Source organism: Lotus japonicus, chromosome 1, assembly GCF_012489685.1.
Source record: "Lotus japonicus ecotype B-129 chromosome 1, LjGifu_v1.2".
NCBI classification, from domain to species: domain Eukaryota; kingdom Viridiplantae; phylum Streptophyta; class Magnoliopsida; order Fabales; family Fabaceae; genus Lotus; species Lotus japonicus.
This window is the reverse complement of record NC_080041.1, coordinates 24,772,998-24,917,176: the sequence shown is the minus strand read 5'-3', so window position 1 is coordinate 24,917,176 and position 144,179 is coordinate 24,772,998. Positions and strand designations below refer to the sequence as shown.

The window sequence follows — 144,179 nt, the reverse complement described above, 5'->3', positions numbered from 1 at the left end:
ACCAACCGTGCCCCGCTTATCATATTGCAAACCATACTCTGACAATTCAACCGACCAGGCGACCAATCTACCTGATAAATCCGGTTTTTGTAATACTTGTCTCAAGGGCAAATCCGTCCGCACCTTCACGGGAAAACTCTGAAAATAAGGTCTCAACCGCCGGGCGGTGACGAGGACCGCCAGCGCCGCCTTCTCAATTTTCTGATATCTGACCTCTGCGCCCTGGAGTGTGTGACTAACAAAATAAACAATTCGATGCTCGCCATCTACCTCCTGCAACATCACAGAACTCAGAGCACTATCGCTCACAGCAAAATACAAATGCAGCGGGTGTCCCTGTATTGGTTTCGACAAGATTGGCGGTGACGATAGGAGTTCCTTGAGGCGAACAAAAGCTTCCTCACACTCCGCCGTCCACTCAAATGCGACATTCTTGCGAAGACACTTGAAAAAAGGGAAAGATCTGTCACCAGACTTGGGAAGAAACCGAGATAATGCTGCTATTCGCCCTGTTAAACGTTGGACCTCTTTCACATTAGAAGGGCTTTTCATCTGCTGAATCGCCTTGCATTTTTCTGGGTTTATCTCGATTCCTCTGGATGTGATCATGAATCCCAAAAACTTGCCACCCTGAACACCAAAAGAGCATTTCTCCGGGTTGAGGCGCATATTGTGCTTCCTTATCTCGCCAAATGCTTCCTCCAGATCTTGATGATGGTCTAAACCACGTACTGATTTAACAATCATGTCATCAACGTAAACCTCCATGTTTCTTCCCACCTGCCCAGCCAAAACCCTATCCATCAATCTTTGGTAGGTCGCCCCAGCGTTCTTTAGTCCAAACGGCATGGTGCGATAACAATAATTGACTCTGGCGGTCATAAAAGCCGTTTTGTCCTCGTCTGCCGGGTGCATGCGGATTTGATGATAGCCAGAATAAGCATCCATCAAGCTAAGCAGTTCGTTGCCCGAGGCACCATCAACAAGGCTATCGATGCTGGGAAGGGGATACGAATCTTTTGGACATGCTTTGTTTAAGTCTGTGTAATCTACACACATTCGCCATTTCCCGTTCGCCTTCTTCACCATTACGACGTTCGCCAACCACGTCGGATACTTCACTTCCCTGATGAACTCTACCGCCAGCAACTTGTCGACTTCCTGTTGCACCGCCTTCCCTTTGTCGCCACCCAAGCGCCTCCTGAGTTGTGAAACTGGCTTGACACTTGGATTCAATGCTAATCGATGGCATATGAAGTTTGGATCAATTCCAGACATGTCTTTGCAGCTCCAAGCAAACAAGTCTAAGTTCTCCCCAAGCAGTTTTGTCAGGCGCGTCTCCTGCTCTTCCGTCAGTCTGGTCCCAATCTTCAAAGTGCGATCGCCAAACTTTAGCGCCTTCGTTTCCTCAATTGGCGTGGGCCTATTTACTCGCCCCTCGCCCCGGGGGTCAAGATTTTCATCCGAAGCTTCGATTTCATAACATCTATGAACAACCAACGCACTCTTCTTGCCATACAAGTTAAGGCAATTATTGTAACACTCCCTCGCCATCTTCTGGTCCACCTTCAGCTTTCCCACCTTTCCACTGCTTAGCGGATACTTGACCGCCAAGTGGGCTGTTGAAATTACAGCACAAAGGCGATTCAATGTATTTCGCCCAATGATGACATTGTAAGATGCCACCACCTGGAGAACCAGATATCTTACCTTCAAAACCCTGGCACACTCATCTTCCCCAAATATTGTGTCTAGATCAATGTATCCCCGCACCATTACTTGCTCCCCCGCGAAACCTACCAAGGTTCCCGCATATGGAGTCAGATCATTGTCAGTTAGTCCCAACTTGTCAAATGCATCACCATAGATAATATCAGCCGAACTACCCTGATCCAGGAGTACCCTTCTAACGTTGAAACTGTTCATCCTTAACTGCACCACAATCGGGTCGTCCTTATGAGGCTTTATCCCCTCAAAGTCCGCCATCGAGATTGTTATGTCAGGGTGTACGAATCCAAAAGCGACCTCATGAACGGAATTAACGGCACGAACATGGCGTTTACGCGCCGCATGAGTGTCGCCACCGCCGCCAAATCCCCCGGCGATGGTGTTGATGGTCCCGACGGGCGGTCCTGAGTGTTGAGCGAACGTGTCATCAGCCCCTCTTGTGGCGATAGCCGCTGATTCTTGCTTTTTCTTGCCCTTAGTGTCCGCTCGCTCCTCCTCCCGCTTGTGCGCTTTGTTTTGATCGCCACCGTTGCGCCACGGACCTTGGCGATTTCCTTGATATCCCGCCCGAATCAACTTATCAATCTCCCGCTGCAAAGTCCAACAGTCATCCGTATCATGCCCGGCGGACCGGTGGAACTCACACCACTTCTTGGGATTGGCGTCCCGTGGCTGATACTTTGGGGCCTCCGGTTCATCCACTAGATTTGCGTCCCTCGCACCTCGGAGCATATTCGATAAATCTGTGTTCATCACCATATCAGTTTCCTCCCGCTGGCGATGAGACTTAGATTGCCAAGGCCGACGTTGTTCATAATCATCGCGCCGTGGATACAACTGTTCCTTGGTCGGTTTGAATACCGCCTTCCCCTTATCTGGTCTCTGCTGCTTGCCATCCCCCTTATCTTCGCCGCTCCTATCTTTTTTCGCGCGCTTGGGCGACGTGTCGCCCTTTTCCAACTTCGCGCGCTTTCTTTTGAAAGCGTCGTCCTCCTCGTCGAGAATATTAGTGCTGGCACGAGCACGCATCTCTTCCATCGAGCACGCCGGCTTACGTGTCAATTTTCTGTTCAACCCTCCCGGCAGCAAACCGTTTTTAAATGCTAAAGCACAAGCTCGAGGCTCCTCGTCCTCTACCTTGACCGACGCCGCGCTGTACCTTGCCATGTATAGGTCATTGATCGTCACCGGCTGATTCTTTTTTGCCGAGAATTGCACTAGAAACTTGGATGAGAAGTCTCTGAAATTTGAAATCGATCCTCGCGGCAAAGTTGTGAACCACGCCATCGCCGTCGATTTGAACGTCGTTGGAAACATCCTGCACTTCACCGCATCTGACGCCGCAATTATCACCATCTTCGTATTAAAATACAGAAGATGATCCTTCGGATCGGAATCTCCGCTGTAAGAATCCAGAACTAACGTTTTCATGTTATCCGGAATCGCCACACTCTCAACATCTTCCGAGAACGGACGGAACTCAGCCACGGAATCTGCTTCTCTGCTTCCATCATCTCGCTGCTCGCGACGGTAGAAATCTAACTGAGCCTGTAGATGCTCATTCCGCTGCTGGATGTTGCCAATGCTGCGCATCAAATGGCGCCATTGCTCCTGTGTTACCGTCGGTTGTTGTTCCGGAGCAGGTGAATTCTCTGGTGAGCGCTCCAGAGATCCAACCTGTGAAGGCGATGGAGGAGGTGGTGGTGATGGAGGAGGAGAAGGCGACTGTACTCCTGCCGTTCGTACCGGAGAATCCAGGACCACACGATGAGGCCGCCGAGGCGGCGAAATCCGCTGTCGCATTGGTGAATGATGCTGCCTCCTGCGTCGAGTCTCCATCCAAACCAGAAATGACGCAAACTCGATCGGAAAACGAACACCGGTCACAGAATCAAAATCAGAAAACCAGAGAATTGCCTAATCACAATCAGAGGTAACTTCCTGCACAATCAATCCACGTGAATGGGAGTAGAAAGTTTACAGTCCCCACAGACGGCGCCAAATGTTCTTGGAATGAACATTGAAGAGAGGTATAGTACCTAGAGGTAGAGGATTGTGCTAAGAGAGAATGAGAATGAGAGAGAGAGTGCTGAATTTCATGCGTGATTTCCTCAAATGAGCCAAAGTCCCTTACCCTTGATAACTACCTCCTATTTATAGAGCTTGGGTACTACCTATTGGGCCAATTGGGCCTCCGAGGTCAAGGCCCAACTGAAGGCCAGGGCCCCGCCTCAGGGCGGGATACATGCTGGGCGTTGCCCCTCTAGGGGCTCGCCCAGTCCAATTATTGAAATGCAAAATTCGTAGAGAGAAAAGAAGGACCTCATAGTCATTTCTGAGAACTCCAGGGACCTCAAGAGCTTCGACATCGAAGGAATCAACACGAAGACCAATGCGAATGAGTTTCTGCTCAGTGTTATCATCCTCCTCCTCCTCGGAATCAAGCAACACAGGAGCACCGTTTCGTCGCCCTCTCAATCTCAAATCAGCGTCGAAGTCCTCTATATCCGACGCATCCTCATTTTCTTCCTCATGGAAAACCTACCGTGATTCCGTGGAGTCCATCGAGTACCCGTGCTCGCCATTGCTCTCACCTCTCTCCTCATCTATAAAATCTGGATTGATTCGATTCTACACGGAACTCAGCAAATTGGTGAACGGCGTGACAGAACAGAGGGCCTGGGAGAGGAAAGGACTTCGATGGAAGAGAAGGAGGAAGCACATCCGCGAGTGGATGAGAAGATCCCGTCAAAATACTCCTTTCATCTTTCAGGAACAAGCGGCGCCAGTGGGAGAAAGGGAACATGTCGATGGAGAGTGGGAGGGAAGGACAGGGAAACGAGAGAGGGACGTGAACAGATCGGAGCTTCGTCAGATATGGAACATGTCGATGGAGTGTGGAGAGGGAGGGGGTTTGCACAACTTTAGGGTTTTCTTCTGAAAAGTTGGAGAGTGTGTCTATTGTCACGGTCCCTAAAAAAATTAATAAAATATTGTACTCTATTGCCACGGTTCCGCTTATAACCGTGACAATTGAGCTTTTGCCACGGTTCCGCCTATAACCGTGGCAATTGAGGCGTGGAAAAATGTCATTTCTGTAGTAGTGAAACCAAGATGAATATCAAACCCAGTGGAAGATTGTACATCAATAGAGAAGAAAGATACAAATAATAAAGGGCTATTAGCCTAGCTATAATTAAAAAAACTAATCACTTAATGTATAAAAAGAAACAGGAAAACACAATTACATTACACACACGTTCAGATAATAGAGTCGAGGGCTTCTCCTTGCAATATCACTCCAGCTTCTCCAATTTGGTGTCAACCACAAACGTGCAGATATTGAAGGGAACAACGCTCGATAGTAATAAGGGCCTGATCTCCCACCCTAGTAATTTGAAAAAAGAGATTAAAGATAGACACAATCCATGATAAACAATGCAGAATATATTCATATCTAATCTATAGAGTATGCAAACTGAGTTAAAAAAACACTACAAAAGAAAATTTACAATCTTGGAGCATACCTCCAATAAGCGATTGAATGGTCCCCTAAATTGCTTATTCTCCATGATTATGTTGCAGGTTGCTTGTAGTATACTTTCTCATTTCATCCTTTCACTTTCTGAGAAGATACATATCAATAGTTCCTCTAAAGAAAAAGGGGCATCAAAGATAAGAACTTAAATTTCTCCATTTAATTGCCCAAAAAACAACTTAAAATAACACAAAGCTACACATTTCGAAGATGTAATTGTGAATCCAAACTCCAAATCCTTGTCTTGTACCTCCATGACAATGACTACACCAAATATGACCATGAGTAAACCAAATAATTCAAATAATCCAGACATCCATACTTTCTAGACAAATTGTTGATACATACCTCTACAAAGTAAATGAAAGTGAAGGGAATCATGCGGTTGATTACCGCAGCGGAATAAAATTCCCTATATGAGAAGATCTTGCAAAACACATGTTTCAAAGTCCATGATGCAATCAAACACGTAAAGGAGTAATAAGGATTACCTCTTGAAGACAGTTTGGGCAAACAAGGCACTGGTAGCCTTGTCTCTACAGAAGTCCACGAGAACTCTCCCACTAGATCTCCCTTGCGACTCTTTGTACTAGCAGAGGCAAGAGTGTGTAATTTTCTGATGTAGGGTTTGAGCATCTCATGCTCTATTTGTAAGCATCCACAAGGAGGCTAACCCTAATTCTTTTTTTTTTTTGAGAAACAACTGCATAAATTAATAAAAGAGAATTCATGAGAACATTCCTCTCATGTAGAAAAGAAGACAGTCCAAAAAAATAAAGTGAGAATCAGCTGCCTAAAAAGATAGAGGTGGGGAGAACAACCCAGGAGAAAGCCTCATCAAAACCTCTCCAAGGGAAAACCCAGTGGGAAAAACCCAAAGAGAGGAAAAAGAGTACCTAAACCTGGGCAACCACCAAGAAACATAACACAACAGCTGGGAAAAGCCCCCCAAAAAGGAGAAAACCACAGATTCTCAAATAAAAAACCCAAGAAGCAGCGGAAGGCTTTAGAAAAGTATAGATTCCTTAAAATAAAAAAAGTCCTTAGGATGATCAGCCCCCTTTTTGCTACTTTATCCGCTTCTGAGTTTGCCTCTCTGAAAATATGCTTCACCTTCAAGCAATTTGTCTCCAAGCGCCACATATCAATCTGATTGAGTTTATTTACTAACTTCTATGGTCTGTTGCTTCCGTTGTTAACCCACCCGACAGCTAAAGAGGAATCGCTTTCAATAATTAGGTTTCTCAGATGTCTGTTGATACAAAACAATAAGGCCTCATGGATGGCACAAACCTCAGCTTCAAAGGCAAAGCCTTCACCAATGTTTTTTGAAAAGAAGCCCAGGATTTCAAGTGAGCTGTTTCTCAGTATCCCTCCAATACCACATCTCCCCGATGACCCTCTAGCTGCCCCATCCACATTGATTTTAATTAACCCTGCCTCAGGAGGAGACCATATGGCATACCTTGGATTTGGGGGTTTAGAAGCAAATCTGAGCAGTTCAAAATTTCTGGACAATTGATCAATGCTGTAGGAATTCTGGAGAAGCAATTCTTGAGTCCACCAACCAATGCGCAGGAGATGGAAATCCCAAATCTCAGAGCTGTTGAACGGCTTTTGGTTAAAACATACATTGTTTCTCTCAATCCAAATCGACCACAATAACGCATAGGGGATCAAGCTCCAAAGAAACTTGTCAGAGATCTTGGGGAGAGATTCCCATTCCAGGATGAGATCTGCTAGGGAAGATGGCATTGTCCAGGATAGACATTCCCTATTAATGATCGCACACCACAAAAGCCAAATGGGTTGACAGTGAAGAAATAGGTGCGAACAGGATCATCAAGATAAAACATTGGTCCTGGATAATATCAGAGACATTAATACTGTTGGGATCCCAGCAAGACAGTAAACCACCAGCAGAGCCTATTGCGGATACTTCTGCAAAGTTAAAATTCAAAGACTTGGCAAACAATTCCCCCACACGATCTCTATTGCCTCCCAGCTTGGTTTCCTGTATCAAGATTAATTCCAGTTTTACCTTCTTCAATGCATCCTTCACCTCTCTTCTCTTCTCCGCACTCCCTAGACCTCTGACGTTCCAGGAGCACCATTTCCTCGTGCGCCCCATCCCTTAGTCTGAGATGTTTGGGCAATTCTCCGCTAATTCTTCCGCAAGGCCCTTGATGGCATCCTCGTCACTTCCAGGAAAGGATAGACCCACTGATTTTCCTGTAATCCAGGCCTTTGTGGCTCTAGGGAAATAGGCGCCAGCCCCACTTCTTGCTGCAGAGGCTTGAAGTTGAACAAAGTTTTGATCAATACCTCCTGAACCTTCAGTAATTTCACGTATCATGGAGGGGCCAACAATGGATTTAGGTTTTCTGCCTCTCTTACTTTTTTCTTGGCCTGGCCTCGCACAATTGAGTTCAAGATTTTCAAGGGACTTGTTTCGTCTTCTTTAGAATTTCCTCCTCCTCAAAAATTGAGTCTTCAACATCAGGGATCTCAAGGCTTGGAAGGGCAGGAGCATGATTCACTTTGCTGGGAGTAGGGTCTGGAAGGTTCTCAACAACAGCGGTATCTTCAATCTCCATCAAAACGGCACCGCTTTTGGTTAATGGGCCTATATTCACTGTAGAAATCTGCATATCACTCAATATAACATTAAGTGGCCAGCGACCCACATAAGAAAAATACTGGGGTGGCAACCATGCGCCAACCAACAAAAAATTCAAAAGTTCATTGGGGATAACAATTTTTAACAGCTTTTGGGAAGTGATATTGCACCAGCCACCAATCACCGCATTAAAAGAACGCTCCGAACTATTTTCCAAAGTCCAATTTAACACTCTGGGCCAATCAGAATTTACTAAATCAAAATTATTGTCAGCCACAGCGTGACAATCGACAATTTCCTCATCATTGGTTATGCCTGGAATCGAAACGTCATCGACAACCAGGGACTTCTCATCTTCTCCCATCTCGCCGGAGGTAGTTGCCGGAGATAGGCAAGGTGCGTACTGCACATCCTCTCCCACGGTAGTCGCTGAAATAGATGGTTCCTGAAACGAACTTTCCGATTGTTCATCCTCTTCTTGACCCTGCAACCTTTCGTCATAAATATAGTCAACCTCAATGAGTACATTGCTATCCACGGAGTCAAAGGAGATTGGAATAATTTGATTCTCCAGGATAGGGTCAGGTGCCACGATTAGGACCCTTGCGACATCGTATCTCAACCGTTTCATTGTTGCTTCATCAAAGCAAACAATGGAGCCCAAACTGCTTGCCACCTTCGATATAAACTCTAGAGACCAAAAACCAATTGGAATCTTCCAAACCTTTAACCAAATCAGCACGCTCTTCGGTTGCCGAGCTTTCTCTGCCGGCACCAGATCAAGGATGAGGTTTTCCTTGTTTAATTCCAAACTGGCCATTACTTTTCTGCATTCCTCCTCTGAGCAAAATTCTAAAATTTTCTCTTTAGCACCAAAAGGCTTCACTTGAATATTTGAAAAACCCTTCTTAGTTAACCAAATCTGTACGTCTTCACAGCATAAAACTTCACTAAGAGACGCCACAATTTGTCTAGGTATGTTTTTGTTTAAGGGAACCCTCTCCTGTTTCATCTCCCTATCTACTATTGGCAACCCATCATCTTCTTTCTTTGGATCTTCATCTGCATTTTTTGGATTGGCCTTTACTCTCCAGACTTGCCTAAGTATCTTCTTTTTTCTCCAGACTTTCTTTGTCTCTTGATCTCTGTTTTCGCTTCTCTGAACATTCCTCTACGGGTTCCAATTGAGCTTATTATCAATAAATCTTGCCGGGTTTACCATGAGGAAAGTATTATTCAGCCTTTTCCCATGAAGGTCATTCATCGCTTTCAAGCCATCCTTCTTGAGGTGAAATAGGACAAAGCCAAACTTGGCTCTTCTGCCTCTCTTTAACTTACGCGGGACATAAGCACTGATCACTTTACCGTATTTTTCGAATAACCTCCGGAGTTGTTTATGGCATATACTCTCTTCTAGACCATCAACGAACAGTTTTACCCCTCCTTCAAAAGAGTTCTCACCATGGTAGCTCCTCCTCTGACTAGGAGAAGCCCTAGCAGAGCTTAAGTGATACATGAGTTGTATTACATGAGTTACCTTAATTCAACAACTTCGATTCTTGCTTTTGGAGCCTTATAGGCTAACCCTAATTCTTATTGGAGCCTTATTGGGCTTATCCAATGGGCTGGTCCAATAAGACATAATTCTAGTGGGCTAATTCTATGTGTGTGACCCTATAGGTATCTCTTACATATTTAGGTTGTAATATTTAAATATAAATATTAAGCTACTAGTGCATATACCAACAATCTCCCACTTGCACTTGAGCTTAATGAAGTATATTTAATATCACTAATAATGAGCGGTATCTAGCAATACATCACTATGACCTAAATATTAAGAATGCCCTTGCACCGACATAGTATACCTTGTGACATACATTTTATATGATTGATCCCTTTGTCCTTATATCTAATTGAACCAAGGCATGGATGTGTCATCCTTGTATGTTCAATTTATGTTCCTCGATACCCGAGAAGACTTTCCAGAAATAAATATCTCATATTTATCCTTTTTGAGCATGGCCATGCATTTCAAAGTCTTACTCTATCAAGTGGCCTGTAGATATTTACTCCCGTTACATAGGAGGGACAAATCCTATCTACATCACTCACATTCCTCCACATGATTCGTGTTATACCCAATTATCGCCTTTATTGTTACCCTGTTACGGGTAATGTTTGACAACATTAAAATATAAGACTACTCATGTAGGAATCGTAGTGACTTCAAGTCAAAGGATTACATATACCATTGTCACATTGAGAACCGTTTATGACACTCACGTAACGATCCATGTTACGTTCTCATGGTGGGTCAATCCAGCACACCATTACTCCTAATGTGTGCCAGCGTGAAGACTTGACATCTCATGTCCATGATCTATGAGATTTAGATCATTTAATCACTCACGCACTAGTCTTAATATTGCCCAGATATTAATGATGACTAGGGACAACATTTAAGAATAGTATTTTGTAGAATCTCACAGTTGAGTCTACTACTCAACGTCTTACAAATTTGTATATACTATTCTATGGACGTTAACATTCTTGATAGAAATATTAAACTAAAATGCCTTTATTAATAATAATAAAATGATACAAAATGTGTCAGAACATATTGGATCCAAGTGCATATAATAATGGTCTCCCACTAGAACTAGAGCCAATCAGGCATAAGTTTAATGCCTATTGCGCTAGTGTGACTATCATGCTTCTGTTGTGCAAGAGGCTTAGTCAAGGGGTCAACAACATTATCATCAGTATGCACTTTGCATATTTTCACATCTCCTCTATCAATTATTTCTCGGATGAGATGAAACCTTCTAAGTATATGTTTGGATCGTTGATGAGATCTAGGTTCCTTAGCTTGTGCAATGGCTCCATTGTTGTCACAATAGAGACTCATTGGACCCACAATGTTAGGAACCACACCAAGTTCCATAATGAACTTCTTGATCCAAACTGCTTCCTTTGATGCATTTGAAGCAGCAATATACTCAGCCTCTGTGGTAGAATCAGCAACTGTCTCTTGCTTTGAACTCTTCCAGCTCACAGCGCCGCCATTTAAACAGAACACGTAACCCGATTGCGACCTCGAGTCATCTTTGTCAGTTTGGAAGCTAGCGTCAGTGTAACCTACTACACTTAGCTCATCTTCCCCTCCATATACCAAGAATGTGTCCTTAGTCCTTCTCAAGTACTTAAGGATATTCTTGACAGCAATCCAGTGACCTTCACCGGGATCTGACTGGTATCTACTCGTTACGCTTAGTGCATACGAGATATCTGGTCGAGTACATAACATGGCATACATTATAGATCCAATTGCCGAGGCATATGGAATCTTACTCATGCGTTCTCTCTCTTCCTTATTGGAAGGAGACTGAGCCTTCGAAAGGTTGATGCCATGTGACATAGGTAAGGATCCTTTCTTAGAATCTTGCATGTTGAATCGTTTCAACACCTTATCAATGTATGTACTTTGACTTAGACCAAGTAACCTTTTAGATATATCTCTATAGATCCTAATACCCAGTACGTAGGTTGCTTCGCCTAAGTCTTTCATAGAAAAACATTTTCCTAACCAAGTCTTCACAGATTGAAGGGTAGGAATGTCATTTCCAATCAGTAGTATGTGTTGGAATCAAGTGTTGGAGTCAAGTCCCACATCGGAGAAGTCAAGGTGGGAGGAAGAGTTTATAAGAGATGTGACCCATAAACCTAATGCCTTAAGGTTTTGGGTTAAGATGTGGTGTCCAAGATCTCCTTAGTGTTTCTCCTCGGCCTTGCCCTATGGGTCCTCGCCGTGACTCTCCCCAACAGTATGTCATCCACATACAAAACCTGAAAAACGATTGTGCAACCACTAATCCTTTTGTAGACACAAGGTTCATCCTCATTTTTAATGAAACCAAAATTTTGTACAGCTTCATCAAAACGGAGGTTCCAACTTCTAGAAGCTTGCTTTAATCCATAAATGGATCGTTGTAGTTTGCATACCTTATTGGAACCATCAGGCATAACAAAGCCCTCAGGTTGTGCCATATACACATCTTCAAGAAGGTTTCCATTTAGGAAAGCTGTCTTGACATCCATTTGCCAAATTTCATAATCATGGTATGCTGCTATAGCAAGCAAGATCCTGACAGATTTAAGCATAACAACAGGGGAAAAAGTTTCATCATAGTCTACACCATGAATTTGCTTGAAACCTTTAGCCACTAGTCTTGCTTTATAGGTATTTACATTACCATCCATGTCAGTCTTCTTTTTGAAGACCCACTTGCACCCAATTGGTTTAATCCCATTAGGTGGTTCAGTCAAGGTCCATACCTTATTAGTGTACATGGAATCCATCTCAGATCTCATGGCCTCACGCCATTTCTCAGACTCTGGACTTTGAATAGCCTCTTGGTAAGTCGTTGGCTCATTTTGATCCATCAACAGTACATGTCCTTCCTGAGTTACGAGAAAACCGTATCTTTCGGGCAAGGATTGTATTCTATCCGACTTACGCAAGACTTGCGTCTCCTAAGCTTGAGGTAACACAACTGATTGTGACTCTTGCTCTTGTTCCATTATAGGCTCATTGCCATTTTGTGGTTCTTGAATTGCTTCAAGTTCTACTTTCCTCCCACTTATTCCTTTGGAAATAAACTCTTTTTCAAGGAATACAGCAGTTCTAGCGACAAACACTTTGCCTTCGGTAGGATTGTAGAAGTAATAACCCTTAGTTTCTTTTGGGTATCCCACAAAAAGACATTTATCAGATTTGGGTCCAAGCTTATCGGAAATTAGACGTTTCACATATGCTTCACAACCCCAAATTTTGATAAAAGACATACTGGGTCGTTTTCCAGTCCATATTTCATATGGCGTCTTTATGACAGCCTTAGATGGAACACAGTTTAGTGTGAAAGCTGCCGTTAGCAAAGCATGTCCCCAGAAGGAGTTAGGGAGATCTGATTGACTCATCATTGAACGAACCATATCCAGTAAGGTTCGATTTCTCCTTTCAGATACACCATTCCATTGTGGTGTACCAGGGGGAGTGAGTTGAGAAACAATCCCAAACCCTTTTAGATAGTCATCAAATTCTTGGCTCAAATATTCTCCACCTCGATCTGATCGAAGTGCTTTAATCTTCTTGCCAAGCTGGTTTTCAACTTCATTCTTGAATTCTTTGAACTTTTCAAAGGATTCTGATTTGTGTTTCATGAGATACACAAACCCGTATCTACTGAAATCGTCAGTGAATGTGATGAAGTAGTGAAAACCTCCCCTCGCCATTGTGCTCATTGGTCCACATACATCACTATGTATAAGGCCTAGAAGATCACTTGCTCTTTCACCTTTTCCAGTGAATGGAGCCTTAACCATCTTTCCCAATAAACAAGACTCACATGTGTCTATTGATTCAAAATCAAAAAAGTCCAAGTATCCATCTTGATGGAGCTTGGAAATGCGTTTCTCATTTATATGGCCTAAGCGACAATGCCATAAATAAGTAGGGTTCAATTCATTGGCTTTGACCCTTTTCGCATTTACGTTATAGATTGGTATTTCGAGATCAAGGACATAAAGTCCATTACTCAATGGTGCACTAGCATAAAACATTTCATTAAAATAAATAGAACAACATTTGTTCTTTATTTCAAATGAAAAACCCTTCTTGTCCAAACAAGAAACATAAATAATATTCTTCGAAATAGCAGGCACATAATAGCAATTTTCTAGTTCAATTACTAAACCAGTGGGTAAAGTTAAAAAATAAGATCCTACAGCTAAGGCAGCAACTCTTGCTCCATTTCCAACGCGCAGGTCCACTTCACCCTTTGCCAATGATCTACTCCTTCTTAGTTCCTGCACATTAGTACAAATGTGAGAACCACATCCGGTATCCAATACCCATGATGCAGAAGTAGATAGATTGACTTCTATAACATAAATACCTGAAGTGGAAGTCTCACTTCTCTTCTTCTTGCACTCCTCTAGGAATTTTGGGCAGTTCCTTTTCCAATGTCCTGTTCCATCACAATGGAAACACTTTCCTTCCTTGGCCACCTTGGCCACTGCACCAGTAGGCTTCAAGCCAGAAACACTAGGCTTCTCTTTGCCCTTTCCAAAAGTCTTACTTTTGGGCTTGTATGGCTTCTTGGCTTTGTGTAAGACCCGGATTTTCGGAACAAGTTAATTTCCGAATCACGCGTGGAATCAGTGTAAGTGTGACAGGAGTTTGATATTTGAGAAAGATTAATGAAGAAGAAAGTTCAGGAATTGCTCGAGGAATGTGGCGTTGTTTCTTTCGGAGCTAGTGCGAGTCGTCTGCACACCTGCCTTATGGCGAGCATGTCCAGAATAGGCTAATTTCGCTTTTAAAGCAATGTTTAGGCGATATTTCGAATTCTTGGAAAATTTAAAGATTCTCTTTATTTTTCCTTCGACCAGCATTTCATTTCGGAACTCTGGACTGTACGCACGATAGTATTTACTTTTCGGATGTCCGCCGACGCTAATTTCTTTGTTTCGAAACCTCAGTTTTGAGCGAAGGATGAAGACTTTTTCTATTCGGGACTTCTAACGAAGATTCCGTCCGCGATGCCAGATTTTTTTCGACGTTTCCAATCTTTCTTCAGAAGGAAGTTTTGTCGTCCGGCGATCACAGCAAAAAGTAGTTTTTCGGGACAGATTTAACTTACACCGCTTTTGAGATTTTCGATATCGTTTTTCCCATATCATAGATATTTGTTTTGAGTTCTGGATTTCTGACGCCAGAATCTCTCTTAGAATTCCTTGGTGAACATGCTGCAAAAATCGGAATCGCGAAATTTTCATTTTCCCGGGATTTCGCCCGCCTATAAATAGGCGAAAAAGCAAAATATCTTTCATTTTCCTCCATTAGTGGCCCAAATTCGTGGAGAGCAAGGGGGGAGGAGATTTTCGCGAAAACTTGACCAATCTTCGTGCAGTTCGTCCCTACTTCTAGGTATCGAGGTAACTAACACGATTCCTACCTCTGATTGTTGTTTCTGTTGCGTTTCTGAAGTCGTTTCTGTGCTCACAGTTTTGAGCTTTTTCTAAAATTGTCCGATTTCCTCGATTTCTTGCTTGGGTTATGTTCTCTAGGTTCCCAAGAGCCTAAAACCTCTGTTAGTAAACTCTGATTGTGATCCAGTTGACAGGGATCTGAAAAACTGATTCAAAACCCTTTTTGCTCACATTTCGAAACTTTATTGTCGAGAAGTCATAATCTGACTTCGTGCCTTTAGGATTAGTTGTTACATATGTCGTGAGGATCATTGCTGTCAAATTTGTTTTCCGATCTGATAACTTTGAGGTTTTGAGCTTTTATTTTGGACCAAAATGCCCCTGGATAGCCGTATTTCGACCCGTTTGTCCGAAAATTGTTCTGACAGTTTCTTTGCCTTAGTTTTACCCTAAAACTACCTTGTAAACTGATTTGATCGAAGAAAAAGAGCCGAAGCTCTTTTCTCCTTATGGCCGTGGGCTATTTCCTAAGGGGGGGAGTTTTTCGTTTTCGAAAACTTGTCTTTTCGTACCTGATTGTCCTATTCTGAAGCTTTAATACTTTGTCTATCGATTATGTATTGTTTTGCGATCGAACTAATCGATTTTGTTTGGATTCTGCTTTGTTTTTCTCCGAGGTTCAGTTGAGGGAACTTTGGAATACTCAGAGCAATTGTTTGAGGAGAACTTTGTTTGCGAAGCTGGAACAGCTCGAGGTTAGGGCAACTTGCTATATTTAGCTATGATTGCATGATAGGCGTCGATAAATTCGACTTATGCTTTATCTGATGTTGTTTATGATGATGATTTATTGTTATGATTGTTTTCATAACTTATGATATTGATGATGTGTTGAATTGAGCGTTTTGACGCAACTTCGGAGTGGAGGTTCATTGATCTGGTAATCTTTGATATTTCGGGTTGGATGAACAACCCTAGGCAAGTTCAAATGTGGGGTTTGAGACTTAGCCATTTGTTGGGATTCGTTGGAATTCCTAGACTTTCCCCGGGAAATGTATTTTGGGTGGTTGACTTTTGGAAACTTAGAATGATAGAGCTTTCGGAAAATAAAGACTTGGGAAACTTAGACTTTGAGAAATAAACTCATAATTTGCTAATTTGAATTGAAATCATTTTTATTAACGTTTAAGCATAGGAGAACTGAAGGGGAAAAATATTTACGAAAGGCGGGGAAAAGTCGACTTATGTTGTGGGTTTGGAGAGTTATCGGAATTGGGAAAGCCACTAAGGTGAGCTATGGTGATGATTGAAAGTCACCGAGTACGTTAGTACTCTTGGGGAGTGTTGTGGAGCCGTATTGTATTGACCGACACCTAGTGCTCTTGTTGTTTGGCTGTGTTGTATTGACCGACACTAGACCCTCGTGTAATCTTGTTGGTGGAGTTGTGTTGTATTGACCGACACTAACTCTTGGGTTGTTTTGAGTTTGGGTCGGAGCAGTTTTTGACCATCGAGATTTGATGAGTCAGATGACTCAATAAGTCATCAAGGGTGATCGCACTCCTTTCATAAATAATTGTCTTTTGTCGCCGAATCGACATATACCTTCGGGTACAGTATATCTATATACCTTCGGGTACAGTATATCTATATACCTTCGGGTACAGTATATCTATATACCTTCGGGTACAGTATATCTATATACCTTCGGGTACAGTATATACCTTCGGGTACAGTATATCTATATACCTTCGGGTACAGTATATACCTTCGGGTACAGTATATCTATATACCTTCGGGTACAGTATATCTATATACCTTCGGGTACAGTATATACCTTCGGGTACAGTATATCTATATACCTTCGGGTACAGTATATACCTTCGGGTACAGTATATCTATATACCTTCGGGTACAGTATATACCTTCGGGTACAATATATCTATATACCTTCGGGTACAGTATATCTATATACCTTCGGGTACAGTATATCTATATACCTTCGGGTACAGTATATACCTTCGGGTATAGCATGCCTTCGGGTAACTCGGGCATTCGTTGGAGGGAAAAGTCGACCCGCAGGGTTAGGACTGATCCGACTATGTCAAGGTTGTAAGTGACACCCGAGGGTTATGGTCGGCACAATGCTAGTGCTAGGACCGACTCGATCGTGCCCAACCTATTTCTTCCGGAACCTTCTTAATTGACGTTGCATTGACATATCATGCACTCTAACTATATCTGCTGAGATATTGATGATTTGATGTTGATAAACATCGTTATGTGTTTTGATGATTGAATTGTATTAGGGAGTTGATACAATACATAACTTATATGTATATATACAACATATATATATACCCCCTTTATCGCATGTTGATTGTATATCTATTGTATTCTGTAAGTTGACCCTAGCGCCTTGGCTTTGTTTGTATGTTTGTGTTTGGGCGGTCGGCCTGCTGCCAGATGTCGATGGTCGACTGGTTCTCGACGGTCTCTCCCTCGGGGGGGATCAGATATGAGCTGCTGGATCGGGATGCCCCCACCGCTTGGGTGATCGATGTAGCGGGTCACCGGGCGACGTATCGGGGAAGGGTCATGGAGGACCGGACTGACGAGCGTGGACGTCTGACGAAAGGAGTTCTATGGCGCATAGAGTTGAGCTTCAACTTGCCGACTTCAGATCGTTGTGGGTTTGGCACTGGGAGGTTAGGTTTGGGCAGGCGTCATGTTTTGTGTAGAGCTCTGATTCGTTTTGCTTTTGGGATCGGGTAGGTTTCCGACGCATGACTTTTCGTGTGGTTCTCTTACTGAGGGATCACAGTGAGTCAGTTGGACCATAGGGGTCTTTGCTTAGGCCATATTGAGGCCGACTTTCTCCTAGTGGGTTGTAATTATACTCTTTCTCACTCACACTTCTGGTTTTGTACATATTTGCCTACGGGCACACTACTTTGGAGTCACTGCAAGTGTGCGTGACGTGGAAGTGCAGCTGAGGCTGTACATGTTTATATTTGATGTATATTGGTAAGTTTAGTGGTTGGGTTATGACTTTACTTCCTTTTCGCTTTATTTAAGAAGGAATCAATCGAAAAAAATTACCTGTTTTTCCGCAAAAGTTTATTTTTGGTTACTAAAGTGACACCTGGAAGTCGGGGTGTTACACTTTGCCTCTCCCCTTGTTGGGTAAGACCATCAGAATGGCCTTATCCTTTCCTTTATTAATGTTTTGCTCAGCAGTTCTTAACATGCCAAGCAATTCAGGCAGTGTTTTCTCAATTTCGTTCATGTTGTAGTTCATGACGAATTGATTGAAGCTATCAGGCAATGATTGCAAGATAAGATCAACAGCCAACTCTTGGCCAAGAGGGAATCCAAGCCTCTCAAGGTTCTCAACATACCCAATCATCTTGAGTACATGAGCCCCTACAGGACTTCCCTCTGCCAGCCTACATTGATAAAGCTTCTTGGAAACCTCAAACCGCTCATGCCTAGCTTGCCCTTGATAGAGCTTCTTCAAGTGCACGATCATATCGTACGCTTCCATGTTCTCATGTTGCTTCTGAAGCTCAGAGTTCATGGAAGCCAGCATGAGACAGCTAACATCTATAGCATCGTCTTGCAGCTTCTTAAAAGCTGTTTTCTCACGAGCTGGGGCTTCCTCAGCGGGTGGTTCAGGAAGTGCTTCTTCCAGGACATGTTGCTTTTTCTCTTGCTTGAGGACTATCCTCAAGTTTCGGTACCAGTCAAGAAAATTAGTTCCTGACAACTTTTCCTTCTCAAGGATTGATCGCAACGACAAGTTATTTGATGTGTTCGACATGGTTATCTATAAACAGAAAAATATGCTTGTAAGTATCAAAATAAAATACTTAATTAGGTCTTTAATTAAATATTTCCCACTATTTGACTCATAAAACCAAACCTCATTGAATCAAACTTATACATAGTGGGCCAAGATCCATATTTCTCCTATTCTTAAGTCAGCTTTGGCTGATCACTTAAAAGTAGGTTATTTAGGTAGGAAACTCTTTCCAATTGCATCTCATACAACTCTTGGTTAGCTGGGTGAACAACTCTTATTCAAATTCATCTCATGAATTTAAGCCCAACTCTTCGCCTCTAGGTCTTACCTAGTTAAGTCTGGCCCAATTAACATAACAATTGGATATTACCTTTATCCCATCGCGCCTTATTAATATTAACAAGATCACCCTGCTTTGACAGACCTTCACTTGTTGATATTAATCTTGACGAGTGTTATTTAATTGGAAGGCAAATTGACTTAATATATATTGAGGGTTTGTTTAAAGATTGTCGTTTTAAATAAAATTAATTAATTAAGCGTGTACGCAAAATCACACTACGCAGATAAGCACAGAGTTTCCGTCTAGAAAATTTGAACAAGATCTAAGACTTGAATGCATTTATGTTTTGAATAAGATCTACGATTTGAATGAGATATTGATTCCCAGGAAAGGGAGGAGAGTCACACGGACATAATTAAGTACCAAGCCTTTCCTTAGCCAGAATCCAACATATCTCAACCAAATCATAACCATTATAGTTATGATATCTCTTACTCAAAATAAAATGAATCAAATCACAACCATTATAGTTATGATATTTCTTATTCGAATTAAATGATTGGATCACATCCAATCTTTCCTTAAATACATGAACCATTCATGCACTAAGGATGACGGCTAGGGTTTAACTCTTAAACCCTAATTTTGTGCCCCCAAACATGAACTCGTCATGTACTGCGTAACGACAGCCCAAAGATCTAACGATCGATAAACGAACAAAACTAATCGTGGCTTAAACAATCATATCGCATATGAAATAAGAACGAAACATTATAGAACATGTACAAAATTAATCATATCAACATATGAATAAAAGAACATATATAAAATAGATCATGTTATCATATAACATCATATTATTAATATTTTTTTTTGGTACATTGGAAAGATAAATTGCACCCGCCAGGAATCGATCCCTGAACCCCCTACCCAACCAATATGAATCAAAACATATTATAAACACATAAACATGTTATCACATAACAATAAAGTGAATCAATAAAACTGTAATCATGTTATCATATAACGTTTTAAAATTGAGTCAAGCAAACTCATACTGTAAATTGAATCAAATATATATATACACGTTCATATATATAATCAATATATATAAGGATTCAATTGAAAAAGAAAAAAAAAACGCCAATCAACGTACACGTTCATATATACTGACTTGAAGACAATGATATATATAGACATATATATCAAGTTCACGTAGCCAGTTGTTTTTCATTTTTTTTTTCTTTTAAAGATAAACATGTTTATGCCTTTGAAACACATGCCAAATCAATATATGATCATGCATCAATTCATCAATATATGATCATGCATCAATTCATCAAATTCACGTTCAAAAGAATTTTTTTTTTTTTCAAATAACGTGAATGGATCAACGAGGATTCAATCTCAAATTGCACAACAACGTGTTATTGGAAATCATAAACCCAAAACATGTTTTGCAAGTAAGGCTCTGATACCACTGAAGGGAATCATGCGGTTGATTACCGCAGCGGAATAAAATTCTCTATATGAGAAGATCTTGCAAAACACATGTTTCAAAGTCCATGTTGCAATCAAACACGTAAAGGAGTAATAAGGATTACCTCTTGAAGACAGTTTGGGCAAACAAAGCACTGGTAGCCTTGTCTCTACAGAAGTCCACGCGAACTCTCCCACTAGATCTCCCTTGCGACTCTTTGTACTAGCAGAGGCAAGAGTGTGTAATTTTCTGATGTAGGGTTTGAGCATCTCATGCTCTATTTATAAGCACCCACAAGGAGGCTAACCCTAATTCTTATTGGAGCCTTATTGGGCTTATCCAATGGGCTGGTCCAATAAGACATAATTCTAGTGGGCTAATTCTATGTGTGTGACCCTATAGGTATCTCTTACATATTTATGTTGTAATATTTAAATATAAATATTAAGCTACTAGTGCATATACCAACAGAAATGTCAAGAGGTAACTTACTCATAAGCAACCTTCTTCAAAGGATAAAACTTATTCTCCAAAGTCACCAGTCACCACCACTGCTGAGTTAAAATCAACTTTATTTTAAACTTTTCCATCAATTCAATAGAAACTAAATAGTATGAAAAAAATGATAAATCACTGACAGAAAAAAAAAAGAACATAAGTGCAAAATTAGAAATACCTGAAGAATCCATCTCCTTGTTCCTTATGTCACAAATATTAAGGAGAACACAGCAAGCTCCAAGAACCAAAGGTATTAAAGAGTCTTAATACTTGAATCAAGTATATAAACTAACACATAAATCTAGCATTTAATCAACTAACACCTAAATCAAGCATATAACATCATACATAAGAAAAGAGGTCTTACCTTAGTTTTGGCAAAATGAACCCTTTTTCTCACTAAACATGAACAACATAATGAGAAATCTGTTTTGCGGTTTGCAATTGGCCCCTTCATGTTACGCCTTATATCTGCAATTTGAGTTCGATTTTCTTATTTGGCCACTGATTCTTCTCAGTATTTTTCAGACTCTGCTCTTTGCATTTCTCCCTCTCTCCTTCCTTGAGGCTGTTTATAATGTCAACTAAAACTGCCAGTGAAACCTATGTCTTTTCAAGAGGAGCTCCAAATGTAGAAAAATATCAAATTCAAAAGAAGAAAAAAAAAAATCTTAATTATCTGCAATTGATATAAGATTCTGCATCATCTCTCTCAGGCACATGCTTAGAGACAATTGGTTCATTAATTTCCATGAACGTTCACATATCATATTTTATAAGGAATAGGGAAACATGTAGGTTTCTAACAAATAAGGATTTGTTCCTAACCACATACTTTTCTACCCATATAGAAAATAGGAGCATAATCCTAAACCACACTTGATTAACCCATACCCGAAAAACATGAAGAAGATCTAGAGCGGAAGCGTACCTGAATGAGCCATGGGAATCGTTGAAGGATCTGGGGTTGTGATCTTCCAATTGTAGATCACCTTAGGGTTTCCTGATGTTTTCCTCTGATGGGGATGAGGAGAAACTTTTCACGTTACTGTGTTGTGTCTACAATTGGGGACCATAACCCTATAAGTAACTGCATCAGTTACAATTCTGTTTTCAATATTTCTAATTTGGCCCCTCATCAAATTAGAATATTGCCTTATGGTATCTGCACAATACCTTTTCATAACACATATGCCCTTAGCCATAAGATCAATATTAAATAGACCACTTTAGTTTTGGCTAATTAAATAATGGCCCTAACACAATTAAAAGTTACATTTGTGACCCAAAATTCTAACAATCTCCCACTGGTCACATATGTAACTCTACACATGTGTTAGACTTTATGAGCTCAAAAATGCCATTATATACCTTGAGCATATCCAAATAATCTCGTCCATTAGCCATGCCAGTACATAGAACCAAAGTGATTTTCGTTATATCAATCATAACTAAACCCATCAATGATTACTAGTACTGACATAACTAAATGACATAGATTCATTATGAAATGTGCAGCATGAAAATCACAAGAAGGTGGCATGTACTTGTCAATTTTCAACTGGTCCTACTTTACTTTAGTGAGATCATTCAATAACCTTATTGTACAAAGCATAAATAACAGAATATCAAACTTTATAATTAACCAAAAAAATATCCAAATACTAGAGTATGCATGCATAATACCAAACATAGAACACAAAATTTATATATGAGTAACTCCCACTAAACTAAGCATTCCTCACACTGCAAAACACCCATGTGAGCAGTGTGCTCATGAAAGACCTTAGGCGGAAGACCTTTTGTAAGAGGATCCGCTATCATGGAGTTTGTCCCTATGTGTTCTATAGAAATCTGTCCACTTTGTACCCTTTCCTTAACAACTAGGAACTTGATGTCAATATGTTTTGACTTGGTCGAGCTCCTATTATTGTTGGAAAATAAGACGGCTGATTTATTGTCACAGTATAACTTAAGCGGTCTTTCAATTCCTTCCACAATTCGCAGCCTAGTGACAAGATTCCTCAGCCAAATCCCATGGTTAGATGCCTCAAAACAAGCTACAAATTCTGTTGCCATGGTGGATGAAGCTATGAGAGTTTGCTTGGCACTACGCCAAGAAACTGCACCACCAGCCAACATGTAGATATAGCCTGAAGTGGATCTCTTACTATCTTGGCATCCAGCAAAATCAGAGTCAGAATATCCAATGATCTCCAATTGGTCTGACCTCCTATATGTGAGCATTTAATCTTTTGTTCTCTGTAAATACCTCATAACCCTTTTGGCTGCTTTCCAATGATCCATTCCTGGATTGCTCAAATATCTGCCTAACATCCCAACTATGAACGCTATATCTGGACGCGTACAAACTTGGGCATACATAAGACTCCCTACAGCTGATGCATAAGGAATCTTTTGCATTTCCTGAATTTCTAAGTTTCCTTTTGGGCATTGACTGAGACTAAATTTGTCTCCCTTAGCAACTGGAGTATCCCCTGATGTACAATTCTGCATGCCAAACCTTTTAAGTACCTTTTCAATATAGCTCCTTTGTGACAATCCCAGAATACCCCGAGATCGGTCTCGGTGTATCTGAATTCCTAATACAAAGGAAGCGTCACCAAGATCTTTCATTTCAAATTTTCTTGATAGAAATCTCTTGGTTTCGTGCAACATGCCTATATCATTAGTGGCAAGCACTAATGTTGAGAGGTTTGGAAGCCCAAATCCGTGAAAATCACCCACACCTCAATTGAGATGCCGGGACCTTGGTTCACATGGAATGTACGTAGGCTAGGTGGAACAACAAAGAGGGAGATTGTGAAAAAAGCAATTCAACAGCTGAAGCCAGAATTTCTTTTTTTTATGCTGGCGTTGATGCTGTTGTTTTTACTGCTGATTGGAACCGCTGTTTTTCTGTTGTCGCTGGCGCTATCTTTGCTGTTGCTGATATGTGTTTGATGCTGGTTGCTGATGCTGGTGCTAGTGCTGTCATTGCTGGTTGCTGATGCTGTCATTGCTGGTGTTGATATATGCTGCTGCTGTCATTGCTTTGCTGTTATGTGCTGTTGCTGTTGTTACTCGAAATGGAGGCTGTTTTTGCTGTTGTTGGTTGCTGTTTTGCGTTTTAGCTGTTGCTGTTTTGACAGATTTATGTTGCTGTTTGCTGTTTTGTACTCTGCTACATGGAATAGTGTGTAGTTCATGTTATAAAATTTGGGCTACTGTAATAGGAAAAGGACGGGTGCTGTGGTGTGTCAATGAGAATGCTATTGTGCTTATGTCTTGGATGCCTTGCTAGCATTATTTTTACGGGTGCTGAATTATTACAGGGGGTGTTGCGGTTTAGATTGATGCCTAGAGGAGATGATTTTTACTGTTGCTGAGCATTTATTTGAGTACGGGTGCTGCTGTTCTAGAGGGCTGGCTCATACAAACTAAAATGTGATGTTGCTGTTGGGTGCTTCTATGAGGATGCTGCTATGGAAAGTGTTGTTGATTTTATGTTTGTGGCTTTGCTGATGTGATTTTTATTACTGCTGAATATCATTTAAGGTGCTGGTGCTGTTGGTTCACACAAAACAAATTGGTGTTGCTGCAAATTGCAATTACAAGTTGCAGGAAAGGAGCTAACTGAAGGTGTGAAAAACGACTAGAAGGGGGGGTTGAATAGCGTTTTCAATATAAAAACTTTCCCCTTAAGATTTAAAGTAAATCTTTTCGGTTTCTCTAAGATAGATGGTGCAGCGGATAAAGATAGAGAGAAGAGAAAAGCACACAAGTATTTTATCCTGGTTCACTTGATAAATCCCTCAAGCTAATCCAGTCCACCCGTTAAGGTGATTTCTTCCTTCTTAGAATGAAGGCAATCCACTAATCAGATAATTGTTACAACTGCACTTGAAACCTACAAGTGACTAACAATACACTGACTTAGCTATCACTAAGATTCACTCTCTTAGTCTTCTCTAGGATCCGATCAACCTTGATCTCCTAAAGGAATCACCACTAAGATTCACTCTCTTAGTCTTCTTAAGGATACTGACCTACCCGGTCCCTTAAGGAAAATCAAACAACTGTTTGAGGTTGGTGTTTACAAAGGTTTGCTTCTAAATAAGCTGAGTGTAAACTAAATAAGAACAGATGAAGAAAGTAGAAGCTTGAATCTTTTCTTGTATTGCAGCTCTTGATCTCTCTCGCACTTAGCTTTCTTCTTTTCTTCAGCCTTTTATAGTCCAAGGTGCAAAGGATATTTCTGTTGAGAGAATATGACCGTTGGAGGGCATTTCTGGAACTTCCAGAACCTGCTGTGGCTGAACCTTGGTAGGTAGGCTTTTCAGAATAGTACACTGCTCTTGTACTTCTCGATAGAGACATTTGCCTTTAACCATTGACTTCTGATCAGAGTTATGCTTCGTGTTGGAACTTGTGAAGCTTGGTGATCAGAGTCAGAGGGAAGCTTGGATCCTCTGACCTTCGTAACTTCTGCTTCTGGACCTTCAGAGCTTCTGAACCTTCAGAGCCTCTGGTCCCTCAGAGCTTCTGGTCTTCAGATCTTCTGATCCTCAGATCTTCTGATCCTCTGATCTTCTGATCCTCTGATCCTCAGATCCTCTGATCTTCAGATCCTCTGATCTTCAGATCTTCTGAACTTCTGACGAATATAACTTCTGGTGTCAGAATCAGAACCTGTTTGTCAAAACACTCAAGACAAACATTAGAGTATCATAGTTGTTCATCCACAAATAAATACTTGTTATCATCAAAACATAGAGTTGTACCACATGACCAAATCTTGATCTTACACTAACAAACTTGGTGTCTTCTCACCATTACCTGGAGTCCCTGTTGCCGGCTTTAAATTTGCTGGTTCTACTTTGTTCCTTGCTGTTTTGGTTGCTGATTTTACTGCTGGTGCTGTTGCTGGAAGTGGTGTTGTTGTTGCTGCTGACGTTTCTGTTCTTGCTGACTGTTGCTGTTGAGCTGTTGATGTCGTTGATTGCTGATGTTGTTACTGTTGCTGTAGCTGTTTGCTGTTGCTGTTAATGTCGCTGAAGCTGTTGCTGTTTCTGTTGCTGATGCTGTTACTGTAGTCGTTTGCTGTTGCTGTTAATGTCGCTAAACCTGTTTGCTGTTTCTGGTTTTCTGTTGCTGAAGCTGTTGCTGTTGCTGTTTTAGTCGCTGAAGCTGTTGTTGTTGCTGTTTTTTAATTGCTGCTGATGATGACGTTGGTGCTGGTATTTTTCAGTTTGTTGTTTTGCTCTCAGCTAGAGGATTTCGACCAGAGAAGGGCTGTGTTTGATACGTCTCATTTTTATGGGCAGTAAATGTACTGTTTTTTGTTTAGTTGCAGAATGACTCATCCAAAACAGTGGTAATCTTTTTCCTTGGTAGGTTTTTATCCCGCTGGGTTTTTCCTAACAAGGTTTTAATGAGGCCTTGTCTTGGGTGATGCTCATTGTCATTCTGTGGGTTGGTGGTGGGTTTCTTTACTTCTCTGGTTGTTTTTTGGGCCAATTTGTTTTTAGACAAATCTTACACTTGTATTGTTCTACCTTGAGTCATTTCTGGCTCAGGTCTTTCTATTAATAATATCCATTTTGCTTTCAAAAAAAAAATCATTAGTGGCAAGCAGTATGTCATCAACATACAGAACCAGGAAAATATATTTGCTCCCACTGAATTTGTGATACACACAATCTTCAACAACATTCACCTCAAAACCGAATGAGAGAATTACTTCATGAAATTTGTGGTACCACTGACGAGATGTCTGCTTTAGTCCATAAATGGATTTTGTCAATTTGCAAACCGTATTCTTTGGGTCTCCTGACACAAAGTTTTCTGGTTGCACCATATAGATTGTCTCAACAATGTTTCCATTGAGAAACGCTGTCTTGACATCCATTTGATGGAGTTCCAAATCATAATGTGCAACAAGAGCCATGATTGTCCTAAAAGAGTCTTTCGATGAAACCGGAGAGAAAGTCTCTTTAAAGTCAATCCCTTCCTTTTGAGTATAACCCTTAGCCACAAGACGAGCCTTATACCTCTCCACATTACCATTAGAATCCCGCTTGGTCTTAAATATACATTTGCAACCAATGGGTTTCACACCTTCCGGTAATGGGACAAGTTCCCATACCTTATTGTCTTGCATGGACTTATACTCTTCCTTCATTGCTTCAATCCACTTTTCAGAGTTGGAATCCTGCATGGCTTGCTGGAAGTTGATTGGATCAGCTTCCATCATACCATTATTTTCCTCATGTTCTTGGAGAAAGACTATGTAATCATCTGGAATAGCATTTCTCTTTTCTCTAGTGGATCTCCGCAAAGGTATTGGTTCTTGTAACACTTGTTCTTGAGGATCTTGAGTTTGTTCTTCATGAACCACCATATCATCTTGAGTAGGAGGAGATTCAACAACAATGTCTTGTAGAGGTTCCGTACTTGCTTCATCAGAAGCAACTGTATGAATCAGTTTTGGAATTGTTACCGACTCTTCCTCTAAAGCAAAGTCCCTAATCTTGTTCTCCCCTCCAAACTCAATTTCCTCAAAGAACATGGTTGTTCCCGTCTCAAAAATTGTCTTTAATTTGGGATCATAAAATTTATAGCCCCTGGATCTTTCAGAATAACCAATAAAGTAGCTGCTCACTGTTCGGGATTCCAATTTCTTTTCATTTGGCCTATAAGGCCTTGCCTCAGCTGGACATCCCCATACCTGAAAATGTTTCAAACTAGACTTTCGCCCAGTCCAAAGCTCATAAGGTGTTTTGGCAGCTGCTTTAGTTGGCACTCTATTTAGAATGTAAGCTGCAGTCTTTAGTGCCTCTCCCCAGAGTGACTCTGGCAAAGTAGAATGAAAAATCATACTCCTTACCATATCCTTAAGAGTCCGGTTTCGTCTTTCAGCCACACCATTCATGCTAGGTTACCCTGGCATGGTGTACTGTGGGACGATTCCACATTCCTCTAGGTATTTGGCAAAAGGCCCTGGACGTTGTTCACCTGAACCATCATATCTACCGTAATATTCACCACCACGGTCAGATTTGATACTCTTAATTCTTTTGTTGAGTTGGTTCTCAACTTCAGCCTTAAATGATTTGAACACATCCAATGTTTGAGACTTTTCGTGTATAAGAAATAAGTATGCATATCTCGAATAATCATCTATGAATGATATAAAATGTTGTTGACCATTCCAAGAAGGTGTTGGAAATGGTCCACAAATATCCGTATGTATCAATTCCAAGACGCCTGTAGCTCTATATGCACCAAATTTCTTTGTTTTGGTCTGTTTACCTTTAACGCATTCAACACAAACATCAAAGTTTGTGAAGTCAATGGAATCCAAAATTCCATCTGACACTAGCCGCTCAACTCTATTTTTAGAGATGTGACCTAGGCGCTTGTGCCATAATGCTCCTGAATTGTTATTATCAATTTTACGCTTAGTACCACATGATTCCACATTCAGGGATTCACTATAGGTGGCTACAGTGCTCAGCAAATATAGATTATCATATCCAATAAGTGAACCGGTTCCAACAATATTTGAATTAAAAGACAACTCGGCTTTACTGTTTCCAAATGAACATGAATAACCTGATTTGTCCAAATTAGAAACTGAAATTAAATTCCGTCTAAATGACGGTACCACAAAAGTGTCTTTCAAATCCAAATAAAATCCAGTACACAATAATAATCTAAAATGCCCTATAGCTTCCACCTCCACCGTCTTGCCATCTCCAACATAGATGTATCTTTCAACATCATTTGGCTTCCGGTAGCTTAGGCAACCCTGCATTGAAACACTGATGTTAGTAGTTGCACCAGAGTCTAACCACCAAGTGTTTCTAGGTACTGAAGCTAAATTGACCTCAGAACATACCAGAGCAAAAAATGTACCTTTCCTTGCACGCCAAGCGTGATATTTAGTACATTTCTTTTTCATATGCCCAGACACATTGCAAAAGTAACAGGTATCATCCTCTTTCTGTTTCTTTTGTGCTGGAGCATCAGCAGCTTCATTCTTGGGCTCAACAGTTTTCTTTCTTTTGCCCTTGTCTTTAGAGGTGCTAACAAAATGAGCACTTTCTTTCCTTTCTTGCTTCAACCTTTCCTCTTCTTGCACACAAAATGAAATGAGCTCGTTAAGAGACCATTTCTCCTTTTGACAGTTATAAGATATCTTAAACTGACTGAATTGTGCAGGAAGAGAAAGCAATACTAAATGAATGAGCAAGTCATCCGACAGCTCAAGCTTTAGCGCCTTAAGTTTTGAAGCAATATTTGACATGCCCATAATGTATTCCCTTATATTTCCTTTGCCCTGATATTTCATGGAAATCAAGTTCTGAAGAAGAGTACTTGTTTCCGCCTTATCGCTTTTCGCAAAGCGCTTTTCAATTTCAACAAGGAAATCTTTGGCACCTTTTATCTCTTCCGAGATAGTACCTCTAAAGACCTCAGGAATGTCGCGCTTAATGATCATAAGACTCATGCGATTGGAGCGATCCCACTTCTCATAATCTTTCCTCTGTTCAGAGGTACTAGATTCCGTAGGAGAAGCGGGTTTCTCCACCCTTAGTGCAAGGTCAAGATCCATGCAGCCAAGAACAATTTCCATGTTCTCTTTCCAATCCTTAAAATTTGTTCCATCAAGGATCGGAACCGAATTCAGATTAGCAGATATCGAACCAATAGTTGCTGAAAATAGAACAAAAACAAATGCTGTAAATATACTCACATTAAGAAAAATTGAATCATTAATATGTTCAAATAATGGCATAACCCATCTCAAGATACCTAGTGCACCATCAATATCATGTCTTTTGACAGTAATACTGATTGCTAGTGGTACTCTTGTTGTAATGATCAAACATTGATAATAAATCATGTCAAATAACAAATCCTTCTTTGGATTGATTTATCATTCACATGTAAACCCTTAAAATTATCACATGTTTATCATCACAGGTGTGTATGAAATCCGGCCAAGCATTAACTTTTCCTTTGGGGTCCATTAATACTCGCATGGATAAACATACACACGCACAAACTTTTAATATTTCTTATGAGCAATCTCCATAAAAAGAGGTCACTTTTGTGACTTTCTTATTTTAATTGACTCATTTAAAATATTAAACAATTGTATAAAAAATACAGACCATAGCCAAAATTTGAGCGCACACTAATAATTTACCAGAATCTTTCGATATAACCATATTGGAAACAAATTTCTCTTGCCCAAGATTATACTAACAAATACTAAGAATTTAGTATCAATTTAATATCATCATAGAGCATCAGACATACAGTTTTCCTTTTCTTGTTGATTTTGATTTTAATCAAACCATAAAACAAAACAAAACGGCAATCTAGAATATGGTTTCTGAATTGCAAACAAAAATTGCAGCTTAAATCATTTACTGCATGAACAGTATGAACAAATTGCAGGAACCGAAACTGAATTTAGATCATTGGCTTTCTACAGCAATGAATTTTCATGTTGCATTCTATAGCATATAAATCAACAAGCATCAATGAAAGTTATCACTGTAGCATATATATATTACGTGAATATCAAAAACGGTTATTGATATCAATATGTGAATATCAATATCTAAATTCAACAACGAACTGTTTTAGAAAAAAAATGCATCCAACAGTTTCGTTTAACATATATATGATACGTTAATGTCAAAATTTTGACACACATGGATAACCAATAAATAATTCACCAAGATAACTCACCGAAGCAGCAATCACGAAACTATAACCCAAACACCAATTCTCATGAAACTGAATGAGTATAATTTCAAATAACACAAAATTGAAAACCTAATTTCAAGAATTACCAAATTCATACATGAATTAGGTATGGGTGGCTCTGATACCACTTGTAGGTTTCTAACAAATAAGGATTTGTTCCTAACCACATGCTTTTCTACCCATACAGAAAATAGGAGCATAATCCTAAACCACACTTGATTAACCCATACCCGAAAAACATGATGAAGATCTAGAGCGGAAGCGTACCTGAATGAGCCATGGGAATCGCTGAAGGATCTGGGGTTGTGATCTTCCAATTGTAGATCACCCTTAGGGTTTCCTGATGTTTTCCTCTGATGGGGATGAGGAGAAACTTTTCACGTTACTGTGTTGTGTCTACAATTGGGGACCATAACCCTATAAGTAACTGCATCAGTTACAATTCTGTTTTCAATATTTCTAATTTGGCCCCTCATCAAATTAGAATATTGCCTTATGGTATCTGCACAATACCTTTTCATAACACATATGCCCTTAGCCATAAGATCAATATTAAATAGACCACTTTAGTTTTGGCTAATTAAATAATGGCCCTAACACAATTAAAAGTTACATTTGTGACCCAAAATTCTAACAAAACATTCATTAGAAAGACTGGTGCTCGCCTAGAATAGAATAGAGATGAATGGGTGATGATGTTATTGATTGAGATCATTACATAACGAACCTGCATGGCTATGAATTGGATTGACAAAACCTCCGCATTGACGAAATTGAGAAACAGAGCAGCGGAACAGTGCATGGCAGAGTCCGCGAGCGAGAATGCTTAGGGTGCACAGTGAATTAAAGGGCACTCAGCAACTGAAACGTTAGGGGAATACATGGCACAAATGACAAAACGGCTCCTAGTGGAAGCTGGAGCAACTGAAACTGTAGATACTAAGAGTCTGCGACAGAAAATGAAGGGATTTGAATTGAAACTATAACCGCAAGAGATGAGCACAAAAGAATGAATGGTCCAGATCAAAACCAATTGACGATCATGATTGATCTTCTATGAAATAATCTACACAATTACAGAAAAGTCCATGATAAATAATATATTCATGAGTCATGCTTTATTGAATGACTGATTTGCCCTCAAGGCTGCAAAAACTCTCTCTTTATATATAGTATAATATAGATAGATATAGATAGATAGATAAATAACTTCAGATTTGGTCAAACTACATTTTAAATGCTAGTATTTCATGTTGAAAAAGCATTAATGATTCTTTAATATTAGTAATATATTAACTAATATTAATTTATAATAATATACCTATGCATAATTGTTTTTACTATTATATAAATTAAATATTTCGAATGTAAGTTAGCATCATTTTTGCTAGTGTAAAATAAGTGAGTGTTCTATTTTATTCTCTTCTAATTCACCATTTTCCACGAAACCAAAATGTATCATTCAAGGAGAATTATGTCTTGTTCCGTTCCATTCCAATAATATTAAAAAATTTATACATAATTATTTTCATTATTTATCTATTATTATATAACTTAAATATTTTGAATATAAATTAGCGGCATTTTTATCATTGTAAACTTTTAAGTAAGTGTTCCATTTTGTTCTCTTCTGATCCACCATTTTTCACGGAATCGAAGTGTACAGTTAAAGGTGGATTATTTTCTGTTTCGTTCCACCTTAAAATTAAATATAAAAAACATTGAATATAATCAGTATGTCTTGTTTCATTCTAATCCATCATTTCTACAAAACTCTACCAAAAAGTTTGTAACTTTGGTCCCATAGAATAGAGATTGACAATTTAGTATTTGGTTCTTTATAAATTTTGTCGTGTTTGTCTATTAATTGTTCTCTATCACCAAATGTGCTTACATGGTCGTTAATATGCTTATGTGACAGTTAATGTGTCTAGTATGAATTCAAAGTTGATGAGGATATGGATTGAAATCGTCGGACATTCATTTCACATTTGACAAAATATTGACTATCATCCCTTTGAAGCCACACATTTGCTTAGTCCCTTTGGTTGGATGATTGAGACTTACAATCGTGTATTACTTAAGCGATAGGGTGCACTTTCTCTTTGCGTATGTATTTTTAGCACAACATGCAATTGGCTTAAATATGTTGGAAGTCCCTCTAAAATAGGGGTGCTTTGGTTAAGGTCCCTACAAATTTTTTTGGGTGGAATAAGCCCCTAATGTGAAAATAATATATGGTGATAAGCCCCTGCCGTGAGGTTCCGTTTAATTTCTGATGATTCTGTAAACGGCGTTGGCGTGGATTATATTTTGTGAAAATTATTCAATTAAAGAGGGTGCCACGTAAGTAAATGAGGGATCAAAAAATAAAAATAAAATGAAAATCCAAAGTAAAAAACACAAGTATGTTTGGGAATTTTACTTGAGTTTTTTACTTGGGTTTTTATTTTTTCAACCCTAATTTACTTACGTGGCACCCTCTTTAATTGAATAATTTTCACAAAATATAATCCACGTCAGCGTCGTTTGCAGAATCATGAGAAATTAAACGGAACCTCACGGCAGGGGTTTATCACTATATATTATTTTCACATTAGGGGCTTATTCCACCCAAAAAAAATTGTAGGGGCCTTAACCAAAAGACCCCTATTTTAGAGGGACCTCCAACATATTTAAGCCTTTTTTTTTTACTAAGTTTGTGTGGATAGAGACTCAAATGAGGATTACATTGAAAAATAATATTTTTGAACGTTCATTTCATATTCGACAAAACAATGACTATAATTCTTAAAAATTAAGATTTGGTCATATTATAACATTAATGTTAGTATTCAACGTTTAAAAACATTGATTGATTATTTTATAATTTTAATATATTAATTTCTAAAATATAATGTTTAACACACTAATAGTTGGTAGTTCAAGTCTTGTGTATATTTAAAAACTAGGATTGAGTTTTAGACCTATGAGAATGTCGATGTTCCACTTTCGTTTCCATCATTTTTTTTTTCAAAACCTACCATAAAGTCATTATCTTTGGTCCTTACAATAAAGATTGGCAAACTAGTATATAGTTCTTTAAAAATTTTGCCATATTTTTCTATTTATCATTCTTTGTCACTAAATGTGCTTACCTGACTGTTAATATGCTTACGTGACAGTTAATGTGTCTAATATTAATTATGTAAGGTTCACATGAGTTCTCTCTCAAAAGGAATAAATGTTTAAATAATGACAAAACAATGAAGACTATGACAAAGCAATGAATACCAAAATAAAACAATGAAACCAAGACAAAAAAATGAATTTCGGACAAATCGCCGAAGACTATGATGAAATGACAAATAAAAAAGTTCTTATAGAAAATCAACATGAAGAATGAAGAAGACAAGTGCGAGAAATAAGTGTCAAAGTACAAGGAGAAAAGTCAACTAGAGCACTCAAGGCCCACTCAACAATGAAAAGCCTTAGCTTGACTTCATCAGGCATCATGATTTGTGCATCAAATATCTAGTCTATGCCTAAAGACTAAGGATGCTGAAGGAAGGTAAAATGTTGCATAGGAATGTGTATAAGACAGCCAGTTCAACAAGTGTTATGATGTGACATCGTCAATACATTCGTGGTTTGATCAACTGAAGCTCACAAGACAAATTCAACAAGTTCAATGACCTAACATCTTCTATAATGTTGAGTATTTTGTGTTGATGAAGATTCTTTAAGTATTGGCTACATTTTGTCTAAGTTGTGTGATCTGTTTAATGGTGTGACAAACAACATTGTCTTTGTCTGATGTGCAACCTCATGTTCGAAGCATCTGGTAGGACATTGTGATTTAGGTTGCTGGAAGTTTTTTACTTGTTTCACGTTATGTTTTTAATTGTGAAGATTCGTCGGTGCTACACGCGGTTTTATAAGCTGGACGTATCTTCTGTGATTAGTGGAATTAACCTATTTGGAGAAATATGATTAATTCGTGTAGACCAACTTAAATGTTGAATTGGTCTTATTTGTGGAGAAGATCTTTTTGAAGATTTACTGCCACTTTGCTACATGGACTCTTTGATGCTCAAGCCCATTGAAGACATCGACGGTGGATCATCTATTTAAGGTGTTGAAGAAACCCTAGCTGTTGTACGAGAGAGATTTACAATGTGTTAGTTGTATTCAGAGTTTTTTTTGTGAGTTCAGTGTGTGTAATCAACTCATGTGCTTTCATTGATGAAATAAGCACTGAGTTGTTGTATCTCGTTGAGAGTGTTTATCTACAACCATTTTGTACTTTGAGATTCAATCAGTGTGACAGTGATTGTGAGAGAAAGTGAGAGGGGTCTCATACTTAGGAGGAGTTCTAAGTAATAATCCATTGGTAGGAATAGGTAGGAAGACTGTGACCAGTGGCTGTTCAACTAAGACCTTTGTGTACTTGATTTTCTATAATATTGGATTATCTTTCTTGGGCTGAAGCCCTCTAGACGTAGGTGACATTGCACTGAACTGGGTTACCATCTCTTGTGTTATTTACTTTGCAGTTGTTGTCACTTGTGATTTGTTTTTAACGATGTGTTTTACTGTGTGCATGTTCTACACAATGTCCTGACCATTGTGTGACACAACTATCTAAGGCGAACAAGAATTTCAATTGGTATCAGAGCAGGAACCTTGTTATGTTTGGTGAGCTCTAGGAAGGACAAATTTTGGTTCGATGGACAATTCGTAGGATGTTGGTTTTACCTACAGGTCACCAATTCTTGATGGTACTAACTACGACTACTGGAAGGCTCGTATGATTGCCTATCTCAAATCCATTGATAGCAAGACATGGAAGGATGTTATCAAATGATGGACACATCCAGTTATTGAGTTGCAAATAAGTAACACAAGAAAGGGGGGTTTGAATTGTGTTCTTGAAATTTACGTTTTAAAAACTTTGTTTTATGAAAAGAATATTAGTTCTTTTAAGAAAACGTTTAAGTATGACTTTTCGTAAACTATTATGTGCAGCGGAAGTTAAACAGTAAGTAAGACAGAACGATCAACACACAGAGATTTATACTGGTTCACCCTAAACGATTAGGCTACGTCTAGTACTTGGCCACCACCAAGATTTTCACTAGCAAGTATCAAGGACTTCTCCAATACAAGTATTAGACAGGACTTCTCCAAGTATTATCACGGACTTCTTCAAGTATTATCACGGACTTCTCCAAGTATTATGCAGGACTCCTCCTATAAGTATTGTACCGGACTTCTCCTAAAATCTTACAAAGATTTATATCACTCTACGGAGATTCTCTTCTTTCAAGAGTAAAGGTAGAGACTTTAAAGCACTGGAACTCAAAGTGTTTGGGTTCAGATCTGACTATTGGATCACTTGAGAGTTACTAAAAAAGTGTCAAGAGAATAAAAAGATATGACTCTTTTAAGGTACGAGGTTTTCTCTTTCACTTGGCAGAATTTATGGCTCTGCTTGAGCTTTGAATGCTGTTGAGAAGTTTGAAAATGAATGCTTGAATACTTGAATTCTCAGAGTTAATTCTTGTTTCTTCAGATCTTCAAGTGTGTCTTAAATACTTGCTTGCTAGTGTTGTAACCGTTGTGAGATAAAATCCAACCGTTGAGATAGTCGTTGAAGGTTGATATCGGACCGTTGATTCAAAAGGCTTGGTTGGTAGCTTCATTAAATGTTACTTCTGAAGCAAGTCTATCCTTTAGCTTAAAAGGTGATGTTTGTCAGCTAGTAGGTGGTGATAGACTTTGGGCTACTTTTCAGACATGAGACAATTTGGCAATTTGACGTTGACGGCTTGTACTTTCCCTTGTTGGTCAGCGTGCCTTTTGCTGAAGTAAATTTGTCTTCATGTGTTTTAGTTTGAATGAGATTCAAATAGTTGTCATTGGATTTGAATGTGGGACAACCTGTTGTAATCAAACTATGACTTTGGCGCTCAAAATACTTCTTGATATATCTGGCTGATGACGTGGCATTGAACGGTCAGAGTCTTCACTGGGGTACAGTAGAGATTGAGTTACTTCTATTTTCTGAGGAAAATATCCTTTTAATATTTGATAGAACGTTGAAGCGTGTGACATATAACCAAGTTTCTCCTGAAATTGAGAACGTTATCAGTAGATAAATTTTCAATGAAACTTCTACTATAAAATTGTTATGATCAAAATAAGATTTTAAAAACGTTATGATGCGTTTGAACTTAACAGTTATTGCACCTAAATAAGGTACGTCGACTACAGTGTATTGATTAGAACTAGATGAGGTGGCGCGTACTTTGTATTCCTCATTGTGTTTGTGGGTGACATGTTAAGTCTATTTCATGAGATTTGTCTATTTCATGAGATTTGTTTAACTGACTAACTAGTATTCTTGATTAGGCTTATTGCTATATTCGTACAACCACATAAGATTTAAGGCACCCATAAGGTCTCGATGCACATTTTACTCAAGTGGTTGAGATCTTATTTTACTTTTGATTAAACCCACAATACCCAATATATTTATATTTTTTATTTTCTCCTAATATTAATTTTTTTTTGGTATATCAGAATGATAAATTACACATTTTAGGGATTAATCCAGCTCATATTAGCATTGATCTCTAGACCCACAATACCCAACTCATATTTCACCCAGGTCTTACAACTTGAACCCAGGGATTAATTCAATACAACTTAATTAATATTCTAAAAAGATATAATATAATTAAATTTCACAACAATAAGAAATATATAATTGAAATTCAATATGAGACTTGAAACATGTTATCAATATCAATATCAATCAATATCAATCAATATATATTAGAAGAGAAGAACTTCCATAGTGACGTGTCAGCACCAGATTAATTCTTAGTGACGTGTCAGCACCAGATTAATTCTCATAAAAATTATTCCACGTGTCAATTTGTTAGAGGATATAATTTTCAATTGATATATGTTTTAATTTTATATATTCTAACCTAATTAATTGATATTATTTTAGAAGATATAATTTTCAATTGATATATATTTTAATTTTATATATTCTAAAATAATTTATTGATATTATTTTAAAAGATAAGATTTGGTCTTTAAATTTATTTTTAGAATATATTGATTAATTTTTATTGAATTTTCGAATTTTTTATTAATTCGGGATTTTATGAGTTTTTATTGTGATTTGCTAGATTTTGTTAGTTTTTATGTATCTTTATTTAATACCTTTTTTAATATTAGATTTGATTGAGATTTAGGTTTTTTATTTCTTAATTTTATTTTAATATATCTTATTATTTATTTTATTTTAAATCCAGGAAATACTTTATTTTATTTTAGATTTACTTTTAGAGTATATTAATTAATTTTTCTTAAATTTTCAGATTTTTAATTAATTCAGGATTTTATGAGTTTTTATTGTGATTTGCTAGACTTGGTAGTTTTTATCTATCTTTATTTAGTACCTTTTTAAATTTTAGATTTGATTAGGATTTAGGTTGTTTATTTCTTAATTTTATCTTATTATTTATTTAATTTTACTTCCAGGAAATATTTTATTTTATTTTACATTTATTTATAGAGTATAATAATTAATTTTTATTGAATTTTTGGATTTTTAATTAATGCAGGATTTTATGAGTTTTTATTGTGATTTGCTAGATTTTGATAGTTTTTATCTATCCTTATTTATTGTTTATTTTTAATTTTAATTTCATGAAATATTTTATTTTATTTTTGAGTTACTTTTAGAGTATAAATGAATTTTTATGGTATTTTTATTGAATTTTCATATTTTTATTTAATTCAGGATTTTATGAGTTTTTTATTGTGATTTGCTAGATTTTGGTAGTTTTTATCTATCTTTATTTAGTACCTTTTTAAAGTTTAAATTTGATTAGGATTTAGGTTGTTTATTTCTTGATTTTATCTTAATTTATCTTATTATTTATTTAATGCTAATTCTAAGAAAAGGGAGTTGATTTGGTGCTGAGGGTCCACAAAGCTACCATGGACACGCAGAGATTTGATAGCTGTTATTTCTACCTCTGTCACATGTCGCGATCAGGACAGAGGTATGCCTTAAGATGATGTTACGTGAAGATGAGTTTATCATGTTGTGATTGATGGTTTGTGTCATTTCAGTTTATCCTTTGTTCGTAATTCAATCATGGATTCTTAAATTTCACATATTTTATGTGTTTTGATCCAAAAGTTTACAAATTTTTGCATAGACCCTTTGACGAATCTTTGTTGAAACGTAACGTTTTGATTCTGATGTAATGTTTTTTTCTATTGTTCTTCTTCCGCTTTTGTATTTTTTTAAACCAGATTTTAGTATAGTTTGTAGAAATCCATGCGTGTGAAACCATTCTAAACTAGATTTTGGTATAATTTATAGAAATTTACGAAACTTAGGATAGCCTGAATTTATATTCATTTCTCAAATTTTGCCCGTTTTTATTCTTCATGTTTGAGCTGTGTGTATAAGCATACTATTTGCACTGTATGTGAATGATGCACAACTTACTATTTTTTTTAATGATGCACATGTCAGTCAAATTGATGAAAGCATATGAAGAGCTCACATTTAATCTTCATGAGTATGTTTAGCCCATTCTTAAGGTTGGTTCATGTTTTCCTCAAACTCATTAGTTTTGCATATACTCATGTTTTAGTATGCCAATTGGGTGACTTATCTTACTTTGCTCTATATATTTCCTTAAGTTCAATTTAAATTGATTGTTAGTATAAATTTATTGGTGAAGTAACCACAATTATTTTGGGTGGGAGAATTATTTTGTTTTTTTCTCACATATATAGATAATTTGTTGGGGTGCGCACATATGGGGCAATACACCATTTTTTGTTTCTCTTAACTGAAATGTGCCTTTGATTTTTTGTTTCACAAGGGTTCCGCCCCAAGATTCACAAATACACTAAATACAATTTTTTCACCACAGTCCTTTCAAATTGGTGAAGGAGGGTATTTTATTCTTCAAGACTTCATTTTGGGTTTCTGTTTCAATCTTCTTCATGAATTGATTTTGTTCTTCAACTAATTGTAAGATGTCATATGCTTCAAGGATTCCTGCTTTTCTCTTCTTAATCAAAAGCAAAAGGATTGAGGAAAAGAAAATCTTCTAGGGTGCAGAATATTCACTAATTGGGAAAAAAAATAACACGTGTCATTCTCAGATTAATTCTCATAAAAAAATAAATTTTAAAATTTTAGATTTGATTAGGATTTATATTGTATATTTCTTGATTTCTTAATTAATTTATTATTTATTTTTAGAGTATTAATTAATATATCCAAACTTTTTTTTAAAAAGAGTGAGTTTGAAAGCTATAGCTTAAGTTAATTTTTTAATATATTCCCAAATAATAATTATAATAATAATAATAATAATAACATATGTGTGCGGATATGGGCCGGTTGGGTACTATAGTGCCCATACCCGCACCCATACCCACTATTTTTTTGCGGGTAATTATCTATACTCAACTTCATACCCATTTAGCGGTTTTTTACCATACCCATAGTGGGTATTTTTTGCGGGTACCCTATGATTTTGAGACCCATTGTCATCCATAGATTTAGATTTTGGCAAAGATGGATAGCTTCCTGTAATGACATTGAATTTTCTAAAGGTGGGGAGCTTCGAGTTGCTACCCACGTGAGTATGGAGACGAGTACATGTAATTTTTTAAAACGCGGGTATGGAGATGGTACTATAGTACCTACACATTGTCATCCCTACTTAGTTGCAATAAACACAATAATGTTATACTTTATGATATATCTTACACAATCCTGATTTGTGCTACTATCACATTAATTTTTTTTAAGATTAATATGTTGATAATTCTTTATATCTATGATTTGTGTTATCATCTTCATATTTACGAAGAATGTGAAACGAGTTCCTCTTGGTCTCAATCGGGCTTAGAAGAGAAGTCTTTATCTCCACTTTATTCATCAATTATGACTTTTCTATTTCATTCGTTGTTTAATATATTTTTAATAATCAAAGTATTAATTAATGTATCAAATACAATAGACATATTTCCCGTGCAACGCGCAGGTAAAAAACACTAGTATATTAGAAAAGAAGAACTTCTATCAGGCTGATTTAGTGACGTGTCATTCTCACGTTAATTCTTAGTGACGTGTCATTCTCATAAAAAAAACCCACGTGTCATTCTCAGGTTAATTCTAAAAAAAAAAATACATTTTTAAATTTTAGATTTGATGAGGATTTAAGTTGTTTATTTCTTGATTTTATCTTAATTTATTTTTGATTTATTTTTAGAGTATTAATTAATTTTTATTGAACTTTTGGATTTTTAATTACTTCAGGATTGTATGAGTTTTTATTATGATATGCTAGATTTTGATAGTTTTTATCTATATTTATTTAGTACATTTTTTAATTTTAGATTTGATTAGGATTTAGGTTGTTTATTTCGTGATTTTATCTTAATTTATCTTATTATTTATTTTTAGAGTATTAATTAAATTTTATGGTATTTTTTTTTAAATTTTCGGATTTTTAATTAATTCAGGATTTTATGAGTTTTTATTGTGATTTGCTAGATTTTTGTAGTTTTTATCTATCTTTATTTATTATCTTTTTAAATTTTAGATTTGATTAGGATTTGGGTTGTTTATTTCTTGATTTTATCTTAATTTATCTTAAATTCCTTAATTAAATAAAAATTCGAAAATTCAATAAAAATAACATAAAATTTAATTAATACTCTAAAAATAAACTTTTTCTTCACCTAAAATTTAGCCATAACAAACCTGGAAACCGATTTTTTAAAGGTAATTTTTAATCTGATAAACTCTTTCATAAAATTTTGAAATTTTGAAAGATTTGCCTTAATTATTTAAGATTTACCTATATTACTCGTTACTAATACTGCATCAGTCATCTCCTCCCCTATATGCCTCTATTGTGAACCGGTTGACATAGAGAAAAAATGAGGAAGATCACTCGAGTATGCAACTTGCTTCATGTGGTGTTGATAATTGTGTAAGTGTTTGACATAAATGTTGTTGAGTAATTAGATTATTTTCCTCATCCTCTTTTGATATATTTGTTCAAATGTTCCTTATATGAATTTTGCAATTGAAACTAATTCATCTTCTGCCCTGAGCTTTTTTTTCGAAAAGAAGGTGCTTGCGGTGTCTTCCTGTATGAGTCAAATCTCCATCTCGCGTTTCAAGGTATTCAGTTCTCTACTCTTTCTCTTCTTGCTTTGGATTATCAATATTTATTTGGGTTCTTATTTTATGTTTTCATTTTATTTCTTTATTCTTTCTGAGTAGGAGGAAGAGAATCCTAACGAGAAGAAACTATAAGAACCCAATAATTGACAAGAGAAGAAAGAAGAATCTAAGTTCGTGTGAGTCGTGAGTTTCTGATTCAGGTTCGATGTGAGAATTTTTTAGGTATTTGTAGCGAGTAGTTTCTTTTAGTTGTAGAATATAGAAGGTTTTGTATCATATTTTATATTTAATCCTGGCTTTTTGATTAAAAGACAAATTTTCAGTGAACTGTGTTTTTGTGTCAGAATAACTTTGCTCTTTTCTTCCAAGTTTATTAGTCGGTGATGCATCATAATATAATGACAATCTAACTATTAAATGGTAGCTTAATGTTGTATATTATTTGACTAGAAAGCAGGAATGGAGGCATGAATTTCAGAAAATGGGGACTAAGATATAAAGGAACATAATTTGTAAGAAAATTTTAATTTTTATCAACTAAAAAATGTGCAAAGAAAAAACATAAACAAAACAAGAATGAAGTAGCAGCCCAACCTAAGAAAACACTCATTTGTTGAAGGTCAAAACTTAAAGGGGACATTTTACAAACAGTTGGTGTGCATAATTTTTATAACTTTTTTTTTACAAACAAAACACAAGAATCACAAATTTAATCTCATATAATCAGACCGATTAACAAGGTTACTAAAACTGGACCGTTGATCAAATCGGTGAGGGAATTTGTTCACCGTTCATTAGATCAATCGTAGTTGAATTGTGGTCTGACCGGTATAGCCGCTATAAATTAAATATATCATTTAAAAAAATTATATAGTAGATTACAAAAATTGATATTAAATAATTACCAAATTTTAACTGAGAAGTTAAATTTATATTTACCTTAAATATCACATATTCAAATTGATTTCAAGTAGTTTTAGAGGATTGTTTAAAAATTAACACAAAAAAATGCTATCAAATGTTTCGTATAAGTTAAAACTATTCTTTTATATTTTTTATTACTATGTTGGAAAGAGGTGCAACTCTAATGTCAAAAAAAAGTGCAGCCCTGTAGCTTTCACGTCTAATAAAAAAGACTCATATGTAACAAAACCCTAATCTGAAAGAGAAACGCAAACAACATAGAGATCACCCCTTCCTATCAGTTCAACCTTCTCCTCCCTCCTCTCCTTCTCAACACAATATCATGTTTTTATTTTTGGCCAACTCTCAATTTGATGATAAATTTTTTTGTGCGGAGATTAAAAAACATTAGTACATATATAATTTATATTTATTTATGTTTAAAGAATTAAAAGTTCATACAAGGGGAACGAGCATAGAGATATAAGTTTTGATATAATTTATATGCAACATCTGGAAGCAAAAATAAGTCTTAATGATAGTTTATCTTTTTGGCCACTTTATATTAGTTAATTCAGTATATGCTTACAAAGCATTGGAATTGAGTGTCTGAATTTATGCTCTTTAAATATCTACATCTTTATTATGATTGTTCTTACATTCTTAGTATCTTAAATTTTTTATAATTTAAAATATTGATTGATGTTTTATATACAATAGACAAATTCCCCGTGCAACGCGCGGGTACAAAATACTAGTTTTATTGAATTTTGATACTGAATGTGAGAGGAACAAAAATTATTTTATTTAAGATAATGATAATTCCAATGGCGCGATCTTGTTAGGCCCAGATTTTATTTTAATATCCAACTTAAAATCTCCATTATTGATGCTCTAACAATGGTGGGGTGGGTTTTCCAACCCTCACCTTAAAGGTTAGTCCAACTCATCCCGCATAATTCATTGTCGGTGGGGCAGTTTGATGGCAATCCAAATTTGTACCTTATCCTATTAATTTGTAGTGGTATGGTCTGGAATAAAAACTGAAAACGAAGGTTGGCATTTTGCAGGTATTAATTGTTTTTTGGAATTCTCTATTAAATTAGCCGGGTGAGTCATTTCGGATTCAGATGTGTGGGGGGTTCCAATATGGTAACAGGGAGATGAAAAGTGAGATTTTGAAGTGTAGGGTGAGTCTGGCGGTGGGTGGATGAGGGGGAAGGAAGAGGTGTGGTGGTGGTTATAAAGGAAGAAAAAGAAGGGGGAGGAAGAAGAGATACTATGTGATTAAGATATTTTAGAAGGACTAGAGTTGAAGTAAAAAGATATTAACTAGAAAATACACAAAACAGAATAGAGATGTACACCAAATCAACAAGCACAAAAACAGAAGGAATAGAGAAGAAAAAAAATTATATCGACCACCATAGATATAGGAATAAAAGAAAGATAAATAAGTGATATGATGAATGATATATTAGGAAAAGAAAAAATATATTGGAAGAGTAAGGGTGTGAAATGATATGGAAGATAAGTGGGGTATTGTGAATTGTGGATGTATCAAAACCTAATAGAAAAACATGAAACAAAAGGACAGACTTGGCACTCAATCAATTCTTAAGATTCAATATACCACGCAAATGTGCTAATATCGGCAATTTATTTAACATAGGAGGATAACCACAGCCGAAAAAACAGCAACATGTAACCAAAGCAGCAATATATAGTACCTCTGCAATAAGCACAACCTCACACACAGCTTTAAAAAAAAACCTCACACACAAAGGATGTTGAGATACGAATATCTTAAGCATCTTCATGTCCTAAGAGTGCCAAAAGCATTTTCTCATAGTCCCCGTTGGTGTCTTTGATGATGGCGCGATCAAGAGGGATACTGCTCCTCCTTTGATACTCATTTGCAATGATTTTCAAATCAATCTCCGCCCTCGTGGCAACCACTCTTGTAAGGGCTCCTTCATCTGTTCCTCGCTTGTTGATAGACAAACGAATAAACTTCTCAAAGTACTTCTCAGGACGGACCAAGCACTTGACAGTGGCTCTCAGTAAAGACAGGTACTCATCCTTCGGTTCAGCTTTGAGGTCCTGTCACATTCATTAGAATTCGGATTAGGCCCAACTCTACTCCAAAAGCTACCTGAGTGTGCTTCTAAAATTTCAATTCAAATTCAGTGTGTGCTGTAACACCCCACTTTTCGTTATTAGGTTATTTATTATTTTATCTTAATTATTATTATGCTATATGGTATTTTGATAATTTATGCGATTTAATTAGATGAATATGTGATTATGTGATTTAATTAGATGATAAGGTCATTAAGTGATTTTATTAGATAATTAAGTTATTATGTGATATAGATAAATAAGGGTTTTAGGTTTTAAGTGAGTAGTTGGGAGTGGGGCCCATTGTAAGATTATTTAAGGGTTATGAGAGAATTAAAAAGAAAGAAATCAGAAAATTAGGATTAGAGAAGCAGCAGAACAAAGAAACACGTGAAAGGTGAAGGAGAGGAGAAAAGGTGGAGAAAACCTAGAATTTGATCTTCAAGAAGAAAAGGGTCAAGGAGGCTTTGTACCGGTGTCATAGAAGGTAAGGGTTTGAATTTACCTTGTATAATTGTAGAATAACAAAGGTTGAGTTTAACATGAAGGAACCCCATCTTCTTTGAAAATTCAGAATTGAGAGACAGTGTTGAGTGTTAAAATGTGGTGAGCAAAATTGATTTTGAGCGAAATTGAGGTTCTGGGGAAAATTGGGTTCTGTTATGTTCTGCCCGCAGATACCCTAACAGTCTGTGTTATAGAGAGCATAACTCTCTCTACAGAATTCCAAATTGAGTGAAACCAATTTTGTATGAAAGCTAACTCATAGGGCTATGTTGGGTAATATTTTCATAATTTTTCGATTGCTGGTTCAATACCAGAATCATTTGCAAGTTCATTCTGTTTCTGCCCGCAGGCACCCTAGCAGCCTGTGTTGTAGAGAGCATAACTCTCTCTAAATAATTTCGAATTGAGTGAAACTAATTTTGTATGAAAGCTATCTCATAGGGTTATATTGGGTAATATTTTCATAATTTTTGGATTGCTGTTTCAATACCAGAATTATCTGCAAGTTAATTCTATTTCTGCTCGCAGACACCCTAACAGCCTGTGCTGTAGAGAGCATAACTCCCTCTACAGAATTCCAAATTGGGTGAAACCAATTTTATATGAAAGCTAACGTATAAGGCTATGCTTGGTAAAATTTTCATAATTTTTGGACAGCTCATTTAGTACCAGGATTATATGCAAGTTTGCTATGTTTCTGCTTATTTTTGGGATTGATTCTGAAACTGATTCTAGTAATTGATATGAGACATTTAATGATTTTGTGTTGCTATTTTGTCAGTGGAATAGTGAATGATTTGATAATTGTATTGAAGTGTTATTTTGTGCAATTTTGGTGTGATTTCCGTTATGGAATTTGGTGAGAAAATATGTTATATATTTGGGGCTGGAGTGGTCTCAAATTGCATGTTTTAATTTATGAGTTTTTGCACGAAATACACTTCATTTAGTCAAGAGGCAACGTGTTGGTTTTCATCGGAAAACTGAGGTTTGTCCCAGAACTGGCGTGGTTCTGGAAGTCTGGAGTGGGCTTCATTGGTGGTTAACTGTCTGGAGTGGACGCGGTGATACCGCTAAGGTTAACAATTGGTACCACATGCATACATTAGAGTCTCACACACTAAGTTTCACGTTTTCAGTGGTTTTATGTGTTTGGTGATTTGTTGGTGAATTGTTTTGCTGTTGTGGTAAAGTCGAATTATTATTCTTCTTTAAGCTTATAATTTTCTGAAACATTAATAAGAATTGTGAAACTATCTTGAGAGAAAATATTATAATCACTCAGATTTTAAAGAAAAGGTGAAAAGTTTATAAAGTAGGATCTGAATAGTTTACTTGCTCTTTGTTATGCTATATTTTATACAATGTAAGTTCTTACCCTTCTGTTGGAATGATGTTCTATGCGACATCGCTCAGGTATTGGAGGTAGAGATGTGGCTCATGAGGAGTAACTTCGGAGAGTCTTAGCTTATGTTATTATTATTATTATTATAATAAAATAAGTGTCTTGCTCTGTAATGTAACACTGGGTAGATATTTTACGTTACTTTTACATTTATGTTGAGAGGATTAATTATAACCTCTCCTTATGGAAGTTGTTGAATAATTTTCTAAATTATGGCGATGTCGTACTGTTGATGGCCGATGTGCCTATGAAATTCAGTTTTGAGTATGATAAATTTTATTGGAATATCATGGAAGATAAACCTATTTAAATAAGTGATTTTATGCATCTTAGGATTATCTGACTGGTTTAGAAATTTCATTGGCAGAAATAATTCATTCTTTGAAAAGCATATGAACTTATAAATTTTCAAACACAATCAGTGTTAATTTTAATGAGTTTTCGTGAAGAAGTGTAATACTCCCTTGATATGTGTTTAAACTCTGATAAACGTTTTTAAATAAAACAATGGAAAAAAGGGGGGTGTTACATGTGCTGCTGGGTGCACAACTAAAATGCATGGTTACTATAGAGCAACAAAATGAGATGAAAATGAAGTAAATTAGATAACATGTTACAATTTGAAAGCCATGCAATATGTACCTTGTTGATATCTTTTCCAAATGCATCTTTGTAGTGATTCAAAGTAGCATTAATCTGGGCTCTGCTCCTTGTAGCCAAAATCCTGATGAGGTCGTCATCATTATAAGCCTTATCTGTAATCTTCTCGTGCAGTAATTTTGCCTCAGATTTTGCCAGAGTCAAGTTGACCTCATCTCCTTCATATCGGTAAGAACTCATGAGAGGTAGGAGGAGCTAGAAAAACAAAATGTTAGATGATTTTGACCTTATGAAGTAAAGAGGGTAACATAAAAACTCAGCGTAGCTTTCAGAAATTTACAATCTAGATCAAATTCTCCATTATCAAATAGAAAATAAACATTCAGTTCATGATTATAAAATCATGTTATTACATTTGGTCAGTTTGCCAAAGTTGAGGATAATCAATATTGCCAAGGTTCGTTGAGTCATGCGTGATCAGTATGCAGCTATTAAGTAAGAGGCCATGGAACAAATCACAAGCCAATTTATACGAATACAAATCGAATAGTTTTATTCAGTCAGCATTTTGGACTACATCCCTAACGCAAAGGGATCATATTGCAATGCATAATCCCTGAAAATGACATCAGTTGATCTAATATGATAAAACAAAATGATAAGAATATTGTACAGGATCAGATTAATGGTTAGTGATAAGAACAATAATTGGCAATGACAATATATAACTAACCTCCTAACCATTGCTAATCCGCTAAAAAACACTCTTGAGAGACCATTTAAGGGGAATATATTTTGCAAGATATGCTATATATTTACCATTTATAAGCCAAGAATTATGCATACAAGCAACATGATTCTTCAATGTTTATTTAAACTTGTTCAAGTTTATGGTAAAGAATCAGTACCTTCCGGAAGTCCCCTGTTGTATGATGAGCAACATCCTCCTCAAGAGACTTCTTATAAAGAGCATGATAAGCCTTTCTCACAGCAAACATTTGTTCAGAGGACCTAGTGCAAGCTATTTCAACCAGCACCTGATTGCTTGAAGTCCATCTTTTAGTTGCTTCATTTGCCAAAAATGCATCACGTTCAGCGGAATCAAGTGCCCAAAGGTGAACCAGCCTCTAGTGAGGAGAAAATTCATAGTGCATATCAGTTTCATACACTCAAAATAATATGCATTTAGTTTTATAATCAGTTTTCATTACGAAACAATTTGACATCATGTCACACAGACCCAGTGAATCAGCTTATTAAGTCTTCTTGGCTAGTTGGCCCTTAAGCTAGGTTTTAACTATACAAATTGAATTTAGATTTCAACTAACCAAAACTTACACTTGAAGATAGAATCAGTGTGATGTGTTTCACAATCATTTAAATAGTACACATCTAAGTATGTACAGGTACATCCATAAGTATCAACAACAACTACAATAAAGGTTTTTCCAGCTAAGTTGGATCAAATGAAACTATGATGTGACTCATTTCACAAATTATATCTAAAGACATATTTTAGATTTAGTCAGATCTTTCATAATTATTCAACCTACACTTTTCTTTGATCTTATTTCACTCAATTGAACTACTAATCTTCAACTATGAACTGGGAAAAACTCTATTCCTGTACCTCAAAGTCACTGGTCAACTCTTTGTCCAAGGCCTTGAGGAGATCTTCTCCATAAGTCTCAGCATAAGTTTCCCTGATCAGCTTCCTCTGAGCAGCATTCCTATGACCCAAGATTGATATGATCAGATCCTCATTAGTTCCCCATCCTGCAATCACATTAGAATACTTGATGCACTTGAAAGCCATGAAAAATCAAAACAAATGAAATATCACACAACACAAGATCATCAAAACCAAAACCAAAACAATACATGAACAGGATGATTTCCAAAACTACTATGAAAACAAGCTTAATCAAATAATTTGAACTGCATAATTCTCACAACAGGATTCTAATTTCTAAGTGAACAAGAGAAATCACAACAATCACAGAGGACACAACTAAGCTAAAACAGATCCATTATTCTCTATCTTTTGTTAAAAAAACTTGATCATTTCACGAATCAATAGTATAAACATGATCTGAATAATGGTGAAACCTGAGAAGGCTTTTCGGAGCTGCTCACAGTCATCGGCGACGGGGGGAGGAGTTTGAGGGACTCTCAGTGTTGCCATTGTTGTTTCTTCTCTGTTTCAGACTTGCTCTGTTTTGTGTGAGAAGAATCGGAAACGCATTATAGAGGGGACATCAATCGTTCTCATGTGCTGTTATAGTCAAACGAAGGTGTCCTACACATGCAGATGCCCATTGTGAGACTTTGCCACGTCGGTCACAATTTATCCTGATTTCCCTTTTGGAAAAAAAAGTGGGAAATTTGATTTTATTTTAGTTGTCGGTAAGCATTAAGCAAGGTGTTATGGGCATTAGGGAAATGGTGGATCCAAGGCAATAATGATAAGGAAAATACAAATATTTCATTCACAACACCCTCTTCTCTTTTGAGTGGAAAATAGATGAAAGAAAAAAAATGTTTTGAACCGGACTCCTTTACCCTCAGCCTAAAAAGGTGACAACCTCACTTCACTGGATGGGAGAGCTCATTGCTTGATTCAAATGTTACCATTAAAGATTGAGCCAAATCCTAACTTGCTTGACCACTTGTCCCATTATATCTTGGTCTCCATCAAATTACGACATATGTCTTCATAATTGTGACAAATATGAGGTCATGGAAATGTCCCCCTTTATAAATCATGTTACATATATTATCTATCTATCTATATCTATCTATCTATCTATATCTATACTATATATAAAGGGAAAGTTTTGGCAACTTGGAGGGTAAAACGGGAATTCAATAAATCATTGTACATGAACTAGAGTTTACTCATGGATATTTCAGTAAATCTCAGTATAATAATCAAAGACGAAATCTTGGCCATCTATTACTTTCAATCTTGACCGTTTAATTTCTCTTCCTAGCCTCTTCCTCTTCCACATTCAAAAGTTACACATTCTCATCAACCTTTTGGGCTTCAACAATCTTTCCACCATCCAACGAATTTACTTTGTATTTAATGGGCATTCCTAAGATCAAATAGGTTGGCATTGTTTCTTCATTTTCCACCTTCTCAAGTTCCACCTGATCATTTATCACCTACCTCTTCAACTTCAACTATCACCCTATAAAATCTCTTCAACAAGCTTTCCTCACATCACAGCACACACGCAACAGAGAAACATAGTTCTACCAGCCCTCCACAAACCTGAGCCGATTTTTCGACATGAAGGTATGACTTAGTCACTTTGCTTCAGTCATTTGATTATTTCAATTTCCTAACTCAATATGTTTTCCCTCAACGTCTTCTTCTCTTGGGAGGCTGTGATAATGTCAATGTTATTTCTTTGGTTTCATTTTTGTTTTATTCATATTTTTAAGGGATTATGGTTTTCTTTCATTTTTGTTTTATTCAGATTGGTTTAATTAATTATGAGTTCTTTCTTAAATTGAATGTCAGATTATGATATTGTAGGTGAAATAAATATTTTGCAAAGAAGGATCCATGTAATCCCAGGTGGGAGAAAAAAGCTCAAATTCACAATTGTGTTTTAAGAAAAAAATTGCTTGAGGATAGTTACGACCGTTTTTGAGTCATTTTCTTTTAGTTGGTGAGTTCATCAAATAATATGTGAACCCATAGCTGGATACTATGTTTAAATTTTGACTTTCTTAAAAATTAAATTGCTTATGAATGAGATTGTTCTTCATGGTTTTTTTTTTTTGCTTATAAAGGATACAATGACAATTTGAAGCGAGTGAAGAAAGTTAGAAAAGTTTCATTTGTATATATCTGTTTATTAATTCTTTCGGAAGATGGGTAATCTCCAAAATAGCTATTTCATGATGATCTTCAATGTGATTCCATCATGTAAAACTGAAACACCTTAAAAATTATTTTCTCTTTGATTTGCTCAACTTTTGATTATGTATAATGACTCAAACTTCGCACAAGGTACCAAATATTTTCGCAGGAAAGATCGAATGGAAGATTAAAGTTTGTGTGCTCCATGTGTGGGAAACAAGAGATTTGAAAAAACCTCGAATTGTTAATAGTATTGAATTGCTCTTAATCGTTGAACATGTATTTTGATTTCTTTGTTTTCCTTACTTTCATGGTACCTAATTCAAACTATTTATTGTTACCATAACAAATGTGAATTTTTAAAATTATAGTTTTTCATCTTGAAAATAAAACGCAATTGCAGATCCATGCAACCATTAACCGAAGTCAAATGCCACAGTTTAGTGACACACTATGTGTAGGACAAGTTTATGCGATTCAGAATTTTATGGTTCAAGTATCTGCTAAGAAATTTAGAGTCACAAAGCACAAATACAAGATTACTTAAATGGGCATCTAAAAAACGGAAGAGGCTACAAGTGACACTAATCCTACAGCAAAATATGATTTTGTACTATTTCATATAGTTGACATCGTTGTCATGTAGTCGATCATCTATGAAGAAATCAATGTTTATAGTGCTAATTTATTTATTAAAAGAAAAGACATATAGTACCATAAGACAACTAACTGCATCTTCTAAACAACAATAATCCATATGACTTAACCTCTAATATTGCTTCCTTAAATGAATTACCCTAATACTATGTTAATTTTTACTATTTTTTTCATTCTTCATTATTATTGTACTCTTGCATCGTTCTCCTAAATAGCCACGGATACTCACAATCTCCAAAATTCATATTGCATATATGCAAGCTTTCTTCTAACCTAACTTTTAGATGTCCATTTCCATAAATAAGTATTTATAGCTTACTACTTCTCTGATTTTTTCTAAAAAAATGGGTAGGTCCAAATTTACTTAAATTGTGGAAATTTTATTTAGACAGGTTTAACTTGATTTCATCCTATTTCATATTAGATTTAATATGAACAAATTATGAATTATTTGAAATCAAATAAAAAACTATGAATTATTTATTTTTTAAATATTTATTACTTTCCAGTTTATATATCAATGTTAATATAATTATAATTTTTTCCAAAACGTATTTTCTTGATAAAGAATAGCAAAATCTAATACTAACAAAGTACAAAATTTATATTTAAGCACATATATTATTGAATTTATATGAGTTATGAAATAAGACACACTTTATTAGTTTAAATTTGTTAAATCATTAATCAAGTAATAACTAATACTAACAATAAACTTTTTTTTCGAAAGCAATAACCATATTGATGAAGAAATGGACAGGATATACACCCTCCTCCAAATGGAGCAAAAGTCAGCAAATACAAAAAGAACCCCAAAAAATATAACAACCAACCCAAGATACCCAAAGTCTATACAAACCTATCTTAAAGCCCTCACAAATCGTCAAAAAACTCCCTAAAGATACCCAAGCTCCCACTAGAACCCAAGAAACACCCTCTGCTAAACTAAGGCTAATTGCGCGCTATGATTTGAGCTGCAATAAACTTCCTCTATTCAATAAAAAAAATCTTCCCTATATATTTCTCTTTGAACTTCCTCCATTAATATTAATTAGTCTATAATTTTCTATATTAACTTCAAAAAATTATTTTAAATAAGTATATTATTATTTATTTCATATGAGTTATGAAACTAAAAAAGACAAACATAATATTAAATAAGATCTTACAAATAAAAAAGACTTCTTCTATCTGTAAAGTAAAATAAAATTGTTATATCAAAAGAATAAATCAAAAGCATCAATTAGATAAACAAGGACAAACAACACAAATAAAAAAAATCAAATACACTCATAAAAAAGCCGACGAAAAAAAAAACACAATCGAAAACATAAATTAACAATTCGACAAAAAAATCTAATTATCACAAAAAAATATTATTTTTTCTCCTTTACTTACGAATAAATAATTTTAAAAAAAATCATTAAAAAACACAGTACAAAATAAAAAATAATGCCCCCGTGCAACGCACGGGTAAAAAATACTAGTGACTATATACTTACACTCAACTCGACCATTCTTAACTTGAGCGTCAGAGTTTTTTTTCAATTGACTCCGGCAAAACAAACCAAATAGAGGACCATCAAAATCACACCACCATTCTATCTACTTCGAACCTTGATTGTCCATCCATTCTCTGGCTGAGAAGCTCCCTTCATCTTTTGGACCATGAGCACATCAGGTAATTAGATCATTGGCACCTAGCTATGTGGAGAAAAATAAACTCTCATTCCCATCACTACATTTGCCACGGTGGTTAACAACCAAGTGACGATCGTCGTTAATTAACTTCTAAATGCATCACTTCTTATCAGCCAAGTGGCCATCACCATCAAAGAACCCCATAAGTTATCGTCGATGACCACACCCTAGCGGATGGTTGGCATCCACCAACCTTGCTGAGTCCTCCGCGGAATATGGACAAGGTTGCCGATAATACGTACTAGTCTTGGTGTGAAGATCGGGTAAGAGGGTGCAACCAATTTGGTGGTGGATAATGATAGGAAGTAATTCTAGTGGTGGTGGTGGTGCGGTGGTCGAAAGTGATTCGGGTAAAAAGATGTTCATTCAAAAATACTGAGTAGGGGTGTTCAAAACTAAACTAAACCGAACGAAATCGCTAAAACCGAACCAAAAGATCAAAAACTTGAAAACCCTGAAAATCGAAAAAACGGTTGTTTTCTCATTAGATTCGTTTAGATTTGGTTCTCCTTTTCAGAACCGAACGCATTATATATATATATATATATATATATATATATCTTATATTAATTTACATCTTTACCCATAGTTATTATACTATTTTCCACTTCAGCCCCTATCTTTAAACGTGATCTGGTGTTGCCAGTGGCAGGGCTTGGACAATATTTATGGGAGGGCCAAAATAAGAGTGGCATCAATCAAGCTTTTACAATCCTCTCTTGTGGTTTGCGATTATGACTGTGGACACAAGATATGTTAAAAAAACTTTTTTTGGTAGTTATATGAAAAAAAACTAAAACTATTAGTTATTTTTCAAGACTTTTTATAATTCACTCATTCTAATTAATAATTTACATTAAATAAAAAAAACTAATATAAAGAAAGCTAATTACTTCCTTGTGTTCTTGTCTCACCACACATCAATGAAAAAAAATAATTACCACTCACAAATTAAGCTGCCAGCAAGAGAAATAATCAAAGGGAACTTTGATGCTTCTTTTATGGACGGAAATCCAGGAGGTTATGGGATGGTGGCGCGTGATTTCGAGGGAGAGGTTATGGCGGCGGCTACGGCATACCCAGTTGCATCTCTCTCACCTTTGTTGACCAAGGCAGGTTGCTTTAGATGGACTCTACAGCTGGCTATTGAGCTAGGCTTTAGGAGGATGGAGTTTGAGACTGATTGCTTGCAATTGTTTAATGGGTGGAAGACAAGTAGAGATGGTGTTTCTTTTTTAGATATTGTTGTTAGCGAGTGTCGCACTTTAAGTTATGGTTTTGATGTTTTTTCGTTTTCTTTTGTAAGACATTCTGGCAATGCTTTAGCTGATCTGTTAGCCAGGAACTCTTACACTCACACAGATGTAGTGTGGGTGGAGGAAGTTTCGGACTATGCTTCTCGTTTGGTTGCGCAAGATGTTTTGGCTTCTATGCCTCCTGTAGCTTGATTTAATATATTGTCATTTCAAAAAAAAACCAATTAAGCTTCGTGCCTCTCATTCTCACCATACATTTAATGAAAACAAAAATCACAACCCACAAATTAGTGATTAGCATTCACGCTCCCTGTGTCTCGTGTTCTTCAATTCTCCCAAAAAAGCTCTCACGCCTCAGATCAGAGAAAGGTTGCCACCGGAGTGGAGGTGACACTTATTGGGTGGAAAATGTGAAATTGTTAGGCAGAAACTAGGCCATAGATGGTGAGGAAAATTACCAAGAGTGGAATAGAAGCAAGTGAAGACAGAAAAGAATCTGGAAGAGCATATGGGAGTTTCAAACACCTTGTTGACAAGCAAATTTCTGTACCAATATATATAACTAATGCATACAGCATAAGGGGCATTGTGAGTTTCTCTGAAATTTTTGGGGAGGCGATGGCCACTCCGCCACTGGTTATTGCCACCTTGTGTAAGTTTTCTACTTATTTTGTTACTGGTTTCTCAACCCAGTTTCGATGTTCTTCTTGTTGGGGTTGATTGCAATGTAAGTCTCACATTGCTAATGAAGGAGAAAAAAGATCAAGTTATGCATCTTGGAGAAGTCCCACATCGCTTAGATTAGTGAGGGGTGGGAGGATCCAAGACTATATATAGGGATCTCAAGCTCCTTGTTTCAATACACCAAAACACCAAAGATGTAGTACCTGAAAACACTTTAAGTTTATATTTGTGTTTTCTTTTTCTCTTATGCTCTTGTTTTAGAGCATTGTGAGATGTAGTTCAAATATTTACTTTGGAGAGTGTGGGTGTACTGGGGCTATGGGGTGGTTGAGAGTGAAGTCTATGTGTTGTAACAATTTTCACATAGTGTTTATTCTCTGGTTGTCGGTTTTGACAACGGTCGTGGTTTTTTCTCCGGTTTTGGAGTTTCCACGTTATATTCTTGTGTTGTTGATTGCGCTCCTAGTTTATTTTACTTCTTCAGCTGTGTTATTTTCTAACACTTCTTGTTCTATTATGTTAGGATTTTTATTGTGTGTGACGTACGTTAGATTGCTTACCTTACTAGATTTAACATTCTATTTCTACCATATTATTGTGATTACATTTTGGTTTTGCTTATAAGTTATAACAAGTTATAACATTTTATCAGTTATGTGCTCAATGTATAATAAGGGTCGTGTATGGCCATAGAAAATTGAAGCCATAGCCTTAGGCCTTCAATTGTGTTATGGCTTTAAAAAATAAAGGGTTAACGGTGAAATTGTGTTAGGGCTTTAAAAAGTAAAGGGTTAATAGTGAAATTTATCCCTGAGTTTGTAAGCCAGTTTGATTTTAGTCTCTCTGAAGAAAAATAACGTTTAGTTGCGGTAAAAAATAGTCAGTAACTGTAAAAATAACTGTCACTAAACGTTATTTTTTCTCAAATAGACTAAAATCAAACTCGCTTATAAAATCATGGATTAATTTCACCGTTTACCCAAAAATAAATTAGCACAATATACTATATGCTTTATTTCTAGCGTTCAAAGTTCTATTGTTCATGAACATTTCATCTCTTGCTATCCCATGAGTGGGACATTAGGCTTCGTCACATTCCAGGGGAGGCCAATAGGCCAGTGGACTGCTTGGCGGGTTATAGAGCTTCTTAGCAGTGTGCTTTTACTTACTTTGATAATCCTCCTGACATTGTTGTCCCTTTTATGTCCGGAATATTTTAGCTGTGTAGTCTGTTGGTTTATTTTTCCCATTTAAAAAAAATTCATTCATTATCTTTGAAATGATTTTCAAAATTAAATTTCTCTTAAAAATAAGTAATAATTTAATTTTTATATTTTACAGATGTAACCGTGTAATATACGATGGGATATTTGTTGTTGTTTTTATCAAATGGTTACTGTATTATCAATTATCATGACAGAAAAAAAATGGTAACATATATAACTGTGGGTATTAAATACTAAATAGAAAATGGAAACAAAATAATCTACAATTTTAAAAATTAATAAAGAAAATAGATGCTGGCCCCGCAGATCCCTCAGTGGTCCAGTCTATAAATTTGTTGCCATGCTCATATAAAAGGTCATGAACTTCCTCACACTATAGGTGCACAGAGAACTGAAACTGAACCACCAAAATGGCTGTTGGGGGATTCACCGCTGATTCTTCAGCCAATGATGGCGGCTTCAGCGGCAAAATTACAATCTCAGTTGTCATCACTTGCATTGTTGCTGCCTCCGGTGGACTCATTTTCGGTTATGACATCGGAATTTCAGGTACACTTTCTTCAAATTTCATTTTTATAAAGTAATTTGCAGTGAATATTAGGGTGCAATATAAGAAATGTGAGCTGATTAGTCACCAAATTTCTTGTGTACTCTGCATCTCATAGTTTTGTACCTTGAATCCCTCTGTGCTCTTCCAATTTTTGCCCATCTTTCTGGATCCTTATTAGTATAATTTATGTATGTTATACTTATTTGTGAATGGATAAATATATTTGGCTAGCCTCAATCGGTGACCGTTTAGTGCACTGACTGTCACACGAAAATTTAGTCTCCAAATATGAGAATACCTTAGTTTGAGAAGCCATGATAATTTGCTTTCATAATAAGGTATGCTTTGGGTCCTTGGAAATCAAGAACAGAATAATAAGGGGTTGCTACTAGCTAGCAATAATTGCAGAATTGAAGAGCTATTTTTTGGTAGTGTAATTAAACAATGTCAATATCCTACGTTTTGTGGGTTTCCTTTTCTGGTATTGAATTCGTACTCAGAAAGAGAAAGAGAAACCAAAGGGTAGTAGTTGGGGGACGTTTTTTCAAGCTATGATCGTTAGGTAATCACACTACTTGGACCAGCTAGTAATCAATTTTTTTTTCTTGTCACTACCCATTCGTCATGCAACTAACTTTTGGTTATCTTAGTAATATTTGGACCACAAGGTGAACCATTTTTCTTGCTGTCACTGTTATTAGTCTTCTTTTTTGACAATTCTGTTATTAGTCTACTTGTATGCTACTTGCACAATTGCACGGATTAATATTTATAATTTAAAGTAAACTATAGGGACCCTAAATTATAAATATCAAATGTTTCTGTGAGATGATGATCAAAGTGATTCTACAAGTCTTTAAAGACTAATTGGCTGATTAAACTATTCAGTCTTAAGAAGGGAGATTAAAAAAAGGGGAAAGGTGAAAAATGTGATAAAAATTGTACCACTTGTTTGTATTTACAAGTTATTTTCCTGGAAATATTTATCTCTAGCTAAATATATAATTCACTTCTAATATATATAAAGTATTTAACACTTTAATTTTTTCAAATTTACCTTCATAATTAATTTTGACGAGAAATTAAAAAGTTAAAATTACCTTCATCTTAGTATAAAAGTAGAAATTAAAAAGAAATTAACTTGAAGTCAATCCTCTTTGGGTCCTCCTTTGACTTCATGTTTTTTTCTTATATAGATCCTTTGACTTCATGTAAGTATTTCCTTTATGTGGGGCTTGTCCTTATACTTTTATTTCTCATTAAATAAAGTTTTGTTTAAAAAAATATAATGTGAAAAACAAACATAAAAATAAATCATTTTGACATAATTGAGATATGAAAAAAAAAATGTAAATTTTTTAAAATTAATTAATAATTTGATAATTTAATTAGAGTTGTCTAAATGACCATGAAAAACTGAGATTTGAATAATTGTGAAATTACACGTTAAAGAAAAAAAAAGAAATATAACATGGAAAACGGTCCTAAATAAGTAATAAATATTTAATATGCAAGTGCATTGAAGTTATTAATGATATTGCATTTCTAGTGACTCTTATACTTGTACTGAAATCATAACAATTGATGTTGTGTACGTATATATTTTGTTGCAATTTCCTTTAATTTAATTAAGGTATGTGTAAATTTCAGGAGGTGTCACTACGATGAAACCATTTCTCGAAAAATTCTTCCTAGATGTGTTGAAAAAGGCTGCAAGCGCCGAAACAAACATGTATTGTGTGTATGATAGCGAGATCTTGACATTATTCACATCCTCCCTTTATTTAGCGGGGCTAGTGTCTACTCTCCTAGCCAGCCGAGTCACCACAACGTTGGGTCGGAGAAACACCATGATCTTGGGTGGTTGCATCTTTTTTGCTGGTGGTGCTATCAATGGTGCTGCTGAAAACAAGGTCATGCTCATCTTGGGTCGTATTTTGCTGGGTCTTGGGGTCGGTTTCACTAATCAAGTGAGTAAAGTTAACCATTCATAATAAGGATTTAATATATATGCACCGACGTTGAAAAGAGTTTACTTTTTTAATCATATATCTTTACCTTTCATTTTAACTTTTCAAAATTTAAAACTGATTATGACAAGGTAAATACATGAATTTTAATTGCATGACTATAAAAAAAAATTAAACTGTCATTTCATAATAGTTAATCAAACTCTTTTAGTTATACTTTACACATTTATTCAAACTTCTAATCATTGCTCAATCAGTTATATTATACTTATAATGTTTATAATTTATAATTTACTCAAATTTCATCTTATAAAACGCGTGTTTGGTTTATAGTTCAATTGAGTTAACAATTGGTTGAGTTACAGAAACAAGAGTATTTCACTCATTTCAACTTTTTCTTTTTCAGTAGTAGGAAGTGTGATTAGGCTTCCATTGCACTTAAAAGAACTTTAATGTTTAAAAATTTGTTTGTTCTACTATCTTAAATAGAAAGTTTAAAAATAGTACAATGAAAGTGATTTACAAATTAATTTTTTATTAGTGTGCAATCATAGAAGTTTATCCCCAAAGGTTTTTTTTTTTGGTCGAAGAGTTTATCCCCAAAGGTTATGATAGCACCCAATTTTTCCGATTCGGCAGTTTGATCTATCCTATTAGAATTTATCATTCATGGACGTTGATAAGATCCTTCTTCCATCTAGCAGCACCGCATTGAAGAGGGAAATTATCTTTTATTGGTCAAAGAGGAGGAAATATTTTGCTAACGAATTATTGTCCTCAAGTAATTTGATGATGGGCTAAACCATCGCATGGCCACAGCGAACTTCGGCCCAATATGACTGAACCAGTCCAAAACATTCTTTTTGGTACAGTCCAAATCATTATTTAGTAACGAAATTGATATTTCCACAAATGAAAAAGAAAAATAATAGAAACTGAAAGATGAAAAAAATGTGCACATATAAACAATTTAACCAAGTCTTGGTTTAATGTTAAACACAATAATCAAATCTAATCCATATTTATATTCGAACTTGTCTAAATGACTTAATCACTCAAGTCCTAGGTAAACTAAAGATATTTAAGATAAGTGAAATTTCTAGCTCATTTAACTTAAATATTATTAGTCAACTTAGAGTTCCGGTGGTTTAATCCAAGTATTTTAGGATCATTAAATAACTCTTTTATTCTTTTATTGAGAAGGAAATGCAAATGTTTCTCTATTTTCTGTATTTTTAATTTAATTATAATGTAACAAGATGACGAATGTAAAATTTATTTACAATGTGTGTATATAATATATAGTTATTAAACATTCAAACCCTAATAATATTTATTCCTTCTGCCATTAAAATAGTATTAGAGAAAAAAAATTGTTTCATAATAATTGTCCACTTAAAAATTTCAATAAAAAGAGATAAAAATACATTTTAAAAAAGTAAAATTAGAAAATTAATAAACTATTTCAAAAATAATAAAATTTGTGTTCTAATTTGTGTTGTTTGATTTTTCCCACTAATAAAGGCAACGCCATTGTACCTATCGGAAATTGCTCCACCAAAATGGCGAGGCGCGTTCAACACCGGCTTCCAATTCTTCGTCGGAACCGGCGTAGTGGCCGCGTCCTGCATCAACTACGCCGCCGCCAACCACACATGGGGGTGGCGCGTCTCCCTCGGCCTCGCCGTCGTCCCCGCCACCATCATGACCCTCGGTGCGCTCCTCATCCACGACACTCCCAGCAGCTTAGTCGACCGCGGCAAGATCGACCAAGCTCGACACGCGCTGCGCAAAGCGCGAGGCTCCGCCACCGACATCGAACCGGAACTGAACCACGTGATTCGATCCTCTCAGGTTTCGAAAACGGTGGAGATGGAGAGTTTCATGACGATCTTTGAGAAGCAGTATCGGCCTCAGTTGGTGATGGCGTTTGCTATTCCTTTGTCTCAGCAGCTTACTGGGATCAACATTGTGGCGTTTTATGCGCCTAATCTGTTTCAATCTGTGGGGTTTGGCAATGAATCTGCATTGCTTTCAGCTATTATATTGGGAATTGTTAACCTTGGTTCTATTTTGGTGTCTACTTCTGTTGTTGATCGGTTTGGAAGAAGATTCTTGTTCATTGTTGGTGGCATTCAAATGTTTGTTTGTGAGGTAATTTACCAAATTTCTTACTTGCTTCAAGTTGTTAAATAATTTCATATTAGTTGAATTCATGTGATTAAGATAGTGATTTTATAAACAACATTGTTAATCCAGTTAATTTGAAGTTGTTAAGGCCCCGTTTGGAAGAGCTTATTTGAGCTTATCTGACCGATAGCATAAGCTCTTATGCCGGTGTTTGGGAGAGCTTATGCAACCATAAGCTGTTTTGAGCCTATTTTCATAAGCTACACAGGATAGCTTATGAAAAAGAGCTTATGCTTATATATAGCTTATTTTCAATTTATTTCAATAAATATTTTAAAATAGCTTATGAATAAGCGCTTATGTCATAAGCGCGCTTAATTAAGCTGTGTTTCCCGACGGGGCCTTAATCCCTAAGGATATTCCCAAGCTGACAACATAAGTAGATTGACATGACACACTACACAGCTAGAGTTGCAAGTCTACTAAACTTTCATATGTTATTTTTTTTTAGTAAGAAAAGAAATGATTTCCATGATAAATCCTTGGAAAAAGCCCTGGGAACAACCTTTCCAAATAGGTCATGTTACACAAGCAATAGTCCATGAGGGCGAAAGTGCCTCAAGATATGCTATTTTCTCATTTTCATATTTTATAACGGTGTAAAAAATGAACTTACATTAGGGAACCCAAATTCACTTAAAAAAAATGAACTTACAGTACACAACACATGCTGCTGGTTTCTCTATGTTTGGGCAAAATTAACATGGGGGCTCCAGTTCTTAATTGAAAAATTGTTAGGGTGGTTTATACTTGTAAAGGATTCACCTGTCAGTGTATGTTGTTGGCATTTGGTGGGCAAATATCAAATGCTATTGTGGTGTTTCGTGTAATTTAATGCACAGTACAATTTTGGTTATGAAATAGGCTGTTTTTGTATGTTGTATTGATATTGATTTTGCATTTAATAAATTCTTCTCATCTTTTCTTAAGTTTACTATGGAGAGAGGGTTGAAAGAAGGGGTTCCTTTGGGATTTCTTTTTTTAATTCTTGAAGGTGGCAGAAGGTTTAAGTAGAATGGTGAGACAAACTGTTAGTTTTTAAACTTGTTTAAAGGGTTTAAAGTTGGTGGTGAGGGAGTGGAGATATAACTATTTCAATTTACAGATGACACATTATATAGTAGGGAGGCTTCTACTCAAAATGTGTTGGTGATGAAGAGTGTATTGAGGTATTATGAATTAATGTCCAGGTTAAAGGTGAATTTCTTTAAGAGAAAATTAGCAGGAATATCATCGGGGACAAATGAAATTCAGTGGTTTTCTTTGATATTATGGAGATCCTCTTGGTATATTTGGGTATACGGGAATGAATGATTCAGACACTAGACATTGATAAAGAGACTTTCTTCTTGGAAGCATAAGATGTTATCCTTTGGAGGGAAGAGGGAAAGTATGTCTTATTAGGAGTTTTCTATCTTCTATTCCACCTTTTTATCTTTCTTTTCTTTAAATTGCCAAAAGTGTTGCTAACCAGTGGGTAGAGGGGTTCGAGAGAAGACAATAACTTGGGTAAAATGGGAAAATGTATGTAGATCAAAGGAAGAAGGTATATATCTGCTGTTTCGGGTCTCTTGAAATCAGTTGGGTGTGAATTTCCAGCAAGGTGCTGGTTTGGCTGGGAGCATCTCAAACTGTTCACTGGTGGCTGGGGTGACTATTTTTTGAAGGGGAATTATTGGATTTAAGATTATTTTTAAGGGTATTGCCGAAGTAGGTTTTTGTGTTGATTATTTCATTGATCATGTATCGTTCCTTGTAGGTGATCACTATTCATTTGATTTATTTGTGTGTCAATAGTTTCGTTGTGGGGTCTTGGTAGCGTTTGATTGCTTCCGGGGTGAATTGTATTGGGGTTAACTTAGAGCTTTTATGGGGAGGGGGGGGGGGGGGTGTTAGAGCATAAGTTGAAGCAGGTATGGTATTTATTCTTTTTCTGCAGCGAGCTGGGCATAAATTAGTGTCCCTTTGCTTTCTTCTTGTTCTTGTAATGGGTTGAAGCACCCCTTGTGCCTCCTATGATTATACTTTTTGCCTTTCAGAAAAAGAAAAAAACAATTTAAGATAACTTGAAATTAGCCTCAAAGAAAGAGACTTAGGGTAAAGTAAGTCATCACAACATTTGATTGAGTTGCTTTAATGACTTTTCAAAGTAGGTAATCACTATTAATGGCTGTGATGAATTACTTTACCCTCTAATGTGATCCACTCACTTTAGAGGAGCTAAACCCTAGCCGCAAAGGCACATGCCACACCTAAATATTTAGAAAAACATCCTAATACCATATCATTAACATTTCATATAACCCTACCAATGCCAACTTATCGGATTAAAATCAAAAGGTTAAATTGATCCTTTATGTGTTGAATGTTTTTGGAATGTTTTTTTTTTCTTTAACAAGATTAAAATATATGAAATCGAAAAAAACATAAATTTTCTTTTTCAAACTGACCTTGAACTTTAGAGGGGTCTCTTAGCGTATAATGGCCTTAATTAAGGTTGGCAAAATTAAGTGTATATGCTATAAGCCTATAATGCACTTTTAGAGTTTTACTAACTACTACTAATGTTGATGATTGTAAAGATTGCGGTAGCTGTTGTGCTAGCACTGGAGACAGGGGTACATGGTACAGAGCACATGTCAAAAGGCTACGCAATACTGGTACTGGTGCTAATGTGCTTCTACGCAGCAGGTTTTGGTGTTTCATGGGGCCCCCTCTGTTGGCTAATTCCAAGTGAGATTTTCCCCTTAAAAATTAGATCCACTGGGCAAAGCATAGCAATTGCTGTGCAGTTCTTAGCCACATTTATTTTATCCCAGACATTCTTGACAATGCTGTGTCACTTTAAGTTCGGGTCTTTCCTATTCTATGCGGGTTGGATTGCAGTGAGCACACTCTTTGTTTTTCTGTTCTTACCTGAGACCAAAGGGATTCCTTTGGATTCAATGCACACGATATGGGGCGACCACTGGTATTGGCGCCAGTTTGTTGTTAAAGAGCAAGTTAACCAACATAATCTTACATGAGTTATGAGTACATGTTTGGGATCTTGTTGGCAAGCAAAAGAAATACAGTTATGTACAATGAGAAACGCTTATTTAAGCATGGAGGGTGTACGTACATTATTTCACTAAAGGAACTTATGTTTCTTTGCATCTTAGTTTTCTTTACTACAGTGCAGGGTGTGTACATCTAATGGTACATTTTACATTATATATGAGAAGAGATCAGGTTACTCTAGGAGTTATTCACTATCCTCGCCTTACATTGTATTAAATTTTAAGGTTGTGATTATATACTTATCGCGCCCTCATGTGACCCTACCTCCACAGAACTTCAAATTTAGTTGTTCTTCGTTCTCTAAACTTCTCTACTATGGCTGTATCAGGTATATATACCTTGGCCTTTAATCAAAGTGTGAGTGACTTCCTTTCTTCTTGCGTTGAGATTTTTTTTTTTCTTTATTGGATTTTCAAAGCTCAGGATTTAGGAGTTATTTGGCTGTGTCCTTTCTACATTTTCAATACCAAGACCTAGTTGTTATAGCTATAAGAAATACTCAATTGGCAAATAGAGAATACCTCCAATTGTTTATGCCCTTGAACATGAATTGAATAATTATGTGAAAAGTTATGTGTATATGTAATCTTGTGATATGTGAGCTGATGGAGACCCATTTTGAAGTAATATATGCATAAGATGAGAAAGGAGGGCCTCTCGTGGTTTTTTTTGTTTTTTGTTTTTTACGTTACAACAAGCTTGCATTAGAAAATATGCGGAAGAATATCTTGTGGTTAGTGGTATACTTGTTGACCATGTTTATTTTTCTTATGATAGTATACCTATACTTGTAACTTGTAAGGTGACAAAGACGAACATTGCTTACAGCTCTAGAGTAGTAGTCAAGATGGAAAAATGAAGGAAATAAAAAACAACGAATTAGTTTACTATGATATTCTACCTCTCGTTTAACTTTTAACTTTTTTTCTTTTTTTGTAAAGAAGAAATTAGATAGACTGAATCACTCAATTTCACTAACTTTTTGTTTTTTTACAAGAGGAATGAAAAACAGGAAGAAAAATAAAAAGTTGGTGTCTAAATACAATGACGCATAAATAAACGACGACGGTTGTATCCAAACCTAGTGCTCCGCCGCTTCTCGCGATTCCTTCCTAGCAAGATAGTCCACTGTATTGTTCCGTTACCGCGGGATATGGACAAATGTGATACTCCAATCCTTGCTCAACCATTCTCGAACCTCTAGAATTTTATCCCTCATCTAACCGTTACCACCACTGGTGCATGTAAAACGCGAACCACCTCCATACAGTCTGATGCACAAGTTAACTACCTAATGCCAAAGCTCCAAGAATATTGAAGTCCCATCCTCCACGGCTATCGGAAATCGTCGATCTCCTCCCTCCGTTTTTTTTTTGTTATAAGAGGAAGAGTAACAGTAAAATAAAACTAGTTAAGAGAATCTAAGAACATAGAATCATAAACAAAGGAAGATGGTTGCTTCCAAACTTGGAGAGGGGACCCTAGACGACAAGCTTCTCGAGCTAACTTGTCAGCGGTGTTGTTCTTTGCCTGATCAATCTTAAGCAAATTAAAGTTCTGGAAGCTGGCTGTGAGCTCACGAACCCGGCAAATTTCCTCGTGGTTCCAGTAGCTAGTTATGTTCACCCCTGGCTGTAAAACATGAATTGCCTTTGAGCAGTCAGACAAACACGAAACAGACCTGAGGCCTATCTCTTGAGCATGACGGAGCTCCAATTCCATAGCTCGCACTTCTGCAAGAAAGGCTGAATCATAACTGTGGCTCACAGAAATCGCTACACAACCCATCCTCCCCACTACGGGGTTCCAGCTACCATCAACAACTATGTTCGCGCTGGGTGTGGAAGCTGAGGTACTTGGGATCGCTAGAACTTCAGGCTACACCGGAGCAATACAAAAGTTGCGCCAAAGGGCTTCATCCCTGAGGACGCAGCGCAACACCTGGTTCAAATTAAGCCCCTGCTCATCAAAAACCCTCTGGTTCCTCCACCGCCAGCACCACCATAAAATAGCAATCGCCATAATAGCATGTCGGTGACCCAGTAGATTCGCGAGCCAAGGCCGAAACTCAACATGAGCATCAATGGATGGCAACACCGTCCTAAAGCTTCCCCACAAAGCACGAGAATCTGGACATCCTCGGAACAGATGGTCAACATCTTCGACATCAGCGTCGCACCTGGAGCATGATGCGGTTGCTGCGAGATGAGAGAGACAACGCTTGGCATTGGTATGCAACGCTCCATGTGCTAGTAACCAGAGAAAGAACCGAATCCGTTCAGGAACTTGTGTCTTCCAAATTCTTCTCCATGAGCCAAAGTTCCCCACCGGTGGTGGTACCATGGTGTAGTAGGCTGAGCTTGGGGAATACCTGCCATATGCGTTGTGTATCCATCGAATAGAGTCTGGCTGAGAGCGTAAGTGAGGCACTTGAACATTTTGAATTTCTGCAATTAACTGCTGTGGCAAAACAGTGTATAAAGCATCCATATTCCACACACCTCCATTCCATAAGTCAGCAACTTTAAGTTGCGTGTATTCACAAACGGAACACGATCACAAAGCCTCCCCGTACCTAGCCAGTTGACCATCTCCGAGCTGAGGTTGAAAACCGCCACCCAAGTGTTCTAATGCCCGAATGATACCTTTCCAAACATATGAGTCTCCTCTTTTGAATTTCCCCTGAAGCACAGTATTATTTTTAAGATACTTTTCTGTAATTGCTCGAACCCATGGCTTGTTGGCATCATGCAACAAATTTTCAATCAACGTCCCCAACATAGCAATTTTGTTCAACCTTGCGGACCTCAAACCTAGACCTCCCTCCTCCTTTGCTTGAGTGACGGTATGCTAAGGCACCAAACTCCAGCCTCTATTACTGGTACCCTCCACCCTCCGTTTGAATCCTAATAACTGCTGCTGCACCCAATCACTAACTTTGTTTAAATACAATAAAACTCATAACTGAAAAATTATAAAATTCTATGATCAATTTTTAAATAAAATTCCTCTAAATAAAAAGCAGATTAAGAGTAATAACAATCCATTACTTCCTACTTTATTTTACTTGTATCCGCTCATAACTAAGGAAAAATATACAATTTTAACAAATAAAAACTCTAATCAATACTTCATCCTTTATAAGACATAACTTATTTTAACATTTGTATCGTGTTCCAAAATATAAGTTGCTTTGTAATTTCAAAGCATTTTTTCTCTCATTTTTTTCCCGTCCCGTGATGTTTTTCAAAACGAAAAAATAATATACAAAATACTTCTCATTTTGATTGAAGAAGATGTTGTCAGTCAAGACGATATATGATATGTTTGTTTTTCAATTTGAGCCTCCAAAAGTATTTTTTGGTGTTGTGTAACTTTGTGTCATTATGTTTGGTAAATTTTAAACCACATTCACTCAACCCACTTTCATCCCAATTCACCAATTTGTCACTTTTACATTCATGCAACTCACTTTCAACCCCAAACTCTATTTTGGAAAAAAAGAATTGATTGATATAAAATTTTACAAATATGGCCTATATGATATAGTAACTCTCATTCAAACGGTGGATTCTTTTTGTTACATGGAGGGGCATGGCCCCAGAAGTGAAAAACGCTAAACAACAAGAGCACGAAGAGAAGCTAGAGCCTCCTCCACATCCTGAAACAAAAGACTACGACATTCCGCTAAAGGAGTGCGGCACATGTGTGCCAAAACCAAAAACATGAGTAGATTTAGCAAGACAGTCCGCCAAGGAGTTGGCTTCCCGCAGGACATGGTGAAATTTGACTTCTATCCCAGGCGGGATCCCATGGTGAATGGTTCGAACTAGCTCCAAGTAAGGGTTAACCAGACTACCAGATCCATTAATGTTAATTATTGCAATAGCCTCAGCTGAATCACACTCGACCACCACACTAGGGAAGTGATTAATTAGTACCAGGATCTCCACCATCGTGCGAATAGCCCAGAGCTCCGCTAGCAAAGGATTGGATGTACCCAAACGTCAGCATAAGCCTTACATCCAGCTTCCGGAGCTGTTGAGAACCATCCCACCCCCACACTCTGCCGCTCCATTATTCCAAACCGAGCCATAGATGTTAATCTTAATCCACCCAACCGTAGGGAATAGCCAGCTAGTGCTGCTACTACTCGTGGGACTTGTTTCATCATCAAGCAATGCCATTCTGCCATCATGGAAGCTCGAATTTATCCACCCATGTATCTATGCAATATCCCACTGAACATGATTGAAAACAACATCATTTCTCGTAGAGCATGGATCACTGATTCTCGCAACGTTCCACAAAGGGGACAGAGATCAATATTTGCCAAGTGATTGTGAACGCGCTTCTCATGAACCATCAAGCCATTGTTGAGAGCCTTCCAGAGGAACATTCGAACACGTGGGGCTCCTTTCCACCGCCAAAGCAAGCGCCACGTTGGGTCTCTTCCTATATTCTCCACGTTCGTCGTCAAGAGCTCATAGGCTGAAGAAGCGGTGTAAATTCTCGTTGTTGTCCTTCCCCAAATCGAAGAGTCTGGCCCAGAAGAGAGGTGGCGAGGCAATGACGCAATAATCTCCTGGAACACCACATTGGGCACAAGCTCGACGAAGCCAGCAGTGTCCCAAGTACCATTACTACTGAAGAACTCAGCTACCACACAAATTATCGAAGCAGGAGGAATAGGTTGGACAACAACCTCCGCCAACAGAATACCGTAAGCAAGCCACCGATCCTGCCAGAATCATACAACCCTGCCATTTCCTATCTGCCAACAGATGCCACAAGAGAAGGATTCCCACGTATTCCTAACCCCACGTGAAGAAGATGTTGTTAGTCAAGACAATATAGGATTTTTTTTTTTCAATTTGAGCCTCCAAAAGTATTTTTTTTTTTTTTTTTTTGATGTGTAACTTTGTGTCATTATGTTTGGTAAATTCTAAACCACATTCACTCAACCCACTTTCAAGCCCAAACCAACTTTCATCTCAATTCACCAATTTGTCACTTCTATATTCATGCAACTCACTTTCAACCCTAAACTTTATTTTGGAATAAAATATTTTTGATTGATATAAAATTATACAAATACGACCTATATGATACTGTATATGATATAGTAACTCATTCAAACGGTGGATTTGAATATACACTATCTCTGGCAAAAAAACTATTGTGATAAATATACAACTTTCATTCAATTTCGTGATACATATATTTTTTTTTATCAGAATTCGTATAAAATTAATATTATTCTTTCCTAATATATGAATAAATAAATTATTTATTAATTTCATTAATTATTATTTAAATTTATTCAATTAACATTGAGAAAGAATCAACTTACACCTATGTATTACACCAGTAGTAATCTGACACTTCTAATAACTTATGATAAAATATGATTTTTTTCAAACAAATGGAAAAATTTATTATGGACCACTTTTGTGTGGTGCAAAGTTGCACCACCCCCTTTTGACCCACAATAACAGGTTTTTCAAAAAAATCAAAAAACATATTTTATTAATCTTTAATTAATTATTAGATTAATTAAATTAGGTGAAATTATATAGTTTTCATCTTCTTCTTTTCTTCCTCCCACCCAACAACCACTGCCACCCACAACCCTAAACCCACCGCCGCCACCACAACCCCGCCACCACCACCACCACAAAATCGAAAGAGAAAAGCTTTGGGTCGTCAATCTTCTCTAAGGTGGTTGGGTGAAGTTGAAATCGAAAAATTTCAAAAAAAGTTGAGACAAGTAGAGGGAAACCACAAGATTTGGTGCCTTCGAAATTTTTTCTAGATCCGATTGCATCTCCACAGCCAGCGCCAGCCACCTCCGCTTCTCGCGGCGTCTGATTTCTGGGTTGAGACTTCAATCACGACCCACCTTCTTCTTCTCTTCTTTTCCTTCGATTTTGTATGAGTTATGGGTTTGGGGTTTGGATCTGGGGTTTGAGGGGGGTTTTGGGTTGGTGGTGGCGTGGATTGGGAGTGGGTTCTGGGTGGTAGTGGGTTGGGAGTGGGTTTCTGGGTGGTGGTTTGGATCTGGGGTTTGTGAGGAGTTCAGGGTGGGTGGTGGTGGTGGTTCTGGGTTGGGAGTGGAATCTGGGTGGTGGTGGGGATTCTGGGTTAGGAGTGAGTTTGTTATTCTTATTTGGGTTAAAAACTATAGCCGTCCCTGAACTTTGAGCGAGATTTGAAAACCGTCCCTCGCCGGAAAATTATCTGAAAACCGTCCTCAGACTATTGAAAACTAAATTGACCCGTCCCTCCGGCCACCATCCCTCTGGCGAGGCCCTTATGTGGTCGTCCACGTCATTTAATGAGGATTACGTGTAATTTTTTTATTATTTAAAATTAAAAAATTCCTAATTTCTTTATTCCTAAATCTAAACCTTAATCCCTAAACATAAATCCCTAAAGATACACATAATCAAAACACCCAAATATGATTCTGTTTTCCCTAATTCATGAGTTAGGGTTCAATCTTCTTCAAAGATCTTTATCTTCTCAACCCACCCAGAAACAAACCGTGAACATCATCAACATACTGCAGGAGGAAAAAATCAATTTCTTCCTTCTTAAAAGCTCAAACCCCATTTCCTCACCTCATCTATCCTCTCACGGTCTCACCCAAAACCTTCCCCCAACAAGAAAAATCAAATCTAGACAAACAACATCAATATAAACCCCAACCCAGAAAAAACCCATTCACAATGAAACCTGCATCAAATCAGACAAGGGAAGACAATTAAAAAGACCCCGCCACTGTAACTCCCACTCACCACGGAAACCCCTTCACCACCGCACTACTGTGGATGCAGATCGAGCACTGACTCCGGCGACTGAGGAGGAGGATCTAGGAACGGTGGTTATGGTGAAAGGGAAGGAAAATTGGGGTAACAGAATTAAGCATCGATGGAGGAGAACCATTCCATACAGATCTGTTTTGTGAGCGAAATTGAGGTGAGTGAAACCCAAACCTGTAATGAAACCCACTCGAAGAGACAAAGAAACTGAGAAGAACATGTCACAGCAGATCTTTCTGCAATCCCAGCGGATCTCTTCCTCTTATCTCCAATCTGATCCAATCTGATGGGTGGTGGTGGTTAAGGTTGAGGTTTAGGAGGAGGTGGTTAAGGTTGAGGTTAAGGTGACGGTTAAGGTTATTTTAGGGGGAAAAACTAGGAATTTAAGGTTAATTTGGGGATTTTGGGTTAATTTATGATAATTGGGTTAATTCAGATAATTTGGAGATATTTTTTAATTTTAAATAATAATAAAAATTACACGTAATCCTCATTAAATGACGTGGACGGCCACATAAGGGCCTCGCCGGAGGGATGGTGGCCGGAGGGACGGGTCAATTTAGTTTTCAATAGTCTGAGGACGGTTTTCAGATAATTTTCCGGCGAGGGACGGGTTTCAAATCTCGCTCAAAGTTCAGGGACGGTTATAGTTTTTAACCCTTCTTATTTTTATTTTGGTGTTCTTGTTATTGTTTAGTGGTTGTGGGGGTTTGATGCTCTAACAGGTTGTTTTGTGAGGAGCAAAATTCTGGGTTTGTTATTTGGTTTCTGGAATCTTGGTTTTATGTGGCTTTGTTTCTGGGTTTTCTGGTGTTGGGTTCCTAGGTTTCAGTTATTAATTTGTTGAGATGAAGGGGAAATGTGAAGGGAAGAAGAAGAAGAAGATGGAGGCGGATGACGATGGGTGAACATGAAGAAGATGAGAAGAAGCTGGATGAAGATTGTTTTTATTTAAGTTACATATATTGGTATTATGTTATAAAATTGCGTTTTTGTGCTGGCTTTGGTAATGTAATGGGCTGTCTTAGTTTGGTGTCAAGTTTTGGTGTTTGGTGCAAGACGTTGGGGTTGGTTTGTACAATTTGAAGGTGCTTGGTTTGGAGGATTGATGGGTCATGGACAGGGGAGGTGCTTGGTTTGGAGGCTGGTCTTGGACAGAGGAAGCAACAATACAGGGGAAGAAGAACAGAGTGATGATGATGAGGAAGAACAACAAAAATGAGAATGGGGAGAGGTTTTGATTTCTGAAATTGGGAGGTAGAAGATGAAGAGGAGAGAGAGGAGAGATTATGGAGAATTAGGTTTTAATTAACTTAATTAAAATTATCACAAATTAATTGTTGTGATTAATAAATATGTATTTTTATTTTTATTTTAAAACCAGGAAACCTGCAATGGCAGGTCAAAAAGCAAGTGGTGCAACCATGGACCAGAAAAAACTGGTCCATGTTAAACGCCTCCCAAACAAATGGTTGAATTACAACTATTCATCACCTTGACTATGTGGTCAGATCTTATAAAATTTTAAGAATGTAAGCTTAAATGCAGTCAAGTGGTTCTTATTTCATTTGTTTTAAAAGGTGTATATGATGTTGATGTATTTGAATGACATACTAAAATATTTTGGATTGATATAAAATTTTACAAATATGACCTATATGATAGTAACTTTCAGCCAACACTGAATAAAAGATACAACTATGTAGCAAAAGTTTATTGATTGGTCAACATTATATATGATAATGTATTTTTAACATCAATAAAAAAATCATTATATTGGTCTATTTTTTATATTTGTAAGAAGTTTAAATTTTAAAAATAATCATTATTGTATTAGTTCATTTCATTAGCATATCCCTCTAACAATTAGGAAACAAAAAAGATTAAACACCCTTGACCTTGTAATATTATTATATATCAAGTAATTATAAAAAGGAAGCAAGAGCTGCGGGCTCATCATGAATTTGAAGCCACTTCAACCCATTACAAATTTCACATAACCTTTCCCTCCCTCTATTTTCCATTTTTCCCATATACCAAGATGGTTGAGTTGATTTCCCTCCACTATCACAAACAAGATAAAAATAAAAAAGTCTAAAGAGGTTCCCTAGTCACTATCATAATACTCCTTTACCTCCCTCTCCCAATTTTTCCTCCCTCCTATCCACATTCAAATAAAAATTCAAATCAAATCAAACATAAGACCATGAGCAATGGTTGTTGAAAAAATGTTATGTTTACCCCTTCTCAACCCCACTTTTTCTCTTCCCAACACTCCACATTATCTTCTCTCTCCAATTCAACACACTCTCAACAATTACCCACTCCAATGGTTTTCTCTCTCAACACCCTACCCCACCACTTTTTTATTTCATATTTTTATTTAATTTTATATTTTTGTTTTTATTATTTACAAAAAATTACAATTATTGTTTTAAATTAAATTAAACAATAAACACTTAACAAATTAATTTTTTTTTTAATATAGACAATAATTTATTTTATTTTCTTAACTTAAAAATGGAAGATGACAAACTAAGCACACAATAATTTATTTTATTTTCTTAACTTAAAATGCAAGACAACAAACTAAGCACACAACACACAAATAACGTAATTAATACTATACAAATCATATAGGGGTGGAGCCACATGCATCACTGTCGTGAGATCTCTTAGATCCACTACTTGCTGAGCCACTATTTCCTCCTACTTGACTACAAAAACGTGGCAGATCACGGAGTTGTATCCATTCTTCCATCAAAGTAAATTGAACATTTGATGAAAGATTTTTTTACCACTCTACGTTTGAATCTCTCAAGACTCAATTGTAGTATAGTAAAGAGTTTTGTCGTATCCACAAGGAGGTGTAATACTTATGCCGTTCAATAGCTAACAGACTCAAATGATGGTTAACAGAGATATTAGGGGTTTGTTTAAGAACATGAAAATATTAAGAAAGCAGGTAAAGTAGTTGAATTCACCAAGGTAGATAGTTTTGCTGGGATTAGAGTTTCGTTGTTTGACCTCTATGATTTCTATTGATTCACATACAAATATCGTTCTATGCAATTGATTCCTCCCAGCATTTCTTATCTTACTACCCAGTCCCCCGGTGTAGAAGATTATCAACTCCCTATATTAACCTTCAATCCCTTGATCGATTAACAATAGTGAGTAGCATTAAGCATAGATGTTTGAATAGACTAATGATCTAACCCTATCCCTAGACCTTAGAATCATTAGATGCTTTTACCTAATTCAGATTTAAATAGTTAGTTCCCACCATCCTATTAAATCTAAATTCATGTTCTAGGTGATCAATCCAAAACAAGCATGAAGCACAATGTAAAAATCATTGAATCATGGAAAAGAAACATATGATTAACTCTAGTTCAGACTCAAGAACGTGTGAGTTCCCTACACAAGTTTGAATCAATCAAAATACCCAAGGGGATCAAACCTAAGATGTAGCATGAAGCAAAAGAGAAAACCATTGATTCTTTATCATAGAAACATGAAATTTGCATGAAAGGAAATCAAATAGATTACATGAGCATCAAAACAACTAGTTCTAATCCCAACAAATGAGAAATTAGCTATCCATTTCCATGGATAGCTTTACAATCATAAAATAGAAGAAGAACGATGAAAAACCAAATACGTGACGGTTCCCCGGCAACGGCGCCAATTTGTTGAAAGATTTTTTACCACTCTACGTTTGAATCTCTCAAGACTCAATTGTAGTATAGTAAAGGGTTTTGTCGTATCCACATGGAGGTGTAACGCTTATGTCATTCAATAGTTATCAAGCTTAAATGATGGTTGCACAATAGTTTGATTTTTGTTTAAAAACATAAAAGTAAATGAAAACAAGTAAAATAACGGAGAAACAACAGGTATGAGGAATTGTTGGGATGAGATTTCATTGAATAACCTCTGTGCCTTCTTGTGATTCAAATACAACCAAGTCTATGCTTATGACTCATCTACACCAGTTCAACCCTACATCATCGATGTCTCGCATGAGTGGAATGCAATAACTCTCTAATTCTAAACATTGATGTCTCACATGATTAAGAAAGATAGTTATCATGAAGCTTAGGTGTTTAAGTGACTAACAAACCTAACTCTATGTCTAGCAATTAGGATTATTAGGTGATTTAAACACCTAAGCTTCATTAGGGTTTAGGGTGGGTAGGAGCAATAGTGGATTTCCACATGACAGGTGAATTCTCTCTCCAAAGGAACTTTGGGAGCTTTGATCCACCATCCATCGTGCTGGAGACACACCGAGGACGACATGGGTCACCGCTTTCACCTTAGTTTCCTCTTGTAAGCTTTGTAAGCAATCCATGGATATGGGTTGCTAAGTTTCTTTGTTGGATTTGGATGTAGCCTTTAACCATGATTTGTTCTTCTTGATTTCTATATGAAAATATAGTTTCTATTACATGATTCAATGGTTTTCTCTTGTTCTTAATGCTATGTTTTAGTTTGCGCACCTAGAACATATCGCTTGATTCGGCGTAAGAGCGGAAGCTACGACGTCTAGAGTCCGACCTAGAGTTAACCATCTAATAAATCTAATTGCTAGGATTCCGCTCTTACGCCGAATCAATCGATATGTTCTAGGTGCGCAAACTAAAACATAGCATTAAGAACAAGAGAAAACCATTGAATCATGTAATAGAAACTATATTTTCATATAGAAATCAAGAAGAACAAATATGCTTGATTCGGCGTGAGAGCGAGAGCTATATCGCCTAGAGTCCGAACTAAAACATAACATGAAGATCAAGAGAGAATCACTAACTCATAAACAAAGAACATGATTTATATCAAGGAGAATCGAATAGAAAACATAAGTATCAATCAGTTACATCAAACCCCAACAAAAGAGAGATTAGCTATCCATTTTCATGGATAACTTTACAAATAGAGAAGAAGAATGAGAAGAACCGAAACCGTCGCGATGTCTCGCCGCCGAATCCGACCTCCGGAGCTTCTTCTCTAGCCTCCTAAGCCTTCCCCTTTGTGTTTCTCTTGTGAATTCTCTCTCCAAAAACCAAGTTATATCTGTTTTGATCTGAAAAGAGCCTTTTATAATGTGCTGTCACGGGCCTGGCCGCTGAGCGCCCCTTTTTGGCCGCTGAGCGGCCAGTTACTTCAGAGAAGGGTAATTGCCACCGCCTTGGGCGCTGAGCGGCCTCTGCATACCGCTGGGCGCCCTGGGCTTCTTCAAATTCCTATTTTCTTGCCAAAACATGCCCTCTTCCTTGAATCTTCAATTCTACAATACACATTGAGATTAAAATCAAACTTAAGCACATCTTAGCCTAAAGTTCACCTATCAATAAGTTCTAATCAAAAGAAGTAGGATTTGATCAAGATTTATCATGAATTGACAAGGATAAATGCCTAAATTTCTCATCAAAATAGGTAAAATTGGCACTTATCAACATTCTTCCCACAGGAGAATAATTCCCGCGCTTTTGCCAAAACATCATTATCCGACCAACCGCTTGCTTGCTGACGCTTAGCGGGGCATCATAAGCGCCAATCCATTTACCCAGTATTTTGTTCATATAATTCCAGCGGTTTCAGCATGCATTTTCATCACGCGGAGGATCGAATGAGCAATGCTCATTACAATACTCAACAATATCTCTCCAAAATGTTTCTCCTCTCTGGTTTTTCCCCACAACACTACTTGTTCCACAGTTAATCCACCCACTAATTAGCACCAAATTTTGTGCAGTGTTCCATGTTGGTGACTGGGTTTTCTTGCTCTTAGGAGTTGTATCCTCTTGATTTGGAGTGAATTGATTAGCAGCTGTCATGCCACCAAGAGTCATTTGTGTTAAAAATTCGGGAAATTCAGGTGCATCAACACTTGGAAAATTTTCATTCACCATTGGCATATGACCACTAGACGGGGGTGTTTGAGATGGATATCTCATAGAGGGATGAAAGGATGACTGGTTGGAATTTGGTGCAAAATTGTTGGGATTTTGAGCAAATGGGTAAGAAAATTGATTTGAATCTTGATAATTGTTGGGATTTTGAGGTCGTGGGTAGGAAAATTGATTTGGATCTTCATAATTGTTGCGATTTTGAGGACGTGGGTAGGAAAATTGATTTGGATCTTCATAATTGTTGGGATGTTGAGGACGTTGGTTAGACCAATATTGATTTGAATCTTGATAATTGTTGGGATTTTGATGACGTTGGTTGGGAAAATGATTTGGATCTGGATAATTGTTGGAATTTTGGTTGTTATATGGGTAGTTAGATGAATTCTGGGTGTTGAAATGGTGATTGTTGTGATCCATTTCAAAACAAAAGCTAATAGAACGATAGTAAGATGGTGAGAGAGATAATAAGAGGGTGAAAAAACTTGGTTTTTTTTTTTCTGTGTCCAAATCAAACGAACCAAGTCTCTATTTATAGAGAAAAAAAAATCATAAATTTTGGTATAAATTTTTTTTCCAGAAAATATTTTTTTTGATTAAATAATTGAGTTCAAAAGATAAGGGTAAAAGAAATCCGGCGAACCAATCACGGCCTCACACGTGTCAGCTCCCTCTCTCCATCTGCGTCTTCTCTCTCCTCTCAGCCGGCTCCACGCGCCTTGTCGGTGCGTGTTTTACACGCGCCAAAACACGCGCCTGGCTGGGCCTATCCGCTCCCGCCACGTGGCGTCCCTCTCTCCTCTCAACTTTGTTGAGAATTCTCAACAATTCGGCCATCCCTCTCTCCTCTCAACAAACCTCAACAACCATTGGATGCCCTCAACATCAATCTTCAACACTCCTCAACATCAATCCTCAACATCCATTGCTCATGGTCTAACTAGACCCTGAAATTCTTCCCAGTGAATGTTTGTTCAAATTGCCAATTGGAGGGAACAATGTTCAATGATGTGGAAGTTCTCGGTCACTGGCTGTCACCCTGAAAGACAATGACTGACCAACAAAACAGAGTTTGACTGCCAGTTCTGACCCCAGTTTCTGCTCATACTCTCATCCACCCCAGTTCTCTATTTTTATTAAGGAAGACTCAAAGAATATCCAGGGGTTAATTGTCGTATTCTTTTTCCACAAATCCTCCAATCTGTTGCAGTATTGATCCAAACAGAGATGACAGGAAAAAGTCTTCATGTATATTCACACAAAAACACAATGCAAGTGACATCCACCAAACCATAAAGAAAGCACCTAAAAAATGCACATATCTGTCATAAGCATCACACACCAAAAATATATTAAAATGAATCCCTTCAAACTGGAACTCGCAATTCTTTGGAACAAAGCCTAAGATACCACCCCATTCACAATCATGACAGATGGTTACATATATAAATATATAATTGTGGGTATTAAATACTAAATAGAAAATGGAAACAAAATAATCTACAATTTTAACAATAAAAGAAAATAGATGCTGGCCCCACATATCCCTCAGTGGTCCAGTCTATAAATTTGTTGCCATGCTCATATTAAAGATCATGAACTTCTTTATATACCCCAGAGAGAACTGAAACAGAACAACCACCAAAATGGCTGTTGGGGGATTCGCCGCTGATTCTTCAGCCAATGGCGGCGGCTTCAACGGAAAAATAACAATCTCAGTTGTCATCACTTGCATCGTTGCTGCTTCCGGTGGACTCATCTTTGGATATGACTTAGGAATTTCAGGTACACTTTTAAAAGTTTCCTTTTAATTGAGTACTAATTTGCAGTGAAGAGATTAGGGTGGACTATATGAAATGTGATGCATGGGTACTTGTGCATTGTATCTCTCAGATTTGTGCCGTGAACAAAGCCTCTGTGCTCTTCCAATTTTTTGCCCATCCTTATTAGTATTTAAGCATTTTATACATATTTGTGAATGGACAAATATCTTTGGCTAGCCTCTACCGATTACCGCTTAGTGCGCTAACGGACTGTTACATGCAAAATTAGTGTCCGAATATGAGAATACCTTGGTTCTGGGAGAAAACCAAGATAATTTGCTTTCATAATAAGGTCTGGTTTGGGTCCTTAGAAATCAAGAACAGAATCAGAAGAGGTTGCTACTAGCTAGCAATAATTGCAGAATTGAAGAGCTAGATTTTGGTAGTGTAATTAAACCCCTACGTTTTTTTTCAAGCTATGAAGTATGAACGTTTGGTAATCACACTATTTAAGTAATAAATTTTTTTCTTGTCACTACATTCGTCATGCAACGAACTTTTGGTTATCACAAGGTGAACGATTTTTCTTGCTGTCACTGTTATTAGTCTACTTTTTTTTTTTTTTGACAGTCAACATAAACATTTCATTAAACAACAAGAGACATAATGTCTTTAAGTACAATGGATTGAATGCAAAAAGGAGTGAACCCAACCCAAACACAATTATCATTCTCCAAAGAGAACTTAGAGAGGTGATGGGCTACCATATTTGCATTTCTACTGATATGACTTATGAGTAAGGGAAAAGGATAAGAACCTACAGCTTAAGAACATGATATCCTGCATAATATAGTACTGATATGAACCATGTGACGGATTATTTAACACAGCATCCACTGTTATTAGTCTACTTAGCTTGTATGCAACTTGCACATGTTGCACGTATTAATATTTATAATTTATAGTCAATTGTAAGGACCCGAAATTATAAATATCAAATGTTTCTGTGAGATGATCAAAGTGGTACTACAAGTCTTTTAAAGTCTATTTGGTTGATTAAATTAATTAGTCTTAGGAAGGGAGATTTAAAAAAGGGGAAAAAGTGAAAAATGTGATATAAATTGTACCACCTGTTTGAAACCGTACCCAAAAACACCATAGAAAGGCTGAACTTGAGAACGAGTCTCATTAAAACTTTATTAGGAAAAACTCATTGAGATAAAAATCTAGTGAAGGAGAAAGAGTACTACATTCTCAAATGTTTCATTGAAAAAAAGAACCACCAAAATACCCCATACCTTCCACCAAAAGAATTTTTTTTATCAACAAATGTTAGTAATGTTAGTATATTAATCCTTCCTCAGAGTTCGAGCCCTGAACCATTTACCCTTTACCCTCCCAAACCCTTTACCCTTTACCTTCATATTTAAGTTAGAAGAGAAATTAAAAAGTCAAATTTACCTTCATATTTAATTTTGAAGTCGATCCTCTTTGGGTCCACCTTTGACTTCATGTTTGTTTATAAGCTCCTTTGACTTCATGTAAATATTTCCTTTATGAGGGGCTTGTCCTTATACTTTTATTTCTCATTAAATAAAGTTGTGTTTTAAAATAAAAACGAATGTGAAAAATAAACATAAAAACAAATCACTTTGACATAATTGACATTTGAAAAAAGAATATAATGTAAAAAAAAGTTTTAAGTAATTAATAATTTGATGAGTTAAAAAGGATTGTCTAAGTAACTATTGAGAATTCAAGTGCGGAGTTGGAGTCTCACATTGGTTAAGTATGGGTGAGGAGAAGAGTTTATAAGAGATGTGACCCATAAACCTAATGCCTTAAGGTTTTGGGTTAAGATGTGGCGTCGAGATCTCTTGGTGTCTTGCTCATCGGCCCATGGGCTCCCCTATCTCCCCCAACAAAAGTGGTATCAGAGCCGATGGTTGATGTAGTCATGGTTACGGCTCCTTGTGTCGAAAGTCTTCCAAGCGGTTTGGCTAGGCGGCGGGTTCCGTTGACGCGGTGAAACGAACGGCGATGCAAGGGTGGATATGCTTCCGCGGAGGGGGGGCCATGATAATGTGGCGTTTACTCGCACTTGAGGGGGAGATTGTTGAGAATTCAAGTGCGGAGTTGGAGTCTCACATTGGTTAAGTATGGGTGAGGAGAGGAGTTTATAAGAGATGTGACCCATAAACCTAATGCCTTAAGGTTTTGGGTTAAGATGTGGCGTCGAGATCTCGAGATCTCTTGGTGTCTTGCTCATCGGCTCATGGGCTTCCCTGTCTCCCTCAACAGTAACGCATGGAAAACTGAGATTTGAATAATTGTGAAATTACAAATTAAAGAAAAGACCGTATACCATGGAAAACGGTCCTAACTAAGTAATAAAATATATTAATATGCAAGTGTATTGAAGTTATTGATAAGGCATTTTCAGTGACTCCTATAATTGTATTGAAATCATAATTAACAGCTGATGTTGTGTATGTATATATTTTGTTGCAATTTCCTTTAATTTAATTAAGGGATGTGAAAATTTCAGGAGGTGTCACTACGATGAAACCATTTCTTGAAAAATTCTTCCCTGATGTGTTGAGAAAGGTTGCAAGCGTCGAAACGAACATGTACTGTGTGTATGATAGCGAGATCTTGACATTATTCACATCCTCCCTTTATCTAGCAGGGCTAGTGTCTACTCTCCTAGCCAGCCGAGTCACCACGACATTGGGTCGGAGAAACACCATGATCTTGGGTGGTTGCATCTTTTTTGCTGGTGGTGCTATTAACGGTGCTGCTGAAAACAAAGCCATGCTCATCTTAGGTCGTATTTTATTGGGTTTTGGGCTCGGTTTCACTAATCAAGTGAGTAAAAGTAACCATTCATAATAAGATTTAATTATATGCACCGACGCCATGCTGGAAAGAGTTTTAATTTTACTCATGCATTTAATTATATATCTTTACTTTTCATTTTATTTTCTTTGAAATTTAAAACCGATTATAACATGGTAAATACATGAATTTTAATTGTAAAAAGTTTTAAACTGTCATATCATAATAATTAATTAAACTCTTACCGTTATACTTTACACATTTAACAAAATTCTGATCATTGCTCAATCACTTATATTATACTTATAATATTTTAATTTATAATTTGCTCAAATTTCATCTAATTACATACACAAAATTGCATTTCTCTATTTTTTAAAATTAAATGTTTGTAGGTGTAAATTTTAGGCTTAATTGCAACTTTGGTCCCTGACATTTATAAAAGCCACGATTTTGGTCCTTCACCTAATTTAATTACAAAAATCGTCCCTCACCTAACACTCTGTGAACAAAGTTGGTCCGACCGTCAATTTTTTAACGGAAGAAGCTTATGTGGTGTTTGAAAACTTAGGTGGAAGTGCCACTGGAGAGAGGGAGGCACATGCCTCTACATCTCAGAGGAAAAAACAACAAAAAAACTCAGAGGAATAGCACACAACCTCAATCCCAGCGTTCCAACAACTAGGCCTCCCAACAGCAAAGCTTCACTATGAGATAAAAAAAACAGCCGAGAGGAGAGGAAAAATCGATTATGACGCCAGTGGCACTTCCACATAAGCTTTCAGACGCCACGTAAGCTTCTTCCGTTAAAAAATTGACGGTTGGACCAACGTTGTTCAGGAAGTGTTAGGTGAGGGACGATTTTTGTAATTAAATTAGGTGAGGGACCAAAATCGTGGCTTTTGTAAATGTCAGGGACCAAAGTTACAATTAAGCCTAAATTTTATTTACACGACCATTTAATTGAATTCTGTCACATTAATCAATATATTTTTGCTTTAATTTGTATTTAAAGTGAAAATCTTCCAATGTATCAAAAAGAAAAGTATTTAAAGTGAAATTTATTATTCGTCTTACATGACATATTGTGATTGGTTGTCGGTTAAAATTGTTTTACACTAAAAATGCATATCAATTAAACTGTTAAATGAATTCCCCGATGAGGTTCAGTTAGGTATTGCCCTACTCGTATTTCGTATTTAGCTGTTTGTTCTCTCACATTTAGTTTCAATTTTGATTTGAAAACTACTTTGTTATCTGAAATAAAAATCAAATTTAATTAAATATTTATATAAAAGATTAAATATTTAAATATTTATATAAAACGTATAGTCATTAAACATTTAAACTCTTAGAGCATCATTATCCAAGAAACTCATTAGAGAACTCATTAGAGTTTCTAATTTAAATTTTGGTAATGCCACGTCATTTAAACCACTTTAATAAACTCTACTCACATTTTACTTCAATCCAGAAATTCTAAAAAGTTTCTTAAATGGATCCCACAATATACCCCACTACTTTCTTGTAAATCCAGATACCTATTTATTTGCTTTTTTATTTGTTTTTTATTTATTTTTTAATCATTAAATTTAGAAGAGAAACTTTGAGCAAAGTTTCTCTAGAAAGAAACTTTGGAGCAAAGTTGCTTGCCACGTGGAGAAACTTAATTTTCTGCAACAGTTAAAAAACTTTAGTTCAGATGACATGTCATAAAGAAACTCACAAAGTTTCTTTGTTGCTAATGCTCTAATATCTATATTTCAGGCTACCCCATTGTACCTATCAGAAATCGCTCCACCCAAATGGCGAGGTGCGTTCCTCACCGGCTTCAATTTCTTCAACGGAATCGGCGTGGTGGCCGCGAACTGCATAAACTACGCAACCGCCAAGCACACATGGGGGTGGCGTCTCTCCCTCAGCCTCGCCGTCGTCCCCGCCACCATCATGACCCTCGGCGCGTTCCTCATCCACGACACTCCCAGCAGCTTAGTCGACCGCGGCAAGATTGACCAAGCCAGACACGCGCTGCGCAAATCGCGAGGCTCCACCGTCGATGTGGAACCTGAACTGGAGCACGTGATTCTATCAACACATGTTGCAAAAACTATGGAGCAGGAGAGTTTCATGACCATATTTGAGAAGCAGTATCGACCTCAGTTGGTGATGGCGTTTGCTATCCCTTTATCTCAGCAGCTTACTGGGATCAACATTGTGGCGTTTTATGCACCTAATCTGTTTCAATCTGTGGGGTTTGGCAATGACTCTGCATTGCTTTCAGCTATTATATTGGGACTTGTCAACCTTGGTTCTATTTTGGTGTCTGGTGCTGTTGTTGATCGGTTTGGTCGGAGATTCTTGTTCATTGTTGGTGGCATTCAAATGTTTGTCTGTGAGGTAATTAACCAAATTTCTTACTTACTTCAATTATTATTATTTAATCCCATATTAGGTGAATTAATGTGATTAAGATAGTGATTTTGGGAGCTAAAATATAATAATCTCTTTTCTTAATCTTTTATAAACAAAATTGTTAATCTAGTTAACATGAAGTTGTTTAATTTTTTTTATAGGCAGATGTTAGTTGGTAATTGTTAGTAAATTAGTTTCTTCGCCTGAGTTTGAACTCTAACCCTTCACCCTGCAAATCTCTTCATTTCCCTTAGCTCACCACCCTTCCCCATGAAGTTGTTTAATCCCTTAGGATACTCCCAAGTTGACAACATAGGTAGATTAGCATGACTATTATATGGTCCTTACACACACTACAATCTACATAGCTAGAGTTGCAAGACTACTAATCTTTCATACATTCTTTTCGTTTTCTTTTTGCAAACAAAATGTGATTTCATCAATAAATTCTTGGACAAAGCCTTGGGAACAACCTTCCCAAATAGGTCATGTTACACTTAAAACAAGCAATAATCCATGAGGGCTAAAGTGCCTCGGATGTGTTATATTCCTGTTATCATAGTTTATAATGATAAAAAAGCGTACTTAATTACATTAGGAAACCCAAATTCATATAAAAGTATTAAAGCATTTAAGTTTACTTTGGAGAGAGGGTTGAGAAAAGGGATCCTTGGCTCTTTTTAATTCTTGAATGTGGTAGAAGGTTTTAGTGGAATGATGAGACAAGTTGTTAGTTTTTAAACTTGTTTAAAGGGTTTAAAACTGGTGGTGAAGGAGTGGTGATATAACTGTTACGATTTGTGAATGACACATTATATAGTAGGGAGGCTTCTACTCAAAATGTATCGGTGATGAAGAGTGCATTGGGGTGTTTTGAATTAATATCTGGGTTAAAGGTGGAATTCTTTAAGAGCAAATTAGCAGGAATATCATCGGTGACAAATGAAATTCAGTGGTTTGCGTTGATATTATGGAGATCCTCTTTGTATATTAGGGTACATAGGAATGAATGATTCAGACACTGAAAAATAGACTTTCTTCTTGGAAGCATAAGATTTAGGCGACTTCTACCGTACCCCCATTGTATGGTACACGACTAACGCGATTTGGTGTGTACTAATAGGGGACCGACACCTGACAACTTATTTAAATATTTGTTTCATTTTAAAACATATACGGAAAAAAGGAGAAAAAGACACTTAAATGTCATTGGTCCACTTCACCTATTGTATCATACCCCAACCAGGGACGGAACCAGAATAATAGGTACTGGGGGGCTAAAGTTCAGCACATACTAAATAATTTTTTTATTGAACATGCACTGAATAAAACTTAAAATAACTAATGTATTAATGTATGCAATAAAAAACAAATATCTTTTTTGTGTAAGAAATAAGTCCTCCTACTAAAGACAATCATTTTTTCCATCCACAAGGCTCAAATCTGATACTGCTGGATAATGATTAATAGTCGGAATACGAAACAGCCGAATTTAATGTATCAATGCTATAATGTATCAATGATTTATTCCTGTTTTGATCTGCTTTTGCTTAATTGTACACGTTAGTTTGATTCATTTCTGTACTATTTAGCAATGCTCTTCCTTGCTTAAGAGAAATTAAGCATGTACCACTTGAACCAACCACACTTTGGTAATAAAAAAACAAATATCATAAATTAATACACTTTGAAACCTCATACTCGGGACTCTTTCTTCTCTCGGTAGTTATCTTTTTAATCTTCACTTGACTGAAAAGAATTAAAAAGCAACTATTAATTGACTAACATGGTGATAAAGGAGCAGATCACTTTCACTTCGTAAAAAAGCTTTAGGCCTATTTTGTTATTGGATAGGGGGCGAGATTTCAATCCAGTATAATAGGATGTAGTTAAACAAAAATTTACAGAGGGGGGCGAATGCCCCTAATGTTTACTACCTGGGTCCGTCCCTGACCCCAACTAAGTGTTGTGGTATCCTAGCAAGCAGCTAAGATTTATCCTTTAGAGGGAAAGTATGTCTTATTGGGAGTTTTCTATCTTCTATTCCGCTTTTTTATCTCTCTATCTTTAAATTGCCAAAAGTGTTTCTAACCTGTGCGTAGTGGGGTTGGAGAGAAGACAATATATTGGGTGAAATGGTAAAATGTGTGTAGATGGAAGGAAGAAGGTATATATCTGTTGTTTCCGGTCTCTTAAAATCAGTTGGGTACTTGGGTATGAATTTCCAACAAGGTGCTGATTTGGGACATGCCGGGAGCATCTCAAACTGTTCACTGGTGGTTGTGGTGACTATTATTTGTAGGGTAATTATTGGATATAAGATTCTTTTTAAGGGTATCAGAGAAGTAGGTTGTTGTGTTGATTACTTCATTGATCATGTATCGTTCCTGGTGGGGTCTTGGTAGCGTTTGATTACTTTCGGGTTGAATTGTATTGGAGTTAACTTAGGGGGGGGGGGGGGTGGTTGTGTTAAAGCATTAAGTTGAAGAAGGGTGTGGTATTTATTCTTTCTACGCAGAGAGCTGCCACAACTAGCGCAATCCAAATAGGCTTAGTTGTCCCTTGCTTTATTCTCGTTCTTGTAATGGGTTGAAGCATCTCTTATGCTTTTTATGCCTATTGACCTTTTAGAAAAAACAATTTAAGAGTTAGCCTCAAAGTGGGAGACTTAGGGTATAAGACATTACAACATTTGATTAAGTTGATTTATTGACTTTTTAAAGTAAGTAAACAGTATTAATTGTTGTGTTGAATTACCTTATTAGAGGAGCTACTCTAAAGTGAGCTAAATCCTAGCCTCAAAGGGCACATGCCACACCTAAATATTTAGAAAAAAATTCTAAGACGATACCGGGAACATTTCACATAACACTACCAATGCCAACTTATAGGATTAAAATCAAAAGGTTAAAAAGATGCTTTTCGGGTTGAATATTATTGGATTTTTTTTTAATTAGATTAAAATATGTCAAATCGAAACATGAAACATGTTTATTTTTGAGAAAGAAAAACTTAAATTTTCTTTTTCAAACCGACCTTGAACATTAGAGGGGTCTCTTACTACATAATTGTTGCTTGGTGGCCTAATTAAGGTTGAGAAAATTAAGTGTATATGTTATAAGCCTATAATACACTTGTAGAGTTGTACTAACTACTACAAATATGTGTGATGATTGTGAAGATTGCGGTGGCTGTTGTGCTAGCACTAGAGACAGGGGTACATGGTACAGAACACATGTCAAAAGGCAACACAATACTGGTACTGGTGTTAATGTGCTTCTACGCAGTAGGTTTTGGTGTTTCATGGGGCCCTCTTTGTTGGCTAATTCCAAGTGAGATTTTTCCCTTAAAAATCAGATCCACTGGGCAAAGCATAGCAATTGCTGTGCAGTTCGTAGCCATATTTATTTTATCCCAAACATTCTTGACAATGTTGTGTCACTTTAAGTTTGGGGCTTTCCTATTCTATGCGGGTTGGATTGCAGTGAGCACGCTCTTTGTTTTTCTGTTCTTGCCTGAGACCAAAGGGATTCCTTTGGATTCAATGTACGCAATATGGGGCGAACACTGGTATTGGCGTCGGTTTGTTGTTAAAGAACAAGTTAACCAAGATAATCATCCATGAGTTATGAGTACATGGTTAAGCAAAAGAAATGCAGTTATTTGCAATACAAGAATTGTGCGTGTCTATGTACAATGAGAAACGCTTATTTAAGCATGTAGCATGTATGTACATTATTCCACTAAAGGAACTTATGTTTGTTTGCATCTTAGTTTTCTTTACCATAGTGCAGGGTGTGTACCTTTAGTGGTACATTTTACATTATATATCAAGTTACTCTAGGAGTTATATTCACTATCCTCACCCTACATTTGCCAGCCATCTTCTCGAAGTGTGAGTGACTTCCCTCATGTTACAATTTGAAAGTAATATAATACGTACCTTGTTGATATCTTTTCCAAATGCATCTTTGTAGTGATTCAAAGTAGCATTAATCTGGGCTCTGCTCCTTGTAGCCAAAATCCTGATGAGGTCGTCATCATTATAACTTATAAGCCTTATCTGTAAACTTCTCGTGCAGTAATTTTGCCTCAGATTTTGCCAGAGTCAATTTGACCTCATCTCCTTCATATCGGTAAGAACTCAGAGAGGTAGGAGGAGCTAAATCGCATTAATGTACTCATGTGGTGTTAAAGTCAAACGATGGTGTCCTATACATTTTATCCTGATTTCCCGGATTATTTTTAGGCTTAAATAAGTTTTTGGTCCCTAACCTTTACCATATTTTGGTTTTCGTCCCTCGCCGGAGCAAATGTGGGTTTTAGTCCCTAACCTTTGTCAAAAGGTTTGGTTTTCATCCCTCCGGAGCTCTGGGTCAACGCCAGAGCTCCGGTGGCCCATGTGGCATGGCCACGTGGGATTAATGAGCTGACGTGGAATTTGTTTTTATTATAAATAAATAAAACCTAATTAATTTTTTAAAAAAATTGTTTAAAATTCAAAAAAAAACTTAATTTAATCAAATCTTTAATTTTAGTCCTAAATTTTTTAACTCTAATCCTTCATCATCTTCACCATCGGCTTATAAAAAAATCACCTTCACCATCTTCATCCATCATCTTCAACAAAACCCAGAAAATAAACTCTAATCCTAAAAAATAAAACTCAAATAAGATATGTACTAGACCCAGAATTCTTCAACCAATTTTCATTTTCTTTCCCTCTTCAACCTCATCAGAAATCCCTTCCCTCTTCAACCCCAAACCTACACCAGTAAACACGCACAGACATAAGGAGAGAGAGAGAGAGAGAGAGAGAGAGAGAGAGAGAGAGAGAGAGATCATGAGGGAACAATCTGCGAGAGAGGAACTAAAAGCGGTGGAGGTACGACACGACAATGGCGATGGGTGGTCGGGGTTTCACGGCACAACGAAGGCGTTTAAGGTATTTGAGAGAAACCACCACCAACAACCAGAAACCTCCACCCTCATTCTCATCCTCCTTCTTTCATCTTACCTCAGAAACCACCACCACCAATAGCCAGAAACCCATGCTAATCAAACCATAAACAAGATTTTGTGGCAGATGAAGAAAAAGGCATTGCAAGTTGGGATTTTCGTCTTATTTCGATGCCCATGCTGTTATTGGAGTTAATTGTAATTCAGAAATGTATGTTGCTTTTATAGTTTGGTCCCTAGTGTCTGATGTTAGTGGACTTAGGTCCTCAACTAAGTAATAAATACTCATAGTCAACACTATGTGATTTAGTGCAATTCAATAAAAAGTTTTCCCTCTAATCATTTTCTCTCTCTCTTCATTGACACCGTGTTTAGCTGATGATTAGCATTAAGAGTGATTCTTGATTCTCTTTCTTCTTCCAGTACTGATTGTACTCTAACCCTTGCATTGATTGTGATTATCAATTGCTTCTGTGTGATTCCTGAGTGAGAAATCCAACAGTGGTATCCAGAGCTTGATGATCCGGCGAACGGCGACGTGAGCCACCACCAGTGCACAGCGATCTACGGCGGAGTGTGAATCAGTCACAACGGAGGTGCTTGCTCCGTTGGAAGCTCCGGTGGAAGTGGACGCTTCTTTCAAGGTGATGGCTGGAACGAACGGCAATTTCCCAGCTTCGTTGCCGGTTCTTGACGGAAAGAGTGATTGGGAACGTTGGAATACCCAGATGCTCGTGATCTTCGGGTTCCAAGATGTTCTGGAGATGGTGACTTCTGGGTATGCGGCTCTACCGGCGGAACACACGGCGGAGCAAAGCGCTGCTCATAAGGAGTTGAAGAAGAAAGATATGCGGGCTCTGTTCATTATCCATCAGTGTGTTAACCCTGCTAATTTTGAGAAAATTGCAGCGACGAAAACGTCGAAGGAGGCGTGAGATATTCTGAACAAGAGTTACGAAGGTGTGGCAAAATTGAAGAAGGTCAAGTTGCAGACTCTCAGAAGACAGTATGAAGCTCTGAAGATGGAGAAATCAGAGACGATTTCTAAGTTTTTCACCCGGCTTCAGACCTTGACAAACCAGATGAAGACGAATGGAGAGACCATGAATGATCAAATGCTTGTAGAAAAGGTTCTTCGATCTTTGACTACAAGATTTGATCATATAGTTACTACTATAGAGGAGTCTAAGGATCTTGATACTATGAAGGTTGAGGAGCTTCAAGGTTCTTTGGAGGCTCATGAAATGAGGTTGAATCTGAGAGAGTCTGAGAGAGAAACTGAGCAAGCCTTGTATGCTCATGGTGGTACCAGCAAGAAGAAGTGGAGTAACTACTCAAAGACTTCCAAGGAGAAAAATTGGAAGAATAAGGATTCTGGTAAAACCTCTGGCAATGAAGAGGATGGTGATTCTAAGAGGAAAAGGGATAAAGAGAAAGGCCAAGACAAAGATAGATGGAAGAAAGGAAAAGGGAAGAAGCAAGATGTACAGTGTTATGCTTGTAAGAAGTATGGACATTTTGCATTCGAATGTAAGAACAATAAGAAGGGAAACAAGCCTAGCAGTAATGGGAACAATGCTTATTTTGCTCAAGAAGATGATTCAGAGGATGAGCAGGTACTTCTTGTTGTTTCATCAAATTCATCTAGTGATAGTCATGTTATACCTGAAATTCCTGCTAAGATCACTAGACTATCTAGTCATGAGGTTAGCTATTCTGCAATGGGTTCTCATTCAAATATTGAGAATACTTGGTACCTAGACTCAGCATGTTCTTCACATATGACAGGCCACAAATAGTGGTTTGTAGAGTTAGATGAGAAGGTTAGTAGTGTTAAATTTGCAGATAATAGCACTATCAAGGCTGCTGGTGTTGGCAAGGTTTTGGTGAAAAAGAGGAATGGAAAGCAGGTCTTCATTCCTGATGTTTTGTATGTTCCAAATGTGACACATAACCTGATCAGTCTGGGACAGTTGGTAGAAAAGGGATATTCTGTTAAGATTGAAGATAGGAGATTGGAGCTGTTTGATCCAAACAAGAAGTTTATTTTGAAGTCAGTATTGTCTAAGAATATGACATTTCGTGTAGATTTGCAAACTGATGAATTAAAGTGTTTGTCAGCTAGTCTTCAAGATGAGAATTAAAGCATTTGAGATATGGTTATCTGCACTTCAAAGGATTGCATCAGCTTCATCATGATGGAATGGTTGAGGGTCTACCAATGATCAAGTCTCCAGGACAGCTTTGTGAAGGTTGCTTGCTCAGTAAGCAACCTAGGAACTCATTTGGTGATACAATGCCAGTGGTGTCAAAGGGATCTCTTGATGTGATCTTCTCAGATGTTTGTGGTCCCTTTGAGGTTGTTTCTACAAGAGTTAATAGGTATTTTGTGTCATTCATTGATGGTCATACTAGAAGAATGTGGACATATCTTCTTAGTAAGAAATCAGAGGTGTTTGGAACTTTTAAGAAGTTCAAGGCTCTGGTTGAAAAGCAAAGTGGAAGAAAAGTGAAGACTCTGAGAACTGATTGAGGTGGAGGGTATGTCTCAAATGAAATGAAGAGTTATTGTGAAGAAGAGGGCATTTTTCATGAAGTAATAGCACCATATACTCCTCAGCACAATGGTGTGGCTGAGATGAGAAATAGGACTATTGCAAACATGGTGAGAAGCATGCTTAAGAGTAAGAATTTTCCAGCTCATTTTGAAGGTATGAAAAACGATAGAAAGGGTGGTTTGAATAGCGTTTTAAAACTAAAAACTCAACCCACTTGAGATTTAAATAAATCTCTTCAATCACCAATGATAAAAGTGCAGAGATAAGAGATAAGGAAAGCACACAAATGATTTTATCCTGGTTCACTTGATAAATCCCTCAAGCTAATCCAGTCCACCCGTTAAGGTGATTTCTTCCTTCTTAGAATGAAGACAATCCACTAATCAGAGTTTTGTTACAACTGCACTTGCTACCTGCAAAGTGACTAACAATACACTGACTTAGCTAACACTAAGATTCACTCTCTTAGTCTTCTCTAGGATCCGATCAACCTTGATCTCCTAAAGGTAAATCAAACAACTGTTTGAAGGTTTTGGGTTTACAAATAAGTGCTTCTTCAAAAGCTAATAGTAAACACACTTAGTTCTATTTGAAGAAAGATTTCTAAGAAGATATTTGAATATTGCTTGCGCGTGAACAAGTTTCTTAGACGGCATCTTTCAATCTTCAGCCTCTTTATATACTCCAAGGATTAGGGTTTGAACGTTTCATGGAGACGTTACCGTTTGAGGGTAGATCTGGGATTTCCAGGTTCTGCTGTGGCTGAATCAGTTAGGTAAGGTTGTCAGGAATGGTACAATTGCTTTTGTACTTTGGATAGTGACAAGACCTTTATCCTTGTTGACTTCTGATCATAGTGATGCTTCATCTTGGAACTTATGAAGCTTGATGATCAGAGTCAGAGGGAAGCTTGGATCCTCTGACCTTTGCACCTTCTGCTTCTGGACTCAGAGGAGAAGTACTTGGTCTTCAGAGCCAGCTTACTCTTGGACTTCAGAATCTTCACTACTCAGCTTCTGATCCTTCAGAGCATCTGATCCTTCAGAGCGTCCAATTCTTCAGAGCGTCTAATCCTTCAGAGCTTCTGATCCTTCAGAGCTTCTAGTGAGCTGAATCCATATCAGAGCTTTATAATCTTCAGATCTTCTGAAGCTTGATTGAACATAGTACGTGCGAAAGCGTTGCAGAGGTTACTCTTTGAACATTGTGCTTCTGAATCATGTGAAATAGAACCAGAGTCTTGGCCTGTCATTTGAACACTCAGAAAACAATGTTAGAGTACCATAACTGTTCATATTTAATAGTTAACTTGTAATCATCAAAACATAGAGTTGTACTACTAGATCAAAACTTGATCGAGAAGTTGTGTCTACAGCCACATACATCATAAATAGATGCCCTACTAAGAAGCTGAAGTCTCTTACTCCTGAAGAAGCCTGGACAGGACTTAAACCTAGTGTGAGACATTTAAGGGTTTTTGGTTCATTATGTTTTAGACATATACCTGATCAGAGAAGGAAGAAACTGGATGATAAGAGTGAGAAGCTCTTGTTAGTTGGCTTTCATTCTACAGGTTCTTATAGGCTTCTTAATCCTACTACCAATGCCATAATTTTTAGTAGAGATGTTGTCATAGATGAGGAATCTAGTTGGGATTGACAACAGGGTTAGTCAGTGGGCACTAGCTTGCCTAATACTAGAACAAGTTTTAATTTTCCTGAGTTGAATCCCTTGCTTGAGACTGAGATAGTCTCTAATGGAGATCAAGGAATGGCAGTACCTACACAACAAGGAATTCAGAGGTCTTCAAGAGTGAGACAGCCTCCTGCTAGACTTAATGACTATGTTCTTTTCCCAGACAATGAAGTTACTGGAGATGGTGTGTAACACCCCAACTTTTGGGGGTCACAATTAGTAACCTATTAAATAAAATGGAATTATTTTCCAACAAGGATTTAATAAAAGTGGGTATATTTTTTTTCGTTTGCTTTCTTTCCAAAATATTTCCAAAACCTGATATGTATACTCTTACCCAAACCCTTACATCCGGCCTTGACAAGGCAAGCACCCGTGAGTGACGACGGATGTTCAAGTCGTATAAAATATACAGTGAAGTAATATCTTAACCGACAACAAAGTTCAAAATGTGATAACACCCTAAGTCCAATATACTTCCTACAATCCCCTCACTGGAGATTCGCAGAAGAGTAATGCATCGGAACCTACCCAAGACCAAAGTAAGTATTACAATCTTCCTTACGAGCTTCAACCAATGACGGTAAGCTTCTCTACCCAAGGCTCCAGCCTTACATCTAACTATTATTTTACAAGTCTTTGGTTGGTTCACTCACTCCAAGCAAATCTTCTCGTCAATCAGTCCAATCACCTCCTTGCAGCAATCAACAGCTACTCGAAGCAACACCTATTAGGGCCTGGCAGTTTGCCGACCGCCCAAACACAAACAAAGCAAACAAGGCAGAAAGGGTCAACTTCCTAGAGTAATGTAATATAAGTCCTAGCTAGATTTAGCATAGTTATATAGCGTGTGAATAATAATTAGACACAGCATAAGTCGTTCTCTATCCTTTGAACGTCAAGTTATCAGTCCATCACTCGCCGCCTGCGCCTAGATGTATCTTCATTCCCTTGCCAGGGCAGCGTCACGTCTCACTAATGGAAACGCACGACTCGGCGGTCAATCATCTAGCACGATGAGCTCTATACTCTCTAATCAACAAACAGATAACAGGATCAAGGACTATCCCCTTAATCGATCCAAATGATAGGAGTTAAGGTCTAACCTCTTAGGAAAAATAACAAATAGTACGACTAAGGTCAATCCTCTAAATCAACTAACACATAATAGGATTAAGGTCCAGCCACTTCAATCCAAGGTCAAATAATATGATTAAGGTCCAACCACTTTAATCAAATAGCAAAGAATAGGATTAAGGTCCAGCCACTTTAATCCACAAGCAAATAATAGGATTAAGGTCCATCCTCTTTAATCCATAATCAAATAATAGGATTAAGGTCCATCCTCTTTAATCCAATAACGAATAGTATGATTAAGGTCACACCCCTTACTCAAGAGTAGTTAATAGGATTAAGGTCCAGCCACTTTAATCCAGGGGTAAACAATACGATTAAGGTCCATCCTCTCTAATCGATGGATAAATAATAAGATTAAGGACAAACCTCTTAATCAAAGAATAATTAATAGGATTAAGGACAAGCCCCTTAATCAAGTCATGCAGGTATGCAAGAGCTAGCAAACCACGATTCGTCCTCACCCGGATACGTGTCTAGCTATGGTTCATGTCTCTATCGTTTTTCCCTAAGGTAAACGTCGGTCCATTGACCAATCACTTCACACAAGGAGTAGCACCTGCACTTAATGGCGGTTCTACTCATAACGGCTCCTCTTCATGATGTTCACAACTCGAATCATTATCTTTCCTCGAACCTCGAATCTTCGTCCCTTCCCATTTTCGAACTCATTTCATATCCTAAGTTTTCCTCAAAATGGTTTATCTTTATTATTCAAAGTGTTCTATTTTGAGTTAATTCATTATGGAATTTATTCTCAAATCAAGTCTTATGCATTCATTTGTTTCAAAATCTAACAAGTCAAAAGATCAATATCATCCCCAAGTTCTCTTTCCTGAGAAAACCTCGATCCATCACGTCAGCAGTAGCTCAGACCTTCCGTCGGGTCCTACTTGCTAACTCTTAAAACACTCCGCATTCGAAGTCGATATACCCATAATGTTTGGGCATAAAACAGATTCATGCACTTTTGCAATTTAAAGGAATAGAACATGTCTATCCACTATAAAACAATAAGACGGAAACCAGTAAACGGCCGAAGCCTCCAGAAAACGGAGACGCACGCCTCTATCAGTTCACAATGGCCGAAGCCTCATAAAACATTTTCCCAGTCCAGTCCAACAGTCATAATCAAAAGCAATAAACAGGTCGAAGTTATCGACGCCTAAATCATATAGCTAATAACTAGGAGAGTTGCCCTTACCTTAGCCAATTTTCTTCCTAAACTGCAACTCCAATCCTATCACATCTTTGTTTTCCGCGTCGGCTTGCTTCCTTCTATTCTTTAGCTTCGTCGCAATGCGCTTTCGTCCTTCGTACCCTTCACAAGTTCACATACTAAACCTTAGCCTCTAAAGTCACATCTAAAGTTCCATAACAAACTTAGCCAATCTTTCTAGCTCACTTAGGCTAAATGCACAAACTTTATGTTTCAAGGACTAAAGTCCAAAGATAAAATATTTGTGAGTTTTAAAGAAAGGTCCTTTAAAAAAACACATTTCTCAAACAACTCCTCAACTTTTAAATAATTCAACCCTAGTCCCTTGATAAGCACATAATCACGAAAAGGTCCTCACATAAAAGTAAGTTCTTTTTCAACCCTCAATCTTTTATAAATTTATTAAATAAACCCCAGTACTTTTATAATTAAAGTTTAACCCAAAACTCTTCAACCTCTTGTGTTTTAATCCTAAAGTTTTCCCATAATAAACTTTTAGTCCTCACACTTAGCTTATGATTCTCACTAAACAAAAACAAGTTTCAGAATTGATTTTTCCAAACCCAAAACACATGCCATAGGCTCGGTCACATCTACATACCTAGGTATAAATTTTCATTTTTCCTAAAATCACTTCCAAAGCCATTTCTTTTACATTTAAAAAATAAATAATCAAGGCATAAATTAAAATCATTAAAATCTCAAAATCACTTAACTTAAAAAAACAACTTTTTAGAAAACTAATCGGTGAAATCCATAGATCCGGTGATGGGGATTAACATTTGTAAAAGCACTTTGGAAAAAGCTCTAATTGAAAATTTTACAAAGACAAGAACTCAACCTTTTTGGAAATAAAAACCATGGTTCACTAGATCCTTTCCATAGTCATAACTTTAATGAAGATACTAGGTGTGGAAACTAAAAGGGTAAATTTAATTGACTAAAAAGATGATCAAAGAAAAGAGAAGAAGTTTTACCATAAAATTGGAAGATGAAGATGATGGTGCTGCACAAGAAAGGAATCACGTGAGGGAGGAAAAGGGACCATGATGTGCGTTTTTTTATGCTGCCCAGGGGAAGGAAAAGAGAGAAAAAGATAGAGGAAGAAGAAATGGAACATGATGAGGTTTGCTGTAAAGAGAAAATGAAAGTGAACAAGAGAGAATTTGGAATTGTAATGAATGCTAATGCAATCTGAATTGAAAGAGAGCAGCGTGAGTGGACAAGAGAGTGGTACCAGATATATACTTATATATAGAAAATAGAGAAGAAGAAGGATAAGAAAGAAAGATTATGGTCTGCTGCAAGAAAGAAAGAAACATGACAATGAAAAAGAAGGAGGGAGTGAACGTGAGTCACAGAGGATGAGGATGGATTACTAGATATTTAGGGAAGATATTTATAAAACCGGTACGAATTGATTTAGACACTGAAGAATTTAGCTCACAAGGTTAAGAGAAAAATATAGAGTTGATATATTACTTTACCAAAAATTATGAGAGACTCTATGAAATAATGAAATATAAGTTTGGATCACTTTGAGCAAATTAAAATGATCCATTGACAAAGAAATGAGTAAAAACTGAGCTAAAGAATATTTGTGAGACGATCAGAACAAATATGAAGTTGTCATATTATGCATCAGAGTTAAGTATCTCTCTATAAAATGTCGATACTTGTTCCTGGTTCATTTAAGTGAGAAAATAGCTTGAACGTAGTATGGGTTGAAATATGCCGCAAAACTACTTTTTGCGTTTGACGTCGAATGAAGAAACTTCCTTCTGAAGAAAGATTGGAAACATCAAGAGAAATGGGTGTACGCGTGTGGAATCTTCGTTTGAAGCTCCGAATATAAAAAGTCTTCATCGTCCGTCGATTTTAGGGTTTCTGAACTATCAGGGATTCCGTTTCGGCAAACTTCCGAGAATTGGAATTTGACGTTCGTACATTCCAGGGTTTCGTATCGAAACGCTTGTTTATAGATGAATAAGAGAAGTTCTAACATTTCTCTGAAGATTTTTGGAATTAGTTTCTGTCGCGTCCTAAAGTGTAAATTAGCTATTTACTAGTGTCTTTGACCTAGGTTTAGGCGAATATTAGTCGTGCTATAACTCTTATCGGTTTTGATACAATCCTTGAACTTTTCCTGAACCTTCTCCTTCATAAATCTATTTCATCCAATAAACTCTCGTTCAGGTTTCCCTTCACGATACATCGAACTTATTCGTTAATAAGGAATTTCACTAATTTATTCTAAGCTCAAAATCTTGGGTCTCACATTACTACCCTCCAAAAAGAAAGTTTCGACCTCGAAACTTACGCTTCAGTAAAGATTCCAGATATTATCCCTTGATCTCTTCCTTAAGTTCCCATGTAGCATCGCCTATGTCCTTGTTCCAAATGGCTTCCTCCGGGCTAAACCCTTCATCACGCATGACAAGTCGTCCTTCAACTCGATGTTGTCCGACTCCATCATACCTTCTCAAGAATCTTGTTTCCCAAGCATTTGTTTCCAAAGTCCAATACCAGCCATGATTCCAAAAACAATTCCCCAATATAAAGCTGATCAGACTTTTTATCAAGAAAATGAGAGTTTGAAAAATTTACCGATACGGCCAATGAATCATTTCCACCATGACAGCTTCAACATCTGCACTTGCTGAAGTGTTTCAAAGACCGGTCGTTACCATCCAACAACCAGCAAGATACGATTGAGGTCTATCCTCTCAATCGATTTATACACGCGGTATAGGTCCATCCACCAAACCGACAATAGGCACAGTTAGGGTCCATCCTCCCCAAAGGCCAACAAAATACAAATTAAACAAGTGTCATGCCCATACTGAAACACACTGATCGGCGTCCCGCCCAGGTGATCCAGATGCAACATCACAAACTCAGACATAGGAAAACAATGGACTTCGAGTTCAAGGATTCATTCCACCTATTGACTCGCACGGTGGCCCAATCCACCACCTCGCCCGCTCGATGATACCTGCCACCATCGAAATTGTCCGATCTGTGGTACTAACACCGTATAAGATCGTTGGTTCCAGCCAACCAAATCCTGCTTTTCCTGATGGTCATCCACCATCTCGTTCTGAACAATGGCCCCATCCACCATTCTTGTTTAACTGACGACTCCATCCAGCGCCAGATTTGTTCGATCAATGGCAAAATCGCCGTATAAGATCGTCGGTCCAGTCCACTTCTTGGTCTGACCAATGGTTTGGTTCCACCATCTTCCATCCCTGAGGGTGAACACAACATATAACCACTAAGTAAAAATTCAACGCAGGGAAAGTATTGACTTGGCCAGTGTACTTCCCCATCTTTGTGACTCAATAGCGAGTCTTCAACTCAACAAAATGCATCATGCATAAGTCTAGTTCCTTTCAAACGTAACGTAGATTATAAGAAAGTCCTTCCCAATAACATCATCGAGGGTCTACATCTTTAGTTTAGGAACTCGTCGCAAAAGTAGCGCTCATCCACGTAATTGTTGAAGAACTGAAAGTGTTTTGCTAGTAACCCCAGCTTGGAAGCATACTCCAGCACGGTCTCGATCTTTCATTGCTCGTGCCATACTGGCCACTTCCTCCGTTAATCGATGCACATTCGTCATGCCCTCCCATTTCAAGAAACCAGTTTTTATCAATCATAAGATAGTGTTAGACATAACTATCCAATACGATTAAGTAGTAACCCAAGCAATTAAAGCGAATATCGCTTTGCAGACAATCAAGTTTTGACCCTTTTCAGAGCCCACACAACCTAGCACAGAAGACCTATTCCCCAACAAGCTCTGGTATTCTCGACCAAAGCTCTGATACCACAATGTAACACCCCAACTTTTGGGGGTCACAATTAGTAACCTATTAAATAAAATGGAATTATTTTCCAACAAGGATTTAATAAAAGTGGGTATATTTTTTTTCGTTTGCTTTCTTTCCAAAATATTTCCAAAACCTGATATGTATACTCTTACCCAAACCCTTACATCCGGCCTTGACAAGGCAAGCACCCGTGAGTGACGACGGATGTTCAAGTCGTATAAAATATACAGTGAAGTAATATCTTAACCGACAACAAAGTTCAAAATGTGATAACACCCTAAGTCCAATATACTTCCTACAATCCCCTCACTGGAGATTCGCAGAAGAGTAATGCATCGGAACCTACCCAAGACCAAAGTAAGTATTACAATCTTCCTTACGAGCTTCAACCAATGACGGTAAGCTTCTCTACCCAAGGCTCCAGCCTTACATCTAACTATTATTTTACAAGTCTTTGGTTGGTTCACTCACTCCAAGCAAATCTTCTCGTCAATCAGTCCAATCACCTCCTTGCAGCAATCAACAGCTACTCGAAGCAACACCTATTAGGGCCTGGCAGTTTGCCGACCGCCCAAACACAAACAAAGCAAACAAGGCAGAAAGGGTCAACTTCCTAGAGTAATGTAATATAAGTCCTAGCTAGATTTAGCATAGTTATATAGCGTGTGAATAATAATTAGACACAGCATAAGTCGTTCTCTATCCTTTGAACGTCAAGTTATCAGTCCATCACTCGCCGCCTGCGCCTAGATGTATCTTCATTCCCTTGCCAGGGCAGCGTCACGTCTCACTAATGGAAACGCACGACTCGGCGGTCAATCATCTAGCACGATGAGCTCTATACTCTCTAATCAACAAACAGATAACAGGATCAAGGACTATCCCCTTAATCGATCCAAATGATAGGAGTTAAGGTCTAACCTCTTAGGAAAAATAACAAATAGTACGACTAAGGTCAATCCTCTAAATCAACTAACACATAATAGGATTAAGGTCCAGCCACTTCAATCCAAGGTCAAATAATATGATTAAGGTCCAACCACTTTAATCAAATAGCAAAGAATAGGATTAAGGTCCAGCCACTTTAATCCACAAGCAAATAATAGGATTAAGGTCCATCCTCTTTAATCCATAATCAAATAATAGGATTAAGGTCCATCCTCTTTAATCCAATAACGAATAGTATGATTAAGGTCACACCCCTTACTCAAGAGTAGTTAATAGGATTAAGGTCCAGCCACTTTAATCCAGGGGTAAACAATACGATTAAGGTCCATCCTCTCTAATCGATGGATAAATAATAAGATTAAGGACAAACCTCTTAATCAAAGAATAATTAATAGGATTAAGGACAAGCCCCTTAATCAAGTCATGCAGGTATGCAAGAGCTAGCAAACCACGATTCGTCCTCACCCGGATACGTGTCTAGCTATGGTTCATGTCTCTATCGTTTTTCCCTAAGGTAAACGTCGGTCCATTGACCAATCACTTCACACAAGGAGTAGCACCTGCACTTAATGGCGGTTCTACTCATAACGGCTCCTCTTCATGATGTTCACAACTCGAATCATTATCTTTCCTCGAACCTCGAATCTTCGTCCCTTCCCATTTTCGAACTCATTTCATATCCTAAGTTTTCCTCAAAATGGTTTATCTTTATTATTCAAAGTGTTCTATTTTGAGTTAATTCATTATGGAATTTATTCTCAAATCAAGTCTTATGCATTCATTTGTTTCAAAATCTAACAAGTCAAAAGATCAATATCATCCCCAAGTTCTCTTTCCTGAGAAAACCTCGATCCATCACGTCAGCAGTAGCTCAGACCTTCCGTCGGGTCCTACTTGCTAACTCTTAAAACACTCCGCATTCGAAGTCGATATACCCATAATGTTTGGGCATAAAACAGATTCATGCACTTTTGCAATTTAAAGGAATAGAACATGTCTATCCACTATAAAACAATAAGACGGAAACCAGTAAACGGCCGAAGCCTCCAGAAAACGGAGACGCACGCCTCTATCAGTTCACAATGGCCGAAGCCTCATAAAACATTTTCCCAGTCCAGTCCAACAGTCATAATCAAAAGCAATAAACAGGTCGAAGTTATCGACGCCTAAATCATATAGCTAATAACTAGGAGAGTTGCCCTTACCTTAGCCAATTTTCTTCCTAAACTGCAACTCCAATCCTATCACATCTTTGTTTTCCGCGTCGGCTTGCTTCCTTCTATTCTTTAGCTTCGTCGCAATGCGCTTTCGTCCTTCGTACCCTTCACAAGTTCACATACTAAACCTTAGCCTCTAAAGTCACATCTAAAGTTCCATAACAAACTTAGCCAATCTTTCTAGCTCACTTAGGCTAAATGCACAAACTTTATGTTTCAAGGACTAAAGTCCAAAGATAAAATATTTGTGAGTTTTAAAGAAAGGTCCTTTAAAAAAACACATTTCTCAAACAACTCCTCAACTTTTAAATAATTCAACCCTAGTCCCTTGATAAGCACATAATCACGAAAAGGTCCTCACATAAAAGTAAGTTCTTTTTCAACCCTCAATCTTTTATAAATTTATTAAATAAACCCCAGTACTTTTATAATTAAAGTTTAACCCAAAACTCTTCAACCTCTTGTGTTTTAATCCTAAAGTTTTCCCATAATAAACTTTTAGTCCTCACACTTAGCTTATGATTCTCACTAAACAAAAACAAGTTTCAGAATTGATTTTTCCAAACCCAAAACACATGCCATAGGCTCGGTCACATCTACATACCTAGGTATAAATTTTCATTTTTCCTAAAATCACTTCCAAAGCCATTTCTTTTACATTTAAAAAATAAATAATCAAGGCATAAATTAAAATCATTAAAATCTCAAAATCACTTAACTTAAAAAAACAACTTTTTAGAAAACTAATCGGTGAAATCCATAGATCCGGTGATGGGGATTAACATTTGTAAAAGCACTTTGGAAAAAGCTCTAATTGAAAATTTTACAAAGACAAGAACTCAACCTTTTTGGAAATAAAAACCATGGTTCACTAGATCCTTTCCATAGTCATAACTTTAATGAAGATACTAGGTGTGGAAACTAAAAGGGTAAATTTAATTGACTAAAAAGATGATCAAAGAAAAGAGAAGAAGTTTTACCATAAAATTGGAAGATGAAGATGATGGTGCTGCACAAGAAAGGAATCACGTGAGGGAGGAAAAGGGACCATGATGTGCGTTTTTTTATGCTGCCCAGGGGAAGGAAAAGAGAGAAAAAGATAGAGGAAGAAGAAATGGAACATGATGAGGTTTGCTGTAAAGAGAAAATGAAAGTGAACAAGAGAGAATTTGGAATTGTAATGAATGCTAATGCAATCTGAATTGAAAGAGAGCAGCGTGAGTGGACAAGAGAGTGGTACCAGATATATACTTATATATAGAAAATAGAGAAGAAGAAGGATAAGAAAGAAAGATTATGGTCTGCTGCAAGAAAGAAAGAAACGTGACAATGAAAAAGAAGGAGGGAGTGAACGTGAGTCACAGAGGATGAGGATGGATTACTAGATATTTAGGGAAGATATTTATAAAACCGGTACGAATTGATTTAGACACTGAAGAATTTAGCTCACAAGGTTAAGAGAAAAATATAGAGTTGATATATTACTTTACCAAAAATTATGAGAGACTCTATGAAATAATGAAATATAAGTTTGGATCACTTTGAGCAAATTAAAATGATCCATTGACAAAGAAATGAGTAAAAACTGAGCTAAAGAATATTTGTGAGACGATCAGAACAAATATGAAGTTGTCATATTATGCATCAGAGTTAAGTATCTCTCTATAAAATGTCGATACTTGTTCCTGGTTCATTTAAGTGAGAAAATAGCTTGAACGTAGTATGGGTTGAAATATGCCGCAAAACTACTTTTTGCGTTTGACGTCGAATGAAGAAACTTCCTTCTGAAGAAAGATTGGAAACATCAAGAGAAATGGGTGTACGCGTGTGGAATCTTCGTTTGAAGCTCCGAATATAAAAAGTCTTCATCGTCCGTCGATTTTAGGGTTTCTGAACTATCAGGGATTCCGTTTCGGCAAACTTCCGAGAATTGGAATTTGACGTTCGTACATTCCAGGGTTTCGTATCGAAACGCTTGTTTATAGATGAATAAGAGAAGTTCTAACATTTCTCTAAAGATTTTTGGAATTAGTTTCTGTCGCGTCCTAAAGTGTAAATTAGCTATTTACTAGTGTCTTTGACCTAGGTTTAGGCGAATATTAGTCGTGCTATAACTCTTATCGGTTTTGATACAATCCTTGAACTTTTCCTGAACCTTCTCCTTCATAAATCTATTTCATCCAATAAACTCTCGTTCAGGTTTCCCTTCACGATACATCGAACTTATTCGTTAATAAGGAATTTCACTAATTTATTCTAAGCTCAAAATCTTGGGTCTCACATTACTACCCTCCAAAAAGAAAGTTTCGACCTCGAAACTTACGCTTCAGTAAAGATTCCAGATATTATCCCTTGATCTCTTCCTTAAGTTCCCATGTAGCATCGCCTATGTCCTTGTTCCAAATGGCTTCCTCCGGGCTAAACCCTTCATCACGCATGACAAGTCGTCCTTCAACTCGATGTTGTCCGACTCCATCATACCTTCTCAAGAATCTTGTTTCCCAAGCATTTGTTTCCAAAGTCCAATACCAGCCATGATTCCAAAAACAATTCCCCAATATAAAGCTGATCAGACTTTTTATCAAGAAAATGAGAGTTTGAAAAATTTACCGATACGGCCAATGAATCATTTCCACCATGACAGCTTCAACATCTGCACTTGCTGAAGTGTTTCAAAGACCGGTCGTTACCATCCAACAACCAGCAAGATACGATTGAGGTCTATCCTCTCAATCGATTTATACACGCGGTATAGGTCCATCCACCAAACCGACAATAGGCACAGTTAGGGTCCATCCTCCCCAAAGGCCAACAAAATACAAATTAAACAAGTGTCATGCCCATACTGAAACACACTGATCGGCGTCCCGCCCAGGTGATCCAGATGCAACATCACAAACTCAGACATAGGAAAACAATGGACTTCGAGTTCAAGGATTCATTCCACCTATTGACTCGCACGGTGGCCCAATCCACCACCTCGCCCGCTCGATGATACCTGCCACCATCGAAATTGTCCGATCTGTGGTACTAACACCGTATAAGATCGTTGGTTCCAGCCAACCAAATCCTGCTTTTCCTGATGGTCATCCACCATCTCGTTCTGAACAATGGCCCCATCCACCATTCTTGTTTAACTGACGACTCCATCCAGCGCCAGATTTGTTCGATCAATGGCAAAATCGCCGTATAAGATCGTCGGTCCAGTCCACTTCTTGGTCTGACCAATGGTTTGGTTCCACCATCTTCCATCCCTGAGGGTGAACACAACATATAACCACTAAGTAAAAATTCAACGCAGGGAAAGTATTGACTTGGCCAGTGTACTTCCCCATCTTTGTGACTCAATAGCGAGTCTTCAACTCAACAAAATGCATCATGCATAAGTCTAGTTCCTTTCAAACGTAACGTAGATTATAAGAAAGTCCTTCCCAATAACATCATCGAGGGTCTACATCTTTAGTTTAGGAACTCGTCGCAAAAGTAGCGCTCATCCACGTAATTGTTGAAGAACTGAAAGTGTTTTGCTAGTAACCCCAGCTTGGAAGCATACTCCAGCACGGTCTCGATCTTTCATTGCTCGTGCCATACTGGCCACTTCCTCCGTTAATCGATGCACATTCGTCATGCCCTCCCATTTCAAGAAACCAGTTTTTATCAATCATAAGATAGTGTTAGACATAACTATCCAATACGATTAAGTAGTAACCCAAGCAATTAAAGCGAATATCGCTTTGCAGACAATCAAGTTTTGACCCTTTTCAGAGCCCACACAACCTAGCACAGAAGACCTATTCCCCAACAAGCTCTGGTATTCTCGACCAAAGCTCTGATACCACAATGTAACACCCCAACTTTTGGGGGTCACAATTAGTAACCTATTAAATAAAATGGAATTATTTTCCAACAAGGATTTAATAAAAGTGGGTATATTTTTTTTCGTTTGCTTTCTTTCCAAAATATTTCCAAAACCTGATATGTATACTCTTACCCAAACCCTTACATCCGGCCTTGACAAGGCAAGCACCCGTGAGTGACGACGGATGTTCAAGTCGTATAAAATATACAGTGAAGTAATATCTTAACCGACAACAAAGTTCAAAATGTGATAACACCCTAAGTCCAATATACTTCCTACAATCCCCTCACTGGAGATTCGCAGAAGAGTAATGCATCGGAACCTACCCAAGACCAAAGTAAGTATTACAATCTTCCTTACGAGCTTCAACCAATGACGGTAAGCTTCTCTACCCAAGGCTCCAGCCTTACATCTAACTATTATTTTACAAGTCTTTGGTTGGTTCACTCACTCCAAGCAAATCTTCTCGTCAATCAGTCCAATCACCTCCTTGCAGCAATCAACAGCTACTCGAAGCAACACCTATTAGGGCCTGGCAGTTTGCCGACCGCCCAAACACAAACAAAGCAAACAAGGCAGAAAGGGTCAACTTCCTAGAGTAATGTAATATAAGTCCTAGCTAGATTTAGCATAGTTATATAGCGTGTGAATAATAATTAGACACAGCATAAGTCGTTCTCTATCCTTTGAACGTCAAGTTATCAGTCCATCACTCGCCGCCTGCGCCTAGATGTATCTTCATTCCCTTGCCAGGGCAGCGTCACGTCTCACTAATGGAAACGCACGACTCGGCGGTCAATCATCTAGCACGATGAGCTCTATACTCTCTAATCAACAAACAGATAACAGGATCAAGGACTATCCCCTTAATCGATCCAAATGATAGGAGTTAAGGTCTAACCTCTTAGGAAAAATAACAAATAGTACGACTAAGGTCAATCCTCTAAATCAACTAACACATAATAGGATTAAGGTCCAGCCACTTCAATCCAAGGTCAAATAATATGATTAAGGTCCAACCACTTTAATCAAATAGCAAAGAATAGGATTAAGGTCCAGCCACTTTAATCCACAAGCAAATAATAGGATTAAGGTCCATCCTCTTTAATCCATAATCAAATAATAGGATTAAGGTCCATCCTCTTTAATCCAATAACGAATAGTATGATTAAGGTCACACCCCTTACTCAAGAGTAGTTAATAGGATTAAGGTCCAGCCACTTTAATCCAGGGGTAAACAATACGATTAAGGTCCATCCTCTCTAATCGATGGATAAATAATAAGATTAAGGACAAACCTCTTAATCAAAGAATAATTAATAGGATTAAGGACAAGCCCCTTAATCAAGTCATGCAGGTATGCAAGAGCTAGCAAACCACGATTCGTCCTCACCCGGATACGTGTCTAGCTATGGTTCATGTCTCTATCGTTTTTCCCTAAGGTAAACGTCGGTCCATTGACCAATCACTTCACACAAGGAGTAGCACCTGCACTTAATGGCGGTTCTACTCATAACGGCTCCTCTTCATGATGTTCACAACTCGAATCATTATCTTTCCTCGAACCTCGAATCTTCGTCCCTTCCCATTTTCGAACTCATTTCATATCCTAAGTTTTCCTCAAAATGGTTTATCTTTATTATTCAAAGTGTTCTATTTTGAGTTAATTCATTATGGAATTTATTCTCAAATCAAGTCTTATGCATTCATTTGTTTCAAAATCTAACAAGTCAAAAGATCAATATCATCCCCAAGTTCTCTTTCCTGAGAAAACCTCGATCCATCACGTCAGCAGTAGCTCAGACCTTCCGTCGGGTCCTACTTGCTAACTCTTAAAACACTCCGCATTCGAAGTCGATATACCCATAATGTTTGGGCATAAAACAGATTCATGCACTTTTGCAATTTAAAGGAATAGAACATGTCTATCCACTATAAAACAATAAGACGGAAACCAGTAAACGGCCGAAGCCTCCAGAAAACGGAGACGCACGCCTCTATCAGTTCACAATGGCCGAAGCCTCATAAAACATTTTCCCAGTCCAGTCCAACAGTCATAATCAAAAGCAATAAACAGGTCGAAGTTATCGACGCCTAAATCATATAGCTAATAACTAGGAGAGTTGCCCTTACCTTAGCCAATTTTCTTCCTAAACTGCAACTCCAATCCTATCACATCTTTGTTTTCCGCGTCGGCTTGCTTCCTTCTATTCTTTAGCTTCGTCGCAATGCGCTTTCGTCCTTCGTACCCTTCACAAGTTCACATACTAAACCTTAGCCTCTAAAGTCACATCTAAAGTTCCATAACAAACTTAGCCAATCTTTCTAGCTCACTTAGGCTAAATGCACAAACTTTATGTTTCAAGGACTAAAGTCCAAAGATAAAATATTTGTGAGTTTTAAAGAAAGGTCCTTTAAAAAAACACATTTCGCAAACAACTCCTCAACTTTTAAATAATTCAACCCTAGTCCCTTGATAAGCACATAATCACGAAAAGGTCCTCACATAAAAGTAAGTTCTTTTTCAACCCTCAATCTTTTATAAATTTATTAAATAAACCCCAGTACTTTTATAATTAAAGTTTAACCCAAAACTCTTCAACCTCTTGTGTTTTAATCCTAAAGTTTTCCCATAATAAACTTTTAGTCCTCACACTTAGCTTATGATTCTCACTAAACAAAAACAAGTTTCAGAATTGATTTTTCCAAACCCAAAACACATGCCATAGGCTCGGTCACATCTACATACCTAGGTATAAATTTTCATTTTTCCTAAAATCACTTCCAAAGCCATTTCTTTTACATTTAAAAAATAAATAATCAAGGCATAAATTAAAATCATTAAAATCTCAAAATCACTTAACTTAAAAAAACAACTTTTTAGAAAACTAATCGGTGAAATCCATAGATCCGGTGATGGGGATTAACATTTGTAAAAGCACTTTGGAAAAAGCTCTAATTGAAAATTTTACAAAGACAAGAACTCAACCTTTTTGGAAATAAAAACCATGGTTCACTAGATCCTTTCCATAGTCATAACTTTAATGAAGATACTAGGTGTGGAAACTAAAAGGGTAAATTTAATTGACTAAAAAGATGATCAAAGAAAAGAGAAGAAGTTTTACCATAAAATTGGAAGATGAAGATGATGGTGCTGCACAAGAAAGGAATCACGTGAGGGAGGAAAAGGGACCATGATGTGCGTTTTTTTATGCTGCCCAGGGGAAGGAAAAGAGAGAAAAAGATAGAGGAAGAAGAAATGGAACATGATGAGGTTTGCTGTAAAGAGAAAATGAAAGTGAACAAGAGAGAATTTGGAATTGTAATGAATGCTAATGCAATCTGAATTGAAAGAGAGCAGCGTGAGTGGACAAGAGAGTGGTACCAGATATATACTTATATATAGAAAATAGAGAAGAAGAAGGATAAGAAAGAAAGATTATGGTCTGCTGCAAGAAAGAAAGAAACGTGACAATGAAAAAGAAGGAGGGAGTGAACGTGAGTCACAGAGGATGAGGATGGATTACTAGATATTTAGGGAAGATATTTATAAAACCGGTACGAATTGATTTAGACACTGAAGAATTTAGCTCACAAGGTTAAGAGAAAAATATAGAGTTGATATATTACTTTACCAAAAATTATGAGAGACTCTATGAAATAATGAAATATAAGTTTGGATCACTTTGAGCAAATTAAAATGATCCATTGACAAAGAAATGAGTAAAAACTGAGCTAAAGAATATTTGTGAGACGATCAGAACAAATATGAAGTTGTCATATTATGCATCAGAGTTAAGTATCTCTCTATAAAATGTCGATACTTGTTCCTGGTTCATTTAAGTGAGAAAATAGCTTGAACGTAGTATGGGTTGAAATATGCCGCAAAACTACTTTTTGCGTTTGACGTCGAATGAAGAAACTTCCTTCTGAAGAAAGATTGGAAACATCAAGAGAAATGGGTGTACGCGTGTGGAATCTTCGTTTGAAGCTCCGAATATAAAAAGTCTTCATCGTCCGTCGATTTTAGGGTTTCTGAACTATCAGGGATTCCGTTTCGGCAAACTTCCGAGAATTGGAATTTGACGTTCGTACATTCCAGGGTTTCGTATCGAAACGCTTGTTTATAGATGAATAAGAGAAGTTCTAACATTTCTCTGAAGATTTTTGGAATTAGTTTCTGTCGCGTCCTAAAGTGTAAATTAGCTATTTACTAGTGTCTTTGACCTAGGTTTAGGCGAATATTAGTCGTGCTATAACTCTTATCGGTTTTGATACAATCCTTGAACTTTTCCTGAACCTTCTCCTTCATAAATCTATTTCATCCAATAAACTCTCGTTCAGGTTTCCCTTCACGATACATCGAACTTATTCGTTAATAAGGAATTTCACTAATTTATTCTAAGCTCAAAATCTTGGGTCTCACATGGTGACTTGGTTCATTTGACACTTTATGCAGAGACTGAGCCAGTGAGTGTTGAGGAAGCATTCAAGCTTGAGAACTGGATTACTGCTATGAGAGAGGAGCTGAATTCCATTGATAAAAATAAAACTTGGAGTTTGGTGGAACTGTCTGAGAAGAAGAGGCCAATTTCAGTGAAATTGGTTTACAAAACCAAGCTAAAGCCTGATGGTTCAGTGTCAAGATACAAGGCCAGGCTTGTAGCTAGAGGTTTCCAACAGAAAGAAGGTATGGACTACACGGTTTTTGCTCCTGTAGCAAGAATGGAAACTGTTAGGTTGGTGGTTGGTGCTGCTAGCTTGAAGGGTTGGAAGTTACATCAGCTGGATGTAAAGTCAGTTTTCTCGAATGGTCCTTTGGATGAGGAGGTCTACATACATCAACCACCTGGCTTTGAGGTTCAGGGCAGTGAGCATATGGTGTACAAGTTGCATAAGGCTTTGTATGGCCTCAAGCAAGCTCCTCGAGCTTGGAACAAGAGGATTGATTCATTCTTGAATCAGATGGGGTTTTTAAAATGTACAACTGAGCATGGTGTGTATGTGATCAAGTCTAAGAGTTCAGGTATTCTTATTGTATGTTTGTATGTTGATGATTTGCTTGTGACTGGGAGCAATGAGGCTGAGGTACACAAGTTTAAAGATAAGATGCAAAAGGAGTTTGAGATGAGTGACATGGGAGAGTTATCCTATTTTCTGGGAATTGAGTTTCTGAAGACTGAGAAAAGGGTGTTCATGAGTCAGAAGAAATATGCTACTGAAGTGTTATAGAGATTCAATCTTGCTGATTGTAATCCAACAGCTACACCAGCGGATTGTGGACTGATTCTCACTAAGGATGATACTGGAAAAGCAGTGAATTCTACTTTGTTTAAGCAGATTGTAGGTTCACTGAGATATTTGTGTTGCAGTAGGCCTGAGCTTAGCTATGGTGTGGGACTGGTGAACAGGTTTATAGAACAGCCTAAGGAGTCTCATTTTCTAGCAGCTAAGAGGATTCTCAGATATGTGAAAGGTACATTAGATCATGGTATTCTATTTCCTGACAAGGCTCACAATAGAAGAACTGAGATCATTGGATATGTTGATGCTGACTGGTGTGGTGACAAGGATGATTGGAAGAGCACAACAGGGTTTGTGTTTCTCTGTGGTGATGCACCAATCTCTTGGTGCTCAAAGAAGCAATCTTTTGTTGCTCTATCATCGTGTGAAGCTGAGTATGTTGCAGCTTCTTATGGTTCTTGTCAGGCTGTGTGGCTTAGCATGTTGTTAGAAGAGATTGGACTGAAGACATCTAGCACAATGAAGCTTCCGATTGATAATAAGTCAGCGATTGACTTGGCCAAGCATCTAGTGGCACATGGACGTAGCAAACATATTGAAACTAGGTTTCATTTTCTGAGAGACCAAGTGTCTAAGGAAAAGCTGATGCTTGTGCATTGTCCAACTGAAGATCAACTTGCAGATTTGTTCACTAAGCCTTTGAAGGCTGAGAGGTTTTCTTTGCTGTGCAAGAAACTCAACATCATGTCACTTGATAGTATTCTGAATTAGGAGGGAGTATTGGAGTTAATTGTAATTCAGAAATGTATGTTGCTTTTATAGTTTGGTCCCTAGGGTCTGATGTTAGTGGACTTAGGTCCTCAGCTAAGTAATAAATACTCAGAGTCAACACTATGTGATTTAGTGCAATTCAATAAAAAAATTTTCCTCTAATCATTTTCTCTCTCTCTTCATTGACACCGTGTTTAGCTGATGATTAGCATTAAGAGTGATTCTTGATTCTCTTTCTTCTTCCAATATTGGTTGTACTCTAACCCTAGCATTGATTGTGATTATCAATTGCTTCTGTGTGATTCCTGAGTGAGAAACCCAACAGCTGTTTGTGTTGTGCGGAAGTGGAAGGAGAATAATGGATTTGTTGTGGGATTGCAAGTTGGGGTTTTGTGACCAATTTTATATTTCTGGACTTTCTTCTCTTGTGTGTGATGCTATTGAATTGAAGAGGATAAAACAATGGTGATTAAATAAAGGGGTAAATGGGGGGTGTGTGTGGGTCTGATGCTATTAGATTGAAGAGAGGGTTTATGTGAGAGATTAGTTTAGGTTAAATGGATTTTTTATTACTGAGTTAAATTCTTTCTTTTTTTAAATAAAAAATTAACACCTGGGTTCATTAATCCCACGTGGCCATGCCACATGGGCCACCGGAGCTCCGGCGTTGACCTAGAGCTTCGGAGGGATGAAAACCAAACCTTTTGGCAAAGGTTAGGGACTAAAATCCACCTTTGCTCCGGCGAGGGACGAAAACCAAACATACGGTAAAGGTTATGGACCAAAAACTTATTTAAGCCTTATTTTTAAAAGAAAGGGGAAAATGTAACTTTATCTTAAATGTAACCCTCTTCTTGTTTGAGGGAAAAAGTGTTTCGAACCGAACTCCTCGACCAGTCTAACAAGGCGACAGCCCCACCTTACTCGGTTGGAGGGCTCATCACTTGATTTAAATGTTCAAACCTTTATGAGATTGAAGATTGAGCCAAATCCTAACTCGCTTGACCACTTATCCCATTATATCTTGGTCTTCATCAAATAACTACATATTTTACGATAACTGTGTCGAATACGGGGTCATGTAAATGTTTTCCCTTATAAATCATGTAAATTATAGGCTTAAATAAGTTTTTGGTCCCCAACCTTTATCATAAATATGGATTTAGTCCCTCGCCGACGTAAGTGTGGGGAGTGGTCCCTAGTTTTTTGCCAAATAGTTGGCTTTGGTCCCTTCGGCAGTTTGGGTAAACGCCGGAGCTCCGGGAAACTCATGTGGCACTGTCACGTCATTTAATGAGCTTAGGTGGATTTTTTCTTTTAAATTAAAAAAACTAATTAATTTAAAAATGAAATTATTTAAAATTCTAAAAAATAAAAGAAATTTTAATTTTTTATTTAAATTGAATTTTCAAAACTCAAGGGATAGTGTCGAGGAACATGCACACTTAAATTTTCAAAAATCAATTAACGTCCTTGTTTCTCAAATGCCAAATAACGTTTGGCGATTTCCAAAGCTTTTATCCACCTTCTGAGCAAAACCCGCGAAGCCAAGGGATGATGTCGATGAACAGAAATTCTCCTCCAGATGCTCTCCCAGTCCATCTACATCGTCTGCCTCCTCAAGGTCGAGCACATCAACAAAACCCTATAAAAATAACCGCCACCACCACCACCCTAACGGCTCCCACACTTGAGATCCGCGACTCGAACCAACGGAGGCGGGTCTGGCCGGGGACTTTTGACACAGCGGAGGAGGCCGCCACTGACTACTACAAGGCAGCAGTGAAGAAAACACCCTCTCCCTCGACCACGCCTTCTCCAAATATGGTGTTGGGTTTGCAACACGCGAAGGTGAAGTTTGCAGATCTGGGAGTTTCAAGCAGGAGAAAAAGAATCTCAGCCACCGCTCCAAATCAATCGACATCCCTTCTTCATCAGTTTTTTTTAATTTGAAAGAAAAAAAATCCATCGAAGTTCATTAAATGACGTGGCAGTGCCACATGAGCTTCCCGGAGCTCCGACGTTGACCAAACCAGCCGGAGGGACCAAAACCAACTTTTTGTCCAAAAACTAGGGATCAATCCGCACACTTACGCCAGTGAGGGACTAAAGCCATATTTATGGCAAAGGTTGGGGACCAAGAACTTAATTAAGCATAAATTATATTATCTATGACGACTATATACTTACACAACTGAATCATTCATTGACTTGAGCATCTGAGTTTTTTTCCAGTTGACCCTGGCAAAACAAACCAAATGGAGCTTCAGAATCATACCACCATTCTATCTACTTCGGACCTTGATGGTCCATCCATTCTCTGGCTGAGAAGTTCCCTTCATCTTTGGGACCACGAGTAGATCATGTTGGATCATTGGCACCAAAGTGGAAAAAAATAAACTCTCATTCCCCCCACTACACTCGTCACGATGGTTAACAACCGTCAACAACCAAGCGACGATTGCTGTTAATGAACTCCTAAATGCAACAGTCCTCATCAACCAAGTGGCCATCGTCGTTAGAGAATCCCATAAGTTATCGTCGAAGACCACATCGTATATGATGGTTGGTATCCACCAACCTTGTTGAGTTCTCCGCGGAATATGGACAAGGTTGCCGATAATATGTACTAGCCTTGGTGCGAAGATCAGGTACGAGGGCCCGACCATCTTGGCGGTGGAGAAGGAGAGAAAGTAATTTCAGTGGCGGTGCGGTGGCTGAAAGTGATTCGGGTAAAAATGTGCACATTCAAAAATACTGAGTAGGAGTGTTCAAAACAAATCCAAACAGAACTAAACCGGTTAAACCAAACCAAAAAACCAAAAACTTGAAAAAATCGATAATCAAAAAAACTCTTGTTTTTTTTATTAGATTGGTTCAGATTTGGTTCCATTTTTCAAAACCGATCTATCCAGACCAAACCGAACGTAGTATATATATAAATATATATTATATTAATTTACATCTTCGCCCATGGTTATCATATTATTTTTCACTTCAGCCCTTATCTTTAAACGTGACTAGGATCTTACCCGTGCGATGCACGGAACCTGTTTATATTCCTTTGTTCGCATTTTTATCCTTCAAGTGTATACACATATCACCACTGCTCATTTTATGCGTTTAAATGGTTTGTTCTTTGACAGACCATAAATGTACGTAGATAGACTATTACAAAAGATACATCTCTGACTATGATATGAAACATTAAAAATGTTGGAGCATCCGTTGAATACCAACTTATAAAGGCTTATCAAGTAACAAAAACGACTTAATATATTCCCTTACGTGCTTTCAACAATATGAGTACGACCTAGCTTACTTATCAATCGATAAGATGAACAACATCGAAGGGCTTAACAAATAAAATCGCAATTTCAAGAGACAGAATAAAGTTTTTGCAATTGTATAAAGAACAACAGACATCAAAGGCAAGCTAGCAAAATAGTAAAAAGACGACAAAGCTAAATTATTAAAGGAGCTACTGCAGTTGAAGAAACAGATTGTTCATTTTCACACACCATCACGAGCACCTATTAGTTTCGAATAATAACCACTTTGAAAGTGTTGTTTTGTGGAAGCTTGAAGAATTGTAGTTGCTCGCAGAACTTGAATTTCTTGGACCTGCAAAATTGATACCAGCCAACCCCCGTCATGCATTGACACACCCTCTTGTTGTCCCAAATGAGTTGCCATTCATGCGTAATACCATTAGCTAGTCTAACACTAACGGAGTGTGGGCGATGGTCAAGATGATCAATCACAACAGATACTGGTATGGGCTACAAAATCAAAACTAAATAGTTTAAAGGATCTGTTGTCAATTTTAGAAAAAGAAAAAGTTTGAACAAAATAGATAGCTATTACCAGAGGTTGATTCCCCCTGCACAATGCAGGAGAGAGGTCAGCAGTCCACAAAAAATCTTCATTGGCAGGAGCTGGTTGAATAAAGTTTGCATATTCCACCTCCACAACATCATGGTAAAAGTTGGCAAAAAAAAATTTTACTCTGCCAAACTCCTTTAAACTCATAGAAATTGAAACGTCAACTGCTTAAAAAAATGTAGCATATTTACAACACTATAGACCTGCTCAAAATCAAATAAAGGTTGAAGATTATGAATTAAGTTATGTGAACACCCCCCAACTACCTCTGAACCCCATGAAAAGAAGAAGAAAAAAGAGAGAATAAGTGATTTGATAGGTGATGGATAAGTTGAGTGTATATGTATCGCTACTCGAAGATTATAACAGTTTCCAATTTGGCAATTAAAAGTCTCATTTTAATGTAGACCTTTTTAGCATATGCTAAACTGATTACAGAACAATGTCATAAACAAATTCAAAGTAGCTTTGATGATCAAATTTACAGGATACAAAGCAACAATATTCTAAAAAATATTATATTGACATAAGATATAGCCTATTTTATGCCATGTGCGATGCACGAACTCTTAATACTTAATTTTATCTGGTTTATTTTTTATTAATTTTTTTAAAGAAAAATATGGTTTTATAAGTAATTTGTAATTTTATTGGCTTAATTAATTACATGATTTTAAGTAAATGTATCACATCATATGATACATTATTTATGCAATTAGTATCAAGAATATTAAAATAATACCAATAAATACAAAGATTTAGTATATAGTAATATTTTTTTTATAAAAGCACAAATATCAATTATATTTTAATGAAGATTTTCTATTAATATTAATTACTTATATATGATACTACTTCCCTTCCTATATAACTGACAATGGAGAGGAGAAACACAATATTAAGGGATGCAATTTATCTTTCATATTTCTATTTCATCCTTTAGAATGCAATTTATCTTTCCTCATTTATGGTTCCTGCAAGGGTATTTCTTGAAAAAACATGATTTAATGCTTTCTTGAACTCTATGTAGACAGATATATAGGAACATATTTTTTCTTCAAAGTGAGCAGTTAATAAAGAACATAAGATCGCATAAATGGAAGAAAATAAAACTATTGAGGGGATATCATCGCTTGATTTTTATTGAAGCAAATTATTTTTTAATTATAAATATTGAAACCAGATGACTATAATTTTTTCCTAACTAATATGTAAAGCCATGAATTTAAAATTTGCAATCTATAAGTAGGATTTTTTCATTTTTAAATGTAGCATTCAAGTTAGTCTAGCCTAAAAGTATGATGTTCTCTTTTTTAGAATCATTGCACAATGTATCAATCTACAATTTATAATTCAAAACTTAATAAGTTTAGTTATAGATTTATTTAAGTTTGCTACTTATAATGATTTCTTTTAAACACATTTAAATATCAAAGGAATTATTCCCATTTAAATATATTTTCATAATTTACCCTTGAGTTTTAAATTTTACAAATCTTTAACAAATAGAGATTTAAAAAATTCTGTTATGCACTTAGTCTTAATTGTGTACTAAATTCATTGAAGAATTTGTTTTCAAAATGTATTAGAATTTAGAAATAAATGTATTTTGTAGGAGTGGTAGGTATTTGTTACTCAACTTCCACGAGAGAGTAACATAATTGCCGATGCTTTAGCCAAATATGCAACCCGAGATGGATGTCGTTGGCAAGTTTGGAAGTTTTCTCCTTCTGTTGTTGTGTCTCTTTTGTGCCAAGACGCTTTGTTTAGTCTTTGTTTAATTTTCCTTTGTAACAAAAAAAAAGATGTCTTTTAGTACAAGATCACAGTTTCTTTCACACCTCAATTTAAGTAGGAAAGAGTTTGAATCAGGATAGCGAAAGAGAAAGAAAAGAGAGCGAAATTTTGATGTAAACTTTGCAGCTATAAAAAGTCTGCCCAGTATTTTGTGCAGCATGACTTTGTCGAGCTTCTTCAAATATTTCACACCTTTGAGAAAGACAATTGAATTAACTACTAAGAACTTTGCAGGTATAAAAAGTTTTGGCCAGTATTTTGTTCTTTTTAACATGCATGCTCCTTGATCAATACTTAGAAGTTAGAAATCTATGTTTGTATAACCAAACAGTTACTCAATAATGTCAAAGTCGCCATGGTTTAGTTGCCCAGCAACACATAATGATGCAAGGAAAACAATGCTTTCCATTGACAAAATAATAAGCAGTTCAAATCCAGCAAAACCACATGGAAAGTTGCAGTGGTCTGATTCTTCTTTTGAAAAGGCAAACCACGTCCATATACAACAAATTGAGGATAAGAAATTCACATTTTTACATTTTACATTTTCAAATCAGGTTGAACCCACCAGCCTTAATGCCATTGTACTGAAAATTGTGTATAAATAATTTACTCAATACTTGTTTTGGTTATACAGAAAGGTCGGTCACAAGCCAGAGGAGATCCAAACAATGATATATTTTTTTAGGGTACTCTGCATGTAAAGCATTAAAGGCCCTCTAGCATCACCAGGAACTCCATTACTACTAAAATTCCTCCACAATGAACCTACCATGTAAATGAGCACCTAGCACTCTGTATCAAGTAATGACTAAGAACACAATTGCCTACTATGCAGAGTTTTACTGAATGTAATCTGATAAAGATTGCATAAGAAAGCTAAAACCATAATTGGATTTGTTTTTAGCATGTTTTTTTTAGTTGTTACTAAAATTTGGACCTTTATGCCAAAGTTACTCTGGTAGATATTCGAAAAATTTCTGATACTCAAAAAGACTATAACAGCTATTTTATTCTTATATAAGTCACATATTGAAAATTATATCCTTTTCATAAAGTAATTAAGTTCATCGCCGCACTAATTAAATCTGGGTGTATCTACCCATCCTTTATTTTAGGAGAAGTCTCGCATTAATATTTGCTTCAGCCATTTTTTCAATTTGGGCTGCCTTCTCATTTGCTAAGGCTGCATTTAACTCTGCCTTGGCGAATTCCTGAACATTTTTCAATTTCAATTCTGCTTCAGTTTCCTGCAAATATGAAAGATGAACTTAACCTTAACAACAAAAATATAATATAAACTAAGAAAAGTAACAGTAGCCATATAGAGAAAGGGAAAAAACGCTAGTAAATCACTCAATTGCAGAAGTGCAGAGTTATAACAGTGGAAAAGAAACTTGGAGTTTGTTTTCTGTTATTCCTGGACAAAAACTTAGCCTAATCTCACCTAGCTCAGATCCAAAATATTGTTAAGAAGGCGGAGCAGGGCGGTTGAGCATTTTCTTGTTTGGGTAACTGTTGAATATTGTTCATTTTTGAGACAATCATCAGATATAAGGATGTCAAGCAACCCAATTACTGCTTCCATAGGTGTCCTCAGTTCATCACTGTAAGTAAACACACAAGAAAAAGAAAACCATGAAGCACATTTGTTAACGCTCAAATGAAATATCATATTAAATGGAAAGATAGAGTAGTTTATGTCCACCTTTATGAACATGCTCTAGTTTATAGCCAATCAGTCAAGATGTTTCAAACTCAACCAGTTTTTTTGAAATCATAAAATATGTAAATTTAGTTTCTCAGATTCCTTCAAGGCTCAAGCCATTGATCAGCTGATGGATAAATTTTTCTTTGTTATCTATATTACAGATTATATCATAAATTGGATAAAGCAATGGTTCAAGGAAAATCTAGTGGTAGCGATTCACCTTTTACTACTTGTTCATAATACATATTAGAATCACAGATCCCTTAGGCAATGCACCAATCATATTTTTAGGTAATATCTATACTCCACAGTGAAAAGTGAGCTTCTGCAATCAAAATTGAAATCATAATTTGCTTGACCAACTTTAGTTCTAAAAAAATCTCTCGTTACCTTTGGTGGAGGAGGAGAGGGAGAAAATACTGTTGAAGCTGATATTTTCTTCTCGACATACTCGTGCCAACATTCCATCATCTACATTCGATCACAAAGTTTGTATTAATCACTATGCTCCTTGGTAATATGTACATAAAGCATACAAACTGCACAAATAAAAACATACATATCACCATTTGGCATATCAAAATCCAATTCCAAAATCAATAATCAGAAGAAAGAATTCAAAAGAAAAATAAATACATGCCCAATGGTTCGGGAACCCCTAAATCATGTCTGCTTCCCTTTTATCTTTAGACCATACACCCATTGCATTGCATTGTTCCTGCACCAGATAAAAAAATTGTTTGTTTCACACTTATCCCAATTCACAATGCAACTAAGAATTGAAACTTTGTACTAACAACGCATGGGGGAAGAAAATTGGCCATTGATAATCACCAAATTTGGAACTGATGGGGTGGTGGAAATAATGGCATCGCATTGATGAATCTTGAGCTCGCATCTGCAGGTGAAGGGTCTCGTTGGTCTCTTCGACCTCTCAACCTCATCGAGAACAAACCATATGTAAACATGTAAAGAGAATGAATTTGAACCTGGCAACCACTGGTTCAATTTATAAGCACAAAAAAGCTACAGATATAAAGATAGTGAATCCAGCAATATCGGCAGTGCATCAAATCAACCCACCTGTAAAGAAGAATTAAGAGCTGGCTTTCTGATCTAGGGTGTAGCCACACAACCTGGAAAGCAGAATCAATAGCTTGTTTCGAGGTAGGGTGTAGATTATAGATCACAGATGGAGAGTTACATCGAAGCTTGAACCGTGCAAAGGAAATATGTAAACTTTCGAGGGTTATAGCTTTCAGCTTTATGCAACAATCCAGCAAAGGGATACAAGAAGGACGACCTAGAGAAGAGTAGAGTACATGGGGCGTATGCAATAGCTAGGGTAGCAAAAGGGGATGAGGTGAGATGATGTTCAGAGAGGGGTTCTGGCCGGCTACAACGTAGATGATGGTGATACAGGAAGGGCAAAGCAGAGCTGGCTATAGCTAGGATAGTACAGAGGTGCTTATAAAAAAAAAAGGATAGTACAGAGGTAGGTAGCAGAAGTCGATTCACAGGAGCAAAAAGGGAAGAAAGGTGATAGGGGTTCATATCTGCTAACCCTATCAAAACCAATGCAGCCCGAATTTGAAGTAGGCCCAAATATCTGGCAAGTGCAACAAAAAAAAATGGTGCTCATGAACAGTGCAATTGAACCTTGCATTTTAAGTTAGTAGATCTGTTATTACCAGTGGGGAAGCTTGGACAATATTTATGGGAGGGCCAAAATAAGAGTGGTATCAATCAAGCTTTCAAACCTCTCTTGTGGTTGCGATTATGACTGTGGTCACAAGATATGTTAAATAAAATCATTCTTTTTGGTATTTATATGAAAAAAACTAAAACTATTAGTTATTTTTAAAGACTTTGTATCATTCATTCATTTTAATTAATAATTTACATTGAATAAAAAAAATAAGAAAACTAATATAAAGAAAGCAATTACTTCCTTGTGTTCTAGTCTCACCACACATCAATGAAAAAATATAACCACTCACAAATTAAGCTTCATGCCTCTCATTCTCACCACACATTTAATGAAAAAAAGTTCACAACCCACAAATTAGTGATTAGCATTCACGCTCCCTGTGTCTCTTGTTCTTCAACTCTCCCAAAAAAGCTCTCACGCCTCATAACAGAAAAAGATTGCCACCGGAGTGGAGGGTAACACTTATTGGGTAGAAAATGTGAAATTTTTAGGTAGAAACAAGGCCATAGACGGTGAGGAAAATTACGAAGAGTGGAATAGAAGCAAGTGAAGACAGAAAAGAACCTGGAAGAGCATATGGGAGTATCAAACACCTTGTTGACTAGCAATTTTCTATACCAATATAACTAATGCATACAACATAAGGGGTATTGTAAGTTTCTATGAAAATTTCGGGGAGGCAATGGCCACCACCTATCCCTTAGAAGTTCCGCCACTTATTGCGGCTCCATTTGTTTTTACGTTACGTTGAGTCCAACATAAAAGTAACATTTCCTCTTCTACATTTTGATGATTGGAATTCGTGTTCTTGAATTCCAAGAGGAGCAAACGGGAGGACGTTCAGTCCTTAAACAAACAGGCATTTCCACCTTGTGTAAGTTTTCTACTATCAACCCATTTCGGTGTTCTTGTTGTTGTGTTATATTAAGCTTTTTTTCATTATGTGTGACGTATGTTGATTGCTTATTGGTTTTAGTGGTCTACCATATTATTGTGATTGCATTTTGGTTTTGCTTGTAAGTTATAATATTTTATCAGCTACGTGCTTAGTGTATAATCAGGGTCGTGTATGGCCTAGAGAATTGAGATAATGGCCTTAGGCCCCTCAATTGTGTTAGGGTCTTAAAAAATAAATTAGTATAACATATTATATATGAGTTTAATGGATATGCACTGACAGTGTAAAATAGTTTTACACAGACATCCAATTAAATTCCGCCAAATCAGAAAATATCTTATTCTTTTAATTAAAATTAAAGTAAAATGTAATTATCTCTCTTATGTGGCATGCTTTGATTGGATGACTGTGTAAAACTATTTTACACTGTCAGTGCATATCCATTAAACTCATTATATATTATCGAGATTCGAGAGAAAAATTTGTGTCTATTTATAACCGTTTATTTTTTGTGACTCATATATTTATATATTGTACAAGTTTATTTTTCATTTACTATTTCTTCTCTCAAAACAAAAATTTCATTGCTTCTACCTTGAAGTGAATCATCAAACGAAATACTTGATATCAAAATGTTGCAAAATTTCTCATTGTTTCATTCCTAGCTAGCCTTCAAGGTTTAACTGTTCATTTTTTTAGAAAGCAGATTAATATAAAAGTTGGTAATTTATGTAATACATTAAGCCTTTTTAAGATTTTTATTAAAAAATACTTTAACATTTTCGATTAATAACCGAGTTTTTTTATATCTAATGAATATATTTAGTTTGCAGCAATCAAACCGAATTTTCCTTTAACAATGTATATATGAGGTAAGTTTCGAGGCTGTCTATTAAAATTTCATTGAAAATTTGAAATCCAATTCGAGCTAAACTGACAAAAATTGGATTGGATTGGATTGAGTCCGATTTGAAAAAAATCACATAATCGATTGGATGATTAAATTTCAAAACCAAAACAATGGGATTAGATGAATTTTACTATTAAAATGGAAGTAATTCAAACTGTGAACACTCCTACGATTGAGGAACCGTTTTTGAAATAAATAAATAAATGTCGGTAAAAAATATCTACTATAGTCTCAACTATCTACCAAAGTGACGCTCTTCCAAGTGATACGTGGCGTTTGTTACAAGTTTTACAAAAATATTTTCAGGAATGTTGTTTTCCAGGAATCTCATTACCCGCAAAGTCATTCTCGGGTAAAATGACAATGTGTTTGATTAGTATATGTTATTCTTGAAAATGTTTTTCAAAATCATTTAATAGAAAAAATACAAAAATATGTTATTCCTGGAAATGTTTTTCAAAATCATTTAATAGAAAAAATATAAAAATAGAAAAAAAGTAGAGGAAAATAACTTTCATTCCCAAGCATGGGAATGTACGACTCCCCTTCTTTGAGATGAGAATGAAATTTAAAAAATCATGTGTGATTTACTTGCCTGAAAATATTTCATATCCGAGAATAAAAAATTTAAAACTTCTACCAAACATGAGAATGTTACCTTTTTTACATGTACGTTGTCTTTATAAGAGAATCTTTGGTCAGATTAGTTAGTGAGACTATGTGTGATGTGACAAAGTAGGTAACCAACTCATTAGAAATGAACTCGCTTATTAAAAAATTAAATAGAAATGAACTCTTATCATTTTAATCAAGATATATATATGCTTATGCTGGTTCAAAAAAAAAATGCTTATGCAAGGCAAAGTTTTGATGTAATGGGTTAATGAGATATTATTAAATAATCATGCATTAAACAACAGAAAGCAACCCAATTTGGGTATTAAAAAAAATTTATTCAAATTTAAATTACCTCTCCACCAAGAGAGTTAAATAAATAAATGAAAATATATGAGTGGGATGGATTTGTTTGCTTATTTCTTGGCTTTGGAAGCTTTTCTTGTGCAGATTTTTATAAGTTGTTTTTGGGTTGGGGCCGGTGTTGGGTATTGTTTTGGTGGGCTTTTACTTTTCTCCTCTGTAAAGGTTTTGGGCCCTATTTTTATTTGGGTTGCCTCCTCTTCGTGTCCCTTGTTTGGGACTCGAAGTTTTTCATGATGAATGAAATCATTTAACTTTCAAAAAAAGAGGAAAAATATAATATGTGATGTGATAGAAAAAAAATAAAATATAGTATTAGAAAATGAGTGATAAAAAAATTGAAGATAAAATTGAGCGTGAATGAACAAAACTCGAGTATATAATTCACAAGACATGGAAGACTAACTATATACTTCACTATATTTTATTTATGATGAAATCATGAGAACATTTCATGGGCTTAAGTGTGATCAATTTTACACTAACATCCAATTATATTAAACATGTTGAAGAAAAAACTAATTTATTTTTAGGATTAAAGTTTTATACAAGAATAATGTAAACTAGGTTTACACAGACATTCAATTGAATTTTGCAAAAAAAAAAATGTCAATTTTTATTTTAATTATAATAAAAAATGAATGTAACTTTTTCTTCTATGTGACATACATTAATTGATGTCAGTGCAATTTTTTTTTAAACCGGCTCTACTTATCCATTAAACAACTCTTATTTTTAAATTTAACTTACACTAGGAGCACAGAGAACTGAAACAGAACAACCACCAAAATGGCTGTTGGGGGATTCGTCACTGATTCTTCAGCCAATGGTGACGGTTTCAACGGCAAAATAACAATCTCAGTTGTCATCACTTGCATCGTTGCTGCTTCCGGTGGACTCATTTTTGGATATGACATTGGAATCTCAGGTACACATTTTTTTAAAAATTTCATTTTTATTGAGTAATTTGTAGTGAAGATTAGGGTGCACTATAAGAAATGTGAGTTGATTAGTCACCAAATTTCTTGTGTACTCTGCATCTCACAGTTTTGTACCGTGAATCAATAAACCCTCCGTGCTCTTCCAAATTTTTTCCCATCTTTCGGGATTCTTGTTAGTATGATTCATGTTTTTATACATATATTTGTGAATGGATAAATATCTTTGGCTAGCCTCTACTAGTTATCGGTTAGTGCACGGACTGTCAGACGAAAGTTCAGTCTCCGAACATGAGGATACCTTGGTTCGGAAAGCCATATGATAATTTTCTTTCACAATAAGGGTATGCTTTGGGTCCTTCAAAATCAAGAACAGAGACAAAAGGGTTTGCTACTAGCTTCTAGCAATAATTGAAGAATTGAAGAGCTATTTTTTGGTAGTGCAATTAAACAATGTCATTAGGGATGGCAATAGAACCCGAACCTGTGGGCACCCGCTCGAACCCAACCCGTTTTTACGGGTAAAACCCGATATGATTGGGTTTGTGTTTGGTATTAGTGTAACCCGCACCCGAACCCGAACAATATGTATATAATACAAAACTACTCTTATATATACCATGTTAACAACTTGATTTGTTGACAATTCGGTCATATTTGAACCATAAGATACCATATTTTTTGGAAAAAGATATAACATGACTTTTTCACAACAAAATAATATAATTTGCGTCTTGTTTTGCAAAAAAAGTCTATACATCAAGTTAGGTTAGGACATAGGTCTAAGGTTACAACGGGTTTGGGTTTGGGAAAGGCAAAATCTGAGCCCGTCCCGACCCGTTGTCATCCCTAAATGCCATTCCTACGTTTTGTGGGGGTTTCCTTTTTTGGTATTGAATTCGTACTCAGAAAGAGAAAGAGAAACCAAGAGGCTGCGTTAAGGTGGGTCAATTTCAAACCTGGCCCATCGTGGTCCAATTTTATTTGTGAGTGATAAGAAAAAATTGTCCTCATCTTCCTTCATTCATTTTTACTCTATTCCTTTACTGTGCCGCCACTACGCCCCTTTTTCCTCTTCTTCTTTAGATTCTTCTTCAACCTTTGCCTATATCTCTGCAACTTCGCCTCTTCTTTTGCCAGCCTTCGTTTATTTTGAAACCAATTAAATTGGTCTGCTGATTGCTGGATGTTTTGAGGCTGAGAGGAAATGGTTTGGGTCGGTGGCTGCCCTAGCTTTCTTTTCCTATTTGTTTTTTTTTTCCAGCTTTGGTTCTGCTGGTTTGTTGTTGCAGCCTTTGGTCTCGGCTCCTTTGTCCTTGTGCTGTGACTTAGTGGCTTGTGTTGTGCTTAGAACTAGGGGTGTAAGCGGGTATGGTCCGATCCGCGAATCCGATCAAACCGATCCGAACCGAACACATTATGGTGGGTTGGATTGGATCATTGGTTTGATTCGGATTTTTTTTACTAAATCCAATCACCATCGGTTCTGGAATCGAATTTGGAGATTGAAAAACCGATCAATCCGAACAAACCCAATGGATTGAGAATTTTCTTACTTAAGCTCAAACACTTTCAGCCCATTACATTACATATTTATATTTGTATTACAGATGTTAGTTTTATTTGAATTATATGAATTATGCCATTATTGAATGTTATGTTCTTTAAAAATGTTAAATTTTTCTATATATTTTATAATTTTTCACATATTTAATTTTTGTGTATTTTTCCAAATAATATTTTTTATTTCAAATCTGATCATCCAAAACCGAACCAATCTAATTGAGATCGGGTTGATTTGTTTCGGTTTTAAAAGTAAAAATCATGAAATCTGAACCAACCCAAACTGAACATGTTTGATTGGTTCAGACATTAAAACACCCTAAATCTGAACCAATCCGGTCCGATTACACCCCTACTTAGAACAGTTGGGTCTTGTCCTTTGCTGATGGCTTTTGTGTTGTGCAGCACAATGGAGGTGGGAATCAAAGGCAGCCATGGGGAAGAGTTCGATTTGGCAATTAACATGTGCTAGCCGGAATGGGTATTTCATGACCCACATTGGCTTCAAATTGATTTCAAGTTAAAATTTTCTGGTGTGTGTTGACTCCAAATTGATTTCAAGTTAAAATTTTCTTTTGTGTGTTGATTCCAAATTGATTTCAGTAGATTTAATAAAATTTATAATTTTTATTTTTTAATTAATTATCTTATTTTATTTTAATTATTAATTAAATATGTGGAAATTGAAATTAACACGTGGCGTGACACGTATGTGCTCGCCGGAGCTCCGCCCTCCGTCGATGACTAAATTCAAACTTGTTACAATCGTGGGGACGAGAATCACAATATTTTCCGGCAAGGAACCAAACGCAAACGACCTTACAAAGACAGGGATCAATTAGATGATTAACCCTTTAAAGTAATTACTGATTAATAATTTGATAATTTAAAAAAGTTGTCTAAATGACAATGAAAAACTGAGATTTGAACAATTGTGAAATTACATGTTAAAGAAATGGCAGTATAACGTGGAAAACGGTCCCAAATAAGTAATCAAATATTTAATATGCAAGTGTACTGAAGCTATTAATGATTTTGCATTTCCATTGACTCCTTTAATTATATTGAAGTCATAACAATTGATATTGTGTACATTTATATTTTTTTTGCAATTGTCTTTAATTTGGTTAAGGGATGTGAAAATTTCAGGTGGTGTCACTACGATGAAACCATTTCTTGAAAAATTCTTTCCAGAAGTGTTGAAAAAGGCTGCAAGTGCCGAAACAAATATGTATTGTGTGTATGACAGTGAGATCTTGACATTATTCACATCCTCCCTTTATCTAGCGGGGTTAGTGTCTACTCTCCTAGCCAGTCGAGTGACCACAGCGTTGGGTCGGAGAAACACCATGATCTTGGGTGGTTGCATCTTTTTTGCTGGTGGTGCTATTAATGGTGCTGCTGAAAACAAGGCCATGCTCATCTTGGGTCGTATTTTGCTGGGTCTTGGGGTCGGTTTCACTAATCAAGTGAGTAAAAATAACCATTCATAATAAGGATTTAATTTATATGCACTATAAAGAGTTTTGCTTTTACTCATGCTTTTAATCATATATCTTTACTTTTCAAGTGTAAATATTTATATAAAATTTATTTACAATATTTATATAAAACTCTAATTTGTGTTGTTTGATTTTTCCCACTAATAAAGGCAACGCCATTGTACCTATCGGAAATCGCTCCACCCAAATGGCGAGGCGCATTCAACACCGGCTTCCAATTCTTCAACGGAATCGGCGTGTTGGCCGCGAGCTGCATAAACTACGCCACCGCCAAGCACACATGGGGGTGGCGCGTCTCCCTCGGTCTCGCTGTCGTCCCCGCCACCATCATGACCCTCGGCGCGTTCCTAATCCACGACACTCCTAGCAGCCTAGTCGAACGCGGCAAAATCAACCAAGCCAGACATGCGCTGCGCAAAGCTAGAGGCTCCGCCGTCGATGTGGAACCGGAACTGGAGCACGTGATTCGATCTTCTCAGGTTTCGAAAGCGGTGGAGCATGAGAGTTTCATGACCATCTTTGAGAAGCGGTATCGACCTCAGTTGGTGATGGCGTTTGCTATCCCTTTGTTACAACAGCTTAATGGGATCAACATTGTGGCATTTTATGCGCCAAATCTGTTTCAATCTGTGGGGTTTGGCAATGAATCTGCATTGCTTTCAGCTATTATATTGGGACTTGTCAACCTTTGTGCTATTTTGGTGTCTACTGCTGTTGTTGATCGGTTTGGTCGAAGATTCTTGTTCATTGTTGGTGGCATTCAAATGCTTGTCTGTGAGGTAATTAACCAAATGTCTTTTTTGCTTCATTTAATACTTCCGTTCCTATGTGTCTAGAGAGAAGAAATAAGGGAAATTAATTTTGTTAATATTCATAAAAGTATTATTTATTTTCCTATTTCACCCTTAGAATGCATTTTATCTTTGAGAAAACGAATAATGCATTTACATTGTAAATTTTTTTTACACCATCAACCAATCAGATTGTAAGATGTGTCGCGTCAATTAATGAAATTCAATAAAAAAACAGATTTTGTCATATCCTTGAAATCTGATTGGTTGACGGTCAGTGCATAGAAATTAAACTCTTTATCTTTCATCATTTATTGTTCCCGCAATAACATGTCTTGGAAAATCTTCATTTAATGTTTTCTTGAAACTCTAAGTGGACCAATATATAGGAACAATTTTTATTTATTTATATTGGACAGTTAATAAGGAACGAATGTAGTATTATTTATTCTCATATAGGTTAAAAAGATGCTTTTTGGGTTGAATGTTTTTGGATGTTTTTCTTTAACTAGATTAAAATATGTCAAATTGAAATATCAAACATCTTAATTTTTTAGAAAGAAAAACTTAAATTTTCTTTTTCAAAGTGACCTTGAACATTAGAGGGGTCTCTTACGACATAATTGTTGCTTGGTGGCCTTAATTAAGGTTGAGAAAATTAAGTGTATAATACACTTGTAGTGTTGTACTAACTACTACTAATATGTGTGATGATTGTGAAGATTGCGGTGGCTGTTGTGCTAGCACTAGAGACAGGGGTACATGGTACAGAGCACATGTCAAAAGGCAAAACAATACTGGTACTGGTGCTAATGTGCTTCTACTCAGCAGGTTTTGGTTGTTCATGGGGCCCTCTCTGTTGGCTAATTCCAAGTGAGATTTTCCCCTTAAAAATCAGATCCACTGGGCAAAGCATAGCAATTGCTGTGCAGTTCTTAGCAATATTTATTCTATCCCAGACATTCTTGACAATGTTGTGTCACTTTAAGTTCGGGGCTTTTCTATTCTATGCGGGTTGGATTGCTGTGAGCACGCTCTCTGTTTTTATGTTCTTGCCCGAGACCAAAGGGATTCCTTTGGATTCAATGTATGCGGTATGGGGCGAACACTGGTATTGGTGCCGATTTGTTGATTAAGAACAAGATAACCAAGATAATCGGCCATGAGTTATGAGTACATGTTTGGGATCTTGTTGGTAAGCAAAAGAAATACAGTTATTTGCAATACAAGAATTGTGTATTATTCCACTAAAGGAACTTATGTTTGTTTGCATCTTAGTTTTCTTTACTACAGTGTAGGGTGTGTACATTTAGTGGTACATTTTACATTATATATGAGAAGAGATCAAATTACTCTAGGAGTTACTTACTATCCTCGCCCTACATTGTATTAACGGTTGTGACTTGTGATTGTATACTTATCACGCCTTCAAGTGACAGAACTTCAAATTTAGTTGTTATTCATTCTCCGAACTACTTGTGCTAGTCAGTTTCTCTACTATGGTTGTGTCTGGCATATATATATATATATACCTTAGTCTTTAATCAAATTGTGAGTGACTTCCTTTCTTCTTGGTTGTGTCCTTTCTACATTTTCAATACCATGACCTAGTTGTTATAACTCATAAGAGATACTCAATTGCTCCCAAATTTCGTTGCATCGCTTTTCCTATAATGATTGGAATTGTTTATGCCTTGTGTATATTGCATCGCTTTTCCTAAGGCATTAGGTAGAAGGAGAAAACTCAAACCCCGCAAAGGGTGCTCGATGACGATAAGGGCCTCCTCCTGCTGAGCTCCATGCTTAGCCAACAAGTTCGTACAAGTATTACCCTCTCTCAAGATGTGATGAAAAACCACCCTCCAAGGTCTCCCCAACAACTCTATAATGTCCCAAACCAAAGAAGCATACAAATGACTTGACTCCAGCCTCATTTAACTAGATTAACCGCATCTAAGGAATCAGATTGACAATCTACCACACGACAACCACAATCTCAAGCAATCGAAACACTATGGAAAGTTGCAAGCAATCAAGATGAAGAACTCAAGACTCATCAAGGAAGCCCAAAAAGCCCGCAACCATTGCCCAAAATCTGTTCTAAAACAACAACCAAAGCCACCCTTACTAGGGTTACCACACACACTCCCATCAACATTAAACACAACACAATTTCACTAACTTTGTTTAAATACAATAAAACTCGCAACTGAAAAATTATAAAATTCTATAACCAATTATTTTAATAATATTCCTCTGAGTAAAAAACTAATAAGAAGTAATAACAATCTCGTACTTCGTCCTTTATTTTACTTCTAACTGCTCACAACTTAGAAAAAATATAAAATTTTAACAGATAAAACTCTAATTAGTATGTAGCTAATAATGCATATTCTCATTAATTTTGGTGTAAAACAGGTGTCCTCCTTCGGAGACAATCATGTTCGAACCGGGAACATCTACGTTATTGTGGAGCTAACTCTCTCAGCATGAATTTTTTCCCATCCACAAGATTAATTTGAAAGTGGGTTAGGTATAACAAATCAAAAAGAATTTACTCAACCCTTTGTCTCGTTTAGTATTGAGTGTATAATTCAGATTGTATTAGAGTTGTTTAGCTGATGTCGCTTTATTGTTAGTGAGTCAAAATTAGTAGTTTGACATGTTTATAAATACTTTATTGATATCAGAATAGATTTCAGAAGTCATATTTTCAACATCAATCTATTTTCTCTGTGTGTTTTCTCTCTTCATCTCTGTTGGTTTCTTTAAGTGTGTTGTGTGTTGATCCTGAGACTGAGAGTCTTTGTCTTCGGCCTCTACCTAGACACGCTTGTGACCAACACAGTAGGGAACATTCCTGTTATAACATTTAGACGAGTTAGTGGGTTATAACTTAAAAATTCGGACCTATTTTACCGCCCTAATAAAAGAGTGCAAACAAAATTCTTTTACGGGGGCGTTTGGTAGGAGAGTAGAAATTAGATTTCATGGAATCTTATTCCCGTGAATATTAGGATGGGAATGCTATTCCTTACATCTCTAAAAATCGTGTTCGATTAAAAAAAATTCATATACTACATCTATTCCTATTTAACAGTCCGAAGAGAGAAGAAACACACTTATTAAGGAGGATAATTAATTTTGTTAATTTTCATAAAAATATTATTTATTTTCTCATTTTATCATCTAGAATGTGTTTTATTTTTCCTCATTTATTGCTCCTACAAGGGAACTATTAGGAAAAACATCATTTATTACTCTCAAAATGCTAAGTTGACATCTATATAAGAACAAATTTTTTTTCAAAGTAAACCATTAATAAAAAACGGAGGTAGTAATACACAAAATAGTTTAAAGTAACCATTGATACTTTTTTTGAACGTAGTAACAATTGATTATTAGGGCTCGTTTTGTATGTTGTATAATATAAGACCTGATAATATTAAGCCTGATAAAATCTTAATACTATACAACGTTTGGTGACAAATTGTATAAATTGTCATTTCGTTTAAATTAATATAAACTTATGTTTTTATAAAATATTGAATAATATATACATTACAAAAATGAAGACGGTGTTAGTGGGTGATAAAGATGGCGGCCAAGGCAGCTGCGATAATGACGGTGACGGTGATGGAGAGTAGTGGTGTTAGAGGTGGCAACGGTGATGCTGAGTGGTGGTTAAGGTGGTGGCGGTGGTATTGGAAGTGATGGTGGTGGCGACGGTAGAGGGAGGTGGTGGCTGCGATGGTGGAGGGTTGTGGTGGCGGTGACGATGATGGTGTTGGAAGTGATGATGGTGGTGGCGGCGGTAGTGGTGGTGTTGGGTCATGGCGGTATGTAGTGGTAGCAGCAATGGCGGTTGTGGTGGCAGTGGTGGAAGGTGATGGTGATGACAATAGTGGCAGCGGTGACAATGACGATAGTGATGACGACAACGACAATGGTGGCAGTGGTGGTGGCGGCGACAGTTGTGGTGGTGGCAGCGGAGGTGGTGAAGGCGGCGACGACAGTGGTGGTGGTGTAACAATGATGAGGGTGGTGTGGTGGCAATGGTGGAGGGTTGTGGCTGTGGCTTATACACTGCACTCTTATCATGCCTTATTCATCATCAATAAGGTGAATTAAATAATTCATCATCAATATATATTAGAAAAGAAGAACTTCTACCTGACTGATTTAGTGACGTGTCATTCTCACGTTAATTCTTAGTGACGTGTCATTCTCATAAAAAAAATTCCACGTGTCATTCTTAGGTTAATTCTCATAAAAAAATACATTTTTAAATTTTATATTTGATTAGGATTTAGGTTGTTTATATATTGATTTTATCTTAATTTATTTTTGATTTATTTTTAGAGTATTAATTAATTTTTATGGTAGTTTTATTGAATTTTTGGATTTTAAATTAATTCAGGATTTTATGAGTTTTTATTGTGATTTGCTAGATTTTTGTAGTTTTTATCTATCTTTATTTATTACCTTTTTAAATTTTAGATTTGATTAGGATTTAGGTTGTTTATTTGTTGATTTTATCTTAATTTATCTTATTATTTATTTAATGTTAATTTCAGGAAATATTTTATTTTATTTTAGAGTTATTTTTAGAGTATAAATTAATTAGGATTTAGGTTGTTTATTTTTATATTAAATTAATTAATACTCTAAAAAAAATCCCACGTGTCATTATCAGGTTAATTCTCATAAAAAATAATTTCACGTGTCATTCCATTTGATAGATTCTCTTTTGTTGTGTTATTTTATCTTGAAACCGAATTTTAAAAGATTTGCCCTAATTATCTAAGATTTACCTAGATTACTCCTTACTAATTTTATTTCCAAAACAAATCTTGAAACCGTTTTCATTATCTCTTTAAATTAGGAAAAGTCTCTAGCCTAATTTACTGCATATTTACAGGAATCCACTGATTTCTCCTTTTATTCTTTCTCATGATCTACAATATAAAAATAAAATATGTAATACTGAGATTAAATGTGTTCACCGTCCATGAACTTTGAGCGAGATCTGGTTTCCGTCCCTCGCCGGAAAATCTTCCTAACGCCATCCTCAGACTCAAGTGTTTTTACGGAAACCGTCCTTGCCGCCGGTATAGCTCCGGCAGCCGTGCACGTGGCCATGCCACGTCATTTAATGAAATGACATGGCATTTAAATTAAAAAAAAATCTTTTAAAAATTATAATTAAGCCCTCTGAATTAACCCTAACTAAACTAAATAATCCTAAAACTAATTAACCCTAAAACCTAATCTAAACTTTACTCCTTCAAAATCCCCAAATCCAAATTAGGGTTCACCATCTTCTTTCCCTTTCCCTCCTTCCCTTCTCCATTGAACTGAGGCTGCACCTGCACCATCGATTTCTTCCCTTCTTCATCTTCTCTGTCGATTTCTTCCTATCTTTCCTTCTTGTCCATCGAATCCTCTTCTCCTTTCACACGATTTCCTGTCTTCTCCATCGAATCCTCTTCTTCTTTCACGCGATTTCTGTAAGATCAAGGTTTGATCAGTGGTTGCATCTCTATGTTTTGATGATTACAATTAAGGTTTGTGATGATGAACAATTGTGGTACCCTAACGTTTGTCTTTTTAAGTTGTGACAAACAGGTTCTGAATCTGACCCAAGCCTATTCGTTCAGAAGAAGAAGAACCAAGGGTTACTAAAAAGAGAGCTATTTAATCTATCATGTTCGTTCTGAACAGTGGCAAATACTTCAGAAGCTCTGAAGATGGAAGCTCTCAAGAAGTTCTGAAGAACTCAAGTCAGAAGTTCTGAAGACCAGATGTTCCAGTGGAACGGTCCAGAAGCAGAAGACTCAAGTTCTGAAGACTTACAAGAAGTTGGTTCTGAAGACCCAAGCTATTCTAGCTCTGACGATCAGAAGTTCTGAGGAACTCGTTCAGTAGCAGAAGTTGCATGGTCAGAAGAATCCAAGCTTCAATCTGACGATGATCAGAAGCTTCATCAACGTTCATCTGAAGCTCCTTCATCACAAGTCAACTGGTGAAAGGACTGGTCGCTATCACAGTACAACGTCGTACAAGTCTCAGTCTGTCCGCCACCTACCTTGTACAGCCTAGCAGTCTGATATTACAGAATTGCCACTCCAACGGATAAAACCCTAGCAACGGCTACATCACAAGTCTTGGAGTATATAAAGGCTGAAGAAAGAAGAAAGAGGTGAAGAAAACTTTGCTGAAAATATTCAACACAAACGAACCATTCTCTTAGCATTATTTCTTCACTGTTCTTAAACTTCTGAGTTTACTATTCGCTTGTTAGAAGCACTCATTGTAAACCCGAAACCTTTTACATCATATTGTAAAGTTCTTCAAGAGACCAAGGTTGGTCGGATCTTGAGAGGACTGAATCAAGGCTGATTCAGTATTTAGCTAGTCTTAAGAGGATCGGTAGATCAGCTTCTTAAGAGGATACTAGTGAGAAAATCAGTGTATTGTTAGTCACTTAGCAGGTTGCAAAGTGCAGTTGTAACACTCATTGATTTTAGTGGATTGCCTTCATCAGAAGAAGGAAGAAATCACCTTCACAGGTGGACTGGATTAGCTTGAGCTTTTATCTCAAGTGAACCAGGATAAAATACTCGTGTGCTCTACTTCCTATTATTCAGCACTTAGTTTTTATCTTTGAGTTTTGAAAAAGCTAAAAAGTATACCCGAGATACAAAAACTCTATTCAAACCCCCCCTTTCTAGTGTTTTTCGCACCTTCAATTTCCTGGGTTTTCTGGTTCGTGTCCTTCAACCATGAGAAGACCGTGTTCATCTGGTTCTTGTTCATCCTCGGGCACTTACTCCATGCCTCCAGGTGGAATCTGTGCTTGTGGGGAACTAATTGTGTACCTGACATCTCACACTTCTGAAAATCCAGGAAGACATTTCTGGAGATGCAGGAATTTCAAGGTAAATTCTCTCCTCTCTTTTACCTCTAATCTGTCAATTTGAACTGCTATGTTAATCTGTCCCATTTTCATTGTAATTAAAGACCCCCAGGGACTATGGTTTCTTCCTGTGGGATGAGGATGCAGGAGTCCAAAGTTCAGGAACACAACGTGTTGTTGATATGTTGAGGACAGAGTTGGAAGATTCAAAGAACAAATTGGATGAATTGAAGAAGAAATTGGAGGATACAAAGATGAAATTTGAGGACACAAAGATGAAATTGGAGGAAAGCAAGAACAAAATTAGCAAGCTTCAAAGGAAGCTTGACTGTGAGCTGCTGAATAAGAAAATGGCCTTTGCAGCCATACTGATTGTTGTGTTAGCTTGGGTTGTTAGCTTTTGCTTCCTTTATGGAAGAAAAATGTAATATGAGAAGGGAATGGAAGTTATGTTGTACTGTTTCATGTTGTGTAAGGTTTCATGTTGATGTTTTGGAAGTTATTTGGGTAGGTTGGTTGAGTTTAAGTAAAATCATGTAATGGAGTTTTTATTGTAACAAGTTCCTGAATTCAGAAGAAATGGCAACGGAATTGTTTCTTTTTTCAACATTGTTTTGATGTATATACTGTATCATTTGTAATTGAAAGGTAAAAAAAACTAGAAGACACATAAAGTAAAGTGAAAGAGAGAATCTTTGACTAATGTAATGCCAACAACATCAAGCTTCATAATTCAATGTCAAGTGGTCCACACATACACACATTCAGAATACAAAATGGTTCTAAACAAAGCTTAAGTGGTCCAAATTACATAAAAAACAACAGCAAACACTGCAACCCATGTGCTTCCTAAACTATATCAAAATGTGCACCCATGTGGTGTCAAAAGTAATGACAACAAACCACAAAATATTCCCACTTGGTATGTTCACATTAAATATCTTTCAGCCCTCCATTATTGCTCCACAACCGAGCCCTTACTAACCACAACAACCTTCAACCCTCTCATTTAGCAACTTGAGATTGGAGTGCCTGCACAACTTGAGATGGCTCTTCTTGAACAGCAGCAGATCCACCAGCAGATCCACTTCCACCACCAACATTAGATGGCCCTGCTCCATGAACATAGTGCAATCTTGCCATGTCTTGATCCCATTGTTCCCTTAGCATGGCAGGTATTTCATCAAACTGGATCTGATGTTGAACAATATGAATTTTAATCATTATTTTTTATGAGAAAGTTACATAAATTTGTTGATATGTTTAAAATAAGTTAGCATGTTATAAGTTTACTTACATTTGCATCTTGTGTGGCATTGATGACCTGAGATGCATCCTCTTGTGTTTCAACTGGCTGAGATCCTTGTCCTGCTGCAACTAGATCTTGTCCTGGTTCAGACCTTTGTCCTGCTTCTGGTTCTTGACTCTCCACTGGATTTGGGCATCTCCTTGAATTATGGCCATACTGACCACACCTGCTGCATTTGTGTTTAGCAACAGTCCTGCTGAGTCTTGTGCTACCTAAATCTTCAAAGGGGTCATTTCTTCTCAGTTTCTTAGACCTTCCAGGCCCTCTCTTCTTTATGGGAGGAAGTATCTCAGGGTCATTTGTAGGCTGCCATAACTCTTGGCCATTGATAGGAGTGATCTCATGCCCATATGTAGCTTCATATGCAGCTCTCTTATAGTATGGATGCACAAAATCTTCTGGTTTCATCCTTTTACATGCTATGGCAGCCACTGCATGCCTGCATGGTATGCCAACCAAATCAAACAGATTGCATGTGCATGAACTTTTGCTCAAGTCCACCACAAATCCCTCACCTGTTTGCAACATATTGCAGGATTAGTACAGCCATTATCCATGAAAGTAAACAATGTGTATAAATTCTTATTGGAAACCATACCTGATACAATGTGCTTCACTTCAAACCTCCATTCTGAGGACATTGTTGGAAACCAATGAGAAGCCTTATCAGTCTCCCATGCCAACCTCCTCAAAGGCTTAGGCATTACCTCCCCTCTATACTTGTGAATCTTCTCCCTCAAGGTTGCAAACCTTCCCATCAAGTATGTTCTGATCCAGTCCATCATGGTCAGAATTGGCTTGTCCCTTGCCAATAGAATTGTGGAGTTGAATGACTCTGACAAGTTGTTCATGAGCACATCACACTTGGGGTAGAAGGTGAAGTCATGCTTGCACCAAGTCCTGGTAGGTATTCCCATCATCCACTCCCATGCTGCATTATTTTGTTCCCTCAGCTCCAACATTTTTGCTTCCCACTGCTGGCGATAAGTAGCCTTTGCTGCTGCCATCATAAGGTTTCTAATTACAACCCCACCTCCAAACCTCTTTTTGAAGTTTGCATAAAGATGCCTCAAACATAACCTGTGTTCGAATCCCTCCAAACAGCTCAGTAGCCCCTATTAGCATGTAGACAAGCAGAAATTCATAATCATGTAGTATAATGAAATATGGATGAACATGATAACAAAGAAAAATAAATTACTTTACCTTCTGTTGGTCAGATATGAAGATCCACCTTCTATCTGAACCGATATCAAGCAGTAGCAGATCAAGGAACCACTGTCAGCTTTCCTTGCACTCTGACTCCACTACAGCAAAAGCCAAGGGAAAGTTTTGGTCATTAGGATCCCTTGCTACAGCACATAAGAGAATACCTCCATACATTGTATTTAGATGACAACCATCTAATCCAATAAAGGGTCTACAACCCTGAAGAAATCCCCTCTTACAATCTTCTAGACACATATAGAATCTGCCAAACCTAGGTTGTATGCTTGCAGCAGGATTCTCCAACTGCATTTTGCATGTATTTCCTGCACAAACCCTCCTCTGTTCAACACTGAATTTATATAGCAATGTGTATTGTTTGCTTGCATCTCCCTCAACTATATGCAAAGCAAGCTGTCTTCCCTTCCAAGCTCTATACCTTGTGATGCCAGTGGAAAAACCCAACCTCATCTCATCAACAACATCATTGAGCCTCATTGTCCTTGAACCCCTCAGTTTCTCCACCAATTTCTTAGCAACAAATTTGGAAGTAGCATTCTTATTGTTGAATACTCTAGCACAAGTATGAGGGTCACTCAATGTCTTAATTGCAAAAGTTTGTCTCCCACCCACTTTGCTACACAACATAACCCATTTATAATCCTTCTTGCAAGCAGCCCTAACCCTGGTTGTGTCATTTTTGGGGAAATAAATCTCCCTTCCCGTGAGAACAGCATGGTCCTTAGCAGCAACCTTAAACTCTTCCAATGAAATAAATTCCATACCTGCTCTAAAGTTAAATTCTGCCCTCATATCCTCAGCATGAAACCTCATACTCCTGTTCCTCACAATAACATCATCATCATCACCTTCAGACATACTATGTAACTCTTCATCTTCCCAAGTAGCCTCCATTTCATGGTCACCATCAAAAGCATCATCATATTGAGGAAGCACATTTTCTGCACCACCACCATGTACTTCATAGGTACCTTCTTCCATTTGCCTTATCTGCTCATTTAACAAAGCTTCAGCAACACCAACTGGTATGCCTTCAAATCCGTCATCATTAACCTTTGCAGCTCTTTCCTCTTCACTATCACTGAAATGTACAGAAGCTGTGGAATCCTCAGTGTCACTTGATGGATTGAAAGAATCATCATCTTCATATACATCATCAAATCTAGGTTGTTTTCCATTCTTCTTTCCAGTAACAACCACATGCACATTGCCAGCATCTTCATTAACAGTTGGATCATTGGCAGCAACTCCATCAGCAATGGGATCATTGGCAGCAACTTCATTTACATCTCCATTTGCAATGGCATCATTGTCACCACTAGCATCTACATTTGCAGTAGCATCTACATTACCATTATCAACAACAGTCTACCTTTCATCATCACTATCTAGAAGCAACAATACAGGTAACCTCTTATTGGACTTTGACTTGACAACATTGCTTCTTATCCTATCAGACTTCCTCACTGGCAAATTGAATTTGGCAGGCCTCTTTGTTGGAGAAAATTTGTCAACACAAAAATTATCAAGACCAGGTAACTTCAGTGGTGCATCCACTTGCTTCTTGGATGGAGGTTTAAATGGCTGGTTTTTCTTCTTTGGAGCCTCCACAGCCACTTGCTTCCCCTTGTTCTTTGGTTCTTTTTTTTCCCCTTTCTTCTTTGTAGCATCCACATCCAATTGCTTCCCTTTCTTCTTTGTAGCATCCACAGTCAATTGCTTCCCATTGTTCTTTGGAGCCTCCACAGCCATTTGCTTCCCCTGGTTCTTTGGTTCTTTTGCTTCTCCTTTCTTCTTTGTAGCCTCCACAGCCACTTGCTTCCCTCTCTTCTTTGAACCATCCAACTGCATGTCCTTGTTCTTTGGATCACCTGATTGAACTTTCTTGGCTTTCTTCTTTGAACCATCAAGTACCCTGAGGAGATCAATTGGAGTAGCTGGTAGTTCATCAGGAGCATGCTTAACAAAGAGATGTACTTCCCCCCTCTATACAACATATTTACCCAACTCTATTGCCTCTTTATCGGTGGACAAAGGCTTGAAATTGTGAATTGCAAAATCCTCGTCTTTCATCCAAAACACCTGGAACTTTCCTTTTGTATACCCCAGCTCAGCAACTACATCAAGACTCTCAAAATAACTCCACCTATCACTATCAGCATCCACAATGTTAGATTTGACATCTACGTAGTGCAACCTTGGCTCCTCAACAAATTGTCCAGAGTGGTGAATAATGGCTTTGAAAGACATCCTACATTAAGCAAACTAATCCATATTAATTACATACAACATCATGATAAAGATAGAAAGGACAAAGGGTTAAGCAACATAATGCTAAAATTGGAGTCTACAAATTGATGAACAACAACCCAATGCAAGAATGCATGAACCGACACAACCAAAGCCCTACACCCTACCAAAATCGTAAGAACAGAGAGATAGGCAGAAATAGAAACCAAGGTAGAAATGGAAACCATGTTGAGCTACAAAAGAGATAGGCAGAGCAGAGGACACACTAACCTTCGTCACCGTCAATTCTAGTCGCCTTCCTCGCCGTCGCCGTCACCGCCGTCAAAGTTCGTCGTCGCCGCCGTCAAAGTTCTTCGCCTGGGATAGAAAGCTAGGTTTCAACTGGGAGAGATTGAAGGCTGGGTCGAGAGATGGGTGAATAGTAAGGGGTAAATGTCAAGTTTAGATTAGGTTTTAGGGTTAATTAGTTTTAGGATTATTTAGTTTAGTTAGGGTTAATTCAGAGGGCTTAATTATAATTTTTAAAAGAAATTTTTTATATTTAAATGCCATATCATTTCATTAAATGACGTGGCATGGCCACATGCACGGCTGCCGGAGCTATACCGGCGGCAAGGACGGTTTCCGTACAAACATTTAAGTCTGAGGATGGCGTTAGGAAGATTTTCCGGCGAGGGACGGAAACCAGATCTCGCTCAAAGTTCAGGGACGGTGAACACATTTAACCCTTAAAAATTTAAAATATTTTCCCTAATTATCTAAGATACTGCATCATTTTGTTGACACGTGTTCCCTGAGATTTGCCCTAATTATATAAGATTTACCTAGATTAAATAAAAAACCAAAAAATTCAATTAAAATTAATTAATAAAAACCATCAAAATCTACCAATTCACAATAAAAACTCATAAAATTTTGAATTAAATAAAAATTAGAAAATTCAATAAAAATACCATATAATTTAATTAATACTCTAAAGATAAACTTTTTCTTTTCACTTAAAATTTATTTCCATAACAAATCTTGAAACCGATTTTTTAAAGGTAATTTTAAATCTGAGAAATTTTTAATAAAATATTAAAAATTTAAAAGATTTGCCATAATTATCTAAGATTTACCTATATTAAATAAAAAACTAAAAAATCAATAAAAATACCATAAAAATAAATTTATAAAAACTACCAAATCACAATAAAAACTCATAAAATCCTCAATTAAATAAAAATTCGAAAATTCAATAAAAGTAACATAAAATTTATTAATACTCAAAAAATAAAATTTTTCTTCACCTAAAATCTATTATCATAACAAATATTGAAACCGATTTTTTAAAGGTAACTTTAAATCTGAGGAAAATTTTTCATAAAAATATTAAAATTTCACATCTCCATTATTAGAACCCTTCTTCCCAACATCAACGGTGCCCTAATCCAAATCTTCAACACGACACCGTTTCGTTCACCCATGCCCAGAGACAAAGCAACCATCCATTACAGTTGTTTGTGGGGTGAAATTGAAAGTGCATGTCATCGATTTGAACTACCGTGATGAAGGGAAGATTCTACATGAGATAATGGATGCAAGTAGGGGAAGGCAAAAGGATCACGCGTCCACCTAGCGCACTTTCTTCTACACAGAGAGAGATGGAAAAAGGGGCTTAGACATAGCAAATTTACATCCATGGGTGATTCTCAGAAGAGGCAAGGAACTGGATTTGATTTAGATGATACACTTATGTTTGGCTTCTTTACTTATCAAGTTTAAATTACTTCAGTGAATTTTTCATCATGCATTCTTATTTCTTTGGTCCTCTAATTAATTGGATTCATCTTACATCTTGAGACTGTGACCCATGAGAGTATGAGACTTTTATTACAGTTTGTGATTGGTTTGAAGCTGTATTGGTAACAACCCTTTTATTGCTTAATGCAGGGGAGCTGCTAATTAATTAATAATATTAAAAACATAAGCTTGAAGTCTAGCTATATGCAGGGGAGCTGCTAATAATAGCTTGCTACGACATATGTGGAAATAATTGCGCCATATCCAAGTTCAAGAAACTTTACAAGGTTATTTGCATAATGTCCTTTGTTACATTATTAGGAGTTGTCAATGATTGTTTTCCCTTATGATGTTATTTGACAGTTTATAATGGGGTACAATGTATGTCAAAAGTGGGTTTTTTTTTTTCTTGAATTGATGATAACCACAAGCAAGAAGCTACTACAGATGTTCTCCCCTGGTATAATACCCATTGGTCATCCAATATTTGATATTATCAACACCGCAAATCCAAAGGTAATTACAATTCTCCTCTAAAGTCATTAATAATTTATTTTCTTGCTTACCAAGCGCAGATAAGTGCACTTGCATGTCATGATCTGAACTTAAGGTTAGCATGTCATGAACTCATGATCTCTTTCATAGAAAGAGAGAGTATAGTGACAAATATAGTAGTTTTATGTTAACGTATACCACAAAGAAAGTGATGGAGGAAATGAGATATAGAAAGCAGGACTCATTTGCCTCAACTGTGGCCTCCGTGACATTTTATTCTCTTCTGTTTTTTGCTTTAATTTTAAATTGGCTCAAGATTATCGGGTCCATATATTTTCTTTGAATTAACCTGCCTCTATTCTATGAGTTGACTCATGAATGTCATCTCTAATTGCATTATTTTTGTATGTTACGTTTGAAGTCCAATTGAAATTTTCATTGCTTTATTCCATCCGCAATCAAGGTATTATGTATCTTAGCCCTTAAAGATCATGATTTTGTATTTGAGTCTCTCAGAATCATGATGACAGCTTTATTATTTCTGCTTGATCCTGCAGTAATTATTAATTGACTGAATCTCCTCATGATCTGTTTGTTTTTTTGTTTGTCCCCCCAATTTGAGTTCTTCCTTGCTGTGTTTTGATTTTCTTTTGCAACTGGATTTTAAGACTTTTGAGACCTTCTATGTCTTTGGCTTCTCTGCATTTTTAGGACTTTTGGGTTAAATAACATTTGTGATTTTTTCTCCTTGAGTTATAGGTTGAAGAAAATATTCGTAAAGACGGGGTTAATCCCATGGCAGAACCACCTGAAGTATATGACCCTGAGAAAAATTCTCATGTAAGCAATTAAAGAATAATTTTTATTAGTTTATTTTTAACTTATGCAAATTCAATTTACTGATATGTTCTCATCATGATTACAGGTTTGCCCATATTGGGTTGGTCTTCTTGAAATCTCCAAATTAGAGTGAGAGAGCAAGAATAATTTCTTATTTAGAGGATTCTTTCTGGGTTTCTTTTTAGGTTTCTGTTGCTGTTGGCGACGTCATGGTCAATGGAGAGATTCACGGTGGAGAAGAACAACTTGGCGGTGGAGTCGCCGAAGAACATCACAAGCACATATGGGTTGTGTCAACTCAAACTTCTACTCATGCTTTCTAGATTTTACTTAGTATTTCAAACTCTTCTATTTCATATGTTGTTTAATATATTTTTAATAATCAAAGTATTGATTGACGTACCAAATACGATATACATATTCCCCGTGCAACGCGCGAGTAAAAAACACTAGTTTGAATGTATATAAGAGGAGATTGATGTATAAGCTTATTCAATACAATGTTAGTATCAAACAATAAATAAGTATATAATATATTGTATAAACTTATATTATCATCATGCATAATACAGTGTGTCAAACGAATCCTTAAAGTTTTGAGTTTTGACGTAAAGATAACATACTCAGTCAAGACGATATAATATATAAAAAACAATTACATACTCAGAAAAGTGTTTTGGAAAATAGTTGTTATGAAACAAACAAGCCCTAGGTTTTAAAATTGAGTAAAATACACTCCCCTCCCTTGAGATTTGCTAATTTGACACTCAACCCCATTCTTAACCAAAATCTACACTCCACCCCACTCAATCTAAC

General features: G+C 36.9%; 5 protein-coding genes and 4 long non-coding RNA genes across 10 annotated transcripts; 4 read left to right on the top strand and 5 right to left on the bottom strand.

The window, feature by feature from the left end:
• Positions 1 to 28,456: 28,456 nt before the first annotated feature.
• Positions 28,457 to 31,533, bottom strand: LOC130730740 (uncharacterized). The gene is made up of 5 exons (XM_057582834.1): positions 31,459 to 31,533; positions 30,714 to 30,800; positions 30,390 to 30,447; positions 28,866 to 29,765; positions 28,457 to 28,758 (listed from the first exon to the last, which is right to left on the bottom strand). The coding sequence occupies exons 1-5, from the start codon at positions 31,531 to 31,533 to the stop codon at positions 28,730 to 28,732; spliced, it is 1,149 nt and encodes a 382-aa protein (XP_057438817.1). The 3' UTR covers positions 28,457 to 28,729.
• A 12,912-nt stretch (positions 31,534 to 44,445) lies between these two features.
• On the bottom strand, positions 44,446 to 49,792 carry LOC130734235 (annexin Gh1-like). Its single transcript, XM_057586577.1, has 5 exons — positions 49,607 to 49,792; positions 49,128 to 49,273; positions 48,406 to 48,624; positions 47,540 to 47,752; positions 44,446 to 44,967 (listed from the first exon to the last, which is right to left on the bottom strand). Exons 1-5 carry the CDS (start codon positions 49,680 to 49,682, stop codon positions 44,671 to 44,673), a joined length of 951 nt encoding a protein of 316 aa, XP_057442560.1. The 5' UTR covers positions 49,683 to 49,792; the 3' UTR covers positions 44,446 to 44,670.
• Positions 44,963 to 47,211, top strand: LOC130734236 (uncharacterized). The gene is made up of 2 exons (XR_009017840.1): positions 44,963 to 45,472; positions 46,909 to 47,211. It is a non-coding gene; the product is annotated as an uncharacterized LOC130734236 (long non-coding RNA).
• Positions 49,793 to 57,274: 7,482 nt separating the features above from the next.
• Positions 57,275 to 64,760, top strand: LOC130734234 (sugar transport protein 5-like). The gene is made up of 4 exons (XM_057586576.1): positions 57,275 to 57,444; positions 59,096 to 59,415; positions 60,940 to 61,569; positions 64,188 to 64,760. Exons 1-4 carry the CDS (start codon positions 57,306 to 57,308, stop codon positions 64,629 to 64,631), a joined length of 1,533 nt encoding a protein of 510 aa, XP_057442559.1. The 5' UTR covers positions 57,275 to 57,305; the 3' UTR covers positions 64,632 to 64,760.
• Positions 64,761 to 79,023: 14,263 nt separating this feature from the next.
• Positions 79,024 to 88,185, top strand: LOC130734232 (sugar transport protein 5-like). The gene is made up of 4 exons (XM_057586575.1): positions 79,024 to 79,189; positions 81,716 to 82,035; positions 83,773 to 84,402; positions 87,599 to 88,185. Exons 1-4 carry the CDS (start codon positions 79,051 to 79,053, stop codon positions 88,040 to 88,042), a joined length of 1,533 nt encoding a protein of 510 aa, XP_057442558.1. The 5' UTR covers positions 79,024 to 79,050; the 3' UTR covers positions 88,043 to 88,185.
• A 5,777-nt stretch (positions 88,186 to 93,962) lies between these two features.
• LOC130734233 (uncharacterized) lies at positions 93,963 to 97,291 on the bottom strand. The gene is made up of 2 exons (XR_009017839.1): positions 96,960 to 97,291; positions 93,963 to 96,084 (listed from the first exon to the last, which is right to left on the bottom strand). It is a non-coding gene; the product is annotated as an uncharacterized LOC130734233 (long non-coding RNA).
• Positions 97,292 to 99,966: 2,675 nt separating this feature from the next.
• On the bottom strand, positions 99,967 to 103,828 carry LOC130734231 (uncharacterized). The gene is made up of 2 exons (XR_009017838.1): positions 102,964 to 103,828; positions 99,967 to 102,088 (listed from the first exon to the last, which is right to left on the bottom strand). It is a non-coding gene; the product is annotated as an uncharacterized LOC130734231 (long non-coding RNA).
• A 2,142-nt stretch (positions 103,829 to 105,970) lies between these two features.
• Positions 105,971 to 109,832, bottom strand: LOC130734230 (uncharacterized). The gene is made up of 2 exons (XR_009017837.1): positions 108,968 to 109,832; positions 105,971 to 108,092 (listed from the first exon to the last, which is right to left on the bottom strand). It is a non-coding gene; the product is annotated as an uncharacterized LOC130734230 (long non-coding RNA).
• An 11,516-nt stretch (positions 109,833 to 121,348) lies between these two features.
• Positions 121,349 to 130,013, top strand: LOC130734229 (sugar transport protein 5-like). Of its 2 annotated transcripts, none has more exons than XM_057586573.1 (5): positions 121,349 to 121,835; positions 124,511 to 124,675; positions 127,398 to 127,717; positions 127,900 to 128,529; positions 129,264 to 130,013. In XM_057586573.1, the coding sequence occupies exons 2-5, from the start codon at positions 124,537 to 124,539 to the stop codon at positions 129,675 to 129,677; spliced, it is 1,503 nt and encodes a 500-aa protein (XP_057442556.1). In that variant the 5' UTR covers positions 121,349 to 121,835; positions 124,511 to 124,536; the 3' UTR covers positions 129,678 to 130,013. The 2 variants fall into 2 exon arrangements, with proteins under 2 accessions (XP_057442556.1, XP_057442555.1); XM_057586572.1 differs by having other exon boundaries at positions 124,503 to 124,675.
• The last annotated feature ends 14,166 nt before the right edge of the window (positions 130,014 to 144,179 follow it).

What these genes read in the sequence shown, in the direction of transcription:
- LOC130730740 (XM_057582834.1), bottom strand. Translation starts at nt 31,533, where the DNA reads ATGCACTGTTCCGCTGCTCTGTTTCTCAATTTCGTCAATGCGGAGGTT. An exon ending in TCCAATTCATAGCCATGCAG is followed by an intron (nt 30,801 to 31,458) that starts GTTCGTTATGTA and finishes TCTTGAAATTAG; the next exon opens with GTTTTCAATTTTGTGTTATT. An exon ending in CGCTTGGCGTGCAAGGAAAG is followed by an intron (nt 28,759 to 28,865) that starts GTACATTTTTTG and finishes GTTTCAATGCAG; the next exon opens with GGTTGCCTAAGCTACCGGAA.
- LOC130734235 (XM_057586577.1), bottom strand. Translation starts at nt 49,682, where the DNA reads ATGGCAACACTGAGAGTCCCTCAAACTCCTCCCCCCGTCGCCGATGAC. An exon ending in GCTCCGAAAAGCCTTCTCAG is followed by an intron (nt 49,274 to 49,606) that starts GTTTCACCATTA and finishes ATGTGATTGCAG; the next exon opens with GATGGGGAACTAATGAGGAT. An exon ending in CAACAGGGGACTTCCGGAAG is followed by an intron (nt 47,753 to 48,405) that starts GTACTGATTCTT and finishes TTGTTTTTCTAG; the next exon opens with CTCCTCCTACCTCTCATGAG.
- LOC130734234 (XM_057586576.1), top strand. Translation starts at nt 57,306, where the DNA reads ATGGCTGTTGGGGGATTCACCGCTGATTCTTCAGCCAATGATGGCGGC. An exon ending in TTATGACATCGGAATTTCAG is followed by an intron (nt 57,445 to 59,095) that starts GTACACTTTCTT and finishes TGTAAATTTCAG; the next exon opens with GAGGTGTCACTACGATGAAA. An exon ending in TTCAAATGTTTGTTTGTGAG is followed by an intron (nt 61,570 to 64,187) that starts GTAATTTACCAA and finishes ATGATTGTAAAG; the next exon opens with ATTGCGGTAGCTGTTGTGCT.
- LOC130734232 (XM_057586575.1), top strand. Translation starts at nt 79,051, where the DNA reads ATGGCTGTTGGGGGATTCGCCGCTGATTCTTCAGCCAATGGCGGCGGC. An exon ending in ATATGACTTAGGAATTTCAG is followed by an intron (nt 79,190 to 81,715) that starts GTACACTTTTAA and finishes TGAAAATTTCAG; the next exon opens with GAGGTGTCACTACGATGAAA. An exon ending in GGCTCGGTTTCACTAATCAA is followed by an intron (nt 82,036 to 83,772) that starts GTGAGTAAAAGT and finishes TCTATATTTCAG; the next exon opens with GCTACCCCATTGTACCTATC.
- LOC130734229 (XM_057586573.1), top strand. Translation starts at nt 124,537, where the DNA reads ATGGCTGTTGGGGGATTCGTCACTGATTCTTCAGCCAATGGTGACGGT. An exon ending in ATATGACATTGGAATCTCAG is followed by an intron (nt 124,676 to 127,397) that starts GTACACATTTTT and finishes TGAAAATTTCAG; the next exon opens with GTGGTGTCACTACGATGAAA. An exon ending in GGGTCGGTTTCACTAATCAA is followed by an intron (nt 127,718 to 127,899) that starts GTGAGTAAAAAT and finishes CCACTAATAAAG; the next exon opens with GCAACGCCATTGTACCTATC.